Source organism: Cynocephalus volans, chromosome X, assembly GCF_027409185.1.
Source record: "Cynocephalus volans isolate mCynVol1 chromosome X, mCynVol1.pri, whole genome shotgun sequence".
Taxonomy (NCBI): Eukaryota; Metazoa; Chordata; class Mammalia; order Dermoptera; family Cynocephalidae; genus Cynocephalus; species Cynocephalus volans.
The window spans coordinates 26,469,559-26,613,737 of NC_084478.1; the positions used below are offsets into that span (position 1 = coordinate 26,469,559).

The 144,179-nt window shown below is 38.4% G+C and overlaps 2 protein-coding genes and 1 pseudogene across 2 annotated transcripts; 2 read left to right on the forward strand and 1 right to left on the reverse strand.

Annotated features, from left to right (window-relative positions):
• Positions 1–7,574: 7,574 nt before the first annotated feature.
• LOC134367236 (sex comb on midleg-like protein 2) lies at positions 7,575–82,935 on the reverse strand. The gene is given in 14 exon segments (XM_063083916.1): positions 7,575–7,703; positions 8,779–8,930; positions 12,423–12,671; positions 13,324–13,437; positions 27,575–27,757; positions 28,471–28,674; positions 30,482–30,605; positions 31,557–31,765; positions 55,131–55,374; positions 73,338–73,426; positions 76,968–77,202; positions 78,020–78,090; positions 81,620–81,694; positions 82,914–82,935. Coding segments are annotated over 14 exon segments (2,100 nt in total).
• Positions 82,936–87,945: 5,010 nt separating this feature from the next.
• LOC134367823 (basic proline-rich protein-like) lies at positions 87,946–103,229 on the forward strand. Its single transcript, XM_063084512.1, has 5 exons — positions 87,946–87,951; positions 99,321–100,454; positions 100,499–101,572; positions 101,687–102,592; positions 102,816–103,229. Exons 1-5 carry the CDS (start codon positions 87,946–87,948, stop codon positions 103,227–103,229), a joined length of 3,534 nt encoding a protein of 1,177 aa, XP_062940582.1.
• Positions 103,230–120,953: 17,724 nt separating this feature from the next.
• LOC134366666 (ligand-dependent nuclear receptor-interacting factor 1-like) lies at positions 120,954–121,582 on the forward strand (annotated as a pseudogene).
• The last annotated feature ends 22,597 nt before the right edge of the window (positions 121,583–144,179 follow it).

Sequence of the window (144,179 nt, forward strand, 5' to 3'; positions counted from 1 at the left end):
CCCGTTTCCTCTTCCTCCTGAGCACACACACTACTCCCAGCCACTGTTACACTGAAGTATGGCCATGTGACTGAGTTCCAGCCAGTGGAATGGGAAGAGCAGTGATGTGTCCCCTGCCACCTAGAATCAAAGGACCCTGAGGCACTGGGGGATGATGGACCCACAAGATGGAAGGAGTCTCGGTCCCCAAATCACTATGTGAAGAGGGACACCTACTTTAGATTGTGAGGAAGAAATAAGCTAGTAGTGCATCTGGGGCATAATGCATACTGTGTCTGTCACTAACGGCAGCCTAGGATACTCTAATCCTTCATGTTTTCTCCAAAAATACTCTTTCCTGTCAGGTGCTTTATTTGTAGAACTTCAACAAGAGGAAAACTCGGGGCGAGTGGGGGAATTGTTCAGAACTTCCAATTCCAAAACACAGTCTAGCTTATCATATAACAGTGGTGCCAACAACCAACAATGTGTCAAGGGCTGATTAGGACAATTAAGGCAAAGATCATGTTCTTACAAAGTGTGTCAACTACCAAGGTGAAAACAGGGATCTTATAAATGGAAGCCACCTGGTAGTGACAGTATTTATGGTGATGTTGACTTAAGTGGACTCTCCAGGGAGGGAGAGACTTGTGAACATGGGAACAGGGTATATTGGCAAATATGAATTATAAGAGGCTTTTGCAGGTATATGTAAGATTACATATGGGAAAAAACGAATGGAAAAAGGAAAAGGAATTATCTCAAACTAAAAAGCTTCTGCACAGCAAAAGAAACAATTAAAAGAGTTAAAAGACAACCAACAGAGTGGGAGAAAATATTTGCAAAATATACATCTGACAAAGGATTAATATCCAGAATATATAAGGAACTCAAACAACTTTACAAGAAGAAAACAAGCAACCCAATTAAAAAACGGGCAAAAGAGCTAAGTAGGCATTTCTCTAAGGAAGATATCCAAATGGCCAACAGACATATGAAAAAATGCTCAACATCACTCAGCATCCGGGAAATGCAAATCAAAACCACATTGAGATACCATCTAACCCCAGTTAGGATGGCTAAAATCCAAAAGACTATGAACGATAAATGCTGGCGAGGCTGCGGAGAAAAAGGAACTCTCATACATTGTTGGTGGGACTGCAAAATGGTGCAGCCTCTATGGAAAATGGTATGGAGGTTCCTTAAACAATTGCAAATAGATCTACCTTATGACCCAGCCATCCCACTGTTGGGAATATACCCAGAGGAATGGAAATCATCAAGTCGAAGGTATACCTGTTCCCCAATGTTCATCGCAGCACTCTTTACAATAGCCAAGAGTTGGAACCAGCCCAAATGCCCATCATCAGATGAGTGGATACGGAAAATGTGGTACATCTACACAATGGAATACTACTCAGCTATAAAAACGAATGAAATACTGCCATTTACAACAACATGGATGGACCTTGAGAGAATTATATTAAGTGAAACAAGTCAGGCACAGAAAGAGAAATACCACATGTTCTCACTTATTGGAGGGAGCCAAAAATTAATATATAAATTCACACACACACATACACACACACACACACACAAACCGGGGGGGGGGGGGAGGAGAAGATATAACAACCACAATTATTTGAAGTTGATACAACAAGCAAACGGAGGGGTCATTGTTGGGGGGGAGGGGGGGAGGGAGGAGGGAGGGAGGTTTTGGTGATGGGGAGCAATAATCAGCTACAATGTATATCGACAAAATAAAATTTAAAAAAATAAATAAATAAATAAATAGGAAAAAAAAAAAAAAAAGGAAATAGATCCCCTTGGCTGAAAAGAAAATATAATTAGAGAGATAATAACTAGAATGACCAAATGGAGAGAGCACAAACAACTTTGAAACAATTAGGCCTTGCACTTGGAGGAAGTCACCAGAAGGCAAGGTGAACAGGGGAGAGGTAAACAGGCACCTTTAGACAAGGCAGAGTGTGGAGGGTGGTGGTTAAGAGATGAGGGTCTTCCCTTTCTGACAATCACTCTTCCAGAAAACCACCCTCAAGATCTGTCCTAACCTGATGCATATTCGAAACACCTGTATTTTCAGTCAGCAGAATGGCAGACCTGCCACATGCAGTTTATCTTAGTATTTGTTTCTTCACTTCCTCGCGGTGTTTTCTATATGCCTCTCAATAGTATTTGCTGACAGAGAAATGCGTCTATGCTTTACACCGTTTCACTTTTACGTCTATTACTTCAACCGCATTTTGTTTTTGACCGTATCATAAAGAACGGGAGTTTCACAGCGGTAGGTGGCTGAACTGTTTGGGGGTAGTATTAAGAACCCTCAAGGAAGAAGTCTAAATATTTACCATTAATTTACTGAAATTCTCCATATATTGAAAGTTGCTTGACTTTAGACACCTGTGAAAAAAAATACAGAGCTTTGTCTTCATATTCTGGATACTTTTCTTCAATTTCTTAGAATGGAAACTTCCAAAATACATTAGAGGGATTTGCGAAATGGATTCCCACATATGTGTCACTGGCCTTGACAAACATCAGCATAAGGCCAATCCAATTTCATCTGCACACCGCCCCCCCCCCCCGATGGATTATGTCAGAACAATCCCAGATGTCATCTCACTTAACCTTTAAAGTTTTAGTATACTTTTGCAGGAGAAAAGGACATCTCCCTTTCAAAGTAAAACTATAATACAGTAGCACCATTGTTACAAATGAATAATAACCCTATAGTGTCATCTAATGTCCCCTGGGCATTCACCTTTTCCTGTATTGTCTCATATATGCCCTTTTACTGTTGGCTTCTTTTAATCAGGATCTAAACAAGCTCTATGCTTAACATTTGGATGACACGTCTCTTCAGAATCTGCTAATCTATAATCATTCCAACTTCCTCTTTTATCTCCTTGCTGGATACAAGGAAATGGTTAAATATCTTGCTACATGTGATGTCCTCATCCTAGTATTAGCCAACACCTGAAAGTAAAATACATTTATGGTGAGGCTTTCTGCTTGTAACAGTGGATATAATTTCATATTTCAACGTCTTATGGGTAACTGTGAATTTTCAGCAGATCTGATTAGATTGCTTTTGTTTTAATTAGTACTATGTTTGTTGCAAACCTTGGATGAGCTCTTGTGTTTTCTTACTGTTCCCTTGGACTTACATTATTAGTCTTCAGTTAATACAGCTTGTTTGCATAAACCATTTATAACCACCTGTTTAGCTTTTGAAAGAACATTTTACATGTTTTAAGCCTCCCATTTTTTCACCTGATTAACGCCAATGAAATTGGTTTGCACGGTATAATTCTATTTGGTTCATTACACAGTTGCACACCTTACAATCAAAGGGATCTTAGGTTTTATGAAATACACTAGTTTACCGAAACTAGATAATCTAAAGGCACCTCTCTGTGGAACTTTTCCTTTTCCCTCAGAACAGTGGGCAACCTCTACAGGACAGACATTTCTGAGGAAGGTGGAAAAGTTAGGATTTGACCAGGAACACACAAGCCATTCTAAATCTTCAGAATGGAAGTGCTTTCATACAGAATCAGAAGCTTACACAGCTGCTGGAAAGCAGAGGTCCAAGGTGAGGGAAGAAGTTTCCAGAAATCCAGAAGTGTAAGGGTTGTAGGAGAGCGCCCCCAATGGTCTTGGCTGCCTGCACAGCTGAAGGGGGTGAATCTCAAGATGTCATCCAGAGTCTACTGGCAACCCCCACATCTAACTTTTGGTAATGCTCAAAGGCCTGTCCTGTGCAGCCACCAGAGGAAAGTTGCTTCTCCTTACTTTCCTCTTTCCAAAATGACAACAGATTTCCTCTGGTGGCAGAATGTAAGAACCCAACTCTACTGGCAAAGAACCTTGGGAAATGCTGCTTCCAGGCTTTATGCCTATAAGGACAGAAAGGAACACAGACGGGCTGGGATGGTAGCAAGTATCAAGAACGTGCAGCACTTCAGAACACTAAACATTAATGAATCCATATGTTAAATGTAGAAAAGCTTAATTCCTCTAACCTTATGTGAATATAAAGGGTATAATATATTTGTCCTGTTCCCAATGGATTGGCTTCTGTACCCCATGGAGTAAGTACACCCCACCTCACCATGACATCAGTGGACTTGAGCATCCAAGGCCACCAAAGCCAGGGGGAGGGGTGAAGCCAAAGATGGGTCGGGGCTTGCGGAGGCCACAACCCTGACCTGGCCGTCCCCCTGCCTCTGAGGGATTATTTCCACAAATGAATGCACTAAAGTGCTTTGGTTCTTTGGCCAAAGAGCAGGACACACAATTACTGAAGTGTAATGAGACATCACTTACTGTAACTTGGGGCTAACTCACATGCCATATCATAAGCATCCAGAGGTTCTTCTTTCCATGAATGTTTACCTTAATTATGTTCGAGGCAGGCTGAGGGGAGGAGCGAGGATTGCCCCTCAGTGCTGACAGTATCCCTAAAGGCAGACAAGGCCATCCCAAAACACTAGAGTTGCCTCTCCTGTAGCAGGGAGAACAACCAAGCTGAATCTGAGCATGTACTTACTATGGACAGTTGCTTTTACTCTTTCTGTTTTTGGCGGCTGGCCGGCATGGGGATCCAAACCCTTGACCATGGTATTATAACACCATGCTCTGACGAACTGAACTAACAGGCCAGCCCCAGGAGAGTCGCTTTTAAGGTTCAATCTCATCAACCAACTGAACAAAATAGAGCAAACAGCAGGGAGTTAGAGGAAGGAAAACTGTCCACCACGCATTCCAAAGGTGGGCCCGTTTGTCCCTCCTCTCTATCCTAGAGCACTCCCTCACCTCCCAGGATCAGCCTCAGATGACTTTGTAAGCAAGTCCCAGCATCAGGCTGTAGAAAGATTGAAATCTCCTTTGTTTGCTCAGCCAACTGGGAGTACAATCCTTTCTGTAGCTTGAAAAAGCAGTGCTTCTCCTCCCAGTATTTATGCTTTAATTTTGAACAATACAGGATATGGCATTTCTATGCTTAAGTAGGGAGACCTGGGTTTAAAAGTTTAGGCAATCCACTCTAGAACATATTCTCTATGACATTCCAACCATGAGAAATCACACGCATGGAAGATCAAAGCAAATGCTAGATGTGCCTGGAAGGTCTTAGAGTTCAAGGTGCAAAATTCTGCTGGCTAGAGAGGGTCAAAGGATGAACTGAGAGGCAAAGCTAGAGGAAAGATCATTTTAAACCCCTTGGAAAACTCACAGGAAGGAGAACATGGTAGTCTCTGGACTCAAAATGTACAAATCTTACAGGAAAAGGAGGGGCACTGAATCACTCAAGTCTCAGATCATTCAAGTTGACATCCCGTTCCAGCCAGCTGACTATCAACCCTGGAGCCTCAGTCACGGCCCCACTGTGTCCAGTGAACTACAGACATGCTGCCAAGAAGCAAAGGCAGCAAGAGTTGCTGGGTTCCTTGGCATGGAGCAGCAGCTCCTAGGGCACGGGTCAGATAATTAAGGCTATTCAACTGCAACCCTGATCCTCCAAGAGAACCCCGCCCTGGAAGCTGGGCTGTCTGAAGGCAGAGGGACAAGAGCAGGTATATCAGGACGGCAGCTTCTAAGCACCAATGGTAAAAGAGCGGCCAGAGTTGCCAGCCAGATGTACAGACTCAGACAGGAGGAGGTATCTGGGGGAGAACTGGCATTTTCTAGCATGCTCGCATAATCCGTAATATTTGAAGTAACAAATCTTTGGAGCACAGATAAAGCTCATCGATTTAATTGCTTATGGGCCCCCTGGGGTCGCGTTCAAGGGCCCTGTAAGAGATCAGCCCTTTGCTCTTAGGCATCTGTTTACCAGTAGAATCAGGGCAGGTTTTAAAACTCTAGTATTTGATACAAAAAGCCACAAACCTACTGAAGTGACTTTTTTTAAACTTTAACTAATTCATGCATTAATGTAATAAAGGGAAGTTAAGTAAAATCAAATCTGAGGCTCTGACATTAATTGTTGCAGTTATTTAACTTTATTATATTTTAAAATCAGAAAACAGAAAAACATAGAATTTATACAAACACCTGAGGACTGTTCAATTGGGCACAGCATCTTCATACAAACAATGTGAAACAAGACTAAGTTTAAGAATCTCATCTTCTAACATATAAGGAATAACACAGATGAAGCCATCCTTTCAATAGTTGCATTCATGTCTAAAGTACATTTGGCTTTCTAAAAAGAAAATGTACATTCTTGCCCCTGGTGAACATTTTATTGGCATTTACAACAAATGGCTAATACTTTTATAACTGATTCTTATAGCTTATAAACATTACATCAAAGTTACACAAAGTAATCACAATGAATGTATAGCACCATTTCCCCTTGAAAGTTCTAAGTTATTAAATAAAGCCCCAAACAGTAAGTCAGAACTAATGTATCTTTACAAATGTAGCAGAATAAATGGCTCAGAACTAAGCAAATTAATTAGAACATTGCATAGGACAGAGAATTTCCCTGTATGGAAACCAATCTATGGATTGTTTCTTATCCCCTGAAGAGTAAGCTGAGAGGTACTGGTGATAGTAAACGATGCAGTATTTTTTACGGAATAAAAACATCTAACTATATACATAGTTCCTCGTTACCTCCGTGGCAGTGCAAAGTGCCATATTAAATTCAAAACGAAAAAGATTTACTTTTGTGTATACCTTTAGGTATAGAATAATATATAAATATGGTAAAGTATCCATATGAGGAATAAACACATATAATAAAATATATATCTTAGAAATGTGGACACAGGTATCTTCATATAGAGATATGAGAAATGAATGCCTAGTTAAATGTCCAAGCTTAGCAAAAATATAACGTTTTAAAGTAATAGGTATTTAATTGAACAAAATCTAACCAGACTCCATCCAAACCACCCTTGTTGTATAAATACCTCCTGCATAAAATGATCGTTCTATCCTACAATTTTTAAAATTTATCAAAAACTCATAAAAAACACTTTATGAAAGTTTATAAAGTTTGCTCTTTTTCCTTTAAATATGAACAAATACAACATACAGAGAAATAAAAAAAGAGAGGGAAATAATTTATATGGCTATTCCCTTTCTGGAAACTGGTAGAACATGAACAGAACACACTGCAGTATCAGATAAAATATATGAGAAAGAGAGGATACCTACAGGTGCACCTTTAAATTCTCTTCTGAGGAAAAATTCTCATGGATTTAATTATAGAAGTTGTCAATCCCTGATGTTTTTCCCTTTGGGATTTAGCTGTTTTGGTTCTAGACATAAAGGTTAACCAAAATCAAAAGTTTTTCTCTGTTTACTGTATGAAGTATTTCTGTAAACTGTGCAATGAAAATAGTAAAAAGACATAAAGAACTGCCAATTTGAATATGCTAATACTAACACGCTAAATGGTTTTTAAAGTAGGCTGAACTGTTACCGTAGTACTACAATTCTGATAAAACATTTTTATGGAAACGTACAAAACAAAAACTGCTGAGAAGAAAAATACTTTTAAATTAAAACATTAGCAGAACACCTGAGAATTATGTCCAATCTAAACTTACAATTTTTTTTCAATTGTATTTTCCTTCTTTAAGTTTTTCAATGTAGTAACATAGCTTTAATGCTGGCCCCAGCTTCAGACCCATATACTTCATCATCACATCACTCTTGAGTAGTAGCAGGGCCTTCCCATCGATCTCCTACAGAGAGAAGGAAATTATAATAATAATGCTTTCATATTTTGTCATTACTTATACATAAGAACGTGTAAATTAGAGAGCAGCTGTACATTCCAGATACATATTCTCTGAATATGCATTTATTTCCTGAAAACTATTAAAAATATAGTTCATACAGTGAAGCATCATTTGATAATTAGTAAATTTACTTCAAATTTTAAGAAAGAGGAAATTAACCTAGTATCTTTGAAAAATGTCCTAAGTATCAAACTCTGATTTTAAAAACTGTGTACTGAATAAAATATTACATATTTATGACAAAGGGTCAAAAACTATGAATGGTAGAAATGAATTTCAGACGGTCATCGACTTTCTGAGAAGGGGAAGGAATATGTCAACATCAATGCAAACTGTAAATGTGCTATACAGTGTTGTCTTTATGTTCAAAGCTAATCAGTTGCCTGAAACTCGTTAGATGCTGAAACGAATTACTGATTTTCTTGCAATACTGAAAAAGATACATCAAGTATTAGATTACTAATTTGATTTGTTAGAAAACAGTATGAAAATATTGTTTATTAAGTCACAAGGCATTCTCCTAAAATTCTTTATTACCTTAATTAACCAATTTATGTCATGGAAGCATACTACTTAGTATTCATGAGTTCCTGTTTAAAATAAAGCTGCAGTTAATCTTATGCAATTGCTGGATTCATTGGGTATCAAAACAAGAAGGCCACCCTGATATAGCTTGTGGTCAACTCCCTCCTACTCATGGTCCTGGGGCCAAGCCGGGAGCAGGTGTCGGGGGGAGGATCCTTTTTTCTGTCATCACAAAAGGGAGGTACACCTGATAGTGGCGAAGCTGAATCATCTCTTGAGAACTTGAGGCCATTTAGTATATTAGGTACTTGGATACCCATTTAAAGAACAGATCATTAACCTACCATTTAAGGATCTAACCTTTCTCACATATGGAAAAATCAGTTGATAGGGTTCCCCCACCATCCACACCACTCAGTATCCAAATGAAAGGCCTGCACAGAGGTCATTCAAAGGCATTACGGCAGGAAAACCGGATCAAAAGATACGTTACATGTTGCCTGAAGAGGTCGGCGAGGGGGCCTGATATCTGAGGATCTGTATGTTTCATAAACTGTATCACTTCATCCACAGACCAGGTTGAAGGGTCCTTAGAGAAGCCTTGTTTCAGGACACTGGGGTCAGGTACAGCTATATAACTTGGAGCTTCAATGGGGGGGAAAAAAGACAAATCATACTCGACCTGATCATTATCCTGAAAGAAGAGATGTTAGGTAGGAAGTAACGGTCTCATTCTTGGAACCTTCTGTTAAGTACCCCAGCAAGGACTCAAGACTCCAACTGCAAAATCTAGTGAAAGCCTGTATAAAGATGATCTAAGGATGGCTGCACAAGAGCGTCCCATCTGACCTCCCCCAAACAACAAAAGCAGCTTCAGAAGTTACCTTAAAGTTTCAAAGATCATAAAACAGACTGAGCAATCCAAGGCCTCTATGGCCACAGGCAAATACAGCAAAAGATGTGCTACTTGGGTTAAATTAGGTTAATCTAACCTAACCTATTACTTTAAGTATCTCAATGAATTTGTTTGTCTAGATTAGGTTTCTTTTATTAGCTAAATACAATGGAAATTCCCCAGATTTATAGGTTAGTAATTGCTTAAATTTGTTCCCTTTAATCAACAAATTTCAATAACCCCATTATCTTTGAGAACCAAAGAAGTTCTTTTACCAAATCTCTTCCATGTATTCAATACAGATATTTTTAGTATCACTTTACTCTTCAGATTCCTGTCTCTTATGGCTTAAATGCTTATCCAAATTTTGAAGGAAACAAGGTTATTTTCTGCTGAGCTAGGTCAGAAATAACTTTAACACTTCATTTAATCCTTTTCTGTGTTTAATTGCACAGTAACATATTCTGGTTGAAGGTTTATATGTTTAGAAAAGAAATATCTGAGAATGGAAAAATTTAAGTGCTCATACTTCAAAAGGTTTTAGCTGTACTGTTCACTAAGCTGTGCAGAAATGTGTGTCCTAACAAGTATTCATTTACTCAACCAGAGCACTCGACTCCCTCAATTAAGTGTGTGATAAATGAAATAGGTTTTGTAATTAGGAAGATTTGTTTCTCTAACCAAGGACCATCAAACACAAATTTGGTGTGGGTGGGGGTGGGGGTATGGGTGTGGGGGTGTGTGGGGGGGTGTGGGGGGGGTGTGAGTGTGTGTGTGTGTGAATTAGCCAAAGCATATCCTTTCTTTCCTACAATCTGGGCTATGGCCATTTTAGGAGCATTTTGAGTATTTACCCAGGTAAAGGATTAAGAAAAACAGAAGATAAAAGAAGCTCTGAATTTTATTTCTGTTCTTTCCAACATCACAACTTTGATGTAAAATAAGAACTCCATACTAGGGCTGGCCAGTTAGTTCAATTGGTTAGAGCATGGTGTTAATAACACCAAGGTCAAGGGTTTGGATCCCCAAACTAGCCGGGTGCCAAAAACAAACAAACAAAAAACTGTATACTAAAATATATCTTCCACTCCACTTGTCAGAGAAAAAAAACGTTGATCGTACCTACAAAGAAATTTTGCTAGGCTGTGTCAACCCAAGTAGAACTGGTGATGGTGTAGACCATGATGTGCCTACGGCATTCTGACAAGTTAGACAGAAACACCATCTCCCTTAACTCAATAAAGATGCAATTTAACACTAAAAAATTATTGGCAAAGCTAATCATACCTCTAAATTAACTTACATTTTTCTGGGATTTCTGGTTTCTGTCATCAGAATCAAGCATATTTATGTCTTGAATAACATATAACTAGTTTTACAAATTATTACAGATAAGTGATATGTAAAGATGATTTCTGATAAAACTATAATTTTATATTAAGAAATAACTAAGATGCTCTATTTTTAGTCCATTATAGAAACATAATTTAAATGGCTCATATCTTAAAAACAGAGATGGTGGCACAACATTACATTACTTGTTATTCAAATAATTATATAAAACAAACTAATCATCTGAAAAATAATCAAAGTCCGGCCATGCTTTTCTCCTAAAAGGCTCTTTCTTAGATATACTGGAATATCAATAAATATTTATGAAATAAATATAATGGAAGTGATTTGATTTCCTCCCCAACAATGTTATTGGATTTCTTTCTTAAAATAAAGGTCAGCAGTTTTCTTCATTCAAATAACAGGGCAGGGCAGGACGGGAGGTTGTGTGAGAATTACTGACTGTCCAGGGTAGACTCAGCTTTAAGTAACAGTTCCAACACCTTAAAGAATAATAGTAATAACACCCCTAGACAGTTTCCTAGTGAAATGCTTACCTGTCCCCTGGAGATGCAGGCAGCACTGCAGTTATGAGTACAGCCCTAAAGCCAGAATGTCTGGGTTCAAGGACTGGCCCAGCCACTTTGTAGCTGAGGAAACTTAGCCAAATGACTTCTTAGATTTCTCACCTGAAAATGTTTACCAGCACCTACATCTCAAGGAATTATTGTAATGATATAACGTATAAGGCCATATAAAATATTATGTGCCTGGTACCGAATGTCTGATAATGATAGTGATAATAATTGCTATTACTATTAAGTAAATTACTAGAAAGTAATGTTATTACTATTAGTCTTTCTGCATCTAGAAAGACCAGAAGCTAGGTGTCCCAAAACAGGCTACTTTGGCACAGTAGCATTAGGCATACATTTGGAAGTGAGATATTCATCATTAGAAGTAACCCTCTACCGAGGGTTTTACCAAGAAGGCCTGTCTTCAAAAGCTCATACTTTGTGAAAATACTTAAAAATTCAGGGTATATGACGCTTTATGGAGTAAACATATCTTTAGACTCTCTGCAAACAATGTCACTCTAGAAGCAGAGACAATCTCCACCAGGGGGTGGGGGGTTGGGGGGGTGACAACATTAAATATGTCACAGTCTGTGCACAGTGCAATTGCCCATAGATAACATCCATGACAAAAGGCAAGAGAGTTACTTGGTTTCCACTTCCTTCACTCAACCTTGCCTAGATGCCTACCTGAAGAAAAAGGATGAAACACTTATTCCCACCTTCACTCTCCCACACCCATAATCCTTAATAGTAGCAGCCATCTTTGCACATGAAAGGCTGTTCTGACTCTTTCCAAATGGCAACAGAATGCCCCCCCATTTACACGTCATGTCTTCTTGGTGAGTTTGAGGGAATGACAGAGGATGTGGAGAGTGGGGAAATGGTGTGGCTGTAGCAATAGGATGTCAGTGCCCAGATCCAGGAGCCATACACAGTCTAGGGCCAGGAAAGGTCTCAAGAGAGAGAAAGAAGAAAGTATACCAGGAAGGAGAGGTAGTACATCTTTCCAGGCCTCAGAGTTATGGGAGGTTTGTGAGTCCAGACAGCAACCCCAGGAAATGATAAATTGCAACTATTCCAGAACCACTAATCTGAAAAGTCTATCAGGGACATGGGTGGTGATCCAGATCCCCACAGACAGTTCTGTGATATCATGATGACTGGAGCATCCATAATAGTTTGGCCCTGACATTGATATGAAGGTGAGAACTGGGCTTCCCCAATTTTGGCATTTTCTCCGATGTGATATACTCTCAGAGGATACTGTTGGGCATGGAAACCTCAAGGGGAAAGACAAACACATTGGTTGAGAATAACTGTTTCTGAATATACCTTCACTTTTCCTTTGCATTTGGAATTTAACTTCATGGTAACTGCTCTTAGTAGATGATTTGCTCCCAACTAGTGCTGAACTTGAGGTGCCCGGTACATTTTGAGAAAAATCCCTGGAGACTGAAGAGTATGGAGGATTTCTACAGGCAGGATCTGAAGAATTTCCTGAATTTAGTGAAGAGCTCTTGGAATCTTCAGAAAGCTTTTCCTCTTTGGGAATGCCATTTCCCTCAGGAGACAATGGCTCTTCTATAAGGAAAAAGACAAAGGAGGTTATCTTCAACAGACTTATAGCTCAAATACTATTAAAAGGACAAAAAGCTCCTCATCGCAAACAACAGTTCACTTAACACACACTATACTGAACTGCAAGCCTCTATCACAAAGTATGTGACCATCCCCTCCTTGGCATTTACAGTGATGGACACGGTCCTGAAACCCAAATTGATTCTATGACATCACCTATATTTCTCTTGGTAACTTACTATCCCCTTGCCAGTCTTGACCACCTCACTAAAGCATTCATTTTTAGGAATGCAGTTCTTCACAACTATGGGTTATAATACGATCACACAGTTGGTTTCTAACACTTGCTTACTACCTGGACAGTTAACGCTTTCACTAGGGAAAGGTACTAGGGTTTTTTTTTTTTTTTTAGCAATATAAAGCTGAATGAAAAGGGTTATTACAATTTTTTTTTTTTATCTGAGGAGAAATGACAGCTGTGCACTTCTGAAGGGAATGAAGTGGTACACAAAGCTGCCAAAGTAGTACCCTAATTGGCAAACTTATTTGGGCAAATACACCTTCCTACCCCCCAATACCACCACCCCAAGAATATATGTAAGTGGTGGAAGAGAAACTTTTCTTCCCAATCTTGGGATGTGTAAATGCTATTTACCTTTAGAGGCATGCACCATTATTTTGGGCAGCTTAGGAGAGAGAGGAACAACATAAGGTAGAGGTTGCTGAGGAGGTCGTTTGATGCTTATGTTTTCTGTTATCTCTTCCTTTACTGTTTTCAAAAAAATAAAGGTATCTGTTATAACTACTTAATATCCTCAAGCATTTTTGTATCATCAGCATGAAATACTTCTGTTTCTAAATCATTTGCCTACTATAACATCAACAATTTGTCAATTATTTGATTGGTCATGAATAACATGTGTTTGTTTCATTCTGTTAAATATTTCTACTGAAATAACATTCAAGAGTTAAGAAAAAAAAAAAAAAAAAAAAGTTAAGAACATTTCCAGAAGGACTACGTCTAGGCTTCATTTACTCTGGGGTCAAAAGATTTCTGTAAGTACCTCAGGGAGGCAGTGAGGCAACCCATTATAACATGTCTTAAAATCCTTGGGAAAATTGTTCCCATGTGCAAGAAGAGTTATAAGTTAAGAGAAGATAAAGAGAAGATACACACAACGAACATCCCATTTTGTAGACAATAATCCTGACCTAGGACTACCCTTACAACGATTTTACTGCTTACTTATCATTCAACCAAATACACTTCTACCTAAAGGACACTCCTTAAAGCATGATCCTGAAAGTAAAGACACCTTAAAAATTATCAATTACACCCTAAGCATTAACCAATATCTTGGTTTAACCTCCAACTAAAAGAACAAATAAGGTATAATAGAAATCTAAAAAGTCTGATAATAGATCTCAAAAGGGAAGAAAAATTGCCATGAGGAAGTACAAAAGTCAAACTTATCTGGTTCAAAATATTGGCTGATGGCCAGGCATGCCTCTTAAAATCATATGACGAGTAACCTTTAGCAATCCAGTCACTGATTGATTCCAATGAGTTCAAAAGAGCTCTGACCATTTGAGTTTTCATTTTAATCATGGACTACAGATCCAACAGGCAAAACATATTTCAGTGCATGACAAATATTTCTGCAATTATTTTAGGCATTTAAATTCTAAAGAATGAAATAATTAGGTTCTTTCGATTTCACTTAATGATATAGAAAATTCTACAACTGAAGTATAGTTTTCTATAAATATTTGTTTACCTCAGGATCTTAGCAAGATTAGAAAAAGTCTTATCTTGCTCAGCCCAGAGAGCATGATAAGATAGCATGCCCGGGGGCCAAGGCAAGGAGCCGAGGGCTGCAGCCCCCTCCGCCCAGAAGCAGGCAAGAGAGCACGTCTGGGGTCCTGGGCAAAGAGCCGAGGGCCATAGCCCCCGTCCACCTGGAAGCGGGCAAGAGAGAATGCCCAGGGTCTTAGGCAGGAGCTGAGGACAGCACCCCCCTGCCCAGAAGCAGGAAAGAGAGCACACTGAAAACACCACTTCTACATGGGTAGCCCACCACAGCCACAGCTGCCGAAAAAGCAGCTCAACACAACAGCAGCAGCCATGGCTACAGCCACCATGCAGGCAGCCCACCAGACACTCAACTGCATTGACACATGGAGAGTCACCAGCAGAGAAAAAGAAGAGGACGTCTCTCTCCTTAAAGCCCACTCCAGAGTAACAGAAGAAGCTATCAAAGTAGAGATACTAGAAATACTAAAAACCAAGAAAATATGACACCACCAAAAGAATACAGTAATTCTCAAATACCAGACCCTATAGAGCAGGAAACCCTTGAAATGACTGAAAAGGAATTCCAAGCAACAATCTTAAGGAAACTCACTGAGACGTGAGAAGACTCAGTTAGACAACATAATGAAACAAGACAAAAAATCCAGGATATGAATGACGAAATTTACAAACAGATTAATACCTTAAAAAAGAATGGAGCAGAACTCATGGAACTGAAAGATTCACTCAGCAAAATAAAAAACACAACCAATAGCTTAAGTGGCAGGCTAGAACAAGGAGAAGAATTTCTGATCTTGAAGATAGTCTTTTCAAAATAACCCAACTGTACAAAAAAAAAGGAAAAGAGAATTTTAAAAAATGAAGAAAATCTAAGACAGCTAGCAGACAACCTTAAGTGCACAAACATTCGAATCATGGGTGTTCCAGAAGGGGAAGAGAAAGGAAAAGGCATGGAAAGTCTATTCACCGAAATAACAGAAAATTCCCCAGGTATAGGGAGAGACACGGACCTTCAGATCCAGGAGGTTCAAAGATCCCCGAACACATTCAATCCAAAAAGATCCTCTCCAAGACACATTATAGTTAAACTCACAAAGCTCAAAGACACAGAGAGAATCTTAAAAGAAGTAAGAGAAAAGTGTCAAGTCACCTATAAGGGAGCCCCTAGCAGACTTCTACAGGCTGGAAGAAAATGGGATGATATATTCAAACTACTAAAAGAAAAAAACTGCCAGCCAGGAATACTATACCCAGCAAAGCAATCCTTCAGAAAAGAGGGGAAAATAGTGTATTTTCCAGACAAACAAAAGCTGTGGGAGTTCACCACCACACAACCAGCCTTACGAGAAATCCTCAAGAAGTCCAGCATCTGGAATCTGAAAAACAATAATCACTACTATGAATACACAAGAAAGAACAAAACCCACTGGTAGAACAAAAATGCAAACTAGAAAGAGAAAGAAACTAAATCTTACCACCACAAAAAGCCATAGTGACGATGTAATAATGCCCCTGGTCTCCTCTCCTTTTTTCCTGGTCAGTCTATACAAAGGTTTCCAAATTTTGTTGATATTTTTAAAGAATCAACTTTTGGTTTTGTTGATTTTCTCTGTTGTTTTTTAATTCCCTATTTCATATATTCCTGTTGTAATCTTTGTTATTTCCTACTTACCCTTGCTTTTGGTTTAGTTTTCTCTTCTTTTTCTATTTTCTTAAGTAGAAGTTTACATTACTGATTTGAGATTTTTCTTATTTATTTATTTTTAAAATAACATTTCTTTTATGCCCAAGAACCCTAGAATCCTCACCAGACTATTTTGTTTTGGTTTTGGTGGCTGACTGCTAAGAGGATTCGAACCCTTGACCTTGATGTTACAACCCCGGCTGTAACTAACTGAGCTAACTGGCCAGCCCAAGATTTTTCTTATTTTTAATATAGGTGTTTACAAGTATAGATTTTCCTCTAAGCATCACATGAACCCTGCATCCTACAAATTTTGATCTTTATCTCAACGTACGCTCTAATTCCCTGTGATTTTTCTTTTTTACCCATTGTTTATTTCAAGGAGTGTTGTTTAATTTCCACACATTTGTGAGTTTTCTAAATTTCCTTCTGTTACTGTGGTCAGAAAACATACTTTCTATTAATTTATTTTTAAAAGAATAAGTTATTAATTAAAAAAAAAAAAAGGTGAAGGAGACCTACTAGGAATTAAAGGCTTATAATTGCTTTCTTTTTCCTGGCAGGCTGTTAACCTAAAATTAAATTTATGGTCTTAGTTTCTAAAGAAAAAAAAGTCTTATCTTTTATTTGTAATATATTAATGTTTTCTTTATGAAAAGTTTATGAAGTTAGTGGTCTACTAAGTCTAAGTAGACTTAGTCTAAAGTTATGGTCTACTATCTGAGGCTGAAACAATAACTCTTCACTTCTGCTTCTGGGTAATGTAGTATCTGAGGCAGGAAAGTATTCCTACAGAGATAACTAGGAAAGTACTTTAAAAGTTATCACAGAGAAGTACTTCCAGGATGACTGGATAAAAGACCTTCAAAAACCCACTCCTTCATAAAAACGTTTAAAAACACTGGCAAAAACTGTCAAAAACAACTTTCTCAAACCTCTGGAAATGAATTAAAGACTTGCCATAACCAAAGAGTGTTTATTCAAAAAGAACGGTTAAGTCTCAGAAAGAATCAAATTCTGTGCCCTTCTATCTTGACGTAATATAATTCCCTTCACCCCATTTTCACAGTAGCCTTGAAAATCAACAGTTTCACTATAGTAGGTGTGAAAAACTGCAGCCTAGCAGTCACTGGAGGGGACACAATGAGTTTGGAGCTCTCCAAAAGCCCAGAGAATTGTCACTATTTGACCACTCATGCAGCCCACTGAAAATCTCTTTCTCAGGGCTTGTCCTTATTTGACCTGAATCAGAGCTTGCTCTGTGTGAACCACCCTATCTCCAGGGCATCTATTGGGGGAAAAACAGTGTTAACTGCTTAACTTTGCAGCTACCTGATACAGCAATACCAGTTGAAGCTAACAAGAGGCTGACCAAAGAGGTTATAAGGAAAAACTGAGTAATGAGATATCCATTAGGGAACTTGAGAAAGCACTGACATATTCCTGGGAATCTAGAAGGCCACGTGCATGTGCAGGGGTGTGTACATACCCATGAAAAAGACCTGAGAAGACTCTAATCTTTCATCTCTGGCTGACCTTGAGGTTCTGCACAAAGCAGACTTACAAATTAACTCTTGGAGCACTGAAGTTATGTCCCAACACACATAAGGAATCCCTTAAATGTTTCCAAGCATTTAAGAAAATCCCTATCCAATCATTAGCTGACCACTAAGCTAAATGAGGAGACCTCAGTGACCATGTGACAAAGAATACAGACTTTATGGAATTAGTCCAGGCAATTCACTAAATAAGCAGCACCAGCAACAACAACACACCCTAAGGAGGAAGAAGGAATCTGATTTCCAGAATTGCCACATTATTTTAAAATGTCCATTTTTCAAGAACAACAATAAGAAAAAGAGACATGCAAAGAAACAAAAAAGTGTCGCCCATACAGAGGAAAAAAAGTCAATCAACAGAAAATCCCAGAGGAATCCCAGACATTGGACCTACTAGACAAAGACTTTTAAAAAATCAGTTATAACTATGTTCAAAGAACTAAAAAAAGAAAATCATGTCTAAAAAACTAAAGGAAAGTATAAGAAAAATATCTCACCAAATAAAGAATAAAGAGAAAGTATAGAAAAGAACCAAACAGAAATTCAGGAGTTGAAAATCCAATGAATGAAATTTCAAAATTCTCTAGAGGGGCTCAACAGCAGGTTTGAATTGGTAGGAGAAAGAACCAACAGATGTAAAGAAAGGTCAATTGAGATTACACAGTCTGAGAAACAGAAAGAAAAGACAATGAGGAAAAACGAATAAACCCTCAGAGACCTGTGGAAACCATCAAGCATATGAAAATAAACAAAATGGGAGAATCTCAGAAATCTCAGGAGAAGAGAGAAAGAAAGGAGCAGGAAAAACATTTGAAGAAGTAATGGCAAAAAGCTTCCTGAATTTGATGAAAAACATTAATCTGCACATCCAAAAAAGCTCAAATGTCCAACTAGAATAAACACAAACAGATCCACACTTAGAAAAAAAAAAAACTGTCAAAAGCAGAAGACAGAGACAAACTTGAAATCAGTAAAGGAAAAGCAAATCATCACACACAAGGGATCGTCAGTAAGATTAGCAGCTGACTGCTCATCAGAAAACAGAAGGCAAAAGGAAGTTTTCAAAGTGATGATACAAAAAGATTGTCAATAAAGATCTGTATATCCAGCAAAACTATCCTTCAAAAATAACAAAGATAAGAAATTCCCAGATAAGCTCACTAACAGAGCTACCTTACAAGAAATACTAAAGAGACTCCTTCAGGCTGAAATGAAAGGATGTTAGACAGTAACTCAAATCCACACGAAGAAAATAAAGAGCACCAGTAAATGTACTTCTGGTTGTAACCCTTTTCTCCTTTCTCATTTAAAAGACAACTGCATAAAGCAATAATTATAAAATTGTGTCATTGAGCTTATAACATTTAAAGGTCTAATTTGTATAACAATAATAGCACAAAGAAGGGGGAGGAAACAGAGCTATATTGGAGCAAAGTTTTTGCATAATATTCAAATTAAGTTGGTTATAATCCAAACTAGATTGTTTTAAGATGTTAACTGTAATCCTCAGGGCAACTACTAAAAAAGAAAGACTAAAAAAAAATAGTAAAAGGAACCCCAGTGGAAGTAAAATGGTACACGAGAAACTATTTAACACAAAAGAAGGCAGTAATGAAGGAAGTAATAGGAGACAAAAAATATATAAGATATACAGAAAACAAATAGCAAAATGGTAGATGTAAATCCTATCTTATCAGTAATTATATTAAACGTAAATGAAATAAACACTCCAACTAAAAATCAGAGATTGGCAGAGTGGATTTAAAAAGAAAAAAAAAAAACCCATGCTCTAACTACATACTATAAGAGACACATGTTAGATTCAAATACACAAATAGGTTAAAAGCAGGAGGTTGAAAAAATATACCATATAAACAGTACCTCCAAAAAAACTAGAATGGCTGCACTAATATCAGACAAAATGTACTTTAAGACAAAAATTATTACTAGAGACAAAGAACCTTTTACAATGTTAAAAGGGTCAATCCATCAGAAAGGCATAACAATTATAAATGTATGCACTTAACGACAGAACTACAAACTATATGAAGCAAAAAACTGACTGAACTGAAGGGAAAAACAGGCATTTCAACAAAAATAGTTGGAGATTTCAATACTCCACTTTCAGCAATGGCTAGAATAACTATGAAAAAGATCAAAGACATAGAAGACTGAACAGCATTATAAACCAATTAATAAATTTATAAGTACTGAAATCATACAAAATATGTTCTCCAACCACAGTGAAGAAAAATTACAAATCAGTAACAGAAAGAACTCTGGAAAATTCACAAATAAGTGGAAATTAAACAACAAAGTCATTAAATAAGCAATGAGTCAAAGAAGAAATCACAAAATTAGAAAATAATTCGAGATGGATGAAAAGAAAAACACAATGTACCAAAACTTATGGGATGCAGCTAAATCTGTGCTTAGAGGGAAAAGTATAGCTCTAAACACCTATATTACAAAAGAAGAAAACTCTCAAGTCAGTAATCTAAACTTTCCACCTTAAGAAATGAGAAAAGAGCAAACCAAATCAAAGCAAACAGAAGGAAGAAATAATATAGCTGAGAGCAGAAGTAAATGGGATAGAGAATAGAAAAACAATAAAGAAAAACCAATGAAACCAAAAGTTGGTTCTTTGAAAAGATAAGCAAAACTGGCAAAGCTTTAGTTATAATGACCTAGAAAATAAGACAGAAAACACAAATTACTAAAATCAGAAATGAAAGTGGTGACATTACTCCAAATCTTAGAGAAATAAATAGAAATGTGAGAGAATACTAAGAACAACTGTATGCCAACAAATTAGATAACGGAGATGAAATAGACAAATTCCTAGAAACACACAAACTACTGAAATGGAATCAAAAAGAAATAGAAAACTAAATTTAAGACTTATAAGTAGGTAAAAATACCAAGTAAATAATTCTGAAAACTTCCCACAAAGGAAAGCCCAGGTCCAGATGGCTTCACTGGTAAATTCTACCAAACATTTATAGAGGAATTAACAAAAATCCTTTGCAAACTCTTTTTAAAAAATAGAAAAGGAGAGAACACTTTCTAACTTAGTCTATGAAGCCAATATTACCCTGATACTAAAGCTAAACAAAGAAATCACAAGGAAGAAACTACGGATCAATATGCCTTATGAATGCAGAAGCAAAAAATCTTCAAGAAAACACTAGCAAACTGAATCCAGCAATATATAAAAAAGGATTATACACCATTACCAAATGGGATTTATCCCAAATATGCAAGGTTGATTTAAGATATGAAAAATCAATATAATATGCCATATTAATAAAGGACAAAAACCACATGATCATCTCAATGGATATAGAAAAAAACATTTGAACAAAACCCCAAACCCTTTCATGATAAAAACTCTTAACAAGCTTGGAATGAAAGGTAACTTCTTCAATCTGATAAAGGGCATGCATGAAAAACTCACTGCTAATATCATACTTCATGGTGAAAGACTACAAGCTTTTCTCCTAAGATCAGCAGCAAGAGAAAAATGTCCACTCTCACCACTTCTATTCAACATTGTACTGAAGGTTCTAGATAGGGCAATAGGCAAGAAAAAGAAATAAAAGGCATCCATATTTGGAAGGAAAAAACTATCTCTATTCACAAATGACACAAATTTATATTTAGAAAATCCTAAATAATCCACACACACACAAAAAAACCTAAGAGAATAAATTCAGCAAGATTGCAGAATACAAAATTGGTATACAAAAATCAACTGTATTTCTATACACCTGAAATGAACAATCTGAAAATAAAATTAAGAAAATAATTCCATTTACAGTAGCATGAAAAAGAATAAAATGTTTAGGGACAAATTTATTGAAAAGATTGCAAGATGTGTTCTCTGAAAACTGTAAGATATCACTGAAATAAATTGAAAGAGACCTAAATAAATGGAAGGACAGCCCATGCTCACGGGCTGGAAAACTTAATATTGTTAAGCTGGCAATACCTCCCCAAATTGATCTACAGATTCAACAAAATCCCTATTAAAATCCCAGCTGGGTTCTTGATGAAAATTGATAAGCTGATCCCAAAATTCATATGAAATGCAGGGAACCCAAAATAGCCAAAACAATCTTGAAAAGAGAGAACAAAGCTAGAGGTCTCACACTTCCCAGTTACAAAACTTCATATAAAAAGCTATAGTAATTAAGTCTATGAGGACAGACATACAAGTCAATAAAACAAAATTGAAAGTCCAGAAATAAACCCATATATGAAGGTACTTCAAAAAGTTCATGGAAAAATAGAATTAAAAAATACGAATCGTTCCATGACCTTTTTGAAGTACTTTCGTATTTATAGTCAGTTGTTTTTTTTAACAAGGATGCCAAGACAAGTCAACAGGGAAAGAATAGTCTTTTCAAAGAATGGTGCTGGGACAACTGGATATCCACATGCAAGAGAATGAAATTGGACCCCTACTTCACAACATATATAAAAATTAACTCAAAATGGATCAATGACCTAAAAGTAAGAGCTAAATTATAAAATTCTTAGGAGATAAGAGCAAATCTTTGTGGACTTGGATTAGGCAATTTCTTAGATATGACACCAAAAGCACAAGCAACAAAAGAATAAATAAATTAGATTTCATCAAAATTAAAAACTTTTGTACTTCAAAGGATACTACCAATAAAGTGAAAAGATGCCCAAAGAATGGCATACAATATATGCAAAGTATAATATATAAAAGAACCGTTACAAGTTAACAATATAAAGACAAAGAACCCAATTAAAAATGAGCAAAGGATTTGAACAGACATTTCTCCAAAAAAGATATATAAATGGCCAATAAACACAAGAAAAGATGCTTAACATAAGCCATTATGGAAATGCAAATCAAACCACAACAATATACCATTTCACATCCACTAGGATGACTATAATCAAAGAGATAGATAACAATAAGTGTTGCCAAGGATGTAGAGAAACTGGAACCCTCATACGCTGTTGATGGGAATGCACAACGGTAAAGCCTCTTTAGAAAAGTCTGTCAGTTTCTCAAAAAGTTAAACACAGAGTTACCATATGACCCAGCAATTCAACTCCTAGGTTTATACCCAAGAGAACAGATAACATATGTCCACACAAAAACGTGTACACAAATGTTCATAGCAGCAGTATTCCTAATAGCCAAAAAGTAGAAACAATCCAAAAATCTGTCAATTGAAGAATAAACAAAATGTGATATATCCATACAACAGAATATTATTTAGCCATAAAAAGGAATGAAGTACTCATACATGCGACCACATGTATGAGCCTTAAAGACATTACACTAAGGAAATGAAGGCACACACAAAAAGCTACATATTGCATGGTTCCATAAATATGAAATGTCCAAAAAAGGCAGATCCATAGAGACAGAAAGTAGATTAATGATTTCCAGAGGCTAGAGAGAGGAGAAATTAGGAAATGACTGCTAATGAATATGAGATTTCTTTGAGGGGTGATGAAAATGTTCTGGAATTAGATAGTGGTGACAATTGCAAAACTCTGTGAATATACTAAAAACCACTGAATTGTCTATTTCAAAAGGGTAAAATTATGTTACGTGAATTATATCTTAATAAAGTTATTATAAGAAAGGCATCAAAGAGGAATGCAGTCACAGGAACTAATAAGAATCAAATTCCAGAAACGGAAGACCTATTCTAGGCTAAACTGAAAATTTCATCGACTTTTTTTTTTCCTATGGGAATTTGCTGATTTGTGGCACTGCACTGAAAATAGAACTTGACACAGGCAGAGGGCTCTGCTGAGGCAAAAATAAATAAAAAAAAGATTTAGCAGCTCCACACAGCTAAAGTGGCAAATTGGGAACTCACACTCATAGCTGGTTTTCCCGCACGGGACATGTGCTGAGTTCTGGGCTATACATGAAGGTGGGGAACTAGACTGAAAGCTCTTAAAAGGCACACTGAAATCTCCCAGTCTCGTGGTGATTCCTAAGAAATCAAGACCCACAAGGGGAAGGGGTCTAGCTCAAACACACAGTGATCTCTACCACTCAACCCACGTGCCATATTTTGATAATACATGACGCACAAGACTAACGAGCTAAGCTGCAAATTTCTGAAGGACAGAAGTACAATTTCTCCTAGTCTTTCAGGGTTGAGGAGCTAGAAGACTGCCAGGCTCTGAATCAAAAGCCTAGGAGGGCAACACCTGAAGAACAGGAAGGAGCCGGAATCTTACTAAAACCGCTATTCAGTCCCAAACCAGCACATCTCTGATTGGAATGAGCCTTCTCTTTTAGGAAAACCCTCTAAGGTAGAAATCTGGAGCCTCTTCAGATCTTTTATAAACATGCTCACCATACAAAAAATTGCAGACATGCAAAGAAGCAAGACTATATAACCAATAATTGAGAGAAAAACTACTAGTGTCAGTAGACAGACTATAACACAATTTTAATCACTATATTCAAGAAAACAGAGGAACAGATATAATAGAAAAGAAAAAAGAGTAGAAAATTTTACCAGAGAATCTATATATAAAAAAAGCAGACAGCTGGTAGGAGAGTAAATTAAGGCAAACACTTTGAAAAACTGTTTGGCAGTATCTACTAAAGCTGAATCTATGCATTTCTTATCAACTAGGAATTCCACTCCTAGCAGATACAAGAACAGAAAGGCACACATATTTCACCAAAAGACATGTACTAGAATGTTCACAGTAACACTATTCATAAGGGTACTGAATGGAAGGTACTCAAATGGACACACACCATAATGGCATATTTACATAATAGAATATTTATACAGCAATGAGAATGAATGATCTAACTAGATGCAATATAGATAAATCTTACAAACATAATGATGAGAGAAAAAAGCTAGACACAAAAGAGTACATGCTGTATAATTCCTTGTTTATAAAGTTCAAAACCAGGTAAAACTAATACATGGTACTATAAGTCAGGATAGTAGTTATCCTTGTGGGGAGTGAGAAAAAATAGTGAAGGGAAGGGGATTTGACACATCAGGGTGCTGCTAGGATACTGGTAATATCTACTTTTTCAACCAAGGACTAGTTATACAGGTGTGTTCATGATGGAGTTTGGATGCGTTGTCCCCTCCAAAACTCATGTGGAAATTTGATCCCCAACGTGGCAGTGTTGGAAACTTATTGAGTCATGGGTGCAGATCCCTCATGAATGGATTAATGCTCTCCCTGGGGGAGGGGGGATTAATGAGTGAGTTCTTGCTCTATTAGTTCCCGCAAGAGCAGGTTGTTTAAAAGATCCTGGCACCTCCTCCCTTCCTCTCCCTCTCGCCATGTGATCTGCTTGTACTCGCTGGCTGCCTGCCACTTTCCATCATGAGTAGAAGCAGCCTGAGGCCCATGCCAGATGCAGCTGTTCCAGAATCGTAAGCCAAATAAACCTCTTTTTCCTTATAAATTACCTAGTCTCTGGTATTTCTGTTATAGCAACACAAAATAGACTAAAACAGTTCACTTTCTGAAAATTAATCAAGCTATATTCCATTTGCATTTTTCTCTATGTACATTGTACTTCAGTAAAATTTCTTAAAAATTACTACTGCTAAAATATGCAAACACTGGATTTGTCAGAATCAGTCTCCTAAGAGCAGCACTCTGCCTTAAAATAACATTTTTGAGTCACTTATTCAGAAAATGTAAGAGAAATGGGATACTGGATGTAAAATCTTAGAAAGAATCAACTTTAACTACAAACTGATGAAAGAAAAATTAACATAAAAGTACCAATACAAAGCCATTTATTTTCAAATAGATAAATTAAGCTTTCCATGAGAGAAAATTAATAAAAGCTTAAATAATTTAAAATATTATTTATGATTACTCAATGATAAGGACTGAATTATGTCCCCCAAGTTTTATGTATTAGAAGCTTAATCCCCACCCTAACTGTTGAGGGTGGGAAATCCTATTACGATCATTGAAAGATGGTGCCTTGAAGAGGTGATTAAGTTGATGGTTTAATGGTGGTCGTGGCCATATAAAAGGAGAGCACATGAGAGTCTCTCTCTCTCTGCTTCTGCCATCTTGCAAAGTGATACCCTGTGTCGCTGAAGCCACCACTAAGGAAGGCCTTCACCAGATGTGTTCCCTGGACTTTAGACTTCCCAGCCTCAGAAACCGAAAGCAATAAATTTCGTTTTCTTACAAATCACCCAGTTCCAGGTATTTTGTTATAAACAAACAAAAACAAATATACTTGGTGTATTTTTTCAAACAGTTGCCTATTCTAGTTATTTGATTAGTCTGAAAATTCGAACATTCTGGGCTCAATTTTAAAAGAAAAACTAAATTTTATTTAAAAATCCTTCAAAGAATGGGGTTATGTAAATCATTGGCATTCTTAATGTTTTATGTAAATCAGGAAACTGTACTCTCAACTTCTGTAACTCATTTTTTTCCCCTAAATTACTCTTAGAAACAGAAAACCTATCAAATACACACACACACCTCCCCACACATAGGTGGCCATTCCCTTTCTAGCCATCTTCCAATTTCCTGCTACTTTTGGAGACCTCCTACCTCTCCTGAAGGAGAAAAAAAGATAATGTCACATGAGAACATGAATCTGCACTCTTCTTCTCCCTACTTCTGGCAGCTACCTTTTATTGTTCCTATTTCATGCCAGGCTTAATGCAGGCTAAGAGTTTACATATACTTTCTCTCAGTCTCACAACTCAAGAGGTATCCACTTTGCAGATAAGGAAGTTGAGATTCAGAGAAGCTCACTACTTTGTCCATGGGCACATAGCTAGTTAACAGCAGGACTTGGATTAAATTTAGGCCTGTCAGACTTTACTCCCTTAACACAGTCAGCACTGGAACTCAGGTCTGACAAACTATAACACCTGGCTCTTTCAATTTCACCACCTCCCATGTGTATTTTTGCAAGAATGTCACTGAGTCATACCTGGGACTCACTGGGCAGCTACACCAGAGCAGAGAAACTGGAGAGAGGATTCCAGTTAGGAGATAGCTTTACTACCCAGAGGAGGAGTAAATAGGATTCGTGAAGCAGAGTAGTGAAAAGGAAATGGAGAGGTGGGGATGGATATGAGAGACCTCACTGAAGGAGAGGTGACAAAGTTTATGAAGAAAAGTGGGGGTGACAGGGAGGACCAGAAAAAGAGTAACTAGAGACTATGTACAAATTTCACACTTGAGTGGAATGTGAATTAGAATCCCTGGACTTAAAGAGATAGCCTGTGGTGGTACTCTATATACCCAGAATCAGCAGCACCTGGCCAGAAAACTATGGTGCTAATACCTGAGAAGTTCAGCTACTCTTAAAAGACCCACATACAATCCACAGAACATAGTTTTCATGAGTCAGATGAAAAGAGACAAACCTCTCCCAAAGAACACCTGCAAAAAAACTCAGAGCTTTCTTGCTTTGGGGATCAGTCATCACATCTCTTGATGACTGTAACAATATCTTCATCTTTATAGTCAATGGGCTCAACAGGCTTTGCTAACTTCTTAGGATTATAAAGGTCAATAACTTAAAAGCCACACTTTAATCTAGTAGAAAATGCATAACTGTGAGAGCTAGTTACAAAGAAGCCAAACATAACCCATTGGGTTTGATTGTCCAATTCATTATGAATACAACAAGAAATTACTTTCCCACCTCAAATGAACAAAAAGAACTATGCATTATACATGTCTAATTAGTTCACTGTGGCTTAAGTGTTTACTCTGAGGACACAAGGAAAACTCTCAATTACAAAAGATTCTCAAGTTAATTATAAAATGTAATACAAAATAGAAGCATAGTATAAAAATTTACATTTTCTCTCACCTGATTTACTTTTATCACTCTCTGCAGGGCTATGAGTATTACCCTTGTAAGAGCTGAAAGGCTTGCTACTCAAAAGGTCAGCACACTGGAGGCTGTGGCACAAGTTCTCAAGAAAGCGAAGAGCAAATGATGCACTATTCACTGGAGGGAGCTGGATGGAATGAGTTTCCCCATCAAAGGAGGCTATCAGGGGTTAAAAAAAGACATCAGAGTCACCTCACAGAGAGATGAAAAATACAACACTAATAAACCTCCACCAATTTAGGACATGTATTATAAATCAAATTTGTGGACTTTGTAATTCATAAAGGAATAATCTTTAATTATGAAAGTTCCTCTCAAACACAATAACCTGTATTGGTAAAAACATTCTCATTTAAAAATATTCATAAAGTAAACAACAGAAACCCAGTGACCTATAAAAATACTTCCTTCTATTCCAAACATCCCATGGGAATAAATGTTGTGGTATCTAATCACACAAATACAGAAGCCATCAGCTGTATCTTATCTCTTAATGACTTCATTTTTAAGAGCTTCTTATATAGTCTTTTTTCTATAAAAACTAAAATATATTATCAACCAAAGTACTCTCTATAGTGAGCTTAACACAGCATGTAAAAGGAAAAATCTATACCTTTCACCTCAATTTACAATATTACTCTGACATCATTTGTCTAGTTTGAAAGTAAACTTTCCAAACCAGGGTTAAAAGTCCATAAACATAACTATTATAAACAGTCTATTATGTCAATATAATAAATATTAAAGTTAATATAAATAACATTAAAAATAATAAATATTATATTTGATCTATGTATTATAAAATCCTAGCCTCCTTGAAACCTAAAATCAAATTTGGAAAAGAAGCTGAATAAAAGATTAGATGAGTATACCAGTTATCACTTCTCCTCCACGATTATCTGGCTTAAGGAATCCAAAAACAGTCTTAGGCTGAAAGGCACAATCCACACAGGCCTGCACGGTCCGCCGGAGCACCACATTCACGGGGCCCGGGCCAAAGTGGTCAGGCAGCTGCTGGATTCTCTTTTGATCCAGGTGAGGGCCAGAGTTTCCATGTTTGTTTATATAGACACAGACTTGAAGAAAAATGGATATACAGATATAACAAACAATGAGACTGATTAAAAGGAACTTTTGTGAAAACACTACATAATCAGTTACTATACCCTGCCAGCCACTTCACTCAAAGAGAATCTAAACATAGTTAATATCAGTGATTATTTGTTACCTAAAAATACGTAAATACATTTTCATATTTGTGTAAAGATATTAAACATATAAAGAAGTAATCAAACAGTTTATTCAAATTTTTAGAATTTTTCCCAGATTATGTAAAAATTATAGAAGTTTTAGAAGCATCACAAAACAATTCTTCATATATTCCTATATTGTATAAAATGGTACAAAGACAGATGATTATTTTTATCTTTTAATTGTACACACAGTACAAGAATTTCCTTTCAAAACTGGTCATCTTAGTACACTCCTTTTCGGACTGAACTTCTTTTAAATCACAAATATTGCACCTCAATTGTACTTGTATTTTCTAAAGAAACCAAATGGTTTAAGATATATATCATAGTAAGTTCTAATGACATAGAAAAAATTGATTTCATTAATTAAGAAAATAAAAATGTTCCTCCTATATATGTCGAAATTCACTGAAAACATTTTTTAAATAAACTCTTTCCTTATTATAATAAAAGCATATTATATAGAAGCAATTCATCTATAATCACACAAATGTCAAGTTTCAATAATTTTTCTTTACTGAGAATCAACAAATACAAATCAATCTACACTATAAAAACATGAGGGCACATCATTAACAAACATAAAATACACCGTCCCCTTAAATCAAGACATTATTTCTAATCTATTAATTTATATTGCAAAATTTTCATATAGTCTGTGTTTAATAATAAGAACCCATTAATCTCAGTTTTGCTATGCTGAAATATATGACAACTCAACTTTATGGCAACAGCCAGAGGAAGAATGGACTATCACAGAAATAAAACTGCCATTAAAAACTCAACCCGTGATGCTGATGGTATGCACAAATTCTACTGAACAGAAGAGAAGATAAACAAGAATTTCAATGTTTTATCTCCTTTGTGTTATGTTCACTTAGCTAGTTTCTCCTGCTAACAGATTAAAAATCAGAACTATTAAACCAAAAAAATGAGGTATGTTTCAATAATCATTTTTAAAATGATTTCTATTTCAAAAAATTAAGTTATAATTTCTTTTTAGTCAGGAGAGAAAAATTGGGGGGAAAAAAGTCCAGGGAATAGAAGAATGTAAGGGAGATAATTAAGGATCTACAAGAAGAAGCAACAGAACATGCTTTTTAAAAACAGTTAAAGAATAAGGAAATAGGCAGGAGACGATAAATAAAAGGGATTGATTTGTCTGGGTCTGTGCTGTTTCAAACTCTTCATATAGCAGAGAACAATTTAAAGTCACCATGCCTTTTGACAGGCAAGAATCTGTCAAGAAAAGGTATTTTTTAAAAGCATTAAAAAAAAGATTTGAGGTAGCTTTGAAAATTCATACAATTCAAAAAAACAAAATAAATTTTGAAACAAGATAAAGGGAAAACAAGAATAGATTTGACAATGATGTAAATTTTATAAGTCTAACTTAAATGGATAAAAGACTTTAAGAGTATTAAATCTTCAAGTGACTCATGTAAACAGACTGTTCTTTCTTGACAAATTGAACAATCAGAATTTCAAAATACTTTAATATTAAAAAATGCTAAAAGAAATATTTAATATTATCATTTTTTTCCTTTTATTTCCAGAACTTCAAAGACATTGAAAATAATACAGAATAAAAGATTAGTAATTTTATATTCTTTTTAAAATACTAATTTACCTGTAGACATCACTATTTTAGATGTCCCAGGAATGGCATCCATATCATATGAAATGCCACGGTTTCTGGCCAGCGAACGTATAGAAGCTGAAGATGTAGAACATAGCACAGGAAAACATTTTTGCTGTTTAAAAAAAAAAAAGGAAGAAAAAGAACACAAGTATACATTACCCTTTAAAAAATTCCTACATAAAAAAGTCAGAAAAATAGAGGCAGGGAGAGGGGAGGGGAGGGAAGGGGTGGGGGGGTGGGGGGGCAGGGAAAGGACCAAGTTACAAAGTTACGGTTAGATAGGAAGAATAAGTTCTGGTGCTCTAGGGTGATAATAGCTAATAATATTGTATTGTATATCTCAAGACAGCCAGAAAAGAGGATTTTGAATGTTATAACCACAAAGAAATGATAAATGTTGAGGTGACAGATATGCTAACTATTCTGATTTGATCATTATACAACATATGCATGTATTGAAACACCAAACACGTACAATGAAAAAATAAACTTAAAAAAAAGTCAGAAAATTATAGACATTGTTGGTTCACAAAATTATCAGTTATCAGAAGTCCTCAGGATTCCATGGAAATACATGTGTATGTCATTACCTGCAGTACTTTCCAAACTGAGCTCCTCAGAGGCCCAAGAACTGCCCAGGCAGGGGAGGAAGAGATGGAGAGGCTAGGATTCCCTGCCCTACCCCATGTTCCAACTGATCACACCTTAGCCAAATTAGTTCACTCTGTAAAACTTGTTCTATTTTTTGAGGTTCCCTGTGAGACAAGCTTTTTCACACTGCTAAAGAAATTGATTTTTAAAATATACTGAGTTTTAAATTAATTAGCCTGAACATAAATACACCCATGCAGTACTTTCAATATGCTTGTGAAGAAGCAGAACACTATAAAAGATTTTAAGTTTATTCAAGCAAAGAAATACTAATCTCTCAAGGGTTATGTGAGGCCCAATATATTTTTAAACAGCCTCATCATACTCTTAGTAAAAATTCCTAAACTGTATGTCAAAAATACCAAGGCACTATAGAGACCTCCAATACAGATTAGCAGGAGATACAACTAACCTTTTTTTCTGTATTTGGACCTTTTTTCCTTGGTGTGGTAGTTTTAAGAGTACTGCCCTTCTTGGGGACTGAAGCACGTCCAGGTGGTTTAGTTCGACCTGATTTCTTGACCTGCTGTGTTGGTAATATTACAGCAGTTTTCTGTGGAGACTGCATTGAATGCTTGGAAGAGGAAGCCTGTGTTTTTGCTTTATTCTTTACAATACGAACTGAGGGGGGAAAAAGCAAAAAATATTAAAGTAAATGACATAACTGAGGCATTGTCTTCTTATGACTGAAAAGAAGTTTAACTTGATCTTTAAAACCATTCCCAAAGGTTATTCACTGAAAACCACTTAAAATAAAGGTACCATTTAAAATAAAGTTTTAGGTATTTTAAGATTTCATATTTTCAGGAAATATTCTGATTCTCCATAAAAAAATAAATAAATAAACAGGCCTTTACAAGAGGAACCAGTAACTCTAACTTAACAAAGTGAAAATCTCTAGCAATTTACCTTTTGGCTATTGCCCATATTTTTAGGCCTTAACACAGAAAAGAGTCTTTCCTTCAGAAAACACCATCCAATTATGGCATGCACAGGAATCATCTTGCACATCAATATAGAAAAACAGAGCAAATCAACTGTCTAGGGCTCCTGCTTCATCATTCAGAGGTCAGGGGACTTCCCTGCTTTTGATTTTTTTTTTTTTCCAGCTTTATTGTGGTATAATTGACAAACAAAAGTTAAATATTTAAGGCTGAAATACATTATGTTCCTACACTGTCTAATAATAAAGCTTCATATCTCCATATACTACAATATAGACTCTATATTAATGTCATGCAAAGACTACTATAATGTCCAAGTGATTTGCAGCTAGTAGTTACCTGGTAGGCAATCCAGACAGTTTTAATATTTTGAATGAAGGTTACTTTTGTCTATGTTCACAGTTTAGTAAAAATAGATGTTTTAGTATTAATCCCTTAATAATTTCATTATTACAAAAAAAAATTTTACATAGTAAAAAGTACTAATGCCAAGTAAAAATTCTTTACAGGAAGAGCTGTATAAGTGAAACATTTATACATCTACGCAAAAATCAACTACTTTTACTTTAAGGCCTTCATTTTTACAACTTGAAACCAATCTACTGCTTTGTTCCTCCCATACTCAAAGACTATGTATGTGTAAATCTGACCTGTGATAGAAAATACCAATCTTTCCTGCAGGCTTGTTCTTTACCTTCTAACACTTACCAAACCAAGAGGAGGGGACAGCCTATGCTCAGCTGCCAGGGTAAACAGAGCACCACTTAACTGCCACCATCACTTTCCCCCTCATTTATAAGTAGTTCACCTACTTAGTCCGGCCTCTTTTTACCTCATTACCATCATCTACCTCACACTCTAGGCTCACTTCCACTTTTTTCAAAAACTCCAGTAATCTAACTCACCTTATTTCTCCTTACATAGTCTCCCTATCATCTTCAGGAATGTGACCATCATCCTGACCTCATCATTGGAGATTTCAGCTACTCCCTGAAATGATTATACTTGGCAATTTCTTTTTTTTTTTTTTTTTTTTTTTTTTATACAGTATAAGATGTTGCGGAGCTGTTGGGGGGAAGGAAATAGGGTGGGAGGAGGGGGGCATGGTTGAGGCCCATAGCACCCCCCTCATTCCTGCAAGGGAGCCCAGGGCACTTTTAGCAGTGGCTTGGTAGTCATCACTGGGCTGGTTGTGGGCGTGGGGGGGGGGGGGCATGGCCGAGGCCCTCAACTCCCCCCACCACCCTTGCTCAGGAGCCCAGAGTGCTTCAGTGGTTGTCGCTGGGCTGGTTATGGATGTTGGAGGGGCATGGCTGAGGCCACCAGCCCTCCCCCCTCCCTGGCTTGGGAGCTCAGGGCTTTCTGGTCCTTCTAGGTTTTATAGGTGTTCTTTGGAGATGTGAGACCTTTACTAATTAATATCAAACTGTTTCTGGTCTGTAGGTATTTTGTTTTCTCCTTTCAGTTCTGTATTGGATTGTTCGCTGTTTCCACTACTTAAACTCTGTGCTGGAACTAATTTGTTGTCCTTTGCTTACTTCTAAAATGGGTGAACTCCCTGTGTGGACCAGCACTTGAACCCTGTAGTTCAGCTAAATTGCTTCACTGCTGCTGATTCCCTGGGGAAGGCTTTTTGTGCAGGTCGGGTTTTAACTGATGACCTTGTATGTACTTACAGGTCTTGTGCGTTCTGGTACACTGGGGCTGTGTGGAAACTCTGATCTGGACCTCAGACTTTTCAGCAAACTGCACCCCCTGCAGATCTGTATACCTGACCAGTATCCACTGAGTTGTCCTGCGCTGAGTGGAGGGCAGATCAGCTGTCCATGCTGTGCCCCAGCGTTCCCCTAGTGGGCCCGTCTCCCCCACTGCCCGTACTCCAAACACTTCCCATGGGACAGGCCATGTGCCAGTCCCTTGCAATGACTCACCCGCCTCTGAGTGGCTCCTTTTTTCAGATGTCTGTGGCTACTTGCTTCTATGTGGGTCCATGGGAACCCTGTTAGTGGTCTTTCTGGCCTGAGAGCCACGAAGGCCCTCTTCTCCCCCACCGCCTCCAAGCAACTTCATATGAAGGGCACAGCTGCAGCTTTTGCCAGCTCTTGCTCTGTGCACTTACCAGCTCCAGCCTTGAAGCAGCTGGAATTCAAAATGGTGGGAGCAATCCTTTCTCCCATCGTGGCTTCTCCTGCCTTCATGAACTCCGTAGGTCTCTCCTGCTCTTCCCCTGAGCTCTAGTGGCCCCAGCTTGGCTGTTGTTGTTTATTAATAGCTGTAAATTGGTTGATTTGTGGAAGAGACACAGGACCGTCTATTCTGCCATCCTGACTGAAAGCACTTGGCAATTTTTGAAACTCTTCTATCTCCAAGGCAACCAACTATGTTCCCCTTTCTCCACCTCCAACTTCTTTACCTGCCATCTTTGCTTCAAACCAACCGACCATGCTTTACATTCTCATTATGACATCTAGCCACGAGCCCTCTCCATTTTCATCCAGTCCATTAGCTTTCTTCTGACTTTGCTTACTCCTTACTCAACCTTCACCCAACTATCCACCTCTACCAACACACCTCTAACTAGTATCCCTTCCTTTATCACCCATTGATCTTTGATCATGTGTCTAGCATGTCAGCTCCCACCTCTAAGTCAAACTATCATCTGCTTTCTCTGGTCTTGAGCTAATAGAACAAGGGTTAGCAATCTTTTTCTGAAAAGGGCCAAACACTAAATATTTCAGGCTTTGAAGGCCACATAAAGTCTAACTCACACATTCTTCTTTGTTTGCTTTTTTTTTTTTTTCTTACAACCAATTAAGAATATAAAAAACATTCTTATCTCATAGGCTACATGGACTGGATGTGGCCTTCAATCTGTAGTTTGCCAGCCTCTGCTTTAGAACATTAGGATGTTATTGGTCTCTATAAAATCCATGCAAATCTCAACTGGGAAGTCACTTCACTGATTTCCAAGCACTTTTCCATGGCAGAACATTTTTCCCTATTTAAGTTCCCATCTCTCTCTCACTCTACTCCATTCAGCAAATGACCCAAACTTCTACTTTATGAGAAGATTAAAGGCTGTCTTTTGGGAGTGACTTTAACCATCCCATTTCTCCATATTAAAACACTTTCATTTTCAATCATTCTCATCTTTTTCTCTTGTTTCAAACGAAAAGTTTTCTCTCTACTTTTCTAAGTCCAATTCTCTTTTACTTATGCCTTAATACCTATCTTCTCTAGTTACTCTGGGACATTAGTTTCAATTATCTCCTTTCTCTTCATGTTATTTAATCACTTGATCCTCAACAACTCGCTCTCTCTTACAAATTTCACATATCCCTTATTTTGAAGTTAACTCCCTGTCTCTGGTATACTTTCAAGTAAATTCTCTTGAGAGAATTCTCTCCTTTTATTCACTACCAAAATACCAAGAATCATCACCTATACTTGATACTTCAATTTCCTTATTATTCCATTTCCTTGGCCACTGTAATAAGCTTTTCTTCTCCAAACATATTTTAAGGAAATTCTTTTCCCAGGTCACAAATGACCCCTTCCTAGTTACTAAATCCAAATAAATCCTCATTCTTTTGACCAATCTATTGATCTCTGCAGTTCTAGTCCCCAACTCTGAATACATGGCATGAAGAAGAGGAATAGACTGAGCTATAGACCTGGTTTCAAATCCTGGTGCCCAGTTGGTTTAAGACAGAACCTAGGTGTACAGAAGGTCCTCAAAAAATATTTACAGAATGAATAAAAAATATTTTCAAACTTCAAGTCAATGCTATGCCTCCAAAACTAGTATATTCTATATAAAATAATTAAGTAGCAAATAAAACAGTAACTTTGTAAAACATGGCAAATGTAATGAAATCAACATTTCATCTAAGTATTTTGGAATTTGAAAATCAGAGCTATAGCTTTAAGTATTCCCCTAAAATATAATATTCCACCATAATAAAAACTCCTTGATGTATGGTATATATGAGCAAAGTAAAAAATATATATATTATAAAAAATATTTATTATGAGAAATTTTTTTCAATTTAGAAAGCAAGCTTTTCAAAGTCAAAGATTCAATTCTGTCTACTGCCACATCCCCAGCATCTAGAATAAAATACTTTTAAAACTAATTTAACTAAAGAGGAAAGAATAACCATTCAATACATCACACATCAAATTAAACTCTAAGGAGCAATCATATAGCATTTATATATACTATGCTGAATCTCCGTTATTAATTAAACCACTTCAAATAGAAATGGATTTGTTTGAAGAAGGTTAAAACTATATATAGCATCGTAACTGTGTGTACATAGTAGTCAAAAAGTGAATAAAAACCTTTTTGAAAAAAGCTACGTAAAATATAAAGGATATCCTACTCATCTTTAATAAAATTTTTATGTAAACACCTAACACAAAACTTATCTGATTCTTCAGCTTATGTTCAGACAGAACAGAAAACATTCAGGAAAGAAAAATGTCCAAGAAATGAGAAGTTGCTGAATTGTGGAAATGAAAAAGAAATAAATCTTGGGAAACAATCATTAATCAGGAATAAACTCAAGAGGAGACCTAGAAGCCTGGAAGAGGGGGAACTGGAGAAAGAAAATAGATGATGGCAATATTTACTGGCTACCCATTACATGCTAGGCACTTCAATATCTGTTATTGCACGCAATCCTCCCAAACATTCTATGAGGTAGGTATTGTTTCCCCACTTTATACATGAAGAAACTTAACCTCTGTGAAATTAGGTAACTTAGCCAAGAACACTCATTTGGTTAAGAGTTTTTGCCTTCTAAGTGCATGCTTTTTCCAATATGCTATCCTGCTTTCTGTCCTCTAACAAAAAAGGTTATAATCAAATTCATTCTCCTGAGTCACACTGCCTGTGTTTTTCTTAAAAAAGACAATCTTGTCAACTCCTATATGCTGTATCACTACACAGTCAATGGCCAATAGGTGGTCTTTAACAGAGAGTCTTAAAACCAGATGTGGAAGCATGCTTATAAGGAGAAAACATTAACAAGTACAGTAGTTCCCTCTTATCCACAGGGGATACTTTCCAAGACCCCCAGTGGATGCCTGAAATTTCGGATAGTATCAAACTCTATATGTACTATGTATGAATTTCTTTTTACTTCTTCGCAATTTCATGTGTAGAAGATTCATTTTTACTTTGCACAGATCTCAGCAACCTCAGCATATGATTTTTTTTCTTTCCTTATTAAGCCAAGGACTTTCACCTTTTCACTTAAAGGAAGCACTTTACAGCTTCTCTTTGGCATATCCAAATTGCCAGCATCATTACTCTTGTGCTCTGGGGCCATTATTAAGTAAAATAAGGGTTACTTGACACAAGCACTGCTATACCATGACAGTGGATCTTGTAAGCAAGATGACTACTGACTAATGGGCAGGTAGTGTAAATGGTGGATATGCTGGATAAAGGAAAGATTCACATCCAGGGTGGAATGAAGCAGGACGGAGCAAGATTTCATCACACTACTTACTCAGAATGGCGCATAATTTAAAAGTTATGAATTATTTATTTCTGGAATTTTCCTCTTAATATTTTCAGACTGCAGTTAACCATGGGTAATTGAAACCACAGAAAGCAAAACTGCAGATAAGGGAGAACTATTGTACAGACAAAAACACACTAGTAAAACTTTTCAAACCTGGGGATTTAACCTTATTTAATACTTATTTCCAAACAGTACTTGTTAAATATATGTTTCTGCTGACATATGAAGATGCTTTACTGTTGAGAGATAGTGCTTGCCTTCTCTGAACTGTGAAAAGACAATAGCACATTCAATTACCACAGAAAAGAAAATAACACTTAGAAATGGAAAGCAAGCCCCTATTTCCAATTACACACGTGCTGGTTTAGCTTACACATGACTGACTTGAATAGGAATTGAAATGGATAAAAAATAGAATTAATAGGTATCTTGCTTTTGATCTAAAAAGATTTAATAGGGCCGACCCCGTGGCGCACTCAGGAGAGTGCGGCGCTGGGAGCGCCGCAGTGCTCCCGTCGCAGGTTTGGAGCCGGTCACAAAAAAGAAAAAAAAAATAAAATAAAATAAAATGGATCCTATATAAGGATGGCCGGTGCGCTCACTGGCCGAGCGCGGTGCGGCCGGTCACAAAAAGACAAAAAAAAAAAAAAAAAAAAGATTTAATAGACGTATGGTTGCTTGCTGTTCTCCAAATTTTCCAACCACCATTTAGTTAATACCTAGTATGTTCTTTTTACTAGTCTAGGCAATTTGGGAAATTGAAAAGAAACAAATATGGTCCTTTCATGTGTGTATCTGTATATACATAATATTCCTACCTCAAGTAGATAGATATGTAATTGCCTTCTCCTCAAACTGACTGAAAGTTATATATGTAACCCATATGACAACAAAGGCAGAATTTACTATAAAAAAAGATGCTAGAAATTTGAGGCTAGAAATACACAAAATCAAAATATGAATAGCCAAAAACAGAAAACCATATATATATATATATATCATTTGTAAATATTTGGCTTTGGAAACTTTTTCAGGTTTAGAAAATCTCTGCAAGCCATCTTATTCTTAAAACTGCATGTACAATGAAACTATCATTTATACGAAGGATCTGTCATACTGATAACTATAAAACCACAGAAACAATATAAACCTCAACTTTGAAAAACACCAACATATAGATAGTGATTGTTATACCTAAACTATCTAACCTCAAGGCCTGGTGTTCATATAAATTCAGTTGCACTGCCCAGTGGTTCTGCTTGGAACTTTGTTCCCTGTAGCAGAAAGCTCAGGTTGCCACAAACCTATCAGTCATGGGAAGCAATAAGAGCAAAGGGGCAGTAGGTCAGGTGTAAACACCCTGAACTTCCTCCATTCACTCCTACTGCCATCCCCATGTCATTGTACTGACTTCCTTGACTGATATCTTTAGATACTTCTCCATTTCTTCTCTTCCGTCCCCCCACATGTATCAGAAGAGCCACCCACTCCATCCCAGAAGCTCAATCTTGCTTTAGAAATTAAACATTCATAACAGCCAAAGTCTGCTTTTCTTCTGAAAATAGCCTTTTGAATACCCAAGGACTATTACTGTCACATAAGAATGACTTTACCTTTCTATAGGCATAGCGGGACGCTTTTGAAAGCATGCTTATTTCCTTATTTTCAGCAATAAAAAATTAGTTTAGAATACTTCAAAGGTTAAGAAAAACTCTTGAAGAAACCACAAGGGGTAGTTACTAGTAGAAAGGGAAACAAGGTAACATATTCCTGGTATTTATCACAGCAGATATTTAAGCCATCTGAAGACAGAACTTTTGCAGAAGCGGGGTAGAGATCAGATGGACATGGGGCTCTGGTACCAATTGCTCTTTACAACTATTCCTTCCCTGGCTTTTCACTATCTAGTGCAGGAGCACTGGTTCCAGATTAATTAAGTTCAGATCCAGCTTTGTCACACAATACCTATGAGATTATTTACAAATTATTTAAATTCTGCATATGGCACATTTTATCAACAGCAACATCATCACCATCACCATCCCTGTCTTATCCTCCCTTCCCAGGGCCTGTGGGTGCTCCTTGCCCTCTTCTTTCAGTAGATTAGATATTGGGGAAACCTTGTTGTCAAATGCCTAACAAATGGGAGGGGGGAAAAAAGGTTTCCTCCAAATAACTCCTAGTTATTTACATTCTTTCTAGCCAATACCTTTACTTCTTTTAAGACCAAACTTCTTGAAACACTAGTCCATGTTCACTATTATTACCATTTTCTCATTTTCAACCCTCTGAAATTACATTTCCACACACACCACCTTTTAAAGAACCTCTGAGTGCTAAGGTCACCAACAACCTCCTAACAGGCATTAACAATGGACGCCTCTTCCTTATCTTATTTGACTTCCAGCACAATTCTGATAATGCCTTCTTTTCTAAGTTCTTTCTTGGGTCTCACATAGCCAGCACTCCTTCCTGATTCCCTTCCTACCTCTGTCACTTTTCCTATGGTGCTGCCAAGGATTTAGCCACCTTCTCCCCATCCCCACCACAACTGAGTGCTCTAGTTCAGTCCCATGATTTCAGCTACTGCCTGTGTATAACGATTCCCAAATCACTTGCTCTCATGTTCTCTTGCTTGCTCAAATGCATGCACACTTACACTTTCCTTTCCTCCCTCTCATTTTCTGTCTAGTGTAGGCCTCTCATATGTTCCAGAGATGTTTTCAATAGTCAACTAGATATCTAAATAAGCATCTCAAACTCAACATTTCCAAAAGCAGAATTCATTGTGCATTGTGCTTATCCTATATGCTCTACCTTGATGGTAACATTACCTTTTCACTCAGTTAGTTGAAGTCAGAAATCTTGAGGTCATCCTTACACTCCTCCTTCCTCCACATGTCTAGACAAGCCTATCTCTCAAGTATTTCCCAGATATGTTCTTCTTCATGTCTGTCAATGACTTGGGTTAGGACCTCAAGGCCTCTTACATAAGCTACATTAGCCTCTTAGTTGACATTCCTTGCTGTCCTTTCCAGCCCATAGTCCATGCATAAGCATGATCTTTCTGAAATACAAATTGCATGTCACTTTTCCACTTAATCTTCAGTGATGCCACGTTACCCATATACTAAAATCTGAACTCCCTGGCCTGATGTCCAAGGCCCTCTATTATCTGCCCTCTGCATGTCTTCATAGTCTCATCTCTTCTCTTCCCAACTATCATTAGACACTCAGCCGTAATCAACTGCTTCAGGCCCCCAAACATTCTGACTTCACAGAGACTGATCTTTCTTCTAGGAAAGGCTTTCCCTCCCTTGTCAGTGGCAAAACTACTATGCATTCTTTGAAATTCTGCTCGATTACCAGCTTGTAAACTTATAGCACTAAGCTCCCCTGGCAAACATAGGACCCTGATGCTCACACATCACACATACTGTGTCTATCTCTACTAGCAAAAACTTTATAGCATGTTATATTTACTCACATATCTATCTGTCTCATCACACTGTGAGTTCCCTTAGGGGAAGAAACCATGTGAAGTTCCATTGTTATATCTCCAACACCTGGTCTAGGGACCACCACATAATGGGCATCTAATAAATGTTTGCTGAATGAATACTATTCAAGTTTTGTCTCTGATCTTACAGTCTCATGGAAACAATTCAGGTAGTTTACACATTAAATAGAACGATGGCTTCATAACATTTTACAGTTTTCTTGGCAAAAATATGTTTCAAATACTAATCAACCAACTTAAAAATCAATTTCTAGAATATACTCCATTCAAAAAGGAAGGAAGAACTGCAAATCAAAACCACAGTGAGGTACTACTTCACAGTCAAGGACAGCTGTAATAAAAAAGATGGAAAATAAGTGTTGGCAAGGATATGGAGAAATCAGAACCCTTACACATTGCTGGTGGTACAATTTTTAATTAGTGAGTGAAAAAATGAAAAGAGATCTTTTAATCAAAATATTTTCAATGATAAAGTTTTGATAATGAATATGCTAATTACCCTCATTTATCACACATTGTACACATGTATTGAAATATAACTCTATACCCCATAAATATGTACAATCAATATGTTTCAATTAAAAAATAAATTCCTTTAAAATAAAAAATAAATTTCTTCTATAGAAAAACAAAATACAGAGTTAAACAATTTGGTTCGTTTTTTTTCAAGCTCAAATTTGAGGGAGCTTTCGTTTAAACTACAAAGAAAAAAATGTAAAGCAGATGAAAAATATCAACATGCCCTTAATAATCCAGTGTTTAGGTGCTTTAGTTTTTTCTTTTTATCCCCAGCTTTATTGAGGTACAATTAAGCTTTTTTTTATTATACCTTAAAGTAATTGAGTTTCTTCAACTCTCTTGGCTAAATATACTTTTAAAAAATTGCACCAAATATTGGGGGAGTACTATCTGATAGTCTTTCTTGACTCCAAATTTTCTTGTGGAGTTTCTCTAATTCAAATATTTACAATAAGACCACTTTTTAAGACTATTAACTACTGGAATAACAGAGTAAGAATACCTAAGTGAATAGGACCAAACCAACACAATTCTGATATATGGAACAGAATACAACATATGCTTCTGAAGATGTCCTCAGTTGGTCTCAATGACTATTGGCAACTAAAACTTCTGATGTCTTAATGAAACTATCCTAAGGATTATACACCAAAATAATAGCAGTGATTACCTCCAGATGGCAGGAATACAAGCAATTTTTAGATCTTCCTCTTATCACATCCTTATTTTCTAAATGTTCTACAATAAATACCAATTTTGTCATTAAAATACAAAATGCCCCAAAGATAAACTTAGCCACTTCTTCAAATAACAGAAGAACCAGACATTCTTAATATTTAAATGTCTCTAAATAAAATTATTGTTCAACATAAGCATTACAATATTCTATTTAGATATACAGCCATACAACTTTTAGATCAGCATATACCAATCCACCAAAGATAGCATTAGAAATACCCATGCGGGCTTGCTGTACTCCAGCAGTGACCTTTAGAATCCTCACAAATAAAACACAATAATCTACAGCACATTCTCCAGCAACTTCAGAACTGAAGAGTAGATTGCCTCAGTTACCATAGGCAGAAATCATTCAGAGAAGCTGACTCAGCAGAACTTAACAGTAAAAGCATCTCTTGTTCAAGTAGTTAACTTGCCAGAAACACACAGTATATGTACCTCCCTTCATAGTAGCAGAGCACTCTGTCTTGATCAGACACCCCCTCCTCCAATCCTGTTTGCCAAAGGTCTCCATTTACGCTTCCTTGAATTTTCACTTAAAGACTTTTCTAAAATACTGCCTTTTTACTCTCCCACTTTCCTACTGTGCCCAAAACAAGCATAAAAGCCCCTTTCGTCCACCACCCAATTCATTTTCAAAGGTTATTTGTTTTACAACTGATCACAAGAAAAAAGGATGAAGTTACAAAGGAACACAAGGTCTCTAATGTTTAGTGTTAGGTGTTTCAGTTTTTATGAACATCGGACCTGTTTCTTCATATATTAACCCTTCTTTTACCTTGCACCAACTTCCCTATTCTAACCTGAGGGCTCACCCTAGTTCCCCATTGATTTACCAAGCAGAAATGGCTGACATGGTTGGAGTCCAATAGAGTGAACAAGCCCATCCCTGCTGCCTTGGCTCCTCCATCATCCTTCCTGAGTCTCCTTGATAACCTATGTAGGTTTCCCTCTCAATGCCAAAAATCACCATTTTACAGTATTAGAAATACCCTAAACACATAATAAAAGGTAACCCCCACACAAAAAGAAATAAATCATTCACTCAAAAAAGTAAAGATTTCATTTAAAATAGCTTGCTTCTGGGGTCTGACAGAGCATCCTCATTTGGTAAATGCTGTTATGTCTTTTCCAGAAGCTTTTTTTTAATTGAAGCATAATTGATTATACATATTTTGGGGGTACAGCATTGACTATCATTATTTGTGTATGATATGATGATCAAATCATTATTAGCATATTCATTATTACAAATCATAATTATTCTTTGTGACCTTTACCCAATTTCTCCCTAACCCCCTCTTCTTCCCCCTTTCCCACCTCTAGTAACCACAGATTTGTTTTCTCCTTCTGAAAGTTCAACATATTACTGTGGTCTTTCTTTCCTTCTTTCTTAGCGCCCACTTAGGAGTAAGGACAAGTGGTATTTCTCTTTCTGTGTCTGGCTCATTTCACTTAACATAATTTTCTCCAAGCTCATCCATGTTGCTGCAAATGGCAGAATTTCATTCTTTTTTATAGCTGAGTAGTATTCCATTGTGTGTATATACCCACATTTTCCTTATCCAGTTGTCTGTCAATGGACATTTAGGTTGGTTCCATATCTTGGCTATTGCAAATAGAGCAGTGATGAACAAAGGAGTGCAGGTATCCCTTTGACATAATGAATTCCACTCCTCTGGGTATATACCCAGAAGTGGGACTGCTGAATCATATGGTAGTTCTATCTGTAGTTGTTTGAGAAACCTCCATACTGTTTTCCATAATGGCTGTACTATTTTACAGTCCCACCAACAATGCAGAAGTGTTCTCCTTTCTTCACATCCTCACCAGCATTTGTTACTCTCATTCACTCAGAAAAGTAAAGATTTCATGTAAAACAGCTTGCTTCTGGGGTCTGACAGAGCATCCCCATTTGGGAAGTGCTGTTATGTCTTTTCCAGCAGCTTTTAAAACTTATGTCTGAACAACTAAACAAAAACCAAATATATCTAAACATCTATAGCTTTGATTCACTCCCCTTTCCCCCATTTCAAAGCAGGGCTTAGGGGATCTAAGATTAACAGATTAAAGAAGGAAAAAGAAACTCTTTATATACCTTATAAAACATTAGAACTTAATCTGCATAGAAAATCCTATCTTAAAGTTAATAAAAACTTGCAAAAAAAGTTACTAGGAAAAATTTCCCAAACATAATTGCAAGGTTAAAGAATAGCTTGCTAACTTAAACAAAATACAGAGGTCCAGCTAAAGTTGTTTCTCTATCTCCATACTCAAGTGATAGTGCTTTTTTTCTTGGCATACATGCTAAATTAAAAGAAGAAAATATAACTCAGTAAAATTTACATGGTCTTCCTACTCTGTAGGGATTATATGTCATAAGTATTCATCCTAGAAAGGAAATCATAAAAATTCAAGAACAAGCTAGAAATCACAATTAGAATTTAGGAAGGCTTTAAGAGTCTCATTTTAAAAACCTATTTGTTTTCTACTTACCAACCAACCACTTCAACCTCCTGGGGGTGGGGGGGGAGGGGTGCTTCCCATGAAGACTATTTTATTGCATAATAGCTACTCATTACGCTTACTTCAAAAGAAACCAAGATTTTGGTCACAATGACATTATTCAAGAAGATAATCTCTATAACCTTTAATATTTTCAGTAGAAAGTTAACACAAAAAAAGCAATTTCAGTTGTTTTAGATCAATTCATAATTCATGTAACAATATGAGCTTTTCAAAGCCACAAAATTCTTAAACTACAGTATCTTTTTTCTTCCTGAATGATTTCTATATACAGTGACTTCCATTATGCTGTTAAAAAAATGGCAGTCACTGCTACAATTTTAACAAAAGCACATTAAATGTATTGCTATATATAACTAGTAAAATTGTTATTCACATTTCCATATCATAAAAATACTTTTAATAAGTCTTATCTAATACCAGTGAAAAATCATTTACTGTCATATTCCTAAAAACTACAAAAAATTTGACAACATTCTCATTCAAACTGGTGATTTAAATAATCTTACAATGGGGTTGTTCCTTTTTTAAAAAAGAAAAGACATTTTTATGGTGGAAATAACCAAAGATTGACTTTTTCCTGTACCATAAAATAATTTTTAGAAGTGACTATTCAAATAATATGGCCAACAATTTCAATAAGTAATATTTAGAAAATAGAGGATTTTTCAAGATAACAGAAATTACTGGGATATATAGCATACAAAAGCTAACAAAGCAGACAATGAATTTCCTTAACCACACTTCAATTACAATATAAAGAAACTTCTACGGTAATTCCTACCTTTATAAATATTCCAGAGAAACAAGTTGTTGCTTAATTTACCATTAAGGTGATTTGGGTTCCACTTAATAGCCGTGCTCCTCACTAGGAATAAAACTGCCTTTCTGGAGAAAGCAAGTCAACAACAAAGCCCATGTTGCCGAGCAAGCCTGAATTTCTAGCAAATGGGGATGAAGCTATTTGCATTTGTTGGTTTAAGGGGGGGAGGAGTGGAAGGAGGGGACTAAGGGGACTGCTAAAGTAATTCACATATTGTCTGTAGGCTGTAGAGACAGTGATCATCCGTCACCTGCTCAAACTTCCTTCACTCCTGCCTTCAGAGAAGGACCAAAGGTTACCCTGGGTCAGAGAACTGGGAAAGAAATGAGAAGACATGCAAAATCTCACTGCCAACCCATTGCATCTGTAGACAAAGTAGTCCCCGTTGGACCACATGTCCTCAAAACCAAGACATTTTAATAGTCTCAAGAGAACTTGTTAAAATATATCATAGAACAGAAACAAGAGAAATATCTCCAGGCTCTGCTTCCAATTACTGCAGTATTTAGCTGCAATGCTTAAAACAGAGAAAGGACATTTGTTTTCAAGATACTTCTTTGCATCATAATAGCCACCTCATTTGCACAAGCAAAACATTTGTTTCAAGCTGTTCATATGAAAAAGAAAATATCAGCTGTTTTAAATTTCATGGCTTTTGAGTGAATCATTTAGGTTAATAGCATCTCTAACCATTTCATTTATTACCAAACAAGAGTACTGAATATATTAAGTATATTAGTCTGTATTTTATAATAAACTACATTAAGGGCAAAAATCTAAATAAATACTTGGGTGTTCATTCAGAAGCCTTCTACTTGGACTGACACATCTTGAACTTTTTACAACCTTAGTTATATATGCACCTCTACCACTTCTGACCCACTATAACACAGAGAAACAAAAAGTGCTGCTTTATGTGGCTTTTATTAAATATATACAATCCAACAGGAAAAAAGTAAAGACATGCCTTAAAAACTATAAAATCTTAATTTTAAAATTTAGAGAGGAAGTACATTCACATATTGAAATAACATACCGTACTCTACAAATAAGTACAAGTAAATGTTAAAATATTTTGAATAAAAAAAAATTTAGGGAGGTGATACACAAATTACAGAAACCACATACTCCTTTGTGCATGTCTGAATGAAGAGCAAAAGCAGCCATATTTCTAGTTTTGTTTTTTAAAAAATGAGAATGGAGTGGGGGTGGGGAGTAGAGCTATTTCTTGTTTGCTCAATGAAAGCTTTGAAATATTTCCCAAAAGTCAAACTTTCAAGCAATTCAGAAGGAAAATGTTATATTGGAGTTTTTCAAAATAAGAAAATACTACTATATAAAATGACAAATTACGTTTTTTTAATTGAAGAGTTTAGATTTTAAAACCCCACTCCCTTAAAATTTGTATTAGGAAAAAAACTAAACCACACACATGCACACACACACTTAAACACACACTTGAAAGAAACAAACACAAAAACACACACACTTGCTTGAGCCCATAAAACAGCATTCAAAGAAGCTAACAGTGCCCAAGATAATTATGTTTAAGATCTATTTAATTTTTTTCTACTTTAACTTTAGAAAGTTCCTATTCATACAATTTATATCTGAATTAGCAACAAAGAAAATCTAATATGCCAGGTCTATCAAATACTCGTTATCAGAAATGTTTTATGAAGTTGTGAAGGAAATGTCATGTTACCACTGAGTTTCATTTCTAAATTAAAGTTGTTTCCATGAGAAGTGGGGTAGGGGACCCAATAAACTGAAGGGTTTTATCAAGAAAAGAGTTAAGATGGCCACTAAAAGCCTAAAGTGCCACAGGATAGGAATGTTTGGCTACACCTTCCTGATTCTAGCTTTTCCCCTCCTCCACATTTCCCCTTAGCACCAGAGGAATTCCTCTATACCCCTGGGATCTTGAAACTTTATACTCAAAGCATCTGGAAGTTTGCTGCCTGCCCTCCTTTCTGGTAAGGTCACAATTGCTTAAAGAATTAGGCTAAAAAAAATGACACTTCATACCAGTGTGGGTCATTAATTTACAATAAATGATGCATAAAATCTAAAGCTCAAGTTAAAATCCACTCAATTTTTTAGAAATTATATAAGTTCAATTTTAATTTATATAGTTTACTTTGAAAGTATTCAAGTACCTTAAAGCAAGATAGAATGGTTTACAATGTAACACTTTATTTTTAAAAGAAAACCTTTGAGCGTCCCATAATATTAGAAAAAAATTCATGTTGGGAACAAATTTTTTTAATCTTCTGCTTCTGAATTTCTCCAATTTCTCAAAAGACTAAAAATCTACACTTATTATGTTCATAAATAAAATTATGGAAACAAAATAGTAATACAATTGTTAATAAACTTTCCCTTAAAAAGACAAGAAAAAGAAAAGATTTTTTTAAAAAAAACCTCACATAGCCTTCAAAATAAGGGTGGTCCCAGTTCTGATTCTAACTTGATAGACTGTCTTGTCTTGCTCCTTCATGTATTAAATATATGGACTTCAACGAAATGACTGGCTATAAACTCCTAACTATATGCTGAAGACACGAGAAGGGCAATATGAGAAAAAAACGGTAGCTTGCAGGGCATTCCTAAATTTCTATCATTTTTCAGAGGGAACTAAGATACAAGATATGGGGGTGGGAAGTGGGGAACAACTTGAAAACAGAAAACAGCAAAAATCAAATAAATTCTTCAAGAAGAAAATCTACAATGGGCCTCATTTTCATTTATGTGACTCAGTCTCCTTCTCCAAGTTGCCAACAGACACAGCAGCACACATGCTTCTTTCCTCTTTCTCTACAACACCGTGTATGGGTCTCCTGAGTAAATCTGATGAGCTGTGACAGCACCATCCAGAAGCTAAGGGCTTTGAAAGATTGTAGGGTCATAACAACAGCCAAGAAAAGAAAACCTAAATAAACAAAATGAAAAAAAGCCACATGACTTGCCGAATTTTCTATCCAAGTAAGTTTCTTAGTGGATTTTCCTACCACTGATAAGCCTAACCAGATTTTGCTGTTTCTGACCATAGAAGTGCTTGCACAGCTAAAAAAAATAAATAAATAAAAAGTTGTTTGAAAAAGTTTTAAAGTTTATCATTATTCTTGAAAAGAAAACCAGTAAACCTTAAATAAGCAGTTTTTAAATGTTAAGTCAAATCAAGTAGCACTCCTGGATGCCTCACTATATTTCTTTAAGAAACTATACAACTGAATGTCTTTAGTTATTAATTATTTGAAAAATTTTTAAGTGCTACATCCTTAAAAAATTTTGGAAAAGCAAACTAAATTTTACTTAAAGCACAAATATAATATACAAATAATTCTTATTCTAAAAAAAGCCACAGATAAAAAAGCAAAAATCCCATTACCACCCAACATTCCTTCCCAGAAATAATCAGTATTACAGATTTGATATATAGCTTTCCAGATATTTTTCTATTACTTATAAGAGGATACTTCAAGTTCATGCAAAGATTAGTATTATCTTTCAATTCTATTTTTACATGAACTTTTTGAAATACTCTCGTATACATATTTCTAGAGGTACATACAGAAATACATATTTATTTTGTTTTGACATATGGTATTATACTGTATTTGGGGGAACTTGCTTTTTTCACTTAATATATCTTGGAGAGCTTTTCTTCTTAGTATAAATAGGAACACTCTCATTCTTCTAAATTATTCTATATTATTCTAAAGGATTAACTATACCATAACATTTCAACATTTCAACATTTCCCCATTGATTTCACCATGTGTGTGTTCTAAAGTTACATTAAGAAAAAAATGGTAGTATGAAGCCAGATATAGACCAAGCTGTTCAGCATGATTATCTCTACAAGCCTTTCTCAATTTTTTGCTTTGAGCATTTATCACTTTTTCCATTAGAGTAAAATCGTTATATTAAAAATTATAATAAAAAACAACTAGAAAAACATTTTGCTTTCAAGAATATATCACATCATATCTAATAATGGTACTTTTATTCTATAGTTGCCATCTAAATGAATGATGTATTTCAAAGTGTCTAAGCCCAGTACTAACCAGTATTAACCAATCCATAATTAATAAGCAATGCTTGAAAAAAGGCAAAATGATTCACACATGCAATGTCTTTGGGTGAACATCAACTAACAATTTTTAACCATGCTTTCCCAGAATCCCGAGGTTCTTCTGGGGACTCCTGGGAATCTTTACAAAACAGATTGCACACCAGTGGGCACACTTTTGGTTCTACTCTAACTGCTTCCAAATTCTACTTTAATATGGTTTGGACTACCTGTACTCAATATTCAAAAAGCAGTCATGAAAAGTGCTTTACGACTTCAAGTTACTTGTGCCATTTGAAATCCTTAATAATGATAAAACAGTTAAATATAACATCAAACATTTAAAATTTCTCACAGTGAAAGTAAACAACTTGTCATTTGTATATGCATGGTTCTGCCAAGACATCAAGATTCAACAAAACACACACCTAGAAGTATCAGAGTGAAACTGCAAAACTCCAAAGATGATAAAATTAAAGTCGTTAGATTAAAAAAAAAAAAGACAAATTACAGTCAGAAAAGAAACAGACCAACAGCTGAATTTTCACAGCAATAATGAAAACCAAAAGGCAAAAGAATAATATCTTCAATGTGCTGAAAGAGAATAGCTGTCAACCTGGAATTCTATACCTACAGAAAATGTCTTTCAAGGAAGGAGTTGGAATAATGACATATTCAGGTGAACATAAACTGAGACTGCCACTTGCAGACCTTCACTAAAGGAAATACTGAAGGATCTACCTCCAACAGAAGAAAATTAATCCTAGATGAAAGGTTTGAGATGCCAAGAAGGAATAAAGAGCAAAGTTCAGGTTAAATGTGTGGGTAAATCTCAACAAATATTGGCTATATAAACAATAATAATAATGGTTTATGGGATTACAAAAAGAGATAATTAAAACGTACCAAAGTAACAACATGAAGTTGAGGGGGGTAAGTGGGTAGCATATTCTAAGTTTCTTCTATTATGTTTGTTCAGAATAAGGATATTAATTTCAGACTTCCATTAAGTTAAGGAGGCATGTTAAAAATTTCTAGAGTATTAAAAGATCAGAAAATATAGCATATAACTTCCAAACAAGAGGGGGAAAATAGAATGAAAGAAAAAATAATCCAAAAAAGGACAAGAAAAATTAAAAAATACAGAAAAAGTAGAAAAAATAAGAAGGACAAAATAAGGTGGCATATTGAAAGCAAAATATATCTGTAACCACAACAAATATAAATAGATTAAAAGTTCCAGTTAAAAGAGGCAGGCTGGCTGGCCAAAACATCAAAATCTATTTATAAGAAATGCATCTAAAAGATAAGGATAGATTAAAGGTTAACATTAGAGAAAGAGAGAGATGAGAACACCATCCAAATAAAATCTGGTATAGCTACATTAACATCATATAAAGTAAACTTTAAGGCTAAAATAAAAGTTACCATAGACAAAGAAGGTTACTGTAGAAGGTTCAACTGAGCAAGAAGTTATAACAATTCAAAAATTTTACACACCTAATACAGTCACAAAACAAAGCATAAAGCAAACACTGAAATAACTACAAGGAAAAACAGATCCACAATTATAAAGGAACCTAAAGGGAGAAAACAATTCAAATGACAGCAAATTTCTCATTAGAAACCATGGTAACCAGAAGGAAGTTGCACAATTTTCAAGTGCTGAAAGAACTGTCAACCTAGAATTCTATATCCAGCAACTATCCTTCAAGAATAAAGGAGGAATAAAGACATTCTCAGATGAAAAAAAACTAAGAGAATTTGTTGCCACCCTACACTAAGAGAATGGCTACAGGAAGTTTTTTTAAACAGGAAGAAAATGATAATCCTGAAAATCAAGAAGGAAGAAAGAACAACTGAAAGGGCAAAAAATGTAGGTTACTACAATGGGCTCTCCTCTTGAGTTTTCTAAATTGTGTTCAACAGTTGAAGCGAAAATTACAACACTGTCTAATGTGCTTCTCAATGGAGGTGGAGGAAATATTAAAAGACAATTAATTATAAATAGTGGAGGATAAAGGGATATAAAGTGATTTCTAAATTTCACTTGAAATGGGAAAAGGTTTCTAAATTTCACTTGAAATGGGAAAATGTCTAGTGGGGTAAGGACAGAGGAGGCAGATCTCAAAGTACTGGAAAGCCACATTTTTTTTTAAAACTCTTTGCATTTCCTATTTACTCCCCAACTCTCTAAATCTGGCTTTTTAAAGAAGTCCAGTAACCATGCTTTTACCAAGACGACTACTGAGCACTCCTCTTGCTTGACTTTCATGCTGCATTTGATGATGCTGAATATTTTCTCCTTAAAATCCTTCCTCTCCTGTTGTTGGGAAAACCAACCTAGTGACTCCAGTACATTTATGTATACTTTTTCTCAATGTCCTAGAATGACTTCTGTCCTCTACCCATTCTTTATTTTGTGCTTCTCAAAATTTGGGCCTCAAATCATGTGCACTGGAAACACCTGATCCCTACTCTGGACATACTGATTCATAACCCCTGGATATGAGTTCCAGGGCACTGCCTTTTAGCAAGTTCTCCCAAGTGACTCAAGTAAATGTTGACCCACAGGGTCTGCCTTAGTCCTCTTCTACTTCCACCCATCACATATGCACAATTAAAACCACACTCAAAACTTCCACCACTTGTTATCAACAAAATGTCTAACTGCCCACCTCCCCCAATACCTGTTATCCCACCTGGCACAAAAAATACTCGTATTTGTTTGAGTGAACACGATGATTCTCATACCTGTTTTGTCAACCAACACCTATCTTTTTCAGGTTCCTTACCTGCATGTGCAGCTATCCAATGAACGTGTGCACCTGGATGTCCCAAAGTTACCCTGAATCACTGTATTGCTAAGGCTAGGGCCCACAGACCCTTCAAACCCATTGTACAGACTGGGTCACAGACCCCTCACGTGCCAGGCTGGGTCACCAGACCCCTCATGCGCAGGTCCACAAGCTAGGTAATTAGGAAAGATCCCAGGAGCCAATGGCAGACAACACGAACTCAGTCCTCAGCTTCCTCAGCAACGGCAGCAGTGGCAGCAGCGGCAGCAGCGGTGGCCTGCCAGAGCGTCCCAGGGTCCCTGGCAGCAACAGCCTCCAGCAGCAGTAGTGGCCTCCCAATACCCCCGCCCCCGGGGGCATTCCGGGGGGGGGGGGGCACTGTGGATCAGAGCCTCTTGTCCTTTATACTTAAGTCCGACAACCCAGGACACCTGGACACACATGCGCAATTACATTAGACAATAACCAAGGAACACCTGGGCGCACGTGCATATTTACATCAAATGCTTGGCAAGATTCTGAACACCTGAGGGGCCCTGACCATTTTCCTATATTTTCCCTACAATCAAGATTACGTTCAGCTAACAGTAATGGAAAATCCTAAAAGAATAGTGGTTTATATAATATAGAAGCTTACTTCTTTCAAATAACAGTCTGGAAACAGACAATACAGGCTAATATGAAAGTTTTACTCCACTAAGTTCTCGGGGACTCCAGTTCCTTCCTGCTTTTTACTCCACCGTGCCTAGGATACAGTCTAGATCTCATGCTCAAAGATGGAGCTCCAACCAAAACCACATTCCTAGCAGCATGACAGAAGCAGGAAGACAGATGAGAGGACATGCTGGCCTCTCTATACACTTCCTGGAAGTAGAACACACTATCTGTACTTTTATTCCATTGACCTGGACTTAGTCTCATGGCCATACCATAACACTAGGAGGCTGGAAATGTAGTCTTTATGTTAGACAGCCAAATTATATTACTAAAAAAAAAAGAGAGAGTGAAGAGATACCAGAGGACAATAGCATTTTCAGGCACCCATTCCAAACTCACTGTGTTCCAAACTGAACTCATCCGTTTTCAGGACAAACTGTGCAATTCTGACACTTTTGTGATGTGTCCACCCTACCTTTATCTCCATTCTGCCTGAAAAACTCCTTCTCCTGTCTTAATACTCACATCATGTGTCTTTTTGTGAAGCTTTCCTTTATGCAACCACCTTTCTCTCCAGCCCAGACCATAAGTCTTTGGGCCACCTCTTTATGTAGCATACATCTCTATTTCTGCATTGCTAATTCTATATCTTTTTTTTTTCCCCCAAGTCTATCCCTCCATTCATTCTTCTTCCACTAAAAGTAAACTTCTCAGGGAGAGACTATGCCTTATTTATCTTAGTATCATATGAACACACTTGCAGGTCTGTATCATACTAAATTTTTAAAAATCAACGATTAATATCTACTTCCTAGAATTATGGCAGCAGGAAACTGGTAAAGGAAGAACATGATAAAAAGAATATCATGATATGTAGTATTGTAATATAACAGAATGTATTAAAGTCCCAAATTACAGAAGATTCTAATAGCAGTTACAAGAATAATGTGGCTATAAGCTCTTACCTAACCACTGCCTTTCTCTACACACATTACCTACTCATTTTTTACATCTATCTTTCTTTTTTTCTGATATAAACAAACACATTTAGTTGGGTAAATTTTAAGTATGTTTACACTCAATTACATTATTAAATTTATATTAAACTTATGCCAATGATTGAGTTCTGTGCTTAGACCCTACTTAAATTTCAGCAGTTATTCCATCACAGCAGACAAGGTTAGGTATTTCTAAGCCCCTGAAAGAATCACCAAGGAACTTCAGTATTTTGATGACTTTTCACTGAAAGAAAATATCTGATGATCATAGTATTCAACTTAGGAAACAGTGTTATAACTGATAACCACTACCATGACTAAAATAACATACTAATTTATGATGGCTTCTATAGTCAAAAATTTTCACTGATGTATACATTTTACTTGACTATCAAAGTATCAATTTAAGTTGAAAATAGGACCAAAATCATGTAAAACCTGTTTGTAACAGTTGTTATGCCCAAGCTTTTAAAAAATATCTTTGAAATATGAAAAATGAAATACCATGTGTAATTTTTAATTGAATATCGACTATCAAGGTAGCTGAGTAACCCCCTTCACCCAAATGCTTATAGCAACAAGGCTTCAATGGTCCAAATGTGACTTTTAGCTTTGCCCATATTCTTCAGTGTGGACTGGAACTCAGATTTCGATGCAGGGGTGGCCCTCAAGAATTCTAATCATAGTCTTCCTTTACCTCCAGTTCTCTAGCCTGGACAGTGCTCTTGCTGTTTTGCCTGCCACTCTAGTTGGGTATGAAGTCCTAATATTGCCAATATTAATCACAATGCCATCAACAGCAGTAAGATTTAACATCAATAAAATTTTTAAAATGTAATTACTTATTATCTTACCACTCTTTCCTGGTGGTTGTAATACATCTCCTGTCAGACGACACCACCCAACTGGAAAAATATCTCGAGAATAATACTTGCACCAATAATCAAAAGCTCCACTCCAGCCATCGAATGTGATATGAACTTCATCTCCTTTAACATTTCCAATTGTTGCAGGGCAGATCATATAAGGATTCTTTTTGTCTATAGCTTCAAGTTTCATCCCCACTTTAAAATTATTTAGAGGTGGCTTTGGTGGTTCCTACCAAAACATTAAAACAAGTTTTCATTGTTAAGCTGTATTAAGAACATTTGCCTACATGTATTCTCTTATAAACCTTAGCAACCAAAAATTAAGCTCCATGTTTAATTATCAATTAATACAGGAAAAAAAAAACAGTCCTCACAGATCTGAAACTCTGCTCTCCAACTTTTATTCTAGAGCAGAGCTAAAAACCTGGAAGGAAACAAAACCAGCCTGACTCATTCATTAATTCAAGAAACATGTTTTATCTACTATGTACCAGGAATTTAAGATTCATTGGTGAACAAAAATATCAAAGATCCCTGCTCTGGTGGAGCTTACATTCTAGTGTTGGTGGTAGTAGTGGTTGGGGGAAGAAATTTTAGGAGGACTCAGACAAACCTAATAAATATATAAATATAGGATGTATTGAAAGGTAGTAAGTCCAAAGAGAAGGAACAGGAGCAGATAATATCCTAAAAGAAACTCAAATTATAAAACGAAGACACAAGAACATGAAAGTCATATAGTCTGGGCTCATTTATGATATCCAATCCAGAAACCAATATTTAAAAATATTCCTTAGTTACAAAAACTTAAAGCATGTAAATATGCTAACAGGATTCTTAGAAAGCCCAAGTGCTATGTTAAAAGCAAAATCTTCTTTTTTCAATGCACTTTTCATCCTAGTAAAAGGCACCATCATAGCAACCCAGTCACCTAAGCCAAAAACCTGGAAATAGTTCTGGACCAGTGGTTCTCAGCCCTACTGAACATTAGAATCACCTGTGGACACATGCGCAGTGATACTGATTGAATTGGTGTAGGGTGTGGCTCAGGTATCAGCAAGTTTCAATTCCCCAGGTAATTTTAATGTGCATCTAAGGCTGAGAACCACTGCCCTAGACTCAACTCTTTTCACAATTCAATCAAAAACCACAATGTGCCAATCAGAGATGGATTTTAAACCAAGGAAGTCTGTCTTGGAGCCATCTCCTTGGAACACCCTACCCCTTCATCTGCCTGGCCAACTCGAATTCATCCACTTCAAAGCCCAAGCTCTCCTGTTCTCCTTGAATGCTTCCCTGACCAACCCCTGCCCAATCCTAGGCCCATCTCAAACAGAGCCACTCTTGCCTTCAATTGTGAAATCACTCTTGAAATGTGTTCACTCCTTTGTGAGACTGAGACATATTCATATTGTCATTTCCAGCACAGTACCCAACAGCAAGCATTTTTTTTTAAATGAAAGAACAGGGCCGAGCCCGTGGCGCACTAAGGAGAGTGCGGCGCTGGGAGCGCAGAGACACTCCCGCCGCGGGTTCGGATCCTATATAGGAATGGCGGGTGCACTCACTGGCTGAGTGCCGGTCACGATAAAAAGACAAAAAATAAAAAAATAAAAAATAAATGAAAGAACAAAGAACTCACCTGAAAACAGAAAACAAGCTCTCAACTATTCTTTTACCAGTACAATTTTAAAAATATATCCGGTAGTTGGTTCCTTTTTCAAATGCCCCCTTAAAACCCATCTCATCATCCTGTACTTTCCTGCTATTACTCTTTACTCCTTTGCAATCTGAAAGTTCCTTAATTATTAGTTTTCAAAGTCATTTTAATTACATATTCTTAATTTGATTCTTAAAAACCACCCTGAAAATCTGGAGGCCAAAAGTTAGCTTGATAAAAATGAAAGTATCTAATAAATAAACAACTGGTAAGTAAGAAGCAGTGTTGCATGAAGGGGCTAAAGGTCAACTGTCTGTTACTATATATGGGAAATATAAAGGGTGGGGTATGGGGTGTGGAGTGGGGGAGATTTGACAAAGAATAACCATGGCAGTTGATGAATTTGGGGTGAATGCTTACAGAATGCAAAAACATTCAAGGCACACATAAGGATCCCTGGACCTTACACTGTGCTGTGGATTGAACTGTGTCCCCCAAAGTCCATGTATGAGAAACTTAATCCCCACTGTGACAATGTTAACAGAGTGAGAAATCCTATTATGGTAATTGAAAGGTGAGGCCTTGAAGAGGTGATTACATAGTGAGCACCATGCCCCAGTAAATGGATTAAGTTGATGGTTTGATGGTAGTTGTGGGCATAGTTCTGAGGGCTTTAAAAGGAAAAGGAGTAAGGAGTTAGCTCTCTCTGTGCTTCTGTCATTTTGCCATGTGACACCTTGAGTTGCTGTAGAGTTACCACCCAGAAGGCCCTCACCAGATGTGTTCCCTGGACTTTAGACTTCCCAGCCTCCAAAACTATAAGCAATAAATATTGTTTCTTTGCAAATTATCCATTTTCAGGTATTTCTGTTATAAGCAACAGAAATGGACTAATACACACTGTCATATGAACAGACTAAGAGTAAGACCTTCTGTAGCAAAACAAATTAAGTTCAAATGGCAATATATATTTTCTGCTATAAAACAAAAGACAGGAATGAGCAGAGAAACAGAACTAATTTCAAGATTCAAATATATAACCTAAAAAGATATCCCAATGTGACAGTATGTTACCAACATTACTATTAGCAGGCAAGTAACAAAAACTGGAAAATTATTATGGACAAAATGCAACTCATTCTCTAAAGATTTTCATACTATTTATTAATTCTTCTAAATTTCATAAATGCTCTACCAACTTTTCTTACATTAGTATAGCCACAAAAAAAACATGAACAGAGCTCTAGAAGAAAATTAATCTTTATTTAAAAAAAAAAATCAAAGAAACTCCTCTTTCTTCTAAACGTAGGAAATGAAAGGGTCTTATCTCAAAACAAACTACCTTCAGATTTAGATAATTGGCAAAACGGTTCCCTCTGCTGTCCATAAAAGGTAATGACATAAAGTTGCTTTTAAATGTTTTTCAAAAGTGTTAAAGAATTATCAGTTCTTGAAAAACTTCCTAAATACAAAGATATAATTTGCAAAAGCAATAGCTAAAATAAACATGGAATCCTTTTCTTTTACTATGAGACACAAATGGTTCTATTCTAGAAGGTGACAAGTAAAGAATGCTCTTTCAACCTCCCTTCTTGCTCACCTACAATATGGTTCTCCTTAAAAGCTATTTCTTCCCATATCCCACCAACTCTGAAGCCACTCTCAGGAATATCTGCATTACCCTCTGCCTGGACTATTCTTATTCTTGTAGCCTCGTGGTTCACTCTTTCCCTTCCTTCAGATCTTCACTCAAATGGCACCGTCTCAATGAGACCTTCCTGGCCAACCTAACTAAAATGTCCATCACCCTTCTCCTAAGCATGTACAACTATCAAACATAATATATACTTTAGTTATTTAGCATGGTTTATTAAACATTTCCCCAACTAGATGGTAAGCTCCATAAGGGCAGGAGTTCTTTATGCTTTGTTTACTGCTATATACAAAGCAGTATATCTATTTCTGACCAAAACTCCTATCCTTAACTTCTACCTCCTTACTTTTAATCAACTACTTCTTTGACCTCACCAAGAATTCTAGTCCTTTAACATTCATTTATTCATTTACAAATAATTACTGAGTATCTACTACATGCAACACACTACTGAAGGTTCCTGAGGTATATTATCTAGCAAAGAAGACAGAATCCCACACTTATGACACTACATGCTACTGAAGAGAGATGATAAACATAATCTTAAAAAGTAAAACATAAAATGTTAGAAATGATAAGTGCTATGCAAAAATAAGAGTAGAGCACAGCAATGTAGGGGGAGGGGTTGTGTAATTCTAAATAGGGGAATTAAGACAAGTCTCATATAGAAGGTGTCATGTGAGCAGAAATGTGAAGGACCTGATTATTAACCATGCAAATATCTAAAGGAGGAGTGTTCTAGGCAGAGAGAATGGCCAGGGTGAAGGTCATAAAGCAGGAGCTGCATCTGAAATGTTTGAGGAACATCAAGGAAGCAAGTGTGGCTAAAATGTAGCAAGTGGGAGAGCAGCAGGATACGAAGTCAGATAGACAATGAAGGGTCATACCATGTATAGTCTCTTAAGCTACTGTAAGGACTCTGGCTTTTACTCTGAGTAAAACAGATGATGGAGTTTTGATGTGTTGTCCCCTCCAAAACTCATGCGGAAATTTGATCCCCAATGTGGCAGTGTTGGAAACCAACTGAGTCATGGGGGCAGATCCCTCATGAATGGATTAATGCTCTCCCTGGGGGAAAGGAGATTAATGAGTTCTCGCTCTATTAGTTCCCGCGAGAGCTCATCGCTTAAATAAACCCTGGCACCTTCTCTCTCTCTTGCTTCCTTCTCTCTCTTGCCTCCTCTCGCCATGTGATCTGCTTGTACCCGCTGGCTCCCTGCCACTTTCCACCATGAGTAGAAGCAGCCTGAGGCCCATGCCAGATGCAGCTGTCCCAGAATCATAAGCCAAATAAACCTCTCTTCTTTACAAATTACCCAGTCTCAGGTATTTGTTATAGCAACACAAAACGGACTAAAACAGAAAATTGGTACAGAGGAGTGGGGTGTTGCTAAACAGATACCTGAAAATGTGGATGCAGCTTTGCTACTGGGTAATGGGCAAAGGTTGGAGGGGTTTGGCGGACTTAGAAGAGAAAAAGATGAGGGAGAGTTTGGAATGTCTTAGAGACTTATGCGGTGGCGAGCAGAATGCTGATAGAAATGTGGACAGTAAAGGCCAGGCAGATGATGAGGTCTCAGATAGAAATGAAGAACTTACTGGGAATTGGACAAAAGATAACCATAGCACCATAGCAAGGAACCTGGCTGCATTCTGTCCATTCCCTTGGACTTTGTGGAAGTTGGAACTTAAGAGTTGTGAACCAGAGCATTTGGCCAAAGAAATTTCTAAGCAGCAAAGCTTTAAGGACGCTGCATGGCTACTTCTAACAGCCTACTCTGAATTATGGCGGCGAAGGCATGATGTAAAGCCAGAATTTAAAAGAGAAGCAGAGCATAAAGTTTTGGAAACTTTGCAGCCTGGCCATGCGGTATAGAAGTAGAGAGCCGAAGAACAATGCAAGGGTGAAGCAGATAAACTGGTGGCTAAAGACATTATCTTGGCGGTGAGGCAGCCAGATGCTAATAGCCGAGAAAAAGAGGAAAGCCCCGCAGGCATTTCAGAAGTCTGGAAGGCACTTCCCCACCCATCACAGACTCTGAAGCCTAGAAGGACAAGAGTTATCCTGAAGGACAGACCTGGGGCGCAGCTGCCCTCAGGATTCTGCTCCCTTCATCCCAGCTGCTCCAGCTGGAGTGGCCCCAGGTGTGGTTCAGGCAGCAGCCCTGGAGAGTAGAGGCCTGAAACCTCGGTGGCATCCAGGTTGTGTTAAGTCTGCAGGTCGGCAGGACATGAGAGCAGTGGAGGCATGGCAGCCTCCACCCAGATTCCAGAGGATGTATGGAAATGCCTGGGGACACAGGCAGAGACCTGCCACAGGGGTGGAGCTACCACAGAGGCCATCTACTAAAGCAACACTCAGCAGAAATGTGGGGTCAGAGTTGCAGCAGAAAAACCCCAATAGCACCATGCCTAGTGGAGCAGTGAGAGCAGAACCGCCATGGAGATCCCAGACCTGTGGAGCTACCAGAGTGGAACACCAGCCTAGGAGAGGTGAAGTATGGCCCAAGACCAGGAAAGCCATAGGAGTGGAGCTACCCAAGGACTTGGGGACCCAACCCCCACACCAGTGTGCAGAGGCAGTCGAACATAGAATCAAGGTACCTGATTCTCCAGCCTTGAGATTTAATGCCTGCCCTGCTGGGTTTTGGACTTGTTTGGGGCCTGTTTTTCCTTTCTTCTGGCCTATTCCTCCCTTTTGGAATGGGAATGTATACCCAATAACTGTTCCACCATTGTACCTTGGCAGTAGATAAATTTGGTTTTGACTTTTACAGGTTCAAAGCTGGAAGGACTTTTGCTTTTGGTCTCAGATGAGACTTTGGACTTTGGACTTTTAACTTGGTGCTGGAGCAAGCTAAGACTTTTGGGACTGTTGGGATGGAATGATTGTAATTTGTATGTGAGTGACATGAATTCTGGGGGGCCAGGGGTGGAATGATGGAGTTTGGATGTGTTGTCCCCTCAAATTTGATCCCCAATGTGGCAGTGTTGGAAACTGATTGAGTCATGGGGGCGGATCCCTCATGAATGGATTAATGCTCTCCCTGGGGGAGGGGGGATTAATGAGTGAGTTCTCACTCCATTAGTTCCCGCAAGAGCTCGTTGCTTAAAAAGACCCTGGCACCTTCTCTCTCTCTCTCTTGCTTCCTCTCGCCATGTGATCTGCTTGTACCCACTGGCTCCCTGCCACTTTCCGCCATGAGTAGAAGCAGCCTGAGGCCCATGCCAGATGCAGCTGTCCCAGAATCGTAAGCCAAATAAACCTCTCTTCTTTATAAATAACCCAGTCTCAGGTATTTCTGTTATAGCAACCCAAAATGGACTAAAACAACAGGGAACCCCTGAAAGGTTTTGGGCAGAGGAGTGATATAATATGAGTTATGTTTGAAAAGGAATACTGTGGTTGCTGTGTTGACCATAGCCTGGAAAGTTACAAATAAAGAGATCAGTGAGGAAGCTACTGCAATAATCCAAGTGAGATATAAAGACAGCTTGTACCAAGGTAATAGCAATGGAGATGGCAAGAAGTGATTGGATTTTGGATATATTTCAAAGGTAGAGTCAACAAAATTTCCTTATGGACTAGGTGTAGGATGTGAAAGAAATAATCACCAAGGTTTGTGGCCTGAGCAACTAGAAGGATAGTTGTCATTCTCTGAGATGGGAGACTGCAGGTGGAGCAGTTTCAGATGTCCATTGGGCATCCAAGTGGAGATGTTGAGTAGGTACCTGGATATATAAGTCAGAGTTGGGAGCAAGAGGTCTTGGATTGGAAATACAAACTTGAAAGTCATCTGCATATAAATTGCATTTAAGCCAGGAAATTAGACAAGATCACCAAGGAATTAATATAGATTAGGGTTTCTCAGCCTTGACACTATTGACACCTGGGGTTAGAACATTCTTTGTTGTAGAGAGCTTAGCAGCACCTCAGCTCTACCCACTAGATGTCAGTAGCACGTTCCCCCCACCCCACCCCCAGTTGTGACAACCAAACACATCCCAGACACTGCTAAATGTCCCCGGGGGGAGGGAAATCACACACACACACACACCCCGCTTCTTAATTGAGAAACACTGATGGAAATAAAGAAGAGAAGAGGGCCAAGCAGTTAAACATTCTATTACATCTTTTCATATCCAGGTTACAGGGCATCATTTCACTAATTTCTTCTCAGCACCCAAAAATCAACTTATTCCCTTGTCCTTACCCTGTTATCTCAAAACAGTTTAATATCATCATCCACTTCACCTATTTATACTTAGCTGCTGAGCACTGCTGGAGAAAAGTCCCACACGCTTATTACATGTAGTACCACACATTTTTACTACTCATCCTTAGCTTAGCCTTCCAAAACAGTCATGTATCCCTAGGCTGTTCTCTCTCCCATCTCATACAACCAACACCTATTCTAAACCTTTACCATTCTCCTTAAGTGTAATAATGTATCCTCATTATATGTTTATTATTTATTTGTTAACTGACTTTCTCCCCAAGCAAAGAGTAAGCTCACTGCCTCAGTGTTGGAACATACTAGACATTCGATCTACATAGGAATCCTCCTCCAGCCTTTGTTAGTTTCCTGTTTTATAAAAACAGAAATTTGACGTTGCTATGGTTTGAATGTCCCCCCAAGCTCATGCTGGAACTTAATCTTCAATATGGTATTTAAAGGTAGGGCCTTTAAGAGGTGATTGGATCATGAGGAGTATGCCCCCATGAATGGATTAACCCATTCATGGATTAATGGTTTAATGGTTTATCAGGGAGTAGACTGGTGGCTTTATAAGGAGAGCAAGTGAGCATGTGGAAATGCTCTTGTTCCTTCACCATGTGATATTCTGTGCCACCTAGGGACTCTGCTGAGAGTCCCCACCAAGAAGAAGGCCCTCAGCAGATAAGCCCCCTGGACTTTGGACTCCTCAGCCTCCAAAGAAATAAATTAGAACGAAATAAGAAATACTGTAAGTAATAAATTTCATTTTCTTATAAATTACCCAGTTTCAGGTATTATAAGCAACAGAAAACAGACTAATATAGATGTCTATTTACGGAAATAGTAAATTGAGGCCATCGGGAATAAATCTATCAATATTCTGCCCCAACACTTACTAATTTAGCTCTCTCTCAGGAAACTTTTCATCAGGACTTTAGCTAACATAATTGGTGACTTCCTATCCATCAAATAATCAATCAGCTTTCCTCTTAACCTACCTCTATTAAGTACATGATATGGTCCAGGCACTGTTTAAATCTGAGTTGTACTTGAGAACATAAAACCTAAAGCAGGAAGTGGCAGCCCTAAACCAAATCATACAAGACCTAACTGGCTACATTAAGAAACTTACACTTCATCCTGGGTATGACCAGGAACTTCAAGAGTTTTAAGCAAGGGAATGATGTGGTAAAGTTTTTGTGTCAGATACACATTTCTAGCAGTTGTATGGAAGAGTGAAGATTAGAAGCAGTTAAAACGCTAGTGTAACGGTATGAGCAACAAGAAAGCCTTGTGAAAGTTGTCAGAATCAAAATGAAGTCACTTATGCCAAATCCTAACAAAATGGAGTTGGGAGACCATAAAGGAGGGGGGCTCTCATGCACACATGACTATAATAAAAACTATTACAAGGTGTATTAGTCCATTTATGTTACTTATAACAAAATACCTGACACTGGGTGATTTAAAAAGAAACCAAAATTTATTGCTTACAGTTTCTGAGGGTGGGAAGTCCACAGTCTATCTGGTGGTGGCAACAGTAACCCAGGGGTTCACACTGCAGATGGTAGAAGCAGAGAGAGCAGCAAGAGAGAGAGCAGAGACAGTCACCTCTCTCTTCCTTTAAAGCTCTCAGAACCACACCCCTGACCACCATTTTTAATCCATTCACCACAGCATGGTCCTACAATTTAATCACTTCTTCAAGCCTCCACCTTTCAATTACCATTAACAGGATTTCCTACCCTCTTGACAGTCATAGTGAGGGCTAAGTTTCTAATTCATAAAACTTAGGGGACACAATCCAAGCTTGAGTTTGGGGGGGACATAATTCAATCCACTACACAAGGACTCTCTGAAAACTACAATCTTCACAAAGGCCACCACAGCCTTACGCAAAGAATAATTCTGCGAGAACATCTACCTAGCAACTGCCTGTTCAACCTTAAACTGACACCACCCTTTTCATTGATCCTTGTGGCCAAGGATAATTGTTTCAAAACAACTTATGTAACCTTCCTCATTTTTGCCTTTAAAAGCTTCCCCTTGCCTTAAACTACCAGATATGCCTATGATGCATCACAGCACACATATCCCAGATTGCAATCCCCTGTCATTCATTCCTGAACAAACTCTTTTTCTGGAGAACCACTCTCTCGTTATTTTACGTTGACAGCCTGCACAAGAGGCAGTGGTGGTAAGGTTAGAAAGAAGAGACAAAATAAAGAAATAATTAGGAAGCTCAGTGGGTGGACCTTCCTAGTTAATCGGCTATCCAGAGGCCAGAGTCAAGAAAGAATGAGGATTTAAAATGGTTCCTGGCCAAGTTTCAAGCTTGGCTAAAAAAACGCACCCACGAATCAATAAAAAGAAAAGAAATCCAACAGAAAAACAGACAAAGGCTGTAATTAAGCAATTCACAGAAAAACAAAAGGCCATTAAATTTTAAAAGTTCAATTTCACTGGTAATCAGTGCAATGCAAATTAAAACAATGGAATACCATCTCCATCTCCACCATCCCCCAAAAACAGTCACAAAATTTTGAAAGATGGATAATAGTCAATATTAGTGCGGTGGCGTGGGGCGTCCCCGGCCAGTGTCGGGAGGGCAAGGAAGTACGGGCGGGCCGACTGTCACTCCACCACACCCTGGACTCCGGCCCCCGGTAAACTTCCTGTTACTGGGAGGCAGATACCATCTCTGCGGCCACCAGTTCAGAAAAAAGCCTGACCAATTTCTGGTTGGGAATAGTGTGGTAGGAGAGTTCCCAGGTCCGCTTGAACCTGCTGGAGAGCTGGCTGCAGGTGGGCGCTAGATTCGGTCTATGCCGGGGGGATACAAAGGTGAACAAGTCCCGAGAAACCTGGTAGACTTCCTGGGCGAGGCGGTGCCGAGCAGGGTCTTGAAGGCCCAGCTGATAGACGAGGGGTGCAGAAGACACGCCCCAGCCCAGCACAGTGCACACAGAGTGGGGAGACGTGCGGCCAGGGAGGCGGAGACTCGACAGAAACCACACACCCGGTGGGGTCCCCACTGCACGATCCAACAGCCTGGGCCAGAGCACATGGAACAGGGAGAAGTCCTGCACAGGAAGTGAAAGCTCAACAGAGATCACACACCCTGTGGTATGTGATCCACCAGCCCAGCAGAGTCCAAGCTGACCAGAAAGGTGGCTCCCCGGAGAAGCCCAAGACCCGAGGCAACCACACACACAAGGCACTAGAGGCCAACTGAGCAGTCACGGAGGGAGCCATACGAAATTGGCAACCACAGCAACATCCTAGTTAGTCATTAGTCTCAAACCGGTGGACTGTGAAACCCCCTGCCACAATGAATAAACAACAAAAAAAAGATACCAGAAATACAAAAAATCAAGAAAGTATACCACCAAAAGTTAATAAATCTCAAACTCTAGATCCTATAGAACAAGAAGCCCTTGAAATGACTGATAAGGAATTTCGAGTGATAATTCTAAGGAAACTGAATGAGATACAAGAAAACTCAGCTAGACATCATGATGAAATGAGGAAAAGTATACAGGATCTGAAAGAGGAAATGTACAAGGAAATCAACGTCCTGAAAAAAAATGTAGCAGAAATTGCTGAACTGAAGAAGTTATTCAGCGAAATAAAAAACACAACGGAGAGTTTAACCAGCAGGCTTGTCGAAGTTGAAGAGAGAACCTCTGAACTTGAAGATGGGCTGTTTGAAATAACACAAGCAGACAAAAAGAAAGAAAAAAGAATCAAAGACATTGAAGAAAATCTGAGAGAGATATCAGACAACCTTAAGCGCTCAAATATCCGAGTCATGGGTATTCCAGAAGGGGAGGAAAATGGAGATTCCATTGAAAACATATTCAAAAAAATAGTGGCAGAAAACTTCCCAGGTATAGGAAAAGTCACAGATCTTCAGATTGAGGAAGCTCAACGATCTCCAAATGTATTCAACCCAAAAAGGCCTTCTCCAAGACATGTCATAGTCAAATTGGCAAAACTCAGAGACAAAGAGAGAATCTTAAAAGCTGCAAGAGAGAAGCGTCAAATCACCTATAAGGGAGCCCCAATCAGGCTAACATCAGACTTTTCATCACAAACCCTAAAAGCTAGAAAGGAATGGGATGATATTTTCAAAATACTAAAAGACAAAGATTGCCAGCCAAGAATACTCTACCCTGCAAGGTTATCCTTCCGAAATGAGGGGCAAATAGTATATTTCTCAGACAAACAAAAACTGCGGGAGTTCACTACCACACGACCACCCTTACAAGAAATCCTCAAGGGAGTACTGGGTTTGGTTCCTGAAAAATAACTACCACTGCCATAAAAACCCAAGAAAAATCAATACCCACTAGTATAATAAAAATGGTATTCATGAACAGAAAACAAGCAAACAAAAACGCTATCTACAACCTAAGGAACCAACAAAAACAGAAAACAAACAGTAAATAAGAAAGCAAGGAACAAAAGACACCTAAGACAACCAAACAACCAATAAAATGCTAGGAATAAATCAACACCTTTCAATAACAACTCTTAATGTTAAAGGCTTAAATTCCCCAATCAAAAGACACAGACTGGCTGACTGGATCAAAAAGGAGGACCCAACTATATGCTGCCTACAAGAGACCCACCTCACCCATAAAGATTCACACAGACTAAGAGTGAAAGGATGGAAAAAGATTTACCATGCAAACAGAAAAGAAAAACGAGCTGGAGTAGCTATTCTTATATCTGACAAAATAGACTTTAAACTAAAAACCATAAAAAGAGACAATGAGGGACACTACGTAATGATAAAAGGACTGATCCATCAAGAAGACATAACAATCATAAATATGTACGTACCCAATGTGGGAGCAGCCAGATTTATAAAACAAACTCTATTAGACCTAAAGAAGGAAACAGACACTAATACCATAATAGCAGGGGACCTGAACACTCCACTGTCAATATTAGACAGATCATCTAGGCAAAGAATCAGTAGAGAAACACAAGATCTAAACAAGACTCTAGACCAATTGGAATTGGCAGATATCTACAGAACATTCCACCCAACAACCTCAGAATATTCATTCTTCTCATCAGCACATGGATCATTCTCCAGGATAGATCACATATTAGGTCACAAATCAAGTCTCAATAAATTCAAAAAAATTGGAATTATCCCATGTATCTTCTCAGACCACAATGGATTTAAACTAGAAATTAATAACAAACCAAACTCTGGAAACTATACAAACACATGGAAATTAAACAGCATTCTACTTAATGACATATGGGTGCAAGAAGAAATCAAGCAGGAAATCAAAAAATTTATTGAAACTAATGAAAACAATGATACATCATACCAAAACCTGTGGGATACTGCAAAAGCAGTATTGAGGGGGAAATTTATTGCACTAAACGCTCACTTCAGAAGAATGGAAAGATGGCAAGTGAACAACCTAACACTTCACCTTAAAGAACTAGAACAACAAGAACAATCCAAACCTAAAGTTAGCAGACGGAAAGAAATCATTAAGATCAGAGCAGAACTGAATGAAATTGAAAACCAAAAAACAATACAAAAGATCAACGAATCAAAAAGTTGGTTTTTTGAAAAGATAAATAAAATTGACAAACCATTAGCATGGCTAACAAAAAAAAGAAGAGAGAAGACTCAAATAACAAAAATTAGAAATGAAAAAGGCGATATTACAACTGATTCATCTGAAATACAAGGAATCATTCGAGACTACTATAAACAACTATACGCCAACAAATTTGAAAATCTGGAGGAAATGGATAAATTTCTGGACACACACAAGCTCCCAAAACTGAACCATGAAGACGTAGAAAATTTGAACAGACCAATAACAATAAAGGAGATTGAAGCTGTTATCAGAAGGCTCCCAACAAAGAAAAGCCCAGGACCAGATGGATTCACAGCACAATTTTACCAAACATTCAAAGAGGAATTGACACTGATTCTTTACAAACTATTCCAAAAGACTGAAACAGACTCAAATCTCCCAAACTCATTCTATGAAGCAAACATCATCCTGATACCAAAACCAGGTAAAGATATAACCAAAAAACAAAACTACAGGCCGATATCCTTGATGAATATAGATGCAAAAATCCTCACTAAAATACTAGCAAACAGAATACAGCAACACATACGTAAAATTATTCATTACGATCAAGTGGGATTCATCCCAGGGATGCAAGGTTGGTTCAACATACGCAAATCAATAAATGTGATACACCATATTAATAAACTCAAACACGAGGACCATATGATCATCTCTATAGATGCTGAAAAAGCATTTGATAAAGTTCAGCACTCATTCATGACAAAGACCCTCTATAAGTTAGGTATAGAGGGAAAGTATCTCAATATGATTAAAGCCATATATGCCAAACCCACTGCCAATATCATCCTGAATGGGGAAAAGCTGAAAGCTTTTCCTTTAAGAACAGGAACTAGACAAGGATGCCCACTCTCACCACTCCTATTCAACATAGTGTTGGAAGTACTAGCCAGAGCAATCAGAGAAGAGAAGGAAATAAAGGGCATCCAGATTGGAAAAGATGAAGTCAAACTGTCCCTGTTTGCAGATGACATGATCCTATATATCGAACAGCCTAAAACCTCAACAAAAAAATTCTTGGAGTTGATAAATGATTTCAGCACAGTAGCAGGATAGAAAATCAACACACAAAAATCAGTAGCATTTCTATTCTGCAATAGTGAACGTGCAGATATGGAAATCAAGAAAGCCTGCCCATTTACAATAGCCACCAAAAAAATAAAATACTTAGGAATTGAGTTAAGCAAGGATGTGAAAAATCTCTATAATGAGAACTACAAATCACTGCTGAGAGAAATTAGAGAGGATACAAGAAGATGGAAAGATATCCCATGCTCTTGGATTGGAAGAATCAACATAGTGAAAAAGTCCATACTACCCAAAGTGATATACAAATTCAATGCAATCCCCATCAAAATTCCAAAGACATTTTTCTCAGAAATGGAAAAAACTATCCAGACATTTATATGGAACAATAAAAGACCACGCATAGCCAAAGCAATGCTGAGCAAAAAAAATAAAGCTGGAGGCATAACACTACCTGACTTTAAGCTATACTACAAAGCTATAATAACCAAAACAGTATGGTATTGGCATAAAAACAGACATATTGACCAATGGAATAGAATAGACAATCCAGAAATCAACCCACACACTTACTTCCATCTGATCTTTGACAAAGGCACCAAGCCTATTCACTGGGGAAGGGACTGCCTCTTCAGCAAATGGTGCTGGGATAACTGGATATCCATATGCAGGAGAATGAAACTAGATCCATACCTCTCACCATATACTAAAATCAACTCAAAATGGATTAAGGATTTAAATATACACCCTTAAACAATAAAACTTCTTAAAGAAAACATAGGAGAAACACTTCAGGAAATAGGACTGGACACAGACTTCATGAATACGACCCCAAAAGCACGGGCAACCAAAGGAAAAATAAACAAATGGGATTATATCAAACTAAAAAGCTTCTGCACAGCAAAAGAAACAATTAACAGAGTTAAAAGACAACCAACAGAGTGGGAGAAAATATTTGCAAAATATACATCTGACAAAGGATTAATATCCAGAATATATAAGGAACTCAAACAACTTTACAAGAAGAAAACAAGCAACCCAATTAAAAAATGGGCAAAAGAGCTAAGTAGGCATTTCTCTAAGGAAGATATACAAATGGCCAACAGACATATGAAAAAATGCTCAACATCACTCAGCATCCGGGAAATGCAAATCAAAACCACACTGAGATACCATCTAACCCCAGTTAGGATGGCTAAAATCCAAAAGACTCTGAACGATAAATGCTGGCGAGGTTGCGGAGAAAAAGGAACTCTCATACATTGTTGGTGGGACTGCAAAATGGTGCAGCCTCTATGGAAAATGGTATGGAGGTTCCTCAAACAATTGCAGATAGATCTACCATACGACCCAGCTATCGCACTGTTGGGAATATACCCAGAGGAATGGAAATCATCAAGTTGAAGGTATACCTGTTCCCCAATGTTCATCGCAGCACTCTTTACAATAGCCAAGAGTTGGAAGCAGCCCAAATGTCCATCATCAGATGAGTGGATACGGAAAATGTGGTACATCTACACAATGGAATACTATTCAGCTATAAAAACGAATGAAATACTGCCATTTGCAACAACATGGATGGACCTCGAGAGAATTATATTAAGTGAAACAAGTCAGGCACAGAAAGAGAAATACCACATGTTCTCACTTATTGGTGGGAGCTAAAAATTAACATATAAATTCACACACACACACACAAAAAAAACCGGGGGGGGGAGAAGATATAACAACCACAATTACTTGAAGTTGATACGACAAGCAAACAGAAAGGACATTGTTGGGGGGGAGAGGGGGAGGGAGGGAGGTTTTGGTGATGGGGAGCAATAATCAGCCACAATGTATATCGACAAAATAAAATTAAAAAATAAATAAATAAAATAAAAATAAATAAATAAATAAAATATTAGTGAAGGTGTAGGGATACAAACATGTCTATATGCTAATGGTAGAGCACAGCCTGGAACACTGTTTTGGGATGAAATTTAACAGAATATATCAACACTGAAAAACATACATCCTTTTGAACCAGCAATTCTACTTCCAAGAATATAGCCATTCACACTTATCCACAGAGCTCTATATTAAGAATGCTCACTGTAGAACTGATGTAAACAAAAATATGGACACAACCTAATCATTCATCCTTGGGGAGGGTTTAAATCAATTCTGATAATCCATACTACAGAAGAGTGCAATACAACCCGAAATATATATAAAATGTAAAAATTTCCAAAACATACATATTATAGGAGAAAAGTAAACCACAGAACAATATGTACAATATATGTATTCCCATTTATGTTTAAAAAAATAAAAGCCCATATTTGTTTATGAATGCACAGAAAAAGATCTCCAAGAACAAATAAAACTTCAATTTGGAGAGAAGAGTGGAATGAAGACATAGACGGGACAAAGGCAGATGGTATTTCACTCTAGCTAAGTGTATAGCTTGAGTCCCCCTATGCCCCCTCGTGAATTACTTTTATAATTTAAAAAATTAAAAACATAATATGTATGACATGGGGCATGTGACTGATAAAGCAATTTGGTAAGTAAACCAGATCCAATGGCTTTTCTAAAAGCACAGCCCAAGCTAATAGATGTTTAATAAATAAAGACTGCTGCTAAATATTTCTTTTTTTATTAGCTATTCTCACATGTGGTTTACACACTGGCTAAAGGGCTTGCCTTTGGGCCGAGCCCACGGCGCACTCGGGAGAGTGCGGCGCTGGGAGCGCGGTGACGCTCCCGCCGCGGGTTCGGATCCTATATAGGAATGGCCGGTGGTGCCGGTCACGAAAAAGACAAAAATAAATAAATAAACAAAAAATAAAGGGCTTGCCTTTGCCTGTGTTCTTTGCTGGTAGGGCAAGCTCACTTTCTGCATTCTTGCTGCTCAAAGCTGTACTCACAGAATTTTTCTTTGCAATGCAGGAGTCATATTAATTGATGTTCCACATCCTTTTGTCTTTAATCTTCTTTAAAAGTTTTTTAAAACTACAATCAATTCTTACCATTCCCAGTATGAATAGTTGAAATAAAATTTAAGTAATTGAAAAAACAATCAGGAGAGAAGGTACAAAATATTTCGACACACAATTTAACTAAAATTTGGCTTTTATTGTTTCTTAACATACTCTTTTCCACATTTTCTCAAGAACATAAACTATTTTTGGAATTTTTCCTCTTTTTTACATAACAAATTCTTTCTGATGACTGTTTTTAACATTGTTTACTCCTGAAACCAAATCTCTCCAAGTAACTTTCAAGTGGTTTTTTTGCCCATCATCATTTTCTCCAATATCAAAGGGATGACTACACAGCAAAGCGAGGGGAAGCTTCACTTCTGAAGGTAAATAAACATAGCAATGAACATTTACTTCCAGTAGAGCACCCCTTTCATATCTAAGGTAAAGAAAGAGGGTACTAATTCAATTTGACCACTGGGTGACTATAATGAAGCTTTTTTTATGACTTGCTGTTTGTTATGAGCTGAATTGTGTTATCCCCAAAATTCAAATGTTGAAGCCCTAACGCCCAGTACCTAAAAATGTGACTGTATTTGCAAACAGGGTCTTTAAAGAGGTAATAAAGTTAAAATGAGGTCATTAGGGTGGGTCTTAATCCAATATGACTGATGTCCTTATGAGAGGAGGAAATTAGGACACAGACACACAAACCATGTTTAAACAAAGGGAGAAGACAGTCATCTACAAGCCAAGGAAAGAGGCCTCAGAAGAAACCAACCCTGTTGACACCCTGATCTCAGACTTCTAGCCTCCAAAACGGTGAGAAAGTAAATCTCTGTTGTTTAAGCCACCCAGTCTATGGTATTTTGTTATGGCAGCCCTAGCATACTGATACACTTGCCAATCTAGTCATTTAAAAAGCGTTTTTGCTTTTCTAAGTCAGCAAAGACAAAGTATTTAAGCATTCTCATTAAAACAATAAAACCATAGCCCAGTTCATGGAAGCTTTTTATAACATCTTTCTTACCTCCTTAAAGAATGTCGCAGGTGCCATTTCAGCTCCATTTAGTGTTCGTAAGAGAAACATTGGCCAAGATGACGCATTCGTCTGGTAGCCTATTTTATAAAATAAATTAGATATCATGAATAAACTTCCTTGTGATACTATAACAAGTTTGTATAAAAAACAGGTTTCATTCATCATTGTTCTCCAGGGAATGACTTCCTTATCTAAGAACTCAGGACATGGGCAAGAGGAGCAGATGCACCCTCTCTTGTTATTACTGCCCTCACTGTACTGTCTGGTAACAACAATACAGTGGGGGTAGAAACTCACTTTAGAGAAGCCACTGGCTAGAGTTCACCAACAAACATGTCTATGCTGGGAATGGGCCATAATACTAGGAATGATCCAAGCTGGAGTCCAGGAGAGCTTACATTCCACCACCAACAACCACACAAGCAGAGGCAAAGGCTGCAAAAGACTTCTAGCCCCTTTAGCACCTCAGAACCCCTGGCTTCTTTCATTTCAGAAAGACAGGGGTTTTTTTGGTCAAACTCAGCAAATGTACAAATACAAGAGTATATTTCATTGCAGGTAAATTTTACCCCCAAAAGAAAAAAAAATGTTATAAATAAATACTCTGGTTCATAATATATATGCTAAAGTATTTAGGGGAAGTGTACTGGCATCACTAGCTTACTCCAAAATGCACTAAAAAATAAGATGGATTGATGAATTCATAGAAGGGCAGACATGGAAGACAAGTGATAAAGCAAGTATAGTAAAATAATAATGGTAGAATCTAGGGTATGTGGGTGTTCACTGTAAAATTCTTTCACCTTTTTTGTATGTTTGAAATTTTTCATAAAATATGTTAGGGAAAAAGCACTCACTTTAGCAATCTTAACATGCTAAATAAACATGATCTTTTAGAATTTGTATCAGATGCTATCAAAATAGACTCAGGTGTTTTTTCTAGAGATCTCACCAACTAATGGTGTGTACCACAAAATCTGGCACATGCAGCAGGGAGTAGAGGTGTGCTAGTTTTACTGCTTTCTGGAGGCAATCTGTTTCATGCAACATCTGTCTCCCTTGATGCCAAAATCAGAAAGAACTTGGCATGCACTCCTGATGGATACATGCATTAAGATAGGGAGACACGTATCACTGGCAACAGGTACATGTTTTGTCCTATTGTCCATCAATAGAACAAAACTTGCAAAAAGGTAAAACAAAGTCACCCTCTAATAATCCTGTATACAAACCCCCTTAATCTGACTAGAGAAACAATTGTTGCTGGGAAAAAATGGGAGGAGGAAGTAATTTGTTACATATTCCCTAATAATAAATTCCTAAATAAATAGTAGAAAACTATTTATTAGCTATCTCCAGCATTCTCTGGTGCTTACACCTTACCCTTAACTCCCATCTTATCCTATTCCATCATGTACCAAGATTTTTCTAAATTAGTAGCATTTTTCTTAATTCTCTAATTGCCTAAAGTCAAACACAGATTAAGAGACCAAAAATAGATTAAAGTATATATATAAAGTTCACAAACATAAAACTATAATCTTAAGAAGTCTGAGAAAGGGGAGGTTATGACTGGGGATCAGCAGGAGTAGGTCTTCTGTGGTGCTGATAATGTCCTATTTCCTGATTTGGGTGGTGGTTATACAGGCGTATTCATTTATAAGCTGTACACTTATGATTTGTACACTTTTCAGTTTGTATGGTAAAACTTTAAAAAATCTTTTAGATAATAACCTTTAAGGTTTAAATAAATAAATCTTTTTAAATGCAAAAGTAAAAAAGTTGTGTTATATTAAAATGGAAATTAAACTATTCAAAAGCGCCTAAAAAGCAAATGGGCACAAATTTTGTATTTTTATATGTACTGCCAAAATAAATACTAATCAGCACGTGTTGCCATGCATTTCATATTTTTTAAATAAAACAAACTCTAAAACGTAATTTGAAAAAAGAGAATGACCATAAATCTTGCTATGTATTTGAAATGCTGACAATTATGATAGCTGCATTTCCTTTAAAGAAAATGCAAAAACAAATTTTCACACTGCAAACCGAGACATAAAATCCAAACGGGGAAGCACTAAGCTCCTGGTCTGTACTTATCTCTCATACAGAGTTTTGTATGATTTAACACATATTATAAACAAGAAATAAAATAAACAACAAAAAATATAAATGATGTGAAGAAAGAAAAGGCAAAAAGCAAACACACATGCCCTAAACCACTTTCTTAGAATAACATATCTTTGACTAGTGTTCAAAAATACTTTAAACCAAATTAGTTATAATTAACAATTAGAGCCAGGACAATATAAAAAGATATTGCTTAAAGAGTGGTTATCATTAGTATCTTCAATTTTTGATTCTCAGGGAATTTTTCACTAACAGGAGACCAAAAAAATCCATTTTAAAATTGTGCTTTAAAATAAGGAATTTTTATTTTCACCATTGTAAATAAAAACCAATACCCACCATTCACTCATAATGGAGAATAGTGATCAAATAAACTAAATCGCTTATTTTCTATTGAGTATCATGGTACACTTAAATTTTAAAAAGAAAAATTTTGCCCAAAATTAGAGTTACACCCTTTTTACCTTTTAAAAACGTGGTCAAGATTGATGAGAGGTTACCAGAAACAGGAGCAGAAGGAATAATGAGAAGTTATTACTCAGTGGATACAGAGCCTAGGTTTAGGATGACAAAAAGGTTTTGGAAATATATAGAGGCAGTAGTCATGCAGTATGGTGAATGTAATTAATTCCACTCAACTGTACATTTAAAAATGTTTAAAATGGCAATCCTCATGTTGTATATGTTTTCCCACAATAAAAAAAAAATGGGGGCCGGCCCCGTGGCGCACTTGGGAGAGTGCAGTGCTTGGGAGCACAGAGGCGCTCCCGCCGCGGGTTCGGATCCTACATAGGGATGGCCGGTGCACTCACTGGCTGAGCGCGGTGCGGGCGACACCACGCCAAGGGTTGCGATCCCCTTACCGGTCACAAAAAAAAATGGAAAAAAAGAAAATAAAAAAACAAAATTTGGCCAGAATTGAGTGATACATATTTTTTACCTTAAAACCTTTGCTAAAAGTTCCATCCTCTCCTTCTTTTCAAAGACCTAAAGGTACTGACTCCTACCCCTCCCACTGTAGGTGTAATGAAATTCCCAAGTTTCAAATTGGAGCCTGAATGTGGAATCAATCGTACCCTTCCCCTATGCTCACCCTCACACCAAAAATGCTGAACGGCTCAACAAACATCAAGAAGGGACATGATTCATATCAAATGCTACAAACTTCTTCCCCAGAAGTATTTCTAAATCCACATGTGTAATCTAGTAGAAGTGATTTTTGACATTTCAAATTTGAAGACTTAACACGAGTCTTGCCCTGGAATGGGGAACCTTTAGCACACATACACCAAGTACGTACTTAAGCGAAACTCCACAATATATGGTACTGAGTTCCTCTCCTATCATACATCCTCCATAATAACCACCTAAACATCTATTTGCAAGAACACTTAAGAGAAGAATTTTTTAAAGGCCATTTAAAACTATCTCTATTGAATACCACATTAGTAAGAATATGTTACTTCAAAAACTATTTATCCTTACCCAGTGGAGGTTGAAGTAAGTCTCCTTCCTTTTCACATGTCCCAACAGGCTGAATGTCCGGGGAATCAACAAGCCTCCAAAAATCATTTCTATTGTCACTACCATCCAGCCGTAAACGTAATCTGGCCCCAGTAATTCCAATAACTGTAGCAATACATACTGAAGTAACATTACGAGGATCATGGGCTTCCAACTTCATACCAACTTTGAAGTCATTGGCTGGTGGAATTTCAGACTGTACATATGAATAAAATTTTGTTAAAAAGCATCAACTATAAGAAAAACACATGGTCAGTTATGTTAACAGAATACCTGAGGAACATTCTAGGTCAAAGCAGATGGTGAGTAAGGTCAGGCCCTATAAGAGTCAAGGAAAAGATCTTCTCCAAACTCTCTCCTTGGCTTGACATGCAGCATAAAAACACTGTCTATCACTGGTCCCACTCATCTGCCCACTTCAGGCAACTCAAATACAGCCTCTAAAATGCACCCTGAGCGGCTTTCTAAAAAAAGAATCCGATTAGGCCATTCCCCTTGAAATAAGCCAATCAGTAGCTCACCATTGCCTATGATAAAGTCCAACTCCTCAGCAAAGTTTAAACGTGCCCACACCTTTAACCTCATTCCCACACTATCACCTCTACCCACTTTGTGATCCAGCCACACCGTGCCATCCCTCAACACTCAGATTCTTTCACACCCATGTGCCTTGGCTTCAGATGTTTACTCTGCCTGGAATATACTTCCCCTGATTTCAACTAGCTCAAATAGCACCTCTTCTGTGAGCCTTCCCAGTATGGAGTTATCACACTTCTCAAAATTATTTACTTACATGTCTGTCTTTCCCTCCAGATGGGCAATCATAAAGTCTTAGTACACCTGACAGAGTAAATTCTTAATGAATAAATGCAAACAGACCATCTGGCTCCTAAGTGGTACAACCACAATCCCATTATCTCCTCACACTACCAGAATCTAACAATCACACAGACACCTTTCAACAAGTTAATAGTTACATTAATATATACAACATCTACAGAATTTTGTCATACCTGTCTGAAGCACTCTGAAGGAGCACTTAAAGATCCAGTCTCTTCCAAATACTTGTCCCAGTGAAAATCATCTGGAAAAAACACATGGACAGAATAGGGGTTTTTTTTAGTATATACAATATGTATACTAACTTTCAGTAATAAAATGGGTTTTAGTTCCATACCTCTTAGAAAAAATACTTCCTAAAGAGCAGACTCAAACTTCCTGATCTACGTTTGATTAACAGGATGGAAAAAATAATAATAATAAAACAAATTCCTAATAATAATGGCTCTGATATAAATTACAACTCACACAAAAGTAATTAATTATAACCCAGATCCTCTCAATGTAATGAGGACTACGACACAGTGATTCTAAAAATGTGGATGCTAGAAACAACCAAAAGAATTTTTATAAGGTAATAGCAAAGTCTACTGATCTGTCTATAATATACATTTATTCAAGAAATTTGTTTTCACCATTTCATCCCATTAATGTGAAGGTGCTTCTTGGTTTTTCACAGGGAGCTAAAGGTGTTTAGGCATGGAGTCTAACAGAATTTTATCCCTGCAATGCTTTATGGAAAGAAAAACTCTGAGAACCAGAATAGTTTCTCAATGGATCGCCATCGAGAGTGTCAAGAAGATGGTAGCAGCACAAAGCAGTAAACCAGTCATCAGTGCAGCCTCTGATATGGAATATTTTACTGATCTTCATCTTCTACAAACTCTTGCTGTCCCTTCTCACTTGTCTTCATGATATAACGCTAGGGAAGAAGATCAGAAAGCACCGTACTTTGCCTGGCTTGAACACTTCAATTCACTGTGCCAGTCAGACTTTCAAGACACTGAAAGACTCGACAGTAATACTGAAGATACTATTAATTCATATGAAGTTTAATTCTCATCAACCATGAGGTTTTTCTACACTCTTGTTAAATTTCCTCACTATAAAAGTACTGGGCTTGACAGTTCCTCTTCCTGGGGAAATCTACACTACCTGCTTCATACATATCCTTGAAAGGATGTTACACTTACACACAACACACGAAACAGTGCTGATATATGTTTAACAACCAGTTTTCTGGAAAATACAAACAAAAAGCCTGACTGGGAGTGTTTGCAGATTTCTGTGGTATAAATACCACCACTGTGGCTGACTGCAAGGTGCCAAGGTGAAGTCACCAACCACGAAGTTGGGAAAAGATGTGCACAATTGGCTCTGCCAAGCTAGTGTAAGCCAGCTGCAGTGTACCACACCATTACATATATGTGTGTATGCATTTATACATGTATGTACACATATTATATATGGTATTAAACATACCATAAGTAATGTTCTGTACCTTGCTTTTTTTTAATTTAACAGTGAATCTAAGAGACTGTTTCCTTAAGAAAAATAAATACTGGGTTTGATTCCTCTTCCAGATGATGTGAAGCAAGCACTACTACAGTGTTGAAACTCACGCAGCAGAGTGACAAGAACATGGGCCTTGCAGTCACAACTGCCTATTTCCAGTATGGCCCTATCTCTAATTAGCTATGTGACCCTGAGCAAATCATTTCACTTTCTCAGCCTCAATTCATTCATCTATAAAATGTGGAAATATATTTATTATATATATAATATACCGTACCAGATATTTTGATAATTAAATGAAGTAGTATAAATGTAACTCATTCAATAAATGGTACGTTATAAAACTAAATGTCATAGCTGTGCCTACATTTATGAATACTGGATAGCTTTGTCAAAAGTGAAAACTGAGATCTATGGCTCCAAAATTAAACTGACTGGATGTTTCATTAACGCCCTAGCACTAACTTGACAATCAGGAGACACAAGGATTTAAATGAAGCTCTACCACCACATGATCTTGGAGAGCATTAGAAAAGAACAAAAGAAAATGAATGGTGAAAAAAAATCTGACTAGGATGTCCTTAAGGAACTGACACTCCAGGAGGAAAGGAATGTAACTTGACAACAATGACTAGGAAACTAAAACCATTTCACATTTATACCTCAAAGAACTAATACTCTTTCATAAGCCAGTTACATTTGTAAAATTTTTTAATGACATTGGAAAATACTTAATCCACCTCCCTAACACAAATATTTTTTAATATTCTATCACCATTTGTATCTGAAGGGGCTATAATTTGAGCTAGCAAATCCTTTATACTGGTGCTCTGTATATGATCATTTTCTATCACACTGCTAGCTAATAACCACATGTAGCATTTACCATTTGGAGCCTTAACTTTTTTTCTTTTTTTATAAGGCAAAATTTTTAGTCTGCCTTGATAAAACTGTTCATCTTAGCTGCCCATGTGCTGAGACCCTACCATTAACACAGGGGAAACACATATAGCTCCAGACATTATTAATTTAGATTTGACATATCTACATCAATACCACAGTTAGAATTCCTAACCAGGAGCCAAAATAATCAGAAAGTCTTAGCTAAAGCCTGAGGTCCCAGTCTGCCTCTACATCATGTCCTCATTGATAGATGTGGGGGAGGGGGCTATTCTCTCAGAAAAGAGGCCTGGAGGGCGAAGGGAAGAGATTAGATAAGGGGCATAGAGAATAAGTATGATTTGTAATAATGAATATGCTAATAAAAAAATTTTTTTTAAAGAAGAGAGGCCTGGGAACTGATAGGTCTTTTCCCAAGACAGGTGGTACATACATAAACTTGTGGTCTAGTTGTTATTTGCACATGCCCATAGTCCCTCTTCTTGGTACACTGTATATAATCTATATGACCCCCCTGGTCTTCTCTAGAGTAAATCAGAATCATACTGTCTTCCACCAGTGCTAGGCTTGGGTTCACAAGCTATGTGAAAAAGGTAGGCAAAATATCTAGAGCTGTAAGTTTCTCAGCTGAATGATCAGCACCCACTACTTCACAGCATTTATCACATCTGTAATTAGGCATTTATTTAACAACTATCTTGCCCCCTAAGCTCAAGGAGGGCAAAAATCATGTTTGTCTTGTTCATCACTGGATTCACATAGTAGGTTGCATGTGCCAGGCACTGTCCTAGTACCGTGTCTTAGTTCCTTAAGAGCAGGTCCGATGTGTCAGATTCTATTTCCTGAGTCTCTCTAATGCAGTGTTATACACATGCTAAGAGACATTAAGCAATTTGCCCAAGGTCACATGACCAGTAAGGAGTGAGGCCAGGAGTCCAGAACAGGTCTGTCAGACTCTCCAGTGCCTAACTAAGCTCTTAACCACTGAACTGTCTTCTGACCATGACAAAAAGGACTTTCATATTGACTCTAATGATAGAAGAAGAGTTTTTAATAATAATCAAATCATTTTAAGTCAGCAATACATGGTCATTAATAACTAGATATCTATGATTTGGCAAAATACGCGATGAAATGCACAGTTATCTTTCTACTTAATCCACGCCAATTTATCTCTAAGTAAAACCAAAGTAAAATTCTGAAAATAAAATACAACTTTTTGACCTTTTTATTGCTTAGATTTTGTATTTACAGGAGTTTACTGTATGTAGACTATACTAAAAGCAATAAGAAAAAAGTTCATTTTAACACTGAGTGAGTAAGAAAACTATGTTATATTAAACTACTTTAAAACCTACCACTTAATCCTTGTGCAGAAGATGTGCTTGAGTGAGGAGTTTCCTCCTGACTCTCCTTCTTGACATCCATTGAATCTAATAAAAAAGAAAATAGTCAGCAATACTGAAAGGCCACTGCAATAGCATTTTAAAGCACTTCAAAAAACTGTAACTAAAACTATTTATATAGGAGCCAGTTTTAATCTTATAATTAATATCCTCTATGTACTTTATAATTTGCTCATTTATTTTGTTTATCATATACCTCACTCTATTCAAGTGAAAGCTCCAAAAGGGCAGGGACTTATTTACTTTATTTTGTCTGTCCTGTTCATTACTGTATCCTCAGTGCCTAGAAGAGGACATGGCACACAGAACACCCTCAAGCATTTGTTAAATGAATGCATCAAAAAACCAAAACGAACTGATCCTTACAATGTTTAAATTAACACCTCCCAGAAATAAAGTGGATGCTTTTGAGAGTTCAAAACTAACAGGGAAGCTAGAATACAACGTAATTCAACAAACTAGGCAGAGTTTTTTCTCTGTGCTAAGCTAAAGAGCTCAAATAGCACTGGAACTTGTGACCTCGCCAAACCTGATATATCTTTTCACCCACATATATTACCACAGATCTCTCTAAATGGACTAGTTTTTAAAAACTTAAGCATAATATATTACACCAAAAAATTAACCATAATTCCTTAATATAATCAAATAACCAGTCAGTGTTCATAGTTCCCCAATTGTCTTAATTATTTTAAGAGCGTCTGTTTAAATCAGGACCCAAATAAAGTCCTCACATAGGAATGCTGATGTCTCTTAACGTCTCCTTTGATCTACAGGCTCTTCCTCCTCCTCTTGTTTTTTTCCTCTTCCCCCTGCAATTTTTTGGCTGACAATACCTTTAGAATTTTCCAGTCTGGATTTTGATGACTGCCACCCCATGATGTTGGGTTCTGGCTCTGGTATTTTCTCTAAATTGGTAATTAGTATTTCAATCTAGAAAGGTTTAATCAGATTCAAGTTCAGCTTTTTTGTGGGGAGAAGAGGAATAAGATGACTTCATATGCAGTGTTGTGTACTTCCCAAAGGAAGCTAGTTATCTCTCTTTTTGTGATGTGAAAAGCCATGGATGACTACTGCCTAGATCCATTAGTTTATTAGTGGTTGCAAAATGGAGGAATTTCAGGCTGAAGACACAAAAAATGGGTAGAAAAGAAAAAGTCTCCTTCCTCCTCCACCAGACTATGAAATGCTGGAGTAGCTCAGGTTCTCTCTGGGCTCTCTTCTCCCTCTACAATCTCTCAGGGGCCATGGCTTCAGGATCTACCCATACACAGACAGCTCACAAAGCAATACCTCCTCTCCTACACCTAACTTCTGAAAGTTAGACTGGAAAAATCAGTCAAGTGGACTGACTCTTTGATACCTCTGCTAGGATGTTGTCAATCAAGGACTATAGCCTAGTAGCTAAAGAAACAGACAAGAAAGTAAAATATATAGAGGGTGCTGAATCCAGGGAAATGGTAAAGGAAGATGCTCTGTAATCCAGGTAGGGAATGAAGGCACTTATTGACTCTAATCAGAGAGTAAAAAGTTGTGAGTAACATCAAAATAAGTCTCATTACTATACAAAGGAGTTCAGTCCAATAAACTGAGGAATGGGTAACACACAAAAGATATATGCAGGTTCCCATATCCTCTCAAATACTTAACCCATTAGTTGAATAAGTGATTTCTGTAACCCTGGAAGGTATAGGAATATGCATAGAGATTATTAAAAGTAAATCTTTGAAGAAAACCTAAATAAATAAATCCATATGCCATATTCACAAGTTGAAGGACTCAATATTCTTAAGATGTCAATTCTCCCCAAACTGATCTACAGAATCAACACACTGACAATTAAAATCCTCACAAGTTTTTCTTGTAGAAAGGGACAAGCTGATTCTAAAATTTATATGAAAATGTAAAAGGGTCACAATAGCTAAAAACAATCTTGAAAAGAACAAAGATGGAGAATTTACATCATCTCATTTCAAGATTTAGTGTAAAGCTACAGTAAGCAAAACTGTGTGATACTGGCATAGGACAGACAGATTAGTGGGAACAGAGCAGAGTCCAGAAACAGACTCATAAATATACGGTCAATTGATTTTCAACTACAGGACAAAGACAATCAAATGGGAAAAGAAGTGTCTTATAAAAAGAATTGGTCATGTTATTTAAAACTGTACTTGGATTAGTTGTGAATGTATATTGCAAAGTCTACAGCAATCACTTAAAAAAGTGAAAAAAGAAGTATAATCGATTTGCTAACAAACAGGCTGGCCCGTGGCTCACTCGGGAGAGTGCGGTGCTGATATGCTAACAAAGGAGAGAAAACAGAATCATATAAAATGCTCAGTTAAAACCACAAAGGGCAGAAAAAGGATGAAAGACAAAAATAGAAAAAAGAACAGGGAAAAAAATAGAAAACAGTAAGAAATACTAGATATTAATTTAACTATATCAAAAATCACTTTAATCATCAATGGTATACATACACTAATTGAAAGAGATTGTCAGAGTGGATCAAAAAACAAGATAGACAAATGGCCAACAGGTTCATGAAAAAAAATGCTCAACATCACTAATAATCAGGGAAATGCAAATTAAAGCCACAATGAGATATCACCGCACACCTGTTAGAATGGCTATTTATCAGAAAGATGAAAGATGAGTGTTGGCAAAGAGGAGATGAAAAGGGAACCCTTATACACTGTTGGTGGGAACGTAAATTGGTACTAAAAAACTCCTGCACAGCAAAGGACACAATCAAAAAAGTGAAGAGACAAACCCCCAGAGCAGGAGAAAATATTTGCAAACATCAGATGAGGGGTTAATATCCAAAACATACAAGAAAACCAAACAATTCAACAGCAAGAAAAGAAATAAGGTGATTTAAAAATGGGCAAACGACCGGAATAGACATTTCTCAAAAGACAGACAGACACATGGCCAACAGGTTCATGAAAAAAATCTTCAACACCACTAATAATTAGAGAAATGCAAATTAAAATCACAATGAGATATCACCACACACGTGTTAGAATGGCTATTATCAAAAAGATGAAAGATGAGTGTTGCCAAGGAAGAGATGGAAAGAGAACACTTATACACTGCCGGTGGGAATGTAAATTGGCACAGCCATTAAGGAAAACAGTATGGAGGTTCCTCAAAAAAACTAAAAATAGAACTACCATGGGATCTAGCAATCTTACTTTGGGATATATATCCAAAGGAACTGAAATCAGTATGTTGAAGGGATACCTACACTCCCATGTTCACTGCAGCATTATTCACAATAGCCAAGATATGGAATCAAACTAAGTGCCCACCAATAGATGAACGGATAAAGAAAATGTGGTATATATACACAGTGCAATTCTATAAAGCCTTAAAAAAAATAAGGAAATCCTGTCATTTGCAACAGTGGATGAACCCGGAGGACATTATGCTAAGTGAAATAAGCCAGGCATAAACTGCATGATCTCACTTATACGTGGAATCTAAAAAAGTTGAACTCATAAAAGGAGAGTAGATGACAGTTACCAGAGGTTGTGGGAAGGGAAAGAGGAAGAATGGAATGGGGAGTTGTTGGTGAAAGGGTACAAAGTTTCAGTTAGGAGGAATAAGTTTTGAGATTTATTGCACAGCAGAGTGACTATAGTCAATAATAATGCATTGCATATTTCAAAATAACTGAGAGAGTAAATTTCAAATGTCTTACCACAAAAAATCATAAGTGATGCTATGAAAATGTTAACTACCTTGATTTAAACATTATACACTATACATGTATCAAAACACCACACTGTACCCGATAAATGTACACAATTGTGATTTATCAATTTAAAATAATAATATAAAAATAAATTAAAAAGAAGAAAAGAAGACAGATGGCCAACGAGCATGTGAAAAGATGCTCAACACTACTGGTAACCAGGGAAGCACAAATTAAAACCACAATGAGATACCACGGCACAAAAGGCTAAAGTTAAAAAGACTGACAATACCAAATGTTGGTGAAGATGTGAAACAACTGGAACTCTCATACACTACTGGTGGGAATATAAACTGCTACAACTACTTTGTAAAATTGTTGGGCAATTTCTTATAACCATACACCTATGCTGTACCAAATATTAAGAGTAAAAATACTGTCACCATGACATAAAATTAAGAAAGAATATTTCAAACTCTCTTATGTAACCAATTAAATTCAATATCTGGAGTATTTAAATTTTAAACAATAACATTTTCAAGTGGATAAAAGTAATTTTTATAATCACGTTAAAACAAGTATTTCTGCAGGAACAAAACTTTCTTAGAGTTAAATACAATGCGAATATTCTTAACTTCAAAAATAATGCTTTGGAATCCAAACCACTGATTTTAGAGGTAGAACCACGAACCAAAGAATGAAATAAATACGGGAGTACTTCAAAAAGTTCGTGGGAAAAATGGAATTAAAAGATAACACAAATCCTTCCTCGAACTTTCTGAAGATCCCTGGTACTCATCCCTAAATAAAGACAGGACAAACTCAAGATCTCTTTATAGTTTGAGATTAGCTACATTACATAAAATCAACTCTTTCAAAGTTTGGAAACTTTTCCTTTTCAATTATCATAGTTATTCAGCACCACTGAGCAGACATATCTTCTAGTGAAACCCAAAGTCATGCCATATACAAAATAAAGACTTCCATATACAAAAAGAACTCTGTTTAGGAAATGAGTTAGTGATTCAATAAGCTTTCCCTTTTGGTCATCACAGTGTTAAAATGCAGTGAGTTGTTTGAAGGCACCATAAAAAGTGAGCTTAATGACCACTGTGATAGCTAAGGATTCTTTCAAGGTTATGATAACATCAAAATCATTTGTCCTAAACACACTTATTTTACTTCAGAGAGCCTTTACTGTTTTCCCTCTTACGTCAGGTAGCTTCTATGCCTTAATACACTGATCATTTCAATGTTAAATGAAATAGTCTTCTCTTATTTAAGAGAATGTGATTATGGCCCTGTTTTATTTCCTTTATATATATATTTCATTAGCACCTAGAATAGTGGGGAGCACAGGGGAGATTCAAATTGAACACGTGAATATTCTATAATATTCACCAAACTTTAACAAAATATTTCTTTTCAAATCCATACATTTCTTTGGAGAGCTGTCTCTCTCCTGAGTCTCCCCAATATTCTTATTATCCAAGTTTTATATTTGGCATATACAAATGTATAAATTCTCAATCTAGGCACCGTTGTAAAACTGAAGATCAAACTGAATGCTTAAGCTTACTTTTAAGCAAATAAAGATTGTGTTAGAAAGTATAACTACTCAAACTACCTTAAACTTCAAACTGTCATTCATTATACAGACAAAACTGTACAGCAAATATGAAGGGTCATCAAAAAGTTCATGGAAAGATTGTATTATCTTTTTTTTTTTTTTTTTTTTTTTTTGTCTTTTTCGTGACCAGCACTCAGCCAGTGAGCGCACTGGTCATTCCTATATGGGATCCGAACCCGCGGCGGGAGAGTTGCCGCGCTCCCAGCGCAGCACTCTACCAAGTGCGCCACGGGCTCGGCCCTGTATTATCTTTTAATTCTATTTTTCCACAAACTTTTTGAAGTACCTTTGTATTACATCCTCCTCCTTGTTACAAAAACGCCCAAGCCTTAAAGGAAAAATAATAATAATAATAATTCCCTAATGGGACAATGGATAATTCCCTACCAAAGAAACTTTCAGATATACAAACTGCTTCTCTACTGAGCTCTCAACGTACAAAAGCTAATCCATTTAAATTGGTCAACAAAATAATCTTTTTTGTTTCACTTGAACACATGACTTTTCTTTACAGACATTTATTTACAGACCGGTGGGCATAATTCCATTTATTAGGGTTTTATGCTCACAAGAAAGAAAAATGCAAGGCCTCTGTCCCCTGGGAGCTCCCCTGCAGAGCTCCCAGGCTGTGTTTCCATCCCGCATTTAGCAGGTATCAAAGCAAGTCTGGCATGGTACAAGTTTTTTACCTGCTCACCTTTTGTCCTAGATGGGAAAGTGAGAATATGGGTCACACATTATTCTTCCTTGTAGCTCTCCCACAGCTGGCACAAAGTCTTGCACTTAAAAGTACTCAAATATTCACTGTTAGTCACTAAACAGTGACTAAAAACCTGCTATAAGTGTATACATAGATTACACAGGGTTGTATGAGTAAAAGCTCTTTTAAGCATGGAGAGAAACACAGGACATATACTAGGTTAACAAGGCTTATCTGAGCGGGTAAAGATGACGGTATGTGCTGATGGAGGATGAGGGGAGGATGTATTTTATAACTATATCCTGTGTGATATAACCCCATTTGTATAAAATTTTGTATGGATGTTTATATAAAGTAACACAAAAATATTTTGGTGATCATCCTTTTATGTATTACAGGGTGCTGAGATTTTAGGTGACCTTTATTTTCTTCTTTTTTATGTATATATTATTTGAATTCTTTATACTGGTAAGCATTGAATAATCAGAGAAAGTTATTTTCATGGGGGGGGGAGTACCCTGTTAGTTTTTAGTTTAATAACCCCTAAATGCTATGTTATTAAGAAGTTTTATATATGAAATGCTGATCTATCACATAAATTTAACAAATTATATATTCTCAAAAAAAAAAACAACTTATACTATGATGGTTACTAGTAATGCCATATCAACTGCACACAAATATTATTCCAATTGCTTAAAGCTACAAGTTACTTGTCTCTCTGATTTCTCGTTTTCTCATGTGTAAATTAAGGCTAAACTACCTACCCATCACAGTATAGTCATGAAAATAAAATGAGACAGTATAGGTAGAGCACCCAGCATAGTACCTTGAACAAGTGGAAGCTCAAAGACTGTTCTTTATCTCACCCCATCTGTCCTAACTAAAACTTCCTGAGATGAATGAATTTTAGCACTAACACTTAACATTAATTTTGTTGTAAAATAAAACTATGATCCAACTTTGATTCCCAAGCATTACTTGCTTACTCTTCCAAAGTATAGACTAAAAAGGTGTTTAATGAAATAGAAACTGTAAATTTAAATCACTCAAATTGAGCAGTACTAAATAAACGTATATATTTACAATGATCAGATATATCATTACCAAAGAAAGCAGCCATCATCTACTAATCGGCATTATCAGAAAAGTTGTATATTCTAGCTAAAGCCAAAAGAACATTGATATCACCTATTGCTGGATAACTTTGAAGTCATTATTCACGAATATATTATTTCCTTTAGGGTAGGTGAGTATTGAAAATAACTTTTGACCATTTGTGAACCAAAATGGCCTTGTAGACTCCTAGAAACTATAACTTTTTTTTTTTTACATTCATCATCAAAAAAAAAAATCAGAATACAGATAAGTAAAAAGAAGGAAAAAATAATCTATAATCTCCCCATCAAACCATACCTGCGATTAACCAGCTGTTGTATATCCTTCCAATTTTAAAAAATCATATATGTATACCCATTTACAATATACATTTGAACCACATTTAAATATATACTTTCCAAATTCCTTATAATCTTTAAATGAAATTCTGCTCATATTATAAATTCATAAAGCCAACATTGTTAGCTAAAATGAAAATTGGACAATGAATAAATGCCTTTTAAAAGTTCATGCCTTAAGGAAAAACTCCACTATTCTCAAGATTGACACTCAAAACAGGACAAAAATGATAAACACCAAGGTAGATGGAAATCCATTAACTAGGATTTTGGGGTAATTTTTTAAGTTTATGACTGTATTTATCAAATATTACTTTTTTGATAGTTTGATCACCAAACTTTTCATTATTTTGTATATAATTCATGTCTTATACTTTGTGGTTTTTACAAAAGAATTAGCAGTTCCAAAATAAAAATACACTTAGGGACTTAGGGCGGAGCCTTTTTTTTTTTTTTTAATTGGAAAGAGCAAATAAAAACATACTAGTTAGTTAGGAAGAATTTAGTACTCAACCCAAATGATTAATTTCTTTCTGGGCTTCCTAGCAGCTAAAGCAAAAAGTAAAACACTTGTGTTATGTAAGTGTCACTAAAGATAAAAGTACATACAAATTCTACAGGAAAGACACTTTCCTAGAACTGAATACGGGGAGGAATTTGTAAACATCCTGATGTAAAGGAATACTGGCTAATTTAATGGAAACTATCTTTGACTATAATTTGAGAAAAAACTAAAAGGTTCTATTTTCCTCCTTAAAATGCCCCAGCATTACATTGTAACCCACCTATGTCTTTCAGTCACAATATGAAGGTAGAGATCATAGAAGTTAAAGGAACAGAAGGTTACCATAACCTATTGGTAAATTCTGGATAGCATCAACTAACTCATAGTTCAATCTTCAGAATGCCTCAAATAAAGATATACCATGGAGTTAAAAACATATCTATGTGATTTACATACCAGATATGCAGACAGAAGAAGCATAGCTTCTTTCTGGGAAAAAATTAGGAACATGATATTCTTTTAGAAATAAAGAAGTAAGATCACTTCCATAATGGCAGTCTGCAGGGAAAACTGCAAAAAAGCTTATCTTTGCTCTCAATATACTTTGAACCTGCTTCAGCACTATAGGAAAGACTCAAATAAGACTCCCAATGTAGTTCTCCATGTTACATGGGAAAGAAAATTTTGATGTGGAAAAAAAATTAAAAGCTTTGTTTTGTTTTGCCAGCATAAAAAGTAGAAATTACTTCACTCAAATGCATATAAGGAGCATTAACTCCACTGTGTTAAAAAAATTCAAATATAAGTAAGCCAAAAAAACTTATTAGGTTAGTACTATTTTATAGTGTCTGACACTGAGATTTCCTTTACCAAAAGACCACAGTTATACTAAATCTAGCAGGCTTTGAACAAGTATGGACAATGTGAGATCTTTTACAAAACCATTTGTTTTACAAATTGTAACTTGTTACAGAATTAAGAGCTGACAAGAGATCGACAAATGCTTTGAAAAGTCTTGCTTGTTTTCAACCATTTTCTCGATATCATCAGACAATGTAAACTGATTAATAGTGGAATTATTAAGCCTAAAATTCCAATAGCTCTTATCTGATTCTGGAGAAAAGTCTACAATTTGTTGAGAAAAACAGTTTTAAAGGACTACTCATATTTAGCAAATTAATAGGTCTATAATTCTAAGACTAAAGGGCCCTTCCATTGTTTATTTTCTGGGTTTTTTTTGTTTGTTTGGTGTTTTTGCTTTGTTTTAAGGTAAGCTACACCTCAAGTCTCTAATTAGAGATCACTACCTGAAGAGTCAATAAGGGTAAACATTTTGACAATGACCAGGAACTAAACAAGTCTGAGAGCAAGAAATCTCCCAGGGCCCTGTTCAACTTTAGGCCATTGGTCTCAAATGGATGCAATTATAGAATTTCAACTTGAGAGAGCATAAAAATCAATAAAATACAGGTATTAAGCTGAAAAAGATAAATTTGTTCCCATACCAACAACAAGATTTGCTGCCATATTTCCCAGACAGAACTCCTACAGGAGGAAATAATATCCAAACTTAAGCATTCGTCATTAGACTTGTTCTCTGGAGCTGTTAAAATTCACATTTTCTGAAATAGTAAAGTGCTTATAGTGGGTTTTGGCCTTAAGTGGAGACAACATCCAAATTTTTATCAATTTAGAAAAGATTTTCAACTATATATTTACCAGACTGACTAACCTTTTCCTGATGACCATAGTTATGGTAATAAATATCAATGATAACATCCATAACATGGAGAAAAGAGTTGCAGAGATACTTCACTTTCTGCCATATGGCCTCTACTTTCCCTCTTCTCCAGTAACTGCTTTCCAAGGCCCCAATTACCTTCCAGACATCAAACCCCATTTCAGTGTTTCAGTCCTTACTCTCGACTCTTCAGAAGCCCTTTGTGAAAGGTTACCCCTCATTCCAGACACCTCTCCTCTCTTGGCCTCAGGTATGTTATTCCCTGGTTGTCCTCTTGGACTCAGGTATGTGTTATTCCCTGGTTGCCCTATATCTATTATCCCTTTGTATCTACTTTCTCTTTCTGTCCTAACCATTGATCTTCTTCTCTAGTCACAGTCTCTTCCCTGAGATTCTAAAAACTATGCACGTGACTCCTATATCAGCATCTCTAGTCCCAATTGCTCTCCAAAATTTATAGTCTAGCCAAGTGAATATCAGTCTGAATGTTTCACATCCACCTCAAACACTACATATTTAAGAAACCAAACTCTTTAGCCATCCAAAATGAGCCCCTCGTCCTTTGCCTCCTATGTTAATAGGCATCACTAACTCCCAATCTTTCTGAATTAGAAGTCATCTTTGACGTTCCTCTTCCTTTGTCCAATGTCTTATCAGTTACCAAGTTCTGCTGATTCTTCAAGATCAGAAAGCCGGTAGTGAAACAAAAAAGATTCAAACAAAGGTTTGTCAGATGCCAAAGGACAAGACTCCAATACACTGCATGTGCTTTGAAAGGGAGGAGATATCATAATACAGCATGCACTCTGGATAGGATGGATCCATGAGGGCAGGAAGAATAAAAGTTATGGTCCCAGAGATCTAATGATGGTGGTGTTCTCAGTGGTGATAATAATACTATGAGCTATCACTTACTGAGCTCAATGTCTGGTACCCTAGTGTATTAGTCCGTTTCTGTTGCTTATAACAAAATACACGGAACTGGGTAATTTACAAGAAAATGAAATTTATTGCTTACAGTTTCTGAGGCCAGGAAGTCCAAAGTCCATCTGGTGGTGGCAACAGTGACCCAGGAGTCTCACATTGCAAGATGGTGGAAGCAAAGAGAACAGAGAAAGAGACTCTCCTCTCTCTTCTTTTAAAGTCCTCAGAACCACATCCCTGACCACCATTGTTAATCCATTCACTACGGCATGGTCCCACAATCCAATCACCTTTTCAAGGCTCAACCTTTCAATTACTATAATAGGATTTCCCACCCTCTTAACAGTCACAGTGTGGACCAAGTTTCTAATACATAAAACCTGGGGGACACAATTCAAGTGAGTTTTGGGGGGACATAAGTCAACCCACTACACCTAGTAAGGCCTTTATATACATTTTTTTCTTATCTAAAGCCTATTAAAAGCCTGTAGATAATATTATTAATGTGCATCCAAGTCCGTTTGAAAGTTAAGGATATTGAGGCTCAAAGACCTGCCCAAGATCACCTAGCGAGATATGAACCTAGGTCCAAGAATGTTTAACCATTACACTAAAATTGCCTCTGTTGTGTTTAATTGTACAAACTTGCCTTATCTCCTCTGACAGACAATAAGCTCCTGGGGGCAATTTCATGTCTGACTTATCATTGTATCCTCCAGAATAACTAGTACAGTGTCATATCACATAGTAGGCCCCCCAAAACGTTTGCTGAATTAGTAAATAAAATCTGCCGTGGTATGGACTACTTGTATCTAAACCATACAAAACCAAAACATTGTGATTTTTTAAAAAATTTTTGGTGAGATTTTTCTCTTGATTGTCATTGTTCTTGTCTGTTCCTTCCTGCAGTATCAAATCTGCAGTCTTTATCTACACACAAGTCAATGGGACAAGGAGAAAATTCTGTGAGATCTGAGACAATCCCCCACCCCCATTATCTCCCTCCTTCTTACACAGCTGATTGACCTTTATTTTTTTTTTTTTACTCTGAATTTGATCTCTTTCTAGAATGTCTGAGGTCTCCAAAAGACAAGTCTCAATATAAATGGGTTACGAGTATAGATATTTTTCTTTTCAGGGAGAGGAACTAAGAATATATGCTATACCAGAATCCAGTTTATAAATTCCAATTACATAACAGGTACAACTAAAACATGTGCTTTAAACCAATATTAACAAAAAAGAGAAAAGACACAGTCCCTATGCACAAAATAATTTAATTACAAAAATGTTCCATCATATCCCCTTGAGTATAAAAATAGTATAAGAAGTTTCAAGACTAAGAGAAATTCACAAATATGTTTGCTGGTATTTTAAAGAAAATGTTGGAATAAGTGACAGAAGTCATACACACAATTTACCAGAGATTAATGAAATAGCACAGGTAGAATTTTTTCTTCTTTTTTAATCTATCCGTTATAAAGAACTGTTTTCATAATCAAACAGCAAACAAAAAAGCCCTTCTTTATTGTCCAGTCCATATGTAAGAGGGAATGTCTGAGTTAACTGCACAAAACACCCTTAATCTTTTCATTTTGACTTGAAAATAGTTTACTACTTTGTTTCAAGAAATACTTCAAATTTATACCTAAATGTAAAAACATACTGATTTAATTCAAATATATTATAGCTATACCTTTTTCTTTGACAAAGGGAAGCTCTCTCTTTTAACTAGGATTTTGTTTATGGTTAATGGTGATTATCCTAACACAGGATAGAAAAAGTATATATACCCACTGTATAGCCATATATAACTTGTTGAATTGGACATGACTCATCACTTTAAGATTTCACAAGTATCTACTCAATTCACTCAAGTAAATAAAATAATCAAATGTCCCATTTTCTGACATATGTATAAAAAGTAATCAGAAAAAACTAAACTCTAATGTAATTACATTTGAAAATAAAATTCCATCTCTGAACTGTGACTAATCAATATTAAGAAAGAACATTTTTGGTAGGAAGAATTTATCAAATCAAGCTTTTTGGAGGAAATTAAGGTTTCTAGAGGAATATTTTAATTATGCTTTAGTAAAGTCTACCCCAACAAATTAGAAATTAATCTTTTTCTGTGTCAAAACAAGCCCAAGAACACTTAACTATGTTCAAGAATTTTTAATTTATATAAAAAATTACAACCCACAAGTTAAGATAACTAATCACCTACAATTTTAAAATGACATGTGAAAGCTATATACTTAGTTAAGAAGTATGTCATGTCAGGAAACAGATAAATGAAAGATAAGTCAAGGGTTGCCAAAATCCCAGTTTATAGTTGTAAATTCCTAAGGTTTTAAAGCACAGCCACAGGCTAATTGCCCAAAGACCTGCTGCCCACTGACATTTGTAGAGGACTGGAGTTAATGGCAGGGCATGTCAATTTACTACAGGCAGCTCATGGTTTGACATTTTGACAAAAGAACTGGATCAGGTTACAGCCTGTTCCTATTATCACTGAAGTCTAGATTTATGGTTTCTAACATCGGCCCTACAAGAAATAATGGAAATGATGACAACAACAATCCCCACTAGACAACAGACTGCATAAAAGCATGCAATAAACCACAATCTGAAGTGACGAGAAAACTAAACATCCCTGACAATACTTCAAGCATAAGGCAAGTGTCAGCAAATTACCCATTTAAATATTTCTACAACTTCTCAAAATCTCAACATAAATAATTCTCAGAGTTTCTAAAATAATCTAAAACCAAACAATATATAAATGTACTTACCATTATTGAGTACTATATCTTAACTCTTTTAATTAATATGAAAGACACTGTGTTTCATCTGAACAGATTTATGAAATGCTACCAATTTAGTTTCAAATTAGATAATACTGGTTATATTACTTTTCAAATAAGTTTAAAGTATACTGAAAAATACTCCAAATACTACTTTTTTAAGCCTTTCTAAAGAAGACAAAACAGTTTCACAACAAAGGGCACGTTTCCAACTGTATTCAGAGAGTCCAGAACTGAAGAAACATTTGATGCAGTGTTTAATTTTTTTTTTTTTTTTTTTTTTTAAAGATGACCGGTAAGAGGATCTTAATCTTTGACTAGGTGTTGTCAGCACCACACTCTCCCAGGTGAGCCAACTGGCCATCCCTATGTAGGGATCCGAACCTGTGGCCTTGGTGTTATCAGCACCACACTCTCCCAAGTGAGCCATGGGCCGGCCCAAGCAGTGTTTAATTTAAAGATCAATATATAATCAAAAAACTTAGCTTAAAAAACTATGTCAAGACTACAAGGTACATACCAAACAAACGGAGCTGTTATGTCTGGAATTCAGCACGGGTTAATCCTTATGAGAAACAAAGGTTGAGAAAAATCAAACATGTATTGTAAAGACAAGAAACAAAGAGAGACCCCCCCAACTTTTCCCTAAGAAAGCATCTGCAAGGTATGCCCTAAAACTGCAATATATCCGTCCCTTCTGAAGTTTACAATGGCACATTACCACAAAAGGTGGGCACTCTTTCCGTTCATAACAATTTGCTCCTATAAACTAAGGAGGGGGCAGAGCCAGAGCCATAAACACAGGTCACAAGTAGTAAGTAGGCAAATGCTCTCTATCTTCAAATGTTTCCCAGCTCTTTACTCATACAAAGACTCAATAAAAGCTTATTCTATTGTTTAAAAACTGTTTAAATAAGGAATTCATGTAAACTAGGTCAAATGATCATGAAATTAAGATGAACAGTACCATCATATAAGCTGCTATAGAAGCCTTAAATCTTTCACTTTTCACACAGTAAGATATCCCAATTTCTTACGTTAAAACCTTTTCATCACATGCCCAAAAAATGAAAGTAAGAGAAAGAGTTAGGGACATATGTTTAGTAGAAATCACTTAGAAATAATACTACTTGTGGTTTTTATCCTAAGTTTGCCAAGGTTTACTTATATTAGACAACATGAAGACAAAATAAGCAAAAATGCCTTATTCATGAAAACCAAAGAACATGTGCACATTTCAAATCTTAGATGGTTTGTGATATTTTCACAAGTTACCCTGCTACCTTTTTATAAATGAGATGTTACCACTACAGTAAAGGCATTTCTATGCTTAGAGTAACCAAAGCCCAAGCTAGTTAGAGCCTGGAAGAAATACTTACCAATAAATTATACCAGCATTTACATGATGATATAAATTAATTATACCATTTTAATCTAAGATAAACAGCAGTGCTTTCTTTCATCTATTTCCCCAGGGTGAAGGGATCATGAATATTAAGACCCCAAGCCAGGGAAAGGTAAACTTTCTTTCAAAATCACTAACATTTGCCATTTTCAAAATTTCCAGGTTTTTGATCCTGGAATCAATCACTTCAAATCTAAGATTCTATGTAATAATTCTCAGACATTAATAATGGTCCCAAAATTCTTAGGGGTGCTTGATTTGCTCACTCCAAACCACAAAACATCTCCTGGCAATGACAGATCAATTTTTGCACCACAGCTCACAACTCTAATGCTCATAGCTGGAAGAGCTGACTTTGTTCTTTCTCATATACCCTGAAAACCAGGAATATGACTATGCTATGAGGAGACAGTGAGACTCCCAGCAAGAGGAGCAGATAGAGAAGATGACCTAAGATTTCCACAGCTGGAATGAGAACAGAGCCAAGACAAAGGGGGGAAAAACGGCAGACAGGGTAACCTGGCAAAAAAGGACTAAAGGTGACTAATAACTCAAATAACAGAGGATCCCTTGCATCCCCAGTGTTCCAGTTACTAAAGTTACAACAGTTATTTCTATTAACCCAAAGAGAGAAGCAGCAAAATATTCAAGTGAAATTTTCCTCTCCCAACCCCCCTAAAAGCTCAAACTAAAATTGGGGTTTGGATCTTCCTTAAATGGAACAAAGGGATACATCATTTTCATTGAAAAGACTTAGTATCTACTCGGCCTTTTTAAGGCACTTTACCCTCATCAATTATTTCTCAGTGAGACAGCGCAGGATTACCCTGGCCATTTCACTGATGCGGAAACAGACACCAACAGCAAAGGGAACAGGGCCAGGAAGAAGGGCAATAGGAAGCATCTGGGAGGAACAGGCAGGCAGCTAAAAAGGAACAAACCCAAAAGAAAATGAGAGTCACATCTGGCTTATAGCTGACCATAATAACCCTTATTTGTTATTTTTGAGCTCAGAGAGATTTCCAAAATATTTTGAAAAAAGAAAGTGCTTTATTTTAAAATATCAGTCAGTTAAAATCTAGTTACAGCCTAAACTACTTGGTAATAGAAGTGAAGTTGCTTGGCACGAAAAAATACCCAATCTCCAGAGCATATACTGATTTCAATTTATACTGGCAACGCATTTTTTTCCTTCAAGCCTAACCAGTTATGTTATCTATTTGGTCCAGAAAATAATCTCTCATAAAAATGTATAGCTTTATATAATCATAACAAAAAAGGCACAAAGTTAATATCGCATAAGTCAGAAATAATTTGCAGATATACCCGGAATTTTGTTTAGAAAATTGACTCCCTGGGATAGCCCTTTAAATAAAAGTAATACTTGTTCTACATTCATATTGATTTTCTTAGTTACAACATCGAAATTTTCAGGAATAAACTACTGGTGGAAAGCCTTAAACACCCAGAAACCAGCACACATAGTAGGCTCTGAAATAATGTACATTCAACTCCATACTAAGGACAGCACAGGTGCTTAATGAAGATGTGATTGAACCATAAAGCAAAAGGACTGACTAACTGCCTCATGAGAAAAACTGATAGCACCTCTTTAAGAATGACTCCAGTGTTCTTTGTACATATTATGACATCATCAGCTTTAAAGCATCCTCACCTATAACGCAGTACAGATGCATTAATCTTTTTTTCCAGACTATCAATTCCAAAACAAATCGGGTTCTCTGCGGTAAGCAGATATATGCCCTTAAGAAGCTTATACAGTGGCATGATATATACGAAGTTTATTCAAAATTTCAAAGCCATTTTACACGGTGTTTGACGAAGTTTTTTAAAAATTCTATCAGACTGTTTTAAAGGTGATGGATAAAGCTATAGCAGAACATATACAAGGCATCAAGTGAGTGCTTATAAACTCACTCCTTTCTCAAAATCCCAACAGGACTCATTTCCAAACTTATTTTCACATTCCTCCCATTAAATATACAAAACCACAAACAGCCTGAAAGAACATTCATCACTGGAAATGTGTTATTTAATAATTAAGACATAGAATGGCAAGAAAGGTAAAATTTTCATTACTGAAGAACATTCCCAAGCACTGTTATTGAAAAGAAATATGCATCTATTAACTATTGTTATAATACAATTGCTTGTCATAGGAAGTTGTACTCCATAAATGTACATCTTACAATACTCTTCCCTCAAATCAGAAATATGAATAGCTCTGGGAACATTCAAAATGCAGCAGCATCTGCAGTTGTTTCGGGGGAAAAAAACTATCGCCTATCATGTTCTAAATCATACTATCATAAGCAAATTGCTTACTTTCTCTGTCTGTTTCCCCCTACTAACCGATCCATTTACTCTCTAGAAATGTTCTGAAGTCACCCTACATGTAAGTCTTCAAAGTTCATCTAATTCTTCAAAGCAGAGGCAAATTTCAAATTGAAATCACATTTTCCTTATGACAAATGTTTAGCAATCTTTATTTTAAAAAGTCAATAGCTGTAAGTGGGAGCCTCTAAGTAAATATCTGTGCTGCCCAAACATCTAGGGTGGGGGAAGCCAAATTACAGTTCAGCCCTTTGAAGCTATGCATAAACTCAAAGCCCAAAATCGATCCAATTCGCCTACATCCGTTCTCCCTCTGGTTCTTCACACTCGGACGGCGCTCAAGCATCATCCAGGTGAAAAGAGCCAGAAAGGTAGGGAACCATTTCGGGTCTGTTTCTAAACGCAAGCAGCATTAGTCTTCCCTAGACTCGTCAAGCCGCGAAGGCACGGCGACCCGAGGCTGCGTCGAGGCTGCCTCGCGGGCCTTCTGCACACTTGGAGCCACCCCCCCCAACACCCCCTCCTCCCTGCCCGCCCCGGGCGGGCCGCGCCCTCCGGCCCCGCTACACACTTGGAGACCCCCCTCCCCCGCCCGCCCCGCGCACCCTCCGGCCCCGCTACACACTTGGAGACGCCCCCTCCCCCCAGCTCGCCCCGCACGCCCTCCGGGCCCGCTACACACATGGAGAACCCCCTACCCCCACCCGCCCCACGCGCCCTCCGGCCCCGCTACACACTTGGAGACACCCCCCCACCCCACCCACCCAGCGCCCTCCGGCCCCGCTACACACTTGGAGACGCCCCCTCCCCCCAGCTCGCCCCGCACGCCCTCCGGGCCCGCTACACACATGGAGAACCCTCCTACCCCCACCCGCCCCACGCGCCCTCCGGCCCGCTACACACTTGGAGACGCCCCCTCCCCCCCCCCCCGCCCTCTGGCCCCGCTACACACTTGGAGACACCCCCCCACCCCGCCCACCCCACGCCCTCCGGCCCCGCTACACACTTGGAGACCCCCCTCCCCCCGCCCGCCCCGCTACACACTTGGAGACCCCCTCCCCCTGCCCTCCCCGCACCCTCCGGCCCCACTACAAACTTGGAGACACCCCTCACCCAGCACCCTCCGGCCCTGCTACACACTTGGAAACACCCCCGCCCCACCCTCCCCGCGCCCTCCAGCCCCGCTACACACTTGAAGACACCCCTCCCACCCCGCGCCCTCCGGCCCGCTACACACTTGGAGACCCCCTCCCCTTGCCCGCCCCATTACACACTTGGACACCCCCTTCCCCCCACCCGCCGCGCTACACACTTGGAGACCCCCTCCCCCCGCCCCGCTACACACTTGGTGACGCCCCCTCCCCCGCCCTCCCCACGCCCTCCGGCCCCGCTACACACTTGGAGACACCCCTCCCCTCAGCTCGCCCCGCGCCCCCCCCCCCCGCCTGCTACACATTTGGAGACGCCCCCCCCGCCCGCCTCGCACCCTCTGGCCCCTCTGCACACTTGGAGACCCCCCACCCCACCTCCCTGCCCGCCCTGGACGGGCCGCGCCCTCCTGCCCCTCTGGACACTTAAGGACCACCCCGCCACCCGCCCTCCAGCCCCGCTACACACTTGGAGATAACCCTCCCCCTGCCCGCGCCGCGCGCCCTCCGGCCCCCGCTACACACTTAGAGACACCCGTCCCCCCAGCTCGCCCCGCGCGCCCTCCGGCCACGCTACATACTTGGACACCCCTCTCCTCCCGCCCGCCCGCTCCGCGCGCTCTCCGGCTCCGCTACACACTTGGAGACACCCTTCCCCCCAGCTCGCCCCGCGCGCCCTCCGGCCCCGCTAAACACTTGGACACCCCCCTCCTCCCGCCCGCCCCGCGCGCACTCCGTCCCCGCTACACACTTGAACACCCCCCTCCTCCCGCCCGACCCGCGCGCCCTCCGCCCCGCTACACACTTGGAGACGCCCCCGCCCGCCCGGCGCTCTCCGGCTCCGCTACACACTTGGAGACACCCTTTCCCCCCAGCTCGCCCCGCGCGCCCTCCGGTCCCGCTACTCACTTAGACACCCCCCTCCTCCCGCCGGCCCCGCGCGCACTCCGGCACCGCTACACACTTAGAAACACTCCTCTCCCCGCCCGCCCCGCGCCCTCCGGCACCGCTACACAGTTGGAGACGCCTCCTCCCCCCTCCCGCCCCGCGCGCCCTCCGGCCCCGCTACACACAGGGAGACCCCCCCCACCCCGCCTCCTTGCCCGCTACACACTTAAGGACCATCCCGCCAGCCGCCCCGCATCCTCCGGCCCCACTACACACTTGAAGACACCCCTTCCCCCCAGCTCGTCCCGCACCCTCCGGCCCCGCTACACACTTGGAGACCCCTCCCCCAGCCCGCCCCGCTACACACTTGGAGACACCCCTACCCCCAGCTCGCCCCGCGCCCCCTCCGGCCCGCTACGCACTTGGAGAAGCCCCCCCACGCCCGCCCCGGACGCCCCGCGCCCTCTGGCCCCTCTGCACACTTGGAGACCCCCCACCCCGCCTCCCTGCCCGCCCCGGACGGGCCGCGCCCTCCGGCTTCGCTACACACTTAAGGACCACCCCGCCACCCGCCCCGCGCCCTCCGGCCCCGCTACATACTTGGAAACACCCCTCCCCCCAGCTCGTCCTGCGCGCACTCCGGCACCGCTACACAGTTAGAGACACCTCTCTCCTTCCCGTCCCGCGCTCTCTGGCCCCGCTACAGTTAGAGGCACCCCCCCCACCCCACGCCCTCCGGCCCCGCTACAATTGTAGACACCCCCCACCCCACGCCCTCCGGCCCGCTATACACTTGGAGACATCCCTCCCCCCGCTCGCACCGCGCGCCCTCCGGCCCCGCTACAGTTGGAGACACCCCTCCCCCCAGCTCACTCCGCGAGCCCTCCGGCCCCGCTACAGTTGGAGACACCCCCCCCACCCCAGGCCCTCCGGCCCCGCTACAGTTGGAGACACCCCCCACCCCACGCCCTCGGCCCCGCTACAGTTGGAGACGCCCCTCCCGCCGCTCGCACCGCGCGCCCTCCGGCCCCGATACAGTTAGAGACACCCTTCCACCCCAAGCCCTCCGGCCCCGCTACAGTTGGAGACACCCCCCACCCCACGCCCTCCGGCCCCGCTACACACTTGGAGACCCCCCACCCCGCCTCCCTGCCCACCCCAGACGGGCCGCACCCTCTGGCCCCGCTGCAACCCCGCGGCGAGCCCCCCCCCCCGGCGCCTCCCGCCCCCGCCCCGAACCCCGCGGCGCGCACCTGGCACCGGGACCGGCGTCCGCACCGCGCCATAGGCGCATCCTTCCGGCCTGGCGTTTCCCTCACAAACTCCAAAAGTTATCTCACAAGTCGCCAGAAGGCGCCCAGGCCCGTCTCAGTCCAGACCACGCAAAGTCAACCCAGCTCCTCCGCCCCGCTGCCCACCCGCAATGCCCCCGAGCCACAGCTCTGCCCTACCCACGGCGGGGAGGCTGCGCGAGAGGGCGCCGTCCGAGCTGCCGGCGAGGGGGCGGCTGGAGGACCGCGGCCGAACGCCGCGGGCGGGATGGGCCAGCGAAGGGGCCTCAGGGGAGCGTTGAGGGGCGGCGCGAGAGTGGATGAGGGGGCGTCCGCGGAGGGCGCTACGTGGGGTAGGGGAGCGGTTACCTCAGGAGTGAGGCCGCCAGAGGTGGGTGACTGGGGTGCGGGGCCGAGTTCAGGCGGGACCCCGGAGGGGCGGTGAGGGGGCGTTCCTCGCGCGGGACGCGACGCCTAGGGTTCCCCGCCGCCCGCCCGCGGACAACGGTCAGGGCCCGGCCACCACAAATCCCCCTCTCCGCTCCTCACGGGGCCCGGAGTCATCATGTACCTCGTGTCTTGTCAGCGAGAGCACCGAAATTCTGTCACACTAGTCCCGCGAACCGGCACCAGGCTTCACACCGCCGCCGCCATATTTGAGAAGCCGCGCGCGAAGCCGCGCATGCCCCGCAACCGCCAACGCAGCCCCGCCCCCGCGCGGCCGGCCCGCGTGCCCTGCGGTTGCCGCGAGCACGCCCTCTGACCGCCGCCGCGTGCGGGGCCCGAGCTGGGGGCCAGCGGCCCGCCTGCGCCGGCGCGAGCGCGGGCAGTGGCGGTCGGTGAGACACCGCGAGCCCGGGAAAGTCTTTGGCAGTTTTCCCTCATCCTCCCCCGCCAAAATAAAGCCAGTTGCAACCCATGCACCCAAGGCCGAGTCAAGTTCCATCCCAAGAACTCCCCGCCATCGCCTTCGACTCCGGGCCACCACCCACCTTGGCCACGCACCCAAAAAGCAGGCGCTTCCGTAGGCACTCAAGCCTAAGTTCGAGGAGCAGGGAAAAAGCAGCTCGCTACAGTAGCTTGAGCAAAGCCACTCCTTCGCGAGTTGCAGCATATTCCTTGAAACAGCTTTTTTTTTTTTTTTTTTTTTAATGGGTTTTTGCCACGGATTCCCCTCCCAGCTCCACTTTTTGGATTTAGTTGTACCTCTAAACCCAGGCTTGAGCTAACGGGAACTAGATTAACTCAGAGAAGGGGATCATTTGCTCACTGCCTTGAGGGTGCTCGGGAGTGCGTTTTGGGGTCCTCTCTGACCGATCCCCCTCGCCCCCGGAGGGGCCGGTCGCGCAGGCAGAGGTCGCACCAGGGGGGAGGGGGCGTAGAAATAGCCCTAAAACGGCCCACGAATCTCTCAGCACGAAATGCAGCAAACAGAAAGCCGGGGGAAAAAAAATCCATCCCTCGTTGTGAAGCTGGGTATAAGCGGATTTCGAACTTTTGTTTGAAAAATAATACAATGTGCTATGTTAGCCAAAAGTAAACCATTGGCAGGCCTTCTCACTCTACAACTCTTTCCAAAACTGGCTGTAAGTTTTGCATCCGTGATCACCTTAACTTAGGGTATAGGGCATGCTGTACTTTTAAAATAATTCAGAAATCAGACCCTAAAACTAAAACCAAAAACAGACAAAAAAAAAACCCCGTGGGATATATCCATTTTCTGCAATGCAGAATAAAATTATTTTCATATGCAACTTTTGCAGTTATTAAAAGCCAAATTAAAGTTTTTTTATTGTATCTAAACATTGGCAAATAGCACAAAATCAAATTGCTCTGTTTAAAATCAAATCCTTTAAAAATGAAAAATTTTAATGCAGAATTTGAGTAAACTTTAAGGTGAAAATAGAGACTAGGCCAATGATATGTAAATATTAAAGAGATTTGGTCATATCAATTGTATAATATCTATCACATAGGATAGAATTTTGAAATGGCCTAAGATGAAGGTTCAAAAATGTTTTTAAAAGCCAGAAAGAGATCCTTAACAGGAAGAAATTAAACAGAGGTTTAATCTAAGCAAACTCTTAATAGGGGCAACAGCAAGGCTGGGGGGGAGACTAAGTTCTCAATTAATGGCCACACTTTCTAATCCTGATGCAGTGGAAGTTTTTGAAAATCATCTCTACATTCTATATATGAAAGATTCAGCTTCTTATTTATACCTCTTTTACATGTATGGAACCTTTATTAAATTGTAGGAATACTACTATGATTGCTAAATTGCCTGTCTCACTGATGCCTCACCTACTTCCTGTATTTCTGGTTTTTACATGAAATTTGCAAAGCCCTTACTCTAAAAAGGGAGTCGCATTATCTATATTTGAACATCTTCTCAATGGCTGTTTTCACCAAAGGGTTTATAAAGGTGTGACTCTTTGTTATTATTAAATATGAGTTATTGATAATGATAACAATAGCCACCATTTATTGAGCGCCTACTATGTGCTGAGAATCATGTTAGTCTCTTTAGATACAAATTTCCAATATTCACAATGTTCTTTCACAACTTTCCTATAAGGTAGGTACTCTTATACCCATTTTACGTATGAGGAAAATGAATATTACACAGCAAATAAGTGGCAGAGTTACTAGCTTCTGAACATATATTTGAATATTTCTTAACTATCCCTTCCTCCCTTGTCATCAATCATATGCTTTTATCATACACTATGTATATAAACTTCCAATAATGATTATTTTATTTACTTATACCCTGCTTTTCCCCTTTTGCCAAAATAAATTTGAGACTGCTCTCTGATAATGTTAACATAGGTTGGAACATCATTATTTATTTTATGTTATATGGAAGGGTCTGTACATAGTAGGAATTTGGTAGATATTTGTTGAATGAGTGAACATATGAATGGATGAATGAATACCTACTATTATGATGTTCAATTAATTTTGCCTAGAAAATATGAACATAAGGAGACTCTTTGAACTAAGAAAGTAAGAATTAAGGCTGGTAAAATCTAAGTTTTCATGATTTACTTTTCAAGCCTCAGATTTGCTCCTGTCAGTTTGCTCTTATAGTTCACCGACTCAGCCCAAAACCTGTGAAAATCTTGAAGAAGATACATCACCCCAACCAGCCCAAGTCCAATGCAAAATACTCCTGTATCTCAAGTATGTTTGATTACTTCCTTTTATACCTTTCTTTGGAGTTCAATATCAGTCAAACAGAATGAAAAGGTAATTTTCTTTCCAAGTTTAATCTAGATTTTCATCAATATGTACACTTATATAGAAACAGTATTATTTACATAAATAAAGTTAATGTCTTAGGATGAGTAGTGAAGATTCCCCCTAGTTTTCCCATTTCATGTGCTTCTTTCTCCCTAAAACACAGAAGCCTAACTAAGCCTGGAAGAGACTAGAGATCCAAGATGTAACTAGTAAACTCACCATTTATATTTTCACCTTAGCGAAAAAATCCATATAGCAGGTATGAAATAACTAATAAGTTAATTAAAATAGTAACTGAGTTTCTAAAAAATTGCCCTCTTTTCCCCATTAAACCAAGAGAATGTATCAGTAAGATATAAATTAGTTTTAGTATTGTTATCATTGGTTATAATAGATGTCTCTTCCTAACTTCAAAATATAACTTTCCTGGAAAAATATCAAGAGATAAAGTCTGTGATAGGAAGACAGAGAAGCTAGTCTAACAGGAAGGCAATATATCATAGTGAAAGGAGGACAGGGCTGCAACAGGAGACCTGAGCTCTTGTTTGGAATCCCGAGTCTATCATCCACTAACTGTATCTCTTTAGAATCTTTACGTGACTCCGGTTTTTTTGTTTTGTTTTGTTCATTTTTTAAAGTGGGGAAATAAAATCTGCCACATTTACTTCACAGATGAGAAAGTGCTATTCAAATCTATCAGAAAACCACAAGGTCTTTACTTAATGGATCCCCATACTTTTTATTAAAAAAACATAAATTAGTCTTTTACCAACAAAATATGTGACATTTAAGTTGACTTTGGCCAAGTCAAGTATTTTATATGCTGTGAAAACTGGCATAACCTCAATGAACACTACACAATGATCACGACACAATACTACATTTGACCATTATTACATTCACTCAGTCCTTTATTCAAACACCAATGATTTACTGAATGCTTGTGGTGTGCTGCTCTGCTAGAAGTGGGGATACCAAGATGAATAAGACAGTTTGAATATTCCAGGAGTTAACATGCAGACCAAAGAGAAGAGACAGACAGACAGATGTTTTAAGATGTTCAAAAGAGTTAGATCTCTTATCACACCCTTCATCATAAAAAACATTTTTAGACGTACCCATATCATATAATATTGTATAACTAGATGAATGGAATTGCAGTTGGCCAGCTGACAACTGGCCCTTTGAACATTTAATTAAAATATTTATTAATTTTGATTTTAGACTTTTTGTGCTGGTTATTCTCCCTTTGAGCTGCCCACCACCACCACCACACCCCTTCCTTCTAGGATCTCAGTGCTGGCAGTGGGAGTGACAGTGGCTCTACAATAAGAGCTCCTGGCAGGGGCTCCTCTTTCACAACTTTGGTTCTCAAGGGGTCTTCAGGAAGGTAGAGGGAGGGAGGAGGAGAAGGAGGTACAGCTTCCAGCCTCCAGTTGTTACTAGTCCCTGGGCTCCTTCAGCATCCCATGTTAGTTCCCTTAAACCTACCCCCACCTCTGCAAATAATCCAATAAATTCTCTTCAAACTCACATATGAGTGTGCCTTCTTTTCCTGCTGGAACCGTTATTGAAATAGTTTGCTTTTCATATTTCCAGCCAACTGTAGGGATGGGGGCCTCAAATATTTCCATAAGGTCTTAGAACTTATAGACCTGAGGCACTCTGTCTGTAACATCTAAGAGTTTTACAGCCTGTCCTATGAAAAAAAAAAAAAAAAAAACACTCTGAGCTAAGAGTGAATAAAATTAAGTTGGAGAAAGTATCTTAGAGTGAAGGTTAGAGAAGATAATGAGATAATGTGTGAAAAGCACCTAAATGCTATCTAGTTGATAATAAACACTCCACAATCATTAGTTCCCCATATGCCTATTTCTTAAGAGGGTAAAAGAAGTGACATTTGAGTTGAAAGGGGAAGAATGCAGGGTTTGCCAGACAGACAGCAGCTCATAGGGAACAGCATGTGGGCACAGTAATGAAAAGTCAGTGCAGGGTCTCTGACCAGTGAAAGATTCCTTGGGCTGAACAAAATAAGACGTGGTCAACGTACACAGGACTTGGAGTGCTATGCTAAGGTTTCTGAACTTCATTCTGTGGATGATGGAGAGCTGTTGAAGGTTATTAAGCAGAAAAGTTGTAGAAACAGCTGCAGATCCCTCAATCCCTTTAGCTGCTGCTACAGCTCCGAGGCCTCTGCTCACCTCTCCAGATGGAAACGTAACTTCTGAAAGAGCAGCCCAAGATGGGACAAGCACTGACAGGAGGCCACTGGTCCTCCAGCAGCAGCCCTGGAGAGTGAGCAGAGGCTGGGAGCAGCCAGAGAAGTAAGGGTTTGATGGTCACAGGGAGACTGAGGAGGACCAGAGTAGGCAGCAGGCCAGCTGGATCAACAATTCCACAAGGCCACCTCAACAAACATGGTCTCAGCCATTTTTTCCCCTTCATTTGAGATTTAACCTACACACAATAAAGTATACAAGTCATACATGTACAGCTCAATTAATTCTTACATATGTACTTTTTATTTTATTTTTATTGGCAGCTGGCTGGCACAGGGATGGAACTTGACTTCGGTGTTATCAGCACCGTGCTCTAACCAACTAAGCTAACTGGCCAACCGCCTTAATTTTACATATGTATACACCCTTATACACACACCCATATCACGGTAGAAACATTTCCAGCACCCCAGAAAATTTCCTCACGATTCCTCCCAGTCAAGAATGCCCCCTTAAAGTAACCATTATTCTGATTCCTATCACTATAGATTGGTTTTTCCTGTTCTTGGATATCTTATCAATGCATGCATATAGTATATACTCTTTAATGTCTGGCTTCTTTCACTTAACATTATGTCCCCGAGATTCGTCCCTATTGGTAAAACGTTACCCTCATTCTTAGCGAGTGTTACAGACAACTTCACTGTACCCCCCTCTCCCACAAACTGTTCTTTTTGATTAAAGCATTGTAATTCGTACTGTAATTTGTAATTATTTTTTCCTTTTTACAATGAATTCTCTTTAATTAAGGCTGTAGTTTGGCCTCCAATTAAACTAAACTTTAGTTATCCTGCTAATGAAAACTTTGCTTTATTCACAGTCGGGACAAGTTTGACTTCACACCTGTGCAAGGTACTGTGTAGGTAAACTATTGACCCTTTTTCCCCTGAGAGTCTTCTGTCTAAATACAGACTTGTAAACCAACATGGTGATTGGGAAGACACACATATTTAGAGGCCCTTTGCATTCCATGTACTCCATAGATTTCAGCATTTTTGTTTTGTTTGTTGTTTGCATCTGTGTTGCCAAAAAACAAGCAAAAAACTAAAGCAAACAACCAAGAGAAATTGGTTGGATAGGCAGAAATTCAAACTTAACATAGGCAATAATGGAAATAAGAGGCAACAGTATATAACAAAACGAACGGTATAATTAGAGGAGAGTGATTCAGGAGAACTGGAAAGGAGAAGAAAAGAAAGCAAAATGGTGGGTAGAAGTGGTCATCTGTCTACCCTTGAACAGCAAGATGACTCAGAGCCTAAGAGACAGAAAAGAGCACTTTTTGCCCTACGAAGCATGGCACATTTTTTGCTCCTTGACAGGTTCAATTCACTGACTTTCTGTTCTTTGTACATATCGATGTATTTGCTGATTTAACTCTTCCACTTTCCTTGGGCCTCATGTCCTTCATTTCCCTTCCAGCCCCTGTCTTTCCTGGGCTGGGTCACTTAGGTCTTCTCCTATGCCAGTGCCAGCCTGAAGAAGGTCCCTCTCACTTGGGTCCTGATAATACTTTCACTCTGGATGTGTTACCACCTTTCGATGAGTCCAGCTTGGATTTCACCAACCTAGCTCTTCAGAAGTCTTTTACATTATAACACTTAACTGTTTTTTCTTCTGTGTATGTATATGTTTATTTTTTTAAATACAAAAAAGTATAATAGTATAATGGACCCCTAGGCACCCATCGCTCAGCCCCAACGATTATGTCCAATCCTGCGCATGCACATCTCTCTCCGTTCTCCACACTCCCGTATTATTTTGAGACAAACTCTAGACAGCATGTCATTTATTCTGTAAATATTTCATTATGTATCTCTAGGAGATGACTCTTAACATAACATAACCATATTAGCTTTCAATTGATGCTATAACGAATTACCACAAACTTAATGGCTTAAAAAAACAGAAGTTTATCTTACAGTTCTGGAGGTCAGAAGTCCAGAATGGGTCAGAAGGGCTGCATTCCTTTTGGAGGCTCTAGGGGAGAATCCATTTCCTTGCCTTTTCCAACTTCTACAGACCACTGCATTCTTTGGCTCGTGGTCCCTTCCTCCATCTTCAAAGCCAGCAGTATAGCATCTTCAAAGCTCTCTTTCTTTCTCTTTCTCACCTCTGCTTCCATCGTCTAATCTCCTTCTCTCACTCTGATTCTCCTACCCCCTCCTTTCCTCATAAGGACCCAAAGATTACATTGGGCACAGCCACATAATCCAGAATAATTTCCCCATACAAGATCCTTAATTTAGTCACATTGCAAAGTCTCTTTTGCTGCATATTCACAGGTTCCAAGGATTAGGATGTGGACATCTTTTAAGGGTGGGGGACAATATCCTGTTTACCATATGTTTTAGTCCATTTAGTGTTGCTATAACAGAAATACCTGAGACTGGGTAATTTATAAAGAAGAGAGGTTTATTTGGCTTATGATTCTGGGACAGCTGCATCTGGCATGGGCCTCAGGCTGCTTCTACTCATGGTGGAAAGTGGCAGGCAGTCAGCGGGTATAAGCAGATCACATGGCGAGAGGAAGCAAGAGAAGAGGAAGCAAGAGAGAGAGAGAGAGAAGGTGCCAGGGTCTTTTTAAGCAACGAGCTCTTGCGGGAACTAATGGAGCGAGAACTCACTCATTAATCCCCCCTCCCCCAGGGAGAGCATTAATCCATTCATGAGGGATCCGCCCCCATGACTCAATCAGTTTCCAACACTGCCACACTGGGGATCAAATTTCCATGAGTTTTGGAGGGGACAACACATCCAAACTCCATCATTCTGCCCCTGGCCCCTCATAACTCATGTCACTCTCACATACAAAATACAATCATTCCATCCCAACAGTCCCAAAAGTCTTAGCTTGCTCCAGCACCAACTTAAAAGTCCAAAGTCCAAAGTCTCATCTGAGACCAAAAGCAAAAGTCCTTCAAGCTGTGAACCTGAAAAACAAAACCAAATTTATCTACTGCCAAGATACAATGGTGGGACAGACATTGGGTATACATTCCCATTCCAAAAGGGAGGAATAGGCCAGAAGAAAGGAAAAACAGGTCCCAAACAAGTCCAAAACCCAGCAGGGCAGGCATTAAATCTCAAGGCTGGTGAATCAGGTACCTTGATTCCATGTTCGATTGCCTCTGCACACTGGTGTGGGGGTTGGGTCCCCAAGTCCTTGGGTAGCTCCACTCCTACAGCTTTCCTGGTCTCGGGCCATACTTCACTTCTCCCAGGCTGGTGTTCCACTCTGGTAGCTTCACAGGTCTGGAGTCTCCATGGTGGTCCCGCTCTCACGGCACCACTAGGCATGGTGCTATTGGGGTTTCTCTGCTGCAACTCTGACCCCACATTTCTGCTCCACATTACTCTAGTAGATGGCCTCTGCGGTGGCTCCGCCCCAGCGGCAGGTCTCTGCCTGGGTCCCCAGGCTTTTCCATACATCCTCTGGAATCTGGGTGGAGGCTGCCATGCCTCCACTGCTCTCATGTCCTGCCAGCCTGCAGACTTAACACAATGTGGACGCCACTGAGGTTTCAGGCCTCTACTCTCCAGGGCTGCTGCACAAACCACACCTGGGGCCACTCCAGCCATAGCAGCTGGGATGCAGGGAGCAGGATCCCAAAGAGCTGCCCAGGTCTGTCCTTCAGGATAACTCCGTCCTTCTGGGCCTCAGAGTCTGTGATGGGTGGGGCACCCTTCAAGACTTCTGAAATGCCTGCGGGGCTTTCCTCTCATTTTCTCAGCTATTAGCATCTGGCTGCCTCACCGCCAAGATAATGCCTTTAGCAACCAGTTTATCTGCTTCACCCTTGCATTGTTCTCGGCTCTCTGCTTCTTTACCGCATGGCCAGGCAAATTCTCCAAACCTTTACACTCTGCTTCCCTTTTAAATTCTGGCTTTAGGTCATGATTTTGCCGCCATAACTCAAGGTAGGCTCTTATAAGCAACCATGCAGCTTCCTTACTGCTTTGCTGTTTAGAAATTTCTTTGGCCAAATGCTCTGGTTCACAACTCTTAAGTTCCAACTTCCACAAAGTCCAAGGGCATGGACACAATGCAGCCAGGTTCCTTGCTATGGTGTAGCAAGGGTTATCTTTTGTCCAATTCCCAGTAAGTTCCTCATTCCTATCTGAGACCTCATCATCTGCCTGGCCTTTACTGTCCACATTTCTATCAGCATTCTGCTCGCCACCACATAAGTCTCTAAGACATTCCAAACTTTCCCTCATCTTTTTCTCTTCTTCTAAGTCCTCCAAACTCCTCCAACCTTTGCCCATTACACAGTACATTTTCATCCACATTTTCAGGTATCTGTTTAGCAACAATCCACTCCTGGTAACAAAATCTGTGTTAGTCAGGGTTCTCCAGAGAGATGTAATCAATAGGATATGTTTTAATTATATGAGAGGGATTTATTAGGGGAATTAGCTCACGTGGCTATGAGGAAAAGTCCTACGATAGGCCGTCTGTATGCTGGTTGCGTGGCTCAGTCCAAGTCCAAAGGCCTCAGAACCAGGGAAGCTGATGGTGTCCTTGGTATAAGTTCTGGAACCCAAAAGCTGAAGAGTCTCAAGCTCTGATGTCCATGGACAGGAGAGAAGAGTGTGTCGCAGCTCCAGCGGATCAGATCGAGAGAGAGACCTTCCCCTCTTTCCTCTGTCTTTTGTTCTCTCCGGACCCCCAGTGGATTGGATGGTTCCCACCCACACTGAGGGTGGGTCTTTCACACCCAGGCCACTCAGACTCTCATACTAATCTCTGCTGGAAACACCCTCATGGACACACCTGAAAAGATTGCTTTAGCCGGTTTCTCAGCATTCCTTCATCTAACCAGGTTGACATCTAGAATTAACCTTCACACCACATAACATAACCATAATGCCACCCAAATAATTAAAAATTAGGTCCTAATATCATCAAATATCTATTCACTATTCAAATTTCCAGTTGTCTCATAAAATACACATCTTTTACAGATTTAGAAAAAAATCAGGTCCACACATTGCAATTGATTGATATGTCTCAGAAGTCTCTTTTAATCTATTGTTTCCTCCTCCAACTCTCTTTTTTTCTTGCAGTTTGTTATTTGAAGAATTCTGGTTTCCCATGTTCTGGACTTTGCTAATTGCATCCCCATAGTTTAATACGTTACTGTTCTCCCTATATTTCCTATAAATTGGTAGTTTTGAGGCTTGGTATGATTCAAGGAGTTTTTTGTTTTTTGTTTTTATTACCCGGCAAGAATGCTTCCTAGATGATAGATAGTGTGTTCTTCCATCAGGAAGCACATAATGCCTGGTTGTCTCTCATGTTATGATGTCTGCAGCTGATAATGTTCAATGCCTCAATCCCTTAGGTCAGTGATTCTAAAAGTGTGGTCCCCAGACCAGCATCATCTGCCTCACCTGTGAACTTGTAAGAAATGCAAATTCTTGGGCTTCACCCCAAACTAACTGAATCAGAAACCCTGAGGGGGGTCCAGCAATCTGTGTTTTAACAAGTCCTCCAAGAGATTCTGATGCAGGTTAAGGTTTGAGAAGAATGGCTGGTCATCAAGAGTTGCCAAATGGTGATATTTAAGACTGACATTAACTTAAAAAGATTTAGGCAAAATAAAGTAAGAAAAACCTCCAAAATAAAGTAGGACGATGCTCAAAAGAGGCAGCTAGAGGAGCAAACACAAAAGGATTGAAAAGGTGAAAATATGGAATCAACACCACCTCACTGACAAACATACACTAGAAAGACTCAAAACCAAAGGCTTACCATTTTGAAATATTTTAAATTACTTCTTTGAAATGACAGGGTAAGTTAAGAATGCTATGCAAAACAAAATCTCTCATTAAGATTTAGCAAATTTTATTTTATTTTATTTTTTATTGAAACATCGATTGTACATATCTGTGGATTATAGCATTGAATATCAATACCTGTGTACAATATGTGATGCTCAAATCAGGATAATTAGTATATTCAACCTTACACATTGCACTCATTCTTTGTGGTCCTTTATCAATTTCTCACTAACTCCCCCTTTCCCACCTCTGTTAGCCTCAGTTCTGTTCTCTCCTTTTGAGAGTTCAAAGAATTATTGTGATTGTCTTATCTTTCTTTCTTTCTTTATTTTTTTAGCTCCCACTTATGATTGAAGACATGTTGTATTTCTCTTTCTGTGCCTGGCTTATTTCACTTAACGTAATTTTCTCTAAGTTCATCCATGTTGCTGCAAATGGCAGAATTTCATTCTTTTTTATGGCAGAGTAGTATTCCATTGTGTATATATACCACATTTTCCTTATCCAGTTGTCTGACGATGGACATTTAGGTTGGTTCTCTTGGCTATTGTAAATAGAACTGCAATGAACATGGGAGTGCAGGTATTCCTTCCACATGATGATTTCCATTCCTTTGGGTATATAACCAGCTGTGGGATTGCTGGATTGTATGGCAGTTCTATCTGTAGTTGTTTGAGGAACCTCCATACTGTTTTCCACAATGGCTGCACTAATTTACAGACCTACCAACAGTGTAGAAGGGTTCCCCTTTCTCCTCATCCTTGCCAGCTTTTGTTATTCTGTTTTTTGATAATGGCCAGTCTAACTGGTGTGAGATGATATCTCAATGCGGTTTTGATTTGCATTTCCCTGATGCTTAGTGATGCTGAGCATTTTTTTCTTGTGTCTATTGGCCATTTGTATGTCTTCCTTTGAGAAATGCCTATTCAGCTTCTTTGCCCATTTTTTAATCAGGTTACTTGTTTTTTTACTGATAAGCTGTTTGAGTTCTTCCTATATTCTGGATTTAATCCCTCATCAGATGCACAGCATGCAAATACTTTCTCCCATTCTGTAGGTTATCTTTTCACTCTGTTAACTGTTTCTTTTGCTGTGCAGAAGATTTTCAGTTTGATATAATCCCATTTTTTTATTTTTTCTTTTGTTGCCTGCGCTTTTGGGGTCTTATTCTTAAAATCTTTGCCAAGTCCTGCTTCCTGAAGTGTTTCCCCTAAGTTTTCTTTTAAGAGCTTTATAGTTTCAGGTCTTATATTTAAGTCTTTAATCTGTTTTGAGTTGATTTTGGTATATGGCAAGAGGTACGGGTTCAGTTTCATTCTTCTACATATTGATGTCCAGTTTTCACAGAACCATTTATTGAATAGGCAGTCTATTGTAAACAACTATACACCAACAAATTTGAAAACCTGGAGGAAATGAATAAATTTTTGGACACATACAAACTACCAAGACTGAACCAAGAAGGAACAGAAAACCTGAACAGACCAATAAAAAGCAATGAGATTGAAGCAGTAATCAGCAGCCTCCCAACAAAGAAAAGCCCAGGACCAGACGGCGTTACTGCTGAACTTTACCAAATCTTTAAAGAGGAATTAATACCAATTCTCTTCAAACTATTCCAAAAATTTGAAACAGATGCTATTCTATCAAACTCATTCTATGAGGCCAGCATCACCCTGATACCAAAACCAGACAAAGATACAACAGAAAAAGAAATCTACAGGCCAATCTCCATTGATACAAAAATCCTCAACAAAATATTAGCAAAGAGAATAAAGCAACACATTAAAAAATTAAAGGCCATGATCAAGTGGGATCCACCCCAGGGATGCAAGGATGGATTAACATGTGTAAGCCAATAAATGTGATACATGACATCAACAAAATCAAGGAGAAAGACCATATGATTATCTCAATAGATGCAGAAAAAGCATTTGACAAAATTCAACATCCCTTCACAATAAAGACTCTCAGCAAATTAGGTATAGAAGGAAAATATCTCAACACAATAAAAGCCATATAGGACAAACCCACTGCCAATATCACCCTGAATGGATGGAACAATACAAGGAACAGGAATAGGAACAAGACAAGGATGCCCACTCTCCCCACTCCTATTTAACATAATATTGAACATACTAGCCAGAGCATTTGGACAAGAGAAGGAAATAAAGGGCATCCACATTGGAGAAGACAAAGTCAAATTGTCCGTGTTTCCAGATGACATGATCCTATATCTAGAAAAACCTAAAGACTCTACCAAAAAACATTTAGAGCTGATAAACAATTTCAGTAAAGCTGCAGGATACAAAATCAACACGCAAAAATCAGTAGTGTTTTTATACTCCAATAACAAACTAGCAGAAAAAGAAATCAAGAAAGCAAGTCCATTTACAATAGTCACCAAAAAAATAAAATACCTAGGAATAAACTTAACCACGGAGGTGAAAGATCTCTACAGTGAGAACTACAAATCACTGCCGAAAGAAATTAAAGAGGATACAAAAAGATGGAAAGACATTCCACGCTCTTGGACTAGAAAAACTAACATTGTGAAAATGTCCATACTACCCAAAGCTATCTACAGGTTCAATGCAGTCCCCATCAAAATACCAATGACATTCTTCACAGAAATAGAAAAAACAATCCTAACATTCATATGGAACAACAAAAGACCCTGAATAACCAAAGCAATACTTCTGAGCAAAATAAATAAATAAATAAAGCTGGAGGCATTATACTACCTGACTTCAAATTATACTACAAAGCTATAGTAACCAAAAACAGCATGGCACTGACATACAAACAGACACTCAGACCAATGGAACAGAATGGAGAACCGAGAAATCAACCAACACACTTACAGCCAACTGATCTTTGACAAAGGCAACAAGAACATACATTCGGGAATTTTTTTTTTTAAATGAAGAACAACAGCAATTTTGATTTAATGAGCAATTGCTTGGAAAAAATAAAAGGCAACGTTTTAGGCACTTCTGCATTCAAAGACTTGAATTCAGAAAGATATAGCCAAAATTCAAAACTTCTATACAGGTTTTATAGCAGTACCTGTGTTTCCAATGGACGCAGTTTGTGAATACTTAGGGTCTCTTTTGAGAGTAATAGAGAAAGCACAGGAAGTTGGGGGGCCTGGGTTAAAGTAGGCTCTGCTCCTCTCTGGAATTTTGATTGATTCAAAGTACACTGGACTTGGGCCAGCCCGTGGCTCACTCGGGAGAGTGTGGTGCTGATAACACCAAGGCCACGGGTTCGAATCCCATATAGGGATGGCCGGTTGCTCACTGGGTGAGCGTGGTGCTGACAACACTAAGTCAAGGGTTAAGACCCCCTTACCGGTCATCTTTTAAAAAAAAAAAAAAGTACACTGGACTCTTAAGTGAATGGAGAACAACCCCACCAGACATAAGCCTCTCTTGGGGCTGCATCTGCATGACATGCCATGCAAATTCATTCCTCATTCAGGGAGGAAATATTTACTGAGCCTATCACATGCCAGGTCCTGTGCTAGACACATAGTCTGCAGACAAATAAAGAAGTGATTTTAATGGTAAGAATTATCAATGCAGTTAATGCATTGCTTGTAGACACAAATAGGTATTCACTTGTTGAGCAAATAGACTCTTATGTGTTTATATAAATGAATAAAAATAGTCCTTCATGCAAAATCCTGTAAACTTGGAATATAGAACACAGTGAAATATGACAAACTAACATGAAATTCACTTAGAGAACATTTTCCTCCTTTTCTTAAAGAAGTTGTTTAGCTCCTGTTTTTGGAAATTTCCAACAAACTCTCCTTCACACTTTCGGAGCAGGTTGTCTTTCCAAACCTTGCCTCGAGGCATCTAGAGAGAGGGAGTCAGTCAACCACATGATCTAAAGACCTGGTCCAGCAAGCCTTGAATAGCCCAGTATTCTCAATGGCTTCTCTTCTCCCCTCCAGTGGCAGGCACCATCAACCCAGGTGCCCGAGAAAAGAAGATGGAAATTTGTGGCTTTGTGGGATGCTTTGTGTAAACCCACAGTGAGCAAACCTTTTTTATTATATAATGTTCAGCTAGGAAAGGGAAAGAAAAATATACCAAGCCTAAGTCTGCAAACTTCCAAAGCATCACACAACACATTAAAGGTTTAGTGTCATGAACAATCAGGTCCTTGTCGTCTATCCATTTGCTAGCATAGTTTCCACAAATAACAGGCAAGCTCTAAATTTTCATAAAACGTTTTGGCAGTGCGAGATGGCCAGCTTTCTGGCAGTCTCTCTAAGGAAATGACTGCAAATGTTTTTTGGTGTGAACAGCCGTAAGTATTTTAAATCCTTGGTAAATAGAGTTGCCAACAGTCCCAAATATGTTTTACTATTTCTGAATTGGACATTCAGGATTATTTTAGGACGATTTTTTTCAATAATAAATATTTCAATAAATGAGTTATTCTATTTCCCTTTCTTAAATATTGACTTTGAAAACTTTGTAAATGAGAAACAAACTTTAGAAGCCAAATTGCAGAAGTTGAGAAAAATAAAAATTTCCTAGAAAGCATACTATAAAGACAACATGACTCTATTGGGCCTTCAGAACAATATATTCCCACAATCTTTAGTATTTACTAATTTCTAAATCAACGGTTTGAGAAACTACATAACTTACTAACCTAAAATGATTCTATAGTACTTGCAGCAAGTTATCCTGAAGGATGTTCTAAATCTGGCTTCCAATATGGTAGCCACTATCCACATGTGGCCATTTTAATTTTAATTTAAATTAATTGAGATGAAATCAAGTTTAAAATTCACTCCCTCAGACATAGTAGCCTCATTTCAAGTGCTGTACAGCTACATGTGGATAGTGGCTGCTACACTGGACAGTGAAGAACATTTCCATCTCAAAGAAAGTTCTATTGGACATAATTGCTCTAAATCCTTGCTATTGAAAGGGTGGACTAGCAGCTTCAGCATCATCTGGGACCTTGTCAGAAAGGTAGACTCTCAGGTCCCACACCAAACCTACTGAATCAGAATCTTTATTTTAACAAAATGCCAAGGCTATTTGTGTGCATGTTAAAGTTGAGAAACACTGGTCTAAATCAGCGTTTCCTAGACTGGCTTGATCATAAGAATCACCTAGCACACTCATTAATCACTCAGAGTCCAAGACCTTGCTCTAGACCTATTACATTTTACTGTTAAGAGCAGGCGCTTGAGAATCTATGCTTAACAAACACTCCAGGTGATTTTTATTGCTCTGGAATTGGGCATTGATATATATTTTTAAAATCCCAGGATTCTGACTGGCAGCCAAGGTTAAGAACCACTGCTATAAATATTGATCTCAAAACTGCTTCTAGTATTAAAATTAGGCATTAGATTTTTAAACAGAGGTAAAATGAAATGGCATGAAAAGTAAATCTAATAATCTATACAGCTTAGAAACACAGCTAAAGATCTCCTTATTCTGCATTCCATGAGCTAAAACAAGAAGTACTGATGTAAGGTTTTGACGGAGTATTTTGCCAATTGCCATGTTTTATAATCAGACATAATTCTGTATGGTTATATTTTGTTTTATCTATTTTTTGTGTCTTGGATTTCTGAATAAACCAATTAGTTCCTTGAAGATGAGAATGAGGTTTCCTAATTTTTCTGGACCCAAAACCCCTGCCCCAAAATATTATACTGTTGACTCAACCTAACCAACAATGAAACCCAGTGTAGGGAAAGTGAAGGAAAAGGTCAGGAGGCAGGGGATGCTGTGGATCAGAGCCACTCATCCTTTATACTTAAGTCCATAACCCAGGACACCTGGGTGCACATACACAATTATATTAGTCAATAGCCAAGGAACACTTGGGCACACGTGCATATTTACATCAAATGCTCAGCAAGATTCTGAACATCTGAGGGGCCCTGACCATTTTCCGATATTTTCCCTACAGTCTCCAACTTAAGAAGTTAGAAAAAAAAAATGGAATAAACCGAAGGAAAGTAGAAAGAAAAAATAAATAAAAACAAGTGAGAAGGGCCGAGCCCGTGGCGCACTCGGTAGAGTGCTGCGCTGGGAGTGCGGCGACGCTCCCGCCGCGGGTTCGGATCCTATATAGGAATGACCGGTGCACTCACTGGCTGAGTGCCGGTCATGAAAAAACGACAAAAAAAAAAAAAAAAACAAGTGAGAATATCAAGGAAATTTTTAAAAATAGAATAGAGACTAACAAAGTTGGTTCTTGAATAAAACACAAATGAGTCACATATTTAACCAACTCTACTCAAATTAATCTGTAGATCCAGTGCAATTCCAATCAAAATTTCAACAAAGTTTTTTCAAGAACCCCAAAAAGCTGATTCTATATCAGGATTTCTCATCCTTGGCAGTATTGTTATTTGGGGCTGAATAACTTTTTGTCCCAGGGGGTGGTCCTGTGCATTGTAGGATATCTAGCAGCATCCCTGGCCTCTATGTACTACATACCAGCAGAAACCTTCTCCTACCAAGTTGTGACAACCAAAAACGACTACAAACATTGCCAAATGTTTTTAGGATGGGAACAAAATCACCACCAGATGAGAATGACAACTTTATATCTTTAAAGGGAAAGGACCAAAATAGCCAGAATACTTCTGAAGCAGAAGAGCAGACTTGATGTCCAGAGCTCACAACTAATTACGAAGCTATAGTAGTTAGGACAATTGTATGGTACTAGGATAGACCAGCAAGCCCAGAAATAGTCCCTTCCCAAATTACAAACTTAGAGAAGATATTTGCAATCCACACAACTAGAATATGTAAAGAACTCCTACAAATAAATAAGAAAAGCCCAAGTGACCAAATAGAAAAATGGGCAAAAGGCATGAACAGATATTTCACAGAAGAGAAAATGTATATGACCAATGAACATGTATGTGAAGAGCATATAGTTGGATGTACATTGTAAAAGTCCTAGCCTTCATGTTAGGTGGTAGGTTCACTGGTAGGTAGGTAGATAGATAGACAGTAATTGGAATGGGTCATAAATGTACCAATGATGAGAGTGGTTATGAACCAAGGATTATAATTAATCCAAATCTGTGCACCTAAATTCCATTAAAAACATATTTTAGAGAGCCTCAGGCAGGGAAGGTGTTCTCACCCGCCAGTAGTCTTCTGGCTTCTGGGAGGCGCCACCTCCCTCTAAAGCCTGGGGACATACCCTCTCAAAATACTGCGTCACCCTCCATTCAGCCTAGAACCCCTCAGAGTTGCTGCAGGCCAACTCCAGCCCAACATTCTCTCACTCTGGTTCTTGCCCCTTTGAGAACCGCGGCCCCACACTTTCCTGGATAAGCTGTCCCCTTCCACCCCTCTAAAATGTCCAATAATCTAGAGGGTCTTCCTGAAACACAGAGGAAAATTCAGGCAATGCCTGGAATTGATACAGAATGAGATGGCATCAACATTAGAAAAGGGTACTTAAGAAAGAAATGACAAGATTCTTGAGGAAGAAGTAACAAGGCATTGTACCTGAAGATATTTAGTCTTACTAAAGATGTGAGAGTGTGCCTTTCTCGAATTCCTGACCATTTGAGCTCTGGAGAAGGTTTTGACTCCTTCAGCAGTTTGGCGAAGAGTGAAACTTACAAAGAGACAGTTTGTGGTAAAGGAAAAAGAAAGAAAACAGAGTTTTGATAAGAAAAGTAAAAGCCATTAATAAGACAGATCACACAAAGAAGAGAAAAACACAGTCACAAATGGGGAAACTAATGTCACCAGTTGCCAACTTCTCAGCAGTATTTCACCAACTTTAGATGTATCTCAACATAACATTCTCACAAGCTACAGCAAAACCAAAGAGATCTGAGAAAATACACCATACTCATGAGAAGCGCATTGAGTTCAAATGCAGCTTTTTTGAACAAAGTCATTCCTTTAATAAAACTTATACTGAAGATACTTTCCCAATGACACCACCAGAATTAGAAGAAACCATTCTAGATGAAAAAATAAGAAGACAAGCAGGTGCTGAGAGAGAAAGAAGCAGCTCTTGAAGAAATGCATAAGATGCACGAAAAATAATGTCTTAAAGACTTTGATGAAATAGCTGTGTTTTTTAAATATTCCTTTGTATTAATAAGTTAATTACAGATGCATTCTGAAAGTGTCTTTGAATAGGAAACATGTTTTTGCATCAGTTTATTATAAAATTTTATTTAAGAAATACAGAAAAGTTTCATTCACATATGACTTGTGAGTAATCTACATAGGGTATCTGAACTTTTGTCTTAGATACCTTTCTTGGGAGGAAAAATGTTATATTTTTCTATTAATTTAACTAAAATTCCCCAAGTTTGAATATTTGTGCAGGGTTTTTGTTATTGTTTGTATCTTTAGCTAAGTTGCTCCGGTGTTACCCCAACAATACATAAGTATTGTGTACTATTGAAATTCCACAATCCGAAAGGAGAAATCAGCTCTAAAGTCAGCTTTACCAATGGGTTTGTATACGTACTTGCTTGGTATTTTTACCATAAAATGATGATACCTTCTAAAAAAACCATATTTTACATATAAAATATTTCATAATTAAAGAAAATGAAAAAATAACAAAGCACACACTCACAAGAACTTTCTGAAAAACCACATACAAAATTACATTTTTGCCAGTGGAATGGAATCAAATTTAAAATGTCTTACTGGACCTTGTTTTTTTGTTGTTGTTGTTATTTTTGTTTTTAATAGCAACCCTATAACAAATCATTCTTAAGGTAAATAATCACTGTGGTGTGCATGTAATTCTCTCCTAATTTACATATTTAGTAAATTTCTATTTTCAGCCACTCTCTGACTTCTCTCTATATATAATACTCATGTGTGTATATATATATATGACCTCTACATATATATAATCTCCCTCATAGGAATAGCTATCCAGGGGACCCCCCCCACCACTCCTTTTCTCTCCCAATCTTGCCAGAGTAGGGTTTGCATCACCTCAACCCAGTTTACCCTGCGCCAGCCTGGCATCTCTCACTCTCACTCTCTTCCCCCTAGTTCTGGCTTCTCACCTCTTATTATGGCCTGTACAGGTTTGGGGTCCAGAACTATGCTCTTTGAATCCACACCTCCTTCTTCATCCCCAACAACCACACACCCATTTCCTATTTCTTCACTCAAGATCTAGACCTATTCCTCTCTTCACTCAACAAATATTTACCAACCACTTTCATTTCATGCAATGCGCAGAATTAGGTGCAACGGGAGGTGAACCAGAGAAAGCCCTGGCCTCAGACCAGCGGTGGATGTGACATATGTACAACAGAATTAATTATCAGGGAGAAAGGAATGTGACAGGTCTTGCCCACTCATAAAATCAACAGTAATCCAGCTCCCGGGATGAATCCAACCTAAAGCAGGAAGCATTTAACAGACTCCAGTCCCTGGAAGGCCGGACATGAGCATCCACTGCCCTTCCTCATCATTTGATTCTGATGTGGGGCCTTAATTCTTATATCCAGATTCTTATTTTGTTAGTGCATCTGAGTTCCTGTTCTGAAAACTTGCTTAACATCTCAGTCTCCTACTGGGGGCTCCAGATCTTACCACTGGATTCTACTGTAGCCTGTGCCCCTCGTTTTTGGTTCTAGTAACTCTCACTGTAAAACATCTTCTCTTTGGCCTGGGGTCCCTGCATGAACTGGGGAACTGTCCCAGAACTGCAGCTACTAGATGGCACCTTGTTCATTCATTCTTCTTTTTTTAACAGCTTTATTGAAGTATAATTGATATACAAAGAACTGTGCGTATTTAACATGTACAATTTGATGCGTTTGGACATATGCAAACAGCTGTGATAACATCACCACAATCAAGGTAAGAGACATGTCCAGCATCTGCCAAAGTTTCATTGTGTTCCTTTGTTTTTGTGGTAAGAACACTTAACATGAGATCTTCCCTCTTAAATTGTGAAGTGCACCATACTATAGGCACTACGTCATTCCTCTTGATGATGCTCTCTAATGCTACATATCTGCACTTTCAGACTTCACCTTCCTGGGATTATTGTGACCAGTTGAGGATGCTGGCTCCTTCATCCTGAGTCCCCATGTCTGTCTGTGACTCAACGGTAACTTGCCCTTAGATCCTGAGCCCCCTCATTTGTCCAGCTTAACTGTCTTTCCAGGTCCACCAAGCAAGCTGTCCCAAGCTAGGGAGGGACCAGTTCCAGGTCTCTCCTCCCAGCTAGCCAGGTTTAACTGATCCTGCCCCCCATGTATACTGGGATGTGACTGCAGATGCTGTAATAGGTATATGTAAAGTGTTTAGAGGGTTAAGCAAAGAAAGAGAGGGATTACTTTCTAGAAAAGAGGGTGCTTTCGGGAAAACTTCATGGGAAAGCTCCAAAGGGCTTTTTCAAGCAAAAGCACAAAGGTGAAGAAATTCAGGAGATGCATAGGAAACAGCAAGTCATTCAATTTGGCTGGAGCAAAGAGCATAGAACAGAGTGGTTTGGTGAAAGTAGGTTGATTCCATTTCATGGAGGGTCTTGAATATTAAGCAAAGGAATTTGGATGTTGTTATTCACTAGGAAATGAAGAGCCACTATAGGTCTCTGAGGAGGAGAAGACATGATTAGTGCTGCACTTCTCTAGATATACAGTAGTGTATCTGAGTATATCTGGAGACCTGTAATGAGTACCTGATTTAAGGCAGTCACAATGGGAAGGGAGAGGAGGAGACAATTACAAGACTGCTGTAGAGGAAATAGCATGAATGGGCCAGCCCCTGGCTCACTCAGGAGAGTGCGGTGCTGGTAACACCAAGGCCACGGGTTCGGATCCCATATAGGGATGGCCGGTTTGCTCACTTGGGAGAGCGTGGTGCTAACAACACCAAGTCAAGGGTTAAGATCCCCTTACCGGTCATCTTCGGGGAAAAAAAAAGATAAGATGCCATTAACTGATACTTCCCGCTTCCTTGCCTTTAGTATTGAAAGATAACTTAGGTTTGTGACTTGAAAACCAGGAGGATGATACCGTGTATTTGACAGAAATAAGGAATGCAGGAGAAGGAGGTAGTAGAAAAAAAAATCTTAGCCAGCTCACAACTGACCATGCTAACCTGGAATCTTACAGAAAGACAGATGCGGAGATATAAATTCAAAAGACATGGATTTGGGGGAGATTTATAAATGAGGGATATAGAGAAGGGGGGGAGTCAAAATCAGAATCAGGGTCCAGCCAGGAAACAGGAACCACATCAGTGATTTGAAGAGGAAAAACTAAAAATAAAGAATTGTTAACTAGGCAAGGGGTAGTTAACTACTGCAACGTAGTTAAGTATAACAAAGATGTCACACCTTTGTCAAAAGTGTAACACAGGTAGCTACTGCAGAAAGCAGCCGCTGCTTCTAGGGCTGAGGGCAACGTGAACAAAAAAGGAACTTGCAAAATTCGAGGAGGCCCCCACCCCCGCCAGGCTGAGAGATTGAGACGTCTGAGGAGATGGCGCGGCTGCCGCAGGAGACTTCCACCTACCGCCACAGTGAGAAGGACACCCACGGGAGCTGCCCAGCAGAACTGCGAGAGCAGCGGGCCGCACAGGGGACGCCGCGGGACCAGCGGCACACCCGGCCAGTCCAGCCCGTCGCAGCAGTGGGAAGAAGAAATCAGCAAACAGGAAGCAGAAAGGTCCTCCGGTGCCCCCTATTGACAGAGCATAACGTGCAGCCGGCTGCCCACGGAGAAAAAGTGGTTTGCAGAGTTCCCCTCCAGTATTACAAAGCAGGGAAAAGACAGGTGAGTCAATACACTAATAACTGGAACATTGGTGTTCATTTAAACTTAGAGAATGGGAAAAGGGGAAACTAGACAAGACAACAGGATAAGCTTGAGATTGCAAGCAGGAGGCATTGGCCACCAAAGTCCAAGACAACTCCTCTACATTTAGGAGCTAGGAGGTCATCAGAGATGTTTAGAGTTCTTTCTTTTAAATTTTTTTCCCAAGCAAAACTAATCTACAGTTCTAGCAGTCAGAATAGTAGTTACCCGTGGGGGATGGGATACTGACAGGGCACCAGAGGGCCTTTTGCCGTTGCTGGAAATGGCCTATATCTTAATCTGGGTGGTGGTTACACAGGTATAGACATAGGTAAGAATTAATCAAGCTATGCATTTAAGATTTGTTCACTTTACTGTATGTATGTTATATCTCAATTTAAAAAAATTTTTTTTAAATAATATTTGTTTCTCAATTTATAAGATAATTTTTTGCCTCCCCTGAGAAAATATGGAAGATAAAGAAAAAGGACTTCTAATTTCTGATGTGATAGGCCGTATTATTTGGAAGGATTATCTTTATGAAAATAACTACAAATTCTAGGTGAGATATTGCTTTAAACTCTCATAAAAGCATCAAAAAGTAGACCAGATTTTAAGAATCAGGTGAAATCTTAAGAGAAATAAAGAAGTCAGCGAGGAAAGCAGGGTGCTTTTTGCTGCTTTTGCTCTGAGAGCATTCTACAAATCACTAAACCAAGTTGCAAAAATACGCATTGGTTTTGAAAGTCAAAGGTAGGGAGCCTAATAGGAGACCCCAGTCACATTAAAGTGGGACAAGAGTGAACCAGAAGTAAATCTCCCACTGCTTCTACCCCCAAGGAGCTTGCAATAATGCTTGCCTTGAGTTGGCGAGAATGGGGGAGAAAAGAATAGAAAACTTGTTGAAGTTTCATCCATAGTTTGACACATGTAGGGAATTGCAGCCCAAATCCTCAAAAACCTCAAGCCATGAATATAGTTTAGTGCAATCAGGACTAGGCTCCTACTACTCTTAAGCCCCAGGCAAAATAAAAGCAAACCCTCACTGGGCAAAGTTGCTTGTATCTTAGACTATCAGGGAATCCTCACAAATAATTATTCAGGAGCACCCAGCCAGTGCTCAAAGCTAACCAAGCACACATAAGAAATGGCAGAAACCAACTTCAGATGTTGTGATCATCTGGCACATATTATTAAAAAAAAACAAGACAAACAAACAAACAAAAAACTCTCCTTACTTTCTTTAAAGAAACAACAGATGAATTTGAAATTATCTCCAGAAAAGAGGAAACCATTTTGAAAAGACATAGCAAATAATAAAAAGGGCCAAAAAGAGCCCCTGGAGATGGAAAATAAAATAACTGAAATGAAAAGCTCCGATTGGACAGTGATTGGACACAAAGAAAGATTTATTGAAGTAGAACAGGGGTTGGAAAACTACAGCCTGCAAGCAAAATCTGGCCCCCTGCCTGTTTTTGTAAATAAAGTTTTATTGGACCATAGCCATGCCCATTAGTTTACTTATAGTCTATGGCTGCTTTTGCCCTAAAATGGCAGTGTTGAGAAGTTGTGACAGACACCATATGGCCTGTAAAGCCTAAAATATTTATTATTTGGCTCTACAGAAAAAGTTTGCTGACCCCTAGGCTAGAATAAACATCAGAAGAATTTATCCAGATTTAGCACAGACAGATAAAAAGGTGGAAAATAAGGAAGAAAGTTTAAGAGAGATGAAAGATAGAATAAGAAGATCTAACATACATTTACTTATGGCTCTGGAAGGAAAGGAGACAGAATGGGATAAAGATATTATTTAAAGCGATATTGGCTAAAAATCTTTCAGACCTATCGAAAGATAACTACCCACAGATTTTAGAAACTCAGTGAATCCTAAGCAAGACAAATAAAAGGAAATTCACACCAGCCACATCATAGTAAAACTCCAGAACATCAAAGGCAAAGAAGAAATCTGAAAAGCGGCCGAAGCAAAGAAGATAGATCATTTTCAAAGAAGTAATGGTTAGACTGACAGATGACTTCAACGAACAAACAAAAAACCTGGAAGCCAGATATTTTCAATGTTCTGAAGTAAAATAACTGCTAAACTAAAGTTCTATGCCCACTGAAAATATTCCTCAATTCTGAAAACAAACAAAAGCTGAGTCCCTTGAAGACCTGCACTGAAGTAAATACTAAAGTGAGTTCCTCAAATAGAAGAAAAATGATCCCAGATGTAAGAGGAGAGATGCAAGAAAGACTAAAGACTAATGAAATGATAAATAGATGAGTCAATCTAAATGAATATTGACTGCATGAAAAATATAATATTAAACTACAGAACTGTACTTCTCACAATTCTAGAGGCTAGAAGTCCAACATCAGGGTGCCAGCATGGTCAGGTTCTGGTGAGAGCCGTCTTCTTATGCTGTAGACGGCCACCTTCTCTCTGTGCCCTCACACAGTGGAGAGGAAGCTCTGGTGTCTCTTCCTCTTATAAAGGCACTAATCCCAAGATGGAGTTCCCCTCCCGTGACGTCTTTTAAACTTAATTACCTCTCAAAGTCCCCACCCCCTAATACCATCACATTGGGGGTTGGGGCTTCAACACATGAACTTTGGGGAGATACATTCATTCTATATATATATATGTAGAGAGAGAGACAGAGAGAGATAGAGGGAGTAAAAATATACAAAACAATGGCATATAAGTGGGATGACCATATTATTGTATATACAGTCCAGGACAGTTTTGAAAGTGAAAGTGGGAGATATTAGTAGTTACACAGGAACAACATGCATAAATCAGGACTTTGCTGGGCAAAATGGAATATGTAATCACCCTACACATATATGTCAGAAAGTGGGTAAGTGGAATTAAAGTGTCCTTAAGGTCTGTGCACTTCCAGGAAAAGGGATAAAGTACGACATATTTTTGTTGCTGTTGTAAATGGAGTATTTACTTAAACTTCACTTTCTGTTTTGTTTTTTAGTATAAATATTGAATAATGATTAACCTCATTAGTGATCAGGGAAATGCAAATTAGAGCCACAGTGGGATACCACTACAAACCTACCAGACTGGCAAAAATTTTAATTCACAGTCTTCTAAAAGAATGCCAATTATACATGAATAAAAAGGTGTTTTTAAAAAAAAAACTGACCATACCAGATTTTGACAAAAATGTGGAGCATTGGAACTCTCATACACTTCTGGTGGGAGTATAAATAAGTACAACCCTTGGGAAAACAGTTTGGGATTATCTAATAAAGATGGAGATAAACACAGCCTATGGCCCAGCAGTTCTCCCCTGTGTATATACCCTGGAGAGACTTGTGTATGCACATTGTACATCAAGATAAATGTTTAAGAGTGTTCATAGCAACATAATTTATAACAGCCCCAAACGAAGAACTTCAAGTCCATCTATAGTAAAATGCAAGTACGTATTCTGGCATATTCATTCAATGGAATGAATACTCTATAGCAACAAAAATACACAGCTGCACACTGAGATATGGATGAAATCTCAAAAACGTAATGTTCGGGGAAAGGAGAGAGAGAGAGAAATGAATCCAAATGGTATGACTTCATTCCATTCATACAATACTCAAATCCCAGGATACATACCTAAGGGTAAAACAAAAGCAAACACGTGTGAAAAACAAGGACTTGATTATCATGAATTAGGAGTTACCCCTGGGGAGGAGGTTGAGGTGCATGATGAAGGAGGTTACATGCAGTGGACTTCAGTAATGTTCTGTTTTATAGACACGGGTGACAGTTCCACCAGATTGGGTTTCTTCCTTTACAATAAAAAGTATATATGTTTGATAACATTTTTGTATGTAGGTTACGTTTCATAATTTTTAAAAAGTAAATATGGGAAAGCACAAAAAAAGAAAAATAATGTCTATAATTCACCACTTGGGAATATGCATAGTTAACATCTTAATAGATTTCCTTCCTGTTCTTTTTCTTTTCCTACACATAAATACTTTTTGTTTTTACGAAATTGAGATCATGTTGCAAAACTTACAAAATAAATATCAAAACTTTCTCTCTTTATTAATATTTTACCTTGATCCTATTGGATTTCTTCAGGAGATCAATATATAGTGATAGAGGCAGAAGACATTGCATGGGAGACTGTATGAGTGATCGGCAAGGTACTGGACAAGGAGAGGTTTTTTTCCTATTTTTTTTTTCACTTTACATATATCATTTGATTAATCCTTTTAAAGCCCTATGAAGTAAGTACAACTTTTTTTTTTTTTTTTGCTTTTTAGTAAGTACATTATTACCCCACATTATAAATAAGAAAGTAGGACATAGAAAGTATAAGCAACTTTACCAAGAACATACAACTAATGACAGGCTGAACAATGATTTAACTCAATGTTCTTCTTTACATAAACTCACATTTTTATGTACATATATGTATTTTGAATCTAACTGTTTATCACTATTGGAAAAGCAATTTATAGTTATAAATAAAAAGCAGCCATAAGAATGAATATCATGAAAACAAATTGTTGTTAAATTTTAGGTAGAGATGCTTATTTGTAAGAATCTAGATCTTAGATCTGCTCTCTCTTTGTTCAAAGGGAGATTAGTAAGTGTTAGGTGTTAAAATGGTAGAGGGGTCAATTTGCTTTAGAAAATTTGTTAGTTTTTGTCTCTGTTTTAATTACAGGTCCTTCCCTTAGCCATTTTTAAAATTTAGATAAATTTTGTATTTTCGAGTAGTTTCAGATTTACGTAAAAGTTGTGAAGATAGTACAGAGTTCCCTTATACCCCATATCCAGTTTTCCCTATTTTTAACATCTTACGTTGGTATAGTACATGTGTCACAACTAATGAACCAATATTGACACCTTTCTATTATTAACTAAAGGCCATACTTTATTCAGGTTTTCTTAATTTTTGCTCAATGTCCTTTTCTGTTCCATGATCCCATCCAGGATACCACATCATGTTTAGTCATGTCTTCTTAGGCTCCTCTTAGCCATGACAGTTTCTCAGACTCTTCTTGTTTTTGTTGATAGTTTTGGGGAGTACTGGCCAGGTATTTTGTAGAATGTCCCTCTACTAGAATTTATCTTGTGTTTTTCTTATGATTATACAGGGGTTATGTTTTTGGTAAAGAAGACCACAGAGATAAAGTGACATTCCTATCACATAATACCAGCAGTATATGCTATTGACATGACCATCACTGGTGATATTGATCTTGATCACTTGGCTAAGATAGTGTTTGTCAGGTTTCTACACTGCAAGGTTACTCCCCTCACCCGTGATCCCTCACACTTTCCATACTCTACTCTTTGGAAGGAAGTCACTAAGTGCAGCCTACGCTCAAGAGAGGTGTGTGTGTGTGTGCATGTGCGTGTGTGTGTGCGTGTGTGTGCGTGTGTGCGTGTGTGTGCGCGTGTGTGCGTGTGCGTGTGTGCGTGTGCGCGTGTGCGCGCGCATGTGCGTGTGTGTGCTAGTCTCCACCTCCTTGAGGGCAAAGTATTTACATAAATTAGGACATTTGTCTCTTCTTCAGGAGAGGATTTTTGTTTTTTACTTGTTTGTTTTAAATAATTTTTATTTCTTAGAGCAGTTTTTGGCTCACAGCAAAATTGAGCAGAAGGTAGAGATTTTCCATACACCCTCTGTCACCACATATGCACAGTCCCCCGCAATTTGTTGCAATCAGTAACCTACATTGACACATCATTATCATCCAAAGTCCATAGTTTCCATTAGTTTATTCTTGGTGTTGTAAATTTTAGATGGGTTTGGACAAATGTAGAATGACATGTATCCACCATTACAGTATCATACAGAAAGTTTCACTGCCCTGAAAAATCCTCTTTTCTTCATCTCTACATCCCTCTCTCTCCTTCACCCCTGGCACCCACTGATCTTTCTACTCTCTCAATAGTTTTGCCTTTTCCAGAATGTCATATAGTTGGTATCGTACAGTACATACAATTTGCCTTCTCAAATTGGCTTCTTTCACTTAGTAATATACATTTAAGATTTCTCCATGCCTTTTCATGACTTGATAGCTCTTTTTTTTTTTAGTGCTAAATAATATTCCATTGTCTAGACATACCACAGTTTATTTATTCATTCCCCTACTAAAGGACATCTTGGTTGCTCCGAAATTTTGTCAATTATGAATAAAGTTGATATAAACATTTGTGTGCAGGTTTTTGTGTGGCATAAGTTTTCACCTCATTTGGGTAAATATCAAGGAGGATGATTGCCGGATGGTATAAGAATACTTTTAGTTTTGTAAGAAACTAGCAAACTGTCTTCCAAAGCGACTGTACTACTTTGCATTCTCATCATCAATGAATGAGAGTTCCTGTTGCTCCACATCCTTGCCAGCATTTGGTGGTGTTAGTGTTTTGGATTTTGGCCATTCTAACAGGTATGTAGTAGTATCTCATTGTTGTTTTAATTTGTAATTCTCTACTGATATATGATGTCGAGCATCTTTCATGTGCTTATTTGCAATCTGTATATTTTGTTTGGCAAGGTATCAGTTTAGGTCTTTTGTCCATTTTTTTGACAGTTTTTTTACTGAAAAATAATTGATTATATATACTTGTGGGGTACAGAATTGAATATCAATACATGTGTACAATACGTGGTGATTAAATCAGGATAATTAGTATACTCATGTTTACAAAATGTAATCAATGTTTATGACCCTTAACGAATTTTGTCCAGTTTTTAATTGGCTTATTTGTTTTCTTACTGTTGAGTTTTAAGAATTCTTGGTATATTTAGAATAACAGTCCTTTATCAGATATGCCTTTTGTATATATTTTCTCCCTGTGGCTTGCCTTCTCATTCTTTTGACATTGTCTTTTGCAGAGAAGAAGTTTTTAATTTTAATGAAGTCCAGCTTATCAATTATTTCTTTCATGGATTATATCCATTTCGTGGTACTGTATAAACAGTCATAACCATACCCAAGGTCATCTAGATTTTCTACTGTGTTATGTTGTAAGAGTTTTATAGTCTTGCATTTTACATTTAGGTCTATGACCCACTTCAAGTTCATTTTAATGAAGGATGTAAGGTTTGTATCTAGATTTATTTTTTTGCATATGGATGTCCAGTTGTTCTAGCACCATTTGTTGAAGATTATCTCTGCTCCATTGTATTTCATTTGCTCCTTTGTCAAAGATAAGTTGACCAAATTATATGGGTCTATTTCTGAGCTCTCTGTTCTGTTCTATTGGTCTATTTGTCTATTTTATGACAATACTACACTGTCTTGATTACTAGAACTTCATAGGAAGTCTTGAAGTTGGATAGTGTCAGTTCTCTGACTTTGTTCTTCAGTATTGTGTTGACTATTCTGGGTCTTTTGCCTCTCCATATAAACTTCAAAATCAGTTTGTCAGTATCCAAAATAACTTCTAAGATTCTGATTGGGATTGTGTTGAATCTATAGATGAAGAACTGACATCTTGACAATATTATCTTCCTATTCATGCACATGGAATATCTCTCCATTTATCTAGTTCTTCATTGCTTTCTTTCATCAGAATTTCATAGTTTTCCTCATATAGATCTTATACATATTTTGTTAAATTTATACCTAAGTATTTCCTTTTGTGGGGTGCTAATATAAATGATATTGTGTTTCAATTTCAAATTCCACTTTTGTATTTTAACCTCGCATCCTACAACCTTGCTATAATCGCTTATTAGTTTTACGAATTTTTTTTTGTCAGCTATTTTGGATTTTCTACATAGATGATCATGTCATCTGCAAATACAGCTTTATTTCTTCCTTCACAATCTGTTTATTTTTATTTCCTTTTCTTGTCTTGTTACATTAGCTAGGACTTCCAGTAAGAAGTTGAAAAACAGTGGTGAGAGGGGTCATTCTTACCTTTTTTCTAATCTTAGTGACAAATCTTCAAGTTTTCTACCATTAAGTATACTGTTATAGTAATGTTTACTATATATATAAAGTATATATAGGGGTTTTGTGGGTGCTCTTTATCAAGTTGAAGAAGTGCCCCTCTGTTCCTAGTTCACTGAGATTTTTTATAATGAATGAGTAGTGGATTTTGTCAAATGCTTTATCTGCATGTGTTGATATGATCATGTAGCTTTTGTTCTTTAGTCTATTGATGTGATGGATTACATTAATGATGTACTAGGTAAAAGGAACTTCAGTAAATAGGTCTTCAGTAATGTGGTAATTGTGGAGAAAAGGGAAGATTCCATAGTCCTATGATTAGGTCTCAGTCTTTTAGTGAGCCTCTGCCTCTGAACTGTGAACTTCTTAAGTGTTTCTTAGTTTTTGTTCCCTCCCCCTTTCAGTGAGACAGGATAGCTAGAGTGGGCTGGATTTGGATATTTCCCTTCCCCCAGGACAGTTAGTCTCTGATAAAACCCCAATCATTTAGGCTCTGGTAGAATAGTTTCTCCTGAGGGCAGACCTTGTTAGGAAGAACTGAATGTTCTGATGCTCTGACATATTTCAAAATGCTTCCTTTTCCCCCTCTCCCTGCCAGAAGCATGAAGGAATTTTTCTCAGATATTCACCGTGACAACCTGATCAAGCTCCTGGAGATAAAATTCATTAAAGTATGGGGACTCCCCTGTGACTGGGTCCCCACAGAGTTTTTATCTCTGTCTTGTCCACAATGAACCTCCAGCAATCTGTCAACTTCAGTTCAAGTTTTCCTACCCCAGCACTGGAGGTTTCTGCTCCATTATGTTTCTCTGTGTTTGCCTATCTGTCTCTTTAATTTGGGGGGCAGCAGTTTGCCTATGACCTCACTTCTCTGATGGATCTAAAAAGAGTTGTTGATTTTTCAGTTTGTTCAACTTTTTGTTAGGATGGAGTGACAACTTCTAAATTCTTTATATCCCAGACTGGAACCCTCCAAGGGAGGTTTTTAAGAAAAAAAGTTAGACAATCAGATTTGGTTTTAGGAGGGAAACTGACAGCAATATGAATGATAGGCTAGAGAAAGGGAAGTCTGGTGATAAGGACTGAATTGTGTCCCCCAAGTTTTATGTATTAGAAACTTAATCCCCACTGTAACCATTGAGGATAGGAAATCCTATTACGGTAATTTAAAGGTGGGGCCTCAAAGAGGTGATTAAGTTGATAGTTTAATTGTGGTCGTGGGCATGGTTCTCAGGGCTTTAAAAGGAGAGTATATGAGGAACAATCTCTCTCTCTCTGCTTTGCTTTTTCTGCGATGTGAGACCCCTGAGTCACTGTCGCCACCACCAAGGCCTTCACCAGATATGTTCCCTGGACTTTGGACTTCCCATGCTCCAAAACTATAAACAATAAATTTCATTTTCTTACAAATTACCCAGTTCCAGGTATTTATGTTATTAGCAACAGAAACAGAATAATACAGTAGGTGGCCAAAAGATCAGATAAAATAGTCTTGGGACAATGCAGGCCAGAGATAAAATCCTGGACAAGGTAGTGGCTCTGGGAATAGAGAAGGTCCTACAGGATTTGGGGAGGGGATAGAAGAGAAGACAGTTTGCTAGTAGTGGAGGAAACGAGCCCATGTTCAGTTTGACTGAGACATCAAGGGGGAGGTATCAAGTAGCCTGAGAGAATTTTTAGTGAAGAGCTTTGATCACAGCTGGAGTTAAAATGTTTTCAGTTATAGCTGGCACTAGAAGGTGAAGTCATAGATGAGGCTGATATCGTCCAAGGAGAACATGTAGTTGAAGAAGAAGAGGAACAAGGGAAAAAAATCTGAGAGCACCAATTATGTGGAACAATACAAGGGCACTTCAAAAAATTCATGGAAAAATGGAATTAAAAGATAATACAAATTCTTCCATGAACTTTTTGAAGACCCCTCATATATGCCAAATTCCATATTAATAGATTAATAATTTTGGAACATTCATGCATTTGCTTGCACAAGTTCAAGAATTGGCTAATAATCAAGAACATATTTTGGTACTGCTTTCTCTTTGTATGTAATTTAAAAAACTTTTCATGTGGATATTACACAAGAACATAGTTTATTCAAAAATGTATGAAACATGCCAGTAATTTTTGTATGCAATTTAGTGTGCCAGTAAAAAAAAAAAAAAATCAAGATTTGTTTTTTTCAGATTAAAACAAATAGTATTGTTCAGAGCAAGAATTAAAGAAAATGCCAAGTTGGAGGTTTAAGAGCAGACTTTCCTGGGGCCGGCCCGTGGCTCACTCGGGAGAGTGCGGTGCTGAGAACACCAAGGCCTCGGGTTCGGATCCCATATACGGATGGCCGGTTCGCTCACTGGCTGAGCGTGGTGCTGACAACACCAAGTCAAGGGTTAAGATCCCCTTACCGGTCATCTTTAGGGAAAAAAAAAAAAAAAAAAAAAAAGAGCAGACTTTCCTTTTTTAACTATTCCTTTAATAAATTTTTAATTATGCAATATTTAAGACATTTAAGAATGTTGAATTAGAAGAGATAAGAATGGTTATTTTTGTTTTTTTCTCTTATTCAGAGGAAAGCTTTCAACATTTCACATTAAGATGCTGTTTACTTTTAATTTGTTTTTGTAGTTTAACCCAACTAATCCTCTGGAAAGTAGAAGATATTATAGAAAAAGTGTCATATGATGGAAAAAAAATTACACTAGCTGTCAGAAAACCCAGGATCCATTTCCGATATTCTTACTAATTGGGTAATCTTACAGCACTCAGCATTCCTGTGTCTCTGTTTCCTCATTGATAAAAAGGCGAGGGGTGGGGGGGAGGACAGAATCTACCTGTCCATCAAAAGGTAGTTGAAAGGCTCAAAAGAAATAGATTCATGAAACTACTTAAGAAAATTCAAAACACTATGAAAAACAAGATATTATTATTATTGAAAAAGATTATGACAACATATCAAGGAGTGGAATAAGGACTGGAATACCAAAGGAGAAAGATCAGAAAATCCCAACTTCTAATATTTCTATATTCATTTCATTTATCGAGCACAACTACCATGGAATATTGTTCAGTGCTGAGGAACTTAGAGGAAGTTGAAAGGAAGATACACAAGTAAACTGATATATACAGAGGTAAGACAGTCTACTATGATAAAAGTGACTAATTCTGCCTGAAAGAATAAAGGTAGGTTTCTCAGAAGAGGTGACGTTTGAACTGGACCTTGATAGATGAATTGAAGTTTGCAGAAGAGAAAATTGAGAGGTGATAATAGAAGTCACTATAGCCCCAACAAAGGATTGAGGAAAATAATGTGCAGAAACATCATGGAGAGTAATTAGTCAGATAAGAGGCATAAAGAGTAATTATGATTTGTAATAATGAATATGTTAATAAAAAAAGAAACATCATGGAGTTTTGTAAGGGCAAAATGAGTTTGGAGATTGGTAAGTGTTTTAGTCCGTTTTGTGTTGCTATAACAGAAATACCTGAGACTGGGTAATTTATAGAGAAGAGAGGTTTATTTGGCTTACAATTCTGGGACAGCTGCATCTGGCATGGGCCTCAGGCTGCTTCTACTCATGGCGGAAAAGTGGCAGGCAGCCAGTGGGTACAAGCAGATCACATGGCAAGAGGAAGAGAGAGAGAGAGAGAGGGAGGGAAAGGGAGAAAGAGAGAGAGAAGGTGCCAGGGTCTATTAAACAACCAGCTCTCGAGGGAACTAATAGAGTGAGAACTCACTCATTAATCCCCTCACCTGGGGAGAGCATTAATCCATTCATGAGGGATCCACCCCCATGACCCAAACTGCCACATTGAAGATCAGATTTCCATGAGTTCTGCGAGGACAATACATCCAAATTCCATCAGTGAGATATTTAATGAAAATGCAAACATTAGTCTCATTAGTATGTAAATGAGCACTTTTTTAAAAAGGCTCACTACTTTTGTAAAAGAACTGCAGTCTAATCCTATTTTAGGATTGCCAAATAGGTCTAGTCAATGGAAAAGTTCTTTACAGAAGAATTCCAGCTAATAAGCACAGGAGGAATGATAGAATTATAAAATCACCATTTTGACACTCCTAATGAAATAACTGATGCAGATAATCATCATCAAAGGATGCTAAAACCATTACAGGAAAGCTTGCCATGGAGCTAGACAATATCAGGGTGACAAAGTATCACTCTACTGATTACCCAGTTTGTAAAGGACCAACATTTTTATCACGGATGGGTCAGACTGTCATCACTTGAACCCAATGGTCAATCTAAAAGGAGGATAACAGACTTATATACCTCGTGATGTGAAGCAATAGGAAGTGCACAGAAGTGCCTACAGTATAGCAATAGTACTCTCCAAACCATTGAACCCAAATCCAATCAAGCCAAGGGCTAACTTTTAGTTTAGAAGCAATACAGGAGACAGAGGAACAAGTTAAACACCATCATGAAGAAGCAACCAGACTAATTCAGAAGGTGAAATATTCCACAAGACAACTGGCCTGGCTTCTTCCATAAGTCAATGCCATGAAATAATTATATCCTTTGGATATAATACCCAGTAGTAGGATTGCTGGATTTTATGGTAGTTCTATCTGCAGTTGTTTGAGAAACTTCCATACTGTTTTCCATAATAGCTGTGCTAATTTACAGTCCCACCAACAATGCACACTTGTTTCCCTTTGTCTGCGTCCTCACCAGCATTTGTTATTTTCTGTCTTTTTGATAATAGCCATTCTACCTGGGGTGAGATGATATCTTGTTGTGGTTTTCATTTGCATTTCTCTGATGATCAGTGATATTGAACATTTTTTCATATACCTATTGGCATTTGTATGTCCTCTCCTGAGAAATGTCTATTCAGCTCCTTCACCCATTTTTAAAATCAGATTGTTTTTTACTGTTAAGTTGTCAAGTTCCTTGTATATTCTGGATATTAATCCCTTGTCAGATGCATAGTTGGCAAATGTTTTCTCCTATTCTGCAGGTTGTCTCTTCATTCTGTTGATTGTTTCCATTGCTATGCAAAAGCTTTTTAGTTTGATATAATCTTATTTGTTTATTTTTGATTTTGTTGCCTGTGCTTCAGAGGTCTTATTCATAAGATCTTTGCCCAGTCCTATATCCTGAAGAGTTTCCCCTATGTTTTCTTCTAGAAGTGTTATAGTTTCAGGTCTTACATTTAAGTCTTTAATCCATTTTGAGTTGATTTTTGTATATGGTGAGATATTGGGATCTAGTTTCATTCTTCTGCATATGGATCTCTAGTTTTCCCAACACCATTTATTAAAGAGACTGTCCTTTCACCAATGTATGTTATTGGCTCCTTTGTCAAAAATCAGTTGGCTGTAGGTACATGGATGTACTTCTGTGTTCTCTATTCTGTTCCATTGGTCCACGTGTCTGTTTTTATGCCAGTATCATGCTGTTTTGATTGCTATAGCTTTGTAGTATAATTTGAAGTCAGGGAGTGTGATGCCTCCCACTTTGTTCTTTTTGCTCAGGATTGCTTTGGCTATTTGGGGTCTTTTGTTGTTCCATATGAATTTTTGGATTGTTTTTTCTGTTTCTGTGAAGTATGTAATTGGTAGTTTGATGGGTCTTGCGTTGAATCTGTAGATTGCTTTGGGTAGTATGGCCATTTTAACAATATGGATTCTTCTAATCCATGAATGTGGGATGTCTTTCCATTTTTTAATGTCTTTTTTAATTTCTTTAATTAGTGTTTTATAAAATCATGTCATCTGAAAACAGGGACAATTTGTCTTCTTTTCCAGTTTGGATGTCCTTTATTCTTTCTCTTGCCTAATCGCTCTGGGTAGGACTTCCAGTCCTATGTTGAATAAAAGTGGAGAGAGTGGGCATCTTTGTCTTGTTCCAGTCCATCCAGTATCATATTAGCTGTGGGTTTGTCTTATATAGCCTTTATTGTATTAAAATAGTTTCCTTCTTTACATCATTGTGGGGAAAACAGGATAATTTAGTTAGGCTCCCTTGACTCAGGTCCCGGTGGGGGTCAAGCAGCACATTTCTTGTAAACAAGTTGTGTGTGGGTGGAGTTAGTGCACATGTGCACCAATGTATCTTTTTAGTTAATTGCTATTGTGTGCTCTGCAGTTAGTGAAGCAAGCTGGCCGGCAGAGAGCTCATGCCTAAAAATAGAACATGTTTACTCTGCTGGAAGCTGCTGTTTCTCTTTGGACTTTGCCCATAACAGTTGAGTGTCTGAGTTTCTCCTTTTGTACTGCCTAACTCTTAGATGTGTGTGTTCTGAATAAAGACTATTCCTACTTTGGCCAAGGCTCCAAGAACCTTTTTTCCCATTACCTAGCTCATAGACCTGCATGTGAAGGGTTTGTGAATGGGTTCGAGGGGTCAGTGAGCACCAGAGACCCAGCCCTAGCTCTACAATCATGAAGGGATGTTTAATTTTATCAGATGCTTTTCTGTGTCTATGAAGATGATCGTATGTTTTTTTTTCTTTTGTTCTGTTTATTTATTTGCATATGTTGAACCATCCTTGCATCCCTGGGATAAATCCCACTTGGTTATGGTGTATATTCTTTTTGATGTGCTGTTGGATTCAGTTTGCTAGTATTTTATTGAAGATTTTTGCATCTGTATTCATCAGGGATACTGGCCTGTAGTTTTCTTTTCTTTGCTGTGTCTCTGCCTGGTTTTGTATCAGAGTAATGCTGGCCTTGTAGTGTGAGTTTGGGAGAATCTTCTCCACTTCAATTTTTTGAAATAGTTTAAGAGGTATGGGTATTAGTTCTTCTTTAAATGTTTGATAGAATTCAGCAGTAAAGCCATCTGGTCCTGTGCTTTTCTTTGTTGGGAGACTTTTTATTACTGATTTAATCTCATTATTTGTTATTAGTCTATTCAGGTTTTCTATTTCTTCTTGGTTCAACCTTGGCAGGTCATATGTGTCCAGGAATTTATCCATTTCCTCTAGGCTTTCATATTTATTGGCATATAGTTGTTCATAATAATCTCTAATGGTCCTTTATATTTCAGTGATATGAGTTGTAGTGTCTCCTTTTGCATTTCTGATTTTATTTGTTTGGGTCTTTTCTCTTTTTCTCTTGGGTAGCCTAGCTAATAATGTGTTGATTTTGTTTATCTTTTCAAAAAACCAACTTTTCATTTGATTGATCTTTTGTATTGTATTTTTGGTCTCAATTTCATTTGTTTCTGCTCTGATTTTTATTATTTCTTTTACTTATTTTGGGTTTGGTTTGTTCTTGCTTTTCTAGTTCCTTTATTATTTCTTTTCTTCTTCATATTTTGAGTTATCTACATTTTTAGTATGTTGAAATTTTTCATTAAAAAAATTTTTTTTAATATGAAAAAATGCATGTCTGATTGTGTCAATTCCCTGCCGAGAATCGCTCCATGGCTTCCCATTGTTCTTCAGATAAAGACAAAGGTCCTTACTGTGGCTTATAAGGAGTTCTATGAGCTGACCCCTTCCTTCCTCTGCAGGGGCATCTCACACACCAACCCCTGCCTTTTAGAAATTAAGATTCAGTTGGAGAAACGAGGTAGATTTTTGGCATCACATAATAGATTTTATTTTGCAAGACTTCCCTATAGGAACTGATTATATTTTCTGTGGCCCTGAGCCATTCATTTCAGCAGCCGCCTTTGAGCATATGGTGGTACCTGTTAATAGGTTCCCAGTGGTCAGGCCACTCCAATGGGAACAAATGAGAGAGGTGTATCCGAGCCCACATTTCCTCTTCCACAACTTGAAAAAATTATTTTTTAAAAGAATGGTATGAAGGGATGTTCTTGAAGATCCCTATTTGAAATGTGTTGTGGGTGTCTTCCATTGCCATCTGCCACTGCCCTGAACTAGGCCACAGGGAAGAGATTCCCTGGCCTTTGGCAGCAGACTACCAGCTGGTCTTTCAACCTCCAGTGTTCTGCCCTCCAATCCATCTTCCATATGATAGTGTTTTGTTTTGTTTTGTTTTTTTCTTTTTGACAGCTGGCTGGTACAGGGACCTGAACCCTTGACTTTGGCCATCTTCCATATGGCAAGCAGAATGATCTTCTATGATACAAGTGTAATCATGTCACTAATCTGCTTAAGTAGCTTCCTGTTGCTCCAAGAGAAATTCTGAATTCCTAAACAGACTTGGAAAGCCCTTCAAGGCCTCTTTCTCTCTCCCCAACTTCATCTCTCCCTATTTTCCCCTCCTCTTCCTCATCCTCCAACTTAAAGGCTTTAGATATAACTGAACTTCTTTCAGTTTCTCAAAGGAGCTCAGTCTCTCACCTCTGAGTCTTTGAATGTATTCTTCCCTCTGCTCAGAGGGCCTTCCCACCACATCACCAGGCTGACCCCTGACTCATCTTTCAGTTGTCAGCTTCAGTGTTGCTTTCTCTAGTTATCCTTGTTGTATTCTCATAGTATCCTTTATTTAGCATTTACTACACTGGATTGTCATTTCTCACTTAATTACTGTAAGCTTCTTGCAACCAGGGACTGTCTTGCTTCGGTTATAGCCTCAGCATCTGGTGCAATGCCTGGGAAGTAATAATGACTTGGTAAGTATTTGTCAAATCAATGAACAAACTACTGTTCTACCAAAACAGCTCCTAGATGGCCTACCTGATTCTGTCTTCGTCTCCTCTAATTCTTGCTAGACGTATCTTTCTAAAACACCACTGTCTTCATGCTAAAAGCATTTTGTTGCGCCCCTTTTCTTACCAAGAAAACTTTTTATCAAGTGCAAAAGTTTTCAAGGGCCTCCATAATTTTTTCCTATGCTCTCCATCCAACTTTGCATTATGAGGAAGATTTTTTTTTTTTTCTCCAGAAATGATGTATAAATTTTTTTTGCAAGAGAGGAACTAAATCTCCCAGGGCCCCCACCAGCTTTCATTTGCTGGGACTGCGGTGGGTAGGGTGAGCATGGAGCCCTGGGTCCTCCAGCTGTCCTAGAGCAGCCCAGAGTAGCTGAAGCAGGTAGTCTTAGTGGCCACTTTTGCCTGGGAGACCAGACAGCATAGTGCAGTGAAGGAGAAAGTGAAGAGCAGGTGGATGCTACTGCGATGATCAGAAACACAGCTGCAATCTACTTTCCACAGCTACAACAACCTCTTGACATCCATGAAGCGACTAGATCCCGGATCTTGTTTGCATAAAAAACCCATGTCTCTAGGATTTTGCTTGCCAGCAGTAACACTAAAGCAACAGGAGGATGGCTTCTACCACACTCCCACCTTCCAAAGCTCAATTAGCAGCAGAACTTAATAGAATCAGAGAGGACGAAGGGAAGTATAGTTTTTAGCTTTCTAGCCTCTGTGGTATGGGCTATCTACAAAAAGGAGATTGAAATGCGTGCCAAGTGCCAATCGACCCCACCCAAACTGGTATGGGAGGAATAGATGGCAGAAATAGTGCATTGCTTACAGTGGCGGCAGCAGCAGGAAAGTGCCAATGACTTTGAATCTTCTTTGTACTCATGAAAGAACTGCCCAAGTCTATGACAATAACCTAATTTTCACAAGATGATGTATGCTTCCATCATTTAAGCTTTTTTTTTTTTCCTGGCAGCTGACCAGTACAGGGATCGAACCCTGGACCTTGGTGTTATCGGCATCACACTCTAACTAACTGGGCTGACCGGCCAGGCCCATCATTTTGATCCTCAGTTTACTCAGGTGGTTGTGAGAGGCACAAACCTAACAGAAGCTGCAGCAGACAAATGAGAGAGGAATGCAGGCATATGCTCAATACAGACACTAGATGTGGTAGGTGGATGTGCCAAGAAATGGTTAGATTTCTGTTACTTTAGAAATAGTCAAGCTCAATAACTACATTGAGATAGTAGCAGCATATTTGCTTATAGAACAGTAGGAATACTTCAATCCAAAGCAGTTTTCATGCTTTCAAGAATGTACAGCATCTGTAGTTAAACTAATAATGCATCGTCCGGGAATCCAATCTTAGCAAATAGATAAAAATTTTTGCTATCAGCATACTGATTTAGTGCTTGTATTTATCATATCAGCTGTTTATATATGGTGTGTAAATGGTTGCCTCTAAAGGGATTGCAAATAGCCTCGCCACTCAATATTCTTGTCTGCACTATTAATTTGTTTAACAGACCTTTTCATTATACAGAATACAAAGGTACACTTCAGCTCAACCACCAAGTCAATGTAACTGGTATAGTCATTAGTGAACTTTAATTGTAATTATTAGATGTGGTAGTAGCTACGGTGATCATTTGAGAAAATATTATTAGATCGCTTCCTTGTATTGCCTTGGAGTTTTCTAGCATTTAATGGGTTACATGATAAATTTGTATCCCGCCCCTAGGGGAAGCAGTGTGGCCTAGTGGAAGGATCTGGTTGGCTTCAAGGACCTCCCCTTACCCTACAACCCACCGATTCTCTGACCTTGAGCAGTCAGTTATCTTTACATATAATTTTATTTCCAGTTTAGAATAAACTGAACACAAACCAAAAAGTGGAGTCAGCTGCTGAAGATAAGTAGCATCTGGCCTGAGATACATTTGGTCACAGATTAGAAGTCATGATTACGCTTCGGCATCCATGAGATAAGGGCGTCAAGACCCACAGATCCAAACACTGAAAATCATGTTTATAATTTGACGTTTCTAAAGATCTCCCATTCCAGTCCCCTCACATGCATGCGAGCCTTGGCATATCCACCTACCACGTATGGTGTCTCTGTACTGGGCATATGCCTGCTATCCTCTCTATTTTGTCTGCTGCAGCTTCTGCTAGGTTTGTGCCTCTTACAACCACCTCCTTTGTCATTGTGTCACATGGTCCTGACAATTTTAAAGGAGCTCAATTACTGTGAAATCAGGATTTTTAAGCTCCGAGAGTTTTGACATTCGCTACATCATTATGTCATTAGTGGAAAGCCACAATAGGAAA

Bases quoted from the DNA above. Each gene is read 5' to 3' on its own strand.
- LOC134367823 (XM_063084512.1), top strand. The intron at 100,455-100,498 runs GCCCCTCTGGAC...CCCGCCCTCCAG, and splicing joins TGGACGGGCCGCGCCCTCCT to CCCCGCTACACACTTGGAGA. The intron at 102,593-102,815 runs GTGGGTGACTGG...CTGTCACACTAG, and splicing joins CAGGAGTGAGGCCGCCAGAG to TCCCGCGAACCGGCACCAGG.